This window comes from Microtus pennsylvanicus, chromosome 1, assembly GCF_037038515.1.
Source record: "Microtus pennsylvanicus isolate mMicPen1 chromosome 1, mMicPen1.hap1, whole genome shotgun sequence".
Classification (NCBI taxonomy): Eukaryota; Metazoa; Chordata; class Mammalia; order Rodentia; family Cricetidae; genus Microtus; species Microtus pennsylvanicus.
In genome coordinates, this window is record NC_134579.1 from 102,816,165 (window position 1) to 102,938,060 (window position 121,896).

Genomic DNA, 121,896 nt, shown 5'->3' on the forward strand with positions numbered 1-121,896 from the left:
CGATGATGATATTGGGCACATTGCCTTCTTTCGCAAAGACCTAGGTAAAAGAGGTTCATTAAGTTAAGTGTGGCTACATGCCTCTGATCTCAGCACCAGGAAGACTGAGCAAATTTTTATTATTATTTATTTATTATACAATATTCTGTCTGTGTATATGCCTGAAGGCCAGAAGAGGGCGCCAGACCTCTTTACAGATGGTTGTGAGCCACCATGTGGCTGCTGGGAATTGAACTCAGGACCTTTGGAAGAGCAGGCAATGCTCTTAACCACTGAGCCATCTCTCCAGCCCCCCCCCCATTTTTTTTTTTTTTTGGTTTGTTCGAGACAAGGTTTCTCTGTAGCTTTGGTCCCTGTCCAAGGTTGAGCAAGTTTAAGACCAGCTTAAGCTACATATCAAAGCTCTGTCTTGAAGACAAATAAATAGCCCAGGTGTAGTGGCACACTTGTTTAATCCCAGCATTTGGGAGGCAGAGGCAGGTGGATCTCTGTGAGTTAGAAGCAAGCCTGGTCTACAGAGAAAGTTTCAGGACAGTCAGGGCTACATAACGGGTAGTGTGTTCAGGCTCACAGGGTGGCATCCTCCCATGGGCTGGGGTCCCGGACTCAGTGGAAAGGAGGAAGCGGGCTAAGGGAGCAGGCATCACCCACCTCCCTGCTTCCGGTCTGTGGATGCAGCGTGACCTGCCTCATATCTCTGCCACCACGCCTTCCCCCAGGATGGACTGCGACCTTAGACTGTGAGCTAAAGCCAAATTAAGCTAACCCTCTTGATGTAAGTTCTGCTCATCATGTACTTTGTCACCCCAGCAAGGAATAGGTGATGTCACCCTCCTTCCCCGTCTCGGCCATCTTTATCCAGTCACCACTAGCTAGTCAGATCCACACGTGATGCTGGAAGCGGTTAGAGTCCTTACCTCCAGCCTGCTCACTGTGTCTTCATTGCCGACTATTTCATTCAGCTTTATTGGTCTGTATTTTTCAACCCTGTTTTAGGAAAAAGCAAATATTGTCATGGTTATCCTCTCAGTAACTAGAGGATCGGACAGGAAAGGGCGACCCTGGAAATTCTGGCAGGGTGGGACTGTGTTACCTGTCATGCCAACCCAGGAAGGTCGTGCCAGGAGGACCCCCGAGATCCAGGCCAGCCTCTACCACATACACAAACTGCCTCAAAAATAAAGAACTAAGAAGCCGACAAGATGGCTCAGTGTATAAAGGTAGTCACAGGAAAGCTAGTCAGCCTTAATTTAAGCCCCAGAACCTGGTGGAGGAAGAGAAGTGAGGCCCACGTGCACTGTGAGACTGTTGCTGGCACATACAGGCACGAAATAAACAAACAACCATGGGCTGGAGAGCCGGCTCAGTGGATGAGAGCACTGAGTGCTCTTCCAGAGGACCCAGGTTCAATTCCCAGCACCCACACAGCCGCTAACAACTGTAATTCCAATTCCAGGGACCTGACACCTTCGCACAAACATATCAGGCAGGCAAAACACTAATGTATAACAACAACAAAAAATTAAAAAACCTTCCAGGCATGGTGGCAGATACCTGAAATCCCAGGTATGTTGGGGGTGGAAGCAGAGAGAGACTTTCAATAGGTTAAGAAAGAATGTGCTAGAGAAATGACTCAGTGGTTAGTGGCACTTGCTGATACAGAAGACCTGAGTTTGACTTCTAGCATCCACACAGAGGCTCACAACCTGGAACTGTAATCATAAGGGACGCAATGCCCTCTCCTGGCGTCTTCACGTACTGCATGCACACAATGCCCAGACAGACACACAAACAACACTCACACACAAAAAATAAAATGAATCCCAAAGGGGAGGGGGAAGTCAGGCAATGGTGGCGCACCTCTGTGAGTTCAGGAGAGCCAGGGATATACAGAGAAACCCTGTCTCAAAAAACCAAACCAAAACAAAAACTCCCAAAACAAGACCAAAAAAGAAGCCAACAAGATGGCTCAGTGGTAAAGGTGCTTGCTGATGGGTCTGACCACCTGAGTTCAATCCCTAGGACACACATGGTAGAAGAGAATCCTAGAAGTTGGTTTCTGACCTCCACACAGGTGGTATAGCAGGTGCAAGACCCGCCCCCCCCCCATCCTCTCAATAAAGAAATGAAAAGAAAAAGCTTTAAACAAAACAAAGATAGCAAGAGACCCTCTGATATGAACTGGCTCCTCGCCTGTCCACCCCACAGCAGAGGAACCTCACGGTAAGCTGTGGTTTCTGTCTAGCCAGCTCTGCTGCACACCACTTGCAGACACTGCCGAGTGCACAGCGATGGACCCACGCACACCCACTTCCGTCACAGCAATGATGTAAGTGCTGCACCCCCAGGTCTCTGCTGCGCCGGGCAGACTGCGCTGACCCTCGGTTTGTTATTGTTCCAGCTGGCCTACTCTTGCCGCCCTCAAGCAGCAACTGGTGGTTTAGGGCTGTGACTGGGAAGTCTCAGTGGACAGTTGGCCCCTCTCCCTCCACCCTCCCACCCCTGAGATAGGGTTTCTCTGTGTAGCCTTGGCTGTCCTGGAACTCACTCTGTAGACCAGACTGGCCTCGAACTCAGAGATCCACCTGCTTCTGCCTCCGGAGTACTGGGATTAAAGGCATGTGCCACCACAGCCTGACCATGTGTGAACAGTTCTTAAGCAATTGTGAAATGGCACTTGGACACTTCATTAAAATATTTTTCCTTTGGAGCTGGAGAAATGGCTTAGTGGTTAAAACACCAGCTGCTCTTCCAGAGGACCCAGGTTCAATTCCTAGCACCCACATGCAGCTCACAATCATCTATGACTCCAGTTCCCAGGGTTCTAACTCCCCCTCCTCAACCTCTGAGGGCACTGCATACGCCCACAGACATAAAATAATCTTCCCTGTAATCCTCCCTAGTCCTAGGATCACAGGCTTCACCACATCCAGTTTATGAGGTGCTGGGGATGGAAATGTGGGTTTTCTGAATGGCAGATAAGCGTCCTATCAACTGGGCCACATCTCCAGATGGCCTGGAACTCATGACCCTCCTATCACAGCCTCCTGACAGCTAAGTTCTGCCTTTTAAATAAACGAGCAATGTTGAGAGAAAATGACCTCTTCCAGCTCTGGGCACAGATATGGCAGATTTACAATGATCTGACCATCGACGTTTCCTGTGCTCTTTATTATATTCTGTTGATCTCGTTTCTGTTTTCAGAGACAGGGTTTCACCAGGTAGTCCTTGCCAGACTGGAACTCCCTTTGTAGACCGAGCTGGCCTTGAACTCAGAGATCTGTCAACTTCAGCCTCTGGAGTGCTTTCTGTTGTTTTAAGCACACATACATACACACATGTTTAAATTGTGTGTGCAACAGCACAAGTGTCAGGGTCAGAGAGCAACTTGGGAGTCAGTTCTCTGCTTCCAACCTGTAGAGTCCAGGGACTAAACTCAGGTTGTCAGCCTTGGCTACAAGCATCCTCATCATGAGCCATCTCATCAGGACTTGTTTCTGGAGACAAGGACTATCCTGTAACCCAGGCTAGCCTCATATTCACTGTGTAGCTGACCGTGACCTAACAGATGTATGCCACTCCATTTGGACACTGATTTCCTTTTTACTTATTACTGTGGCAACCGGACAATGCTAAATTACATGCAATATGCGCCTTTTTTCCTTTTTCTTTTGAGTGCTGGAGATAGAACTCTAGGCCCTGAGAATGCCAGGCAAGAATTCTGCCACGGAGCCACATTTCCAGCTTTTGCAATATTTTCCCTAGTATTATTCTAGATCAATGGTTTTCAACTTGTAGGTCATGACCTCTTGGGGACTGTCAAGCGACCCTTTCACAGGGGCCACCTAAGACCATTGGAAAACAGATATTTACATTACAATTCGGAACAGTAGCAAAATTACAGTTATGAAGTAGCAATGAAAATAATGTTATGATGGGGGGGCGGGGTCACCACAGCATGAGGAACTGTATTCAAAGGCTGCAGCATTAGGAAGGTGAAGAACCACTACATAGTCCAGATGCTTCAGAGAGCTAAGGGATCACTCTGCTGTCTGGTGCCAGAGACCCTACATTTGATAAAGGAAAGCAAGTGCCAGTGGTAGGGCCATAACAGTATGTGCTTTTGTACAAATGTCTGCAATCAATTTTCATCCAAGAAAAAAACAACGAACTCAAAAAACTGGGAGTGGTGGCGGCACAACACCTACAGCCTTGGCACTTAGGTGGAAGAGACGGTCGGTTCAGAATTGAAGGTCATTCTTGGTTATGTATGAAGTTCAAAACTAGCTTAGGGTAGTGAGGCCTATCTTAAGAAAAATAAGGTGGAGTCGGTATTTTTTTAGGTGATATTTTAAACAAACAATAAAAACACATGACGCACTATTAGTCAGTCCAAGCATCACCACTTAGGTGAGCTCTGAGCCATACATCCCTCAATTTCAATAAATTAAAAACCTCTGCATTTGCCTGGTAGCTCACATCGTCATTCCAGCACTTGGCTCTGAAAGTTCAAGAACAGCTTGGGCTGCCCAGCGGAACTCAGGGCTGAGAATGGGACCGAGTGCATGCTTAGCATCCACGAGACCCTGTGTTCCATCCCCAGCACGCCTGTCATCCCACGGGGGCAGAAGGAGCAGCAATTCAAAATCATCCCGTGCTACACAGTAGGTTAGAGCCCAGCCTGAGTCACACAAGACCCTGACACAAGGGAAAAAAGAGTAAAAAAAAAAATCCAGTTTCAAAAAGAGAAAGAAAAAGAAAATCTGAACTCCCGGGGTCGCAGCTTCGGTGCTCCCCCCCCCAAAACACAAACTGCAGCAGGGTCCCGGGAGCTCGGCCCGCCCTCACTCGCCATCACCTCTCCGCGCGCGTTACTACGGCCGCGCGCTCACCACGGCAGTTCGTAGTGGCCGGCGCCGCCCGCGGTCTTGCTGGGGACAGCCGACGGCTCCGGCGCCCCACTCTCGGCCGCGCCACAACCGCTCTCTTCCACCTCCATTCCTACGCCGGCTCTTCCCGCCACCCGAGGCTCCGCCCCGTGACGTTTTCACGGAAGTCTCGGCCCCGGTTTCCGGGCAACACTGGGAGGGGAGCGGAAGTGGGCGTGGAGGCGGTCTCTTCCCGCGCCTGCGCAAAGAATGCAGCGTAGCCACGCACTGACCGCTAGAGGCCGCTGTGGTTGCAGGAGACCGCGTTTGAGGGGCGAGGAAGGAGAGAAGGGCGAGATCAAGGAGGACGTCTCTAGGCAAGGACGTTTGTGTCATCTTATCATATTTTACTTAATTGTATTCTACTTCATTTTGTTTTGTTTTATTTTCACTTGTTTGGTTTCTTGAGACTGAATATTATCGCTCAGCAGCCAGCCTGACCTCTGATTAGCGGCCATCCTCCTGCCTCAGCGTTCCTGGTGGAAGGATTACTTTTTAAAGTATTATTTCAGACATGCGAGTGTTTTGCTTGCATGCACGTATATGCAGCACATGCTTGCCTTGTATGGGTACAGAGGAGGGTGTTGGGTCCGCTGGAGCTGGAGTTAGACTCTTTTGAGTTGTCATGTAGGTCCTGGGAATCAAATCCAGATCCTCTGCAAGAATCTCTAGTTCTCTTTTTGTTTTGTTTTGTTGATACACGGTTTCCCTGTGTACTCCGGTAGACCAGGCTGGCCTCGGACTCTCAGAGCCCCGCCTGCCTCTGTCTCCTGAGTACTGGGATTAAAGGCCAGCGCCACCCCTGCAGCGTTGAGCCTTTTAGAACCCTTAACAGCCTGCCAGTCATCTCTTTAGCACTGCCTCTCCTGGGGGAAAGGGATTGCCTGTATTTTATTTCTCTTGCGTTTTCTAGACAGGCTCTTGTCCTATAGTTCAGACTGGCCTTGACTGGCCTCCTCAGGGCCGAGATTACGTATTTTATTTATTCACCTATTTATTTATTTGGTTTCTGAGAAAAGTCTGCTCTGTGGTCCAGGCTGACCTCGAACTCTTAGCCGTCCTCCTGCCCCAGCCTCCTCATTGCTGAGATTAAAGACCTGTGCTTCGGCACTGGCATCGTAAATGCAGTATATAAAACCCTGCTTCAAAATAAAAGTCACGTAGAGGCCTGAGGCTGGCGATGGCCCATACCTGGAATTCTTCACTCAGAAGGCTGCAGTGTGGATGGGTGCAGAGAGGACAGAATGATTTCGATGGCGAGTGCCAGGCCAGTCTGGCACAAAATAAGATGTCTAAATAACAGAAGGGCTTAGGGCTCAAGCTACAGAGTGCTTGTCTCTGTACACACAAAGCTCTAGGTTCAAGCCACAATGTCACTAAGTAAATTTAAAAAATGAAAAATTGGGGGCTTGAGAGATGGCTCAGAGGTTAAGAGCATTGCCTGCTCTTCCAAAGGTCCTGAGTTCCCAGCAACCACATGGTGGTTCACATCCATCTATAATGAGGTCTGGTGCCCTTTTCTGGCCTGCAGGCATACATGTACACAGACTATTGTATATATAATAAATAAATATTTTTTAAACAATGAAAAATTATGCTGGGCCGTGGTGGTACATGCCTTTACTCCCAGCACTCGGGAGGCAGACGCAGGCAGGCCTCTGTGAGTTCGAGGCCAGCCTGGTCTATGAAGCAAGTTCTAGGACAGCCAGGATTGTTATACAGAGAAACCTTGTCTCAAAAAAGCAACAAATTAAAAACTGAAGGTCTTAGAAGACAGCTCAGTGGGTCAAGTGCTTACAACCCAACCACAGACCTGAGTCCGGATTTCCCACATCCCAGGTAAAGGCCAAGCACAGTGGTACACATCAATAACCCCAATGCTGAGGAGACAGAGGCAGGAGGATTCATGAGGCTCCTTGGCCAGCCAGTGTGACTGAACTTGTGAGCTCCAGGTTGGGTGAGAAACCCTCTCTCAAAAGAGTAAGGTGGATGGCAGGTGTGGCAAGGGAGGGTAGAACTCTGTGATCTCAGAGTCAGCCTCGTCCATGTAGCAGGCTCAGAGCCAATCAAGGTGGCACAGTGAGACATCATCTCAGACAAACAAAGTAAAACATAAGGTGGAGGAGCTACAGATGTAGCGATGTTTTGTTTCTGTTTAACATATAAAGCTTGCCTAAAGATCAGAGTATGAGCTAAGGCACTTGAGGCCAGGCAGTGGTGGCACACACCTTTAACCCCAGCACTCGGGAGACAGAGGCAGATGGATCTCTGTGAGTTCAAGGCCACCCTGGGCTATGCAAAATTGGTCCAGTCTAAAAGAGAAACAGAGCTCACACAAAGGTGGTCCCAGCACATGGGATCCCATGCCTTTAATCCCAGCACTAAGGAGATAGAGACAGGAGTGATGACTGGGCAGAGAGAGGAATAGAAGGCGGGAGGAGACAGGAGCTCACGATAGTCTAAGCAGCGTGTAGTCTGAGGACAGGATCGCCCCCTTTGGTCTGAGCATTGGTAGAGGTAAGAACTCTAGTGGCTGGTGGCTCTGCTTCTCTGATCCTTCAGCTTTCAGCCCCTGACAGCTGACTTAATTATTATTAAGAATAATTAGAATTTGTGCTACATACAGAGATGGATCAGTGCTTAAGAATATATATTGCGGGGCTGGAGAGATGGCTCAGTGGTTAAGAGCACCACCTGCTCTTCCAAAGGTCCTGAGTTCAATTCCCAGCAACCACATGGTGGCTCACAACCATCTGTAATGAGATCTGTGCCCTCTTCTGGCCTGCAGGAAGAGTACTGAGAATACTATATACATAATAAATAAATAAATCTTTAAAAAAAAAAGAATATAGCTTATGGCTGGAGAGATGGCTCAGTGGTTAAAAGCACTGGTTGCTCTTCCAAAGGACCCGGGTTCAGCAACTGTGTGTAGCTCCAGCTCCAGGGGATTCGACATCCTTACACCTACATACGTGCAGACTGAACACCAATGTACATAAAGTAAAAATAAATAAATCATTTAAAAGAAAAAAAGAGCCGGGAAGTGCTGGCACACATTTAATCCCAGGACTTGGGAAGCAGAGGCAGGCGGATCTCTGTGGGACCAGCCTGGTCTACGGAGCAAGTTCCAAAACAGCCAAGGATACATAGAGAAACCCTGTCTTGAAAAACAACAAAAACAACTGCCTGGAACTAGTTCCTCTGTCTCTGTGGGTAACCAGACCCTTGTAAACACACACCCACACTCATATTAAATAAAGAACTTTTATTTATATGTACGTGTCTGTGCAGGTGTCCAAAGAGGCAGGAAGACAGCATTGGACACCCTGTAGCTAGAGTTCCAGGCAGTTGTGAGCAGGCCAGTGTGGGTGCTGGGACCTGGCCTTAGGTCCTCGGGAAGGAAAGCTACTGTCTTCACCACTGAGCCATCTCTTCAGCCCAATAATGATAAATTTTTAGTTTGGGCCCGGGAGCTCACTGTGTAGCTCCAGCTGGCCGTGAACTCACATTGATCAATTGTCCTACCTCTTGATGCTGGAATGAAAAGCCACCACACCCCCCTCTCGTAAGTTTTTTTTTCTTTTTTCGAAAGAGGGTCAACTTATGTAGACCAGGATGGCCTGGAACTCTCCGTAGACCAGGCTGGCCTCAAACTCATAGAGATCCACCTACGCCTGGGATTAAAGGCGTGCGCCACCACCGCCCAGCCCCATAAATTTTTTTTTAATTAAAAAAAATGAAGTGGAGAGAAACTGAGAAATACATCTTCACATCAGCCTCTGGCTTCCACAACAGCCTGCCTAGGTGAGTGGACCTGCGCACATGTGTGTATATAGCATACAAATTAAGTTTTAAATAAATAAATAGAAACTGAACAAGTAGGTATTTTCCAGGTCTGGAGAGTGGCTCAGTGGTTGGCAGCTCTCCTGCTCTGACAGAGGACCTGAGTTTGGTGTGTAGCACCGCCACCTCCTGGCACACTTTCTTGGTGGCACAGGCCTTTAGTTACAGCACTCGGGGCAGAGGCGCCAGGTCTTTGTGAGTTCAAGGCCAGCCAGAGTTATACATAGTGAGACCCCATCCCAAAAATTCAGAAAAATAAAATGAAAACTGAAGATCCTTCCTTGCTAGGCGTGGTGGTGCAACCTGTCATCCTAACACTGAGGAGGCAGGAGGATGATACATTCTAGGCCAGCCTGGGACTGCACAGGGGACTCCGCCTCAGTAAAACAACAAAAACCGACAGGAGACCACACACCTTAGCTCTTCTTGGGCGATGGAGGCCAGCCTGAGAGACACAGAGAAATAACAGGGCTCTAGTCACAAGCCCTGGGTTCAACCACCAATGTCACAGAAAAAGAAAAAAATAAAAGCCCTTTTCCCCAAGGTGGCATTTTGGAGCGTTGAAGCTGGTGATTTCCAAGTGGGCTTGCCCTATTGTTAGCAAGCTCAGCCTTGTGCACGTTTACAGAACTCCTCTGCCTGTCTAGACACCCTCCTCCAATCGCCTCTGGTAAGCACAAAGGTTTTCATTTGAACTCTTTAGTTGAACATTAACAGTTTTGAATTGCTTGCCTTGCTTTCTGTTGTTCTTGAGACAGAATCTCTCTATGTAGACCAGGGCTCTCTATGTAGACCAGGCTGACCTGGACTCTCTATATAGACCAGGCTAACCTGGACTCTGTGTAGACCAGGCTGACCTGGGCTCACTGTGTAGACCAGGCTGACCTGGGCTCTCTATGTAGACCAGGCTGACCTGGGCTCTGTGTAGACCAGGCTGACCTGGGCTCTGTGTAGACCAGGCTGACCTGGGCTCACTGTGTAGACCAGGCTGACCTGGACTCTGTGTAGACCAGGCTGACCTGGACTCACTGTGTAGACCAGGCTGACCTGGACTCTGTGTAGACCAGGCTGACCTGGGCTCACTGTGTAGACCAGGCTGGACTTGTACTCACAGAGCTTCCCCTGCCCCTGACTTTGGAGTGCTGAGATTAAAGTCTGAGCCACCACTCCTGCTTTTCCTTCTTGCTTCCTCTTTTAATAATAAGAAAACAAGGAGAAGCCGGGCGGTGGTGGCGCACGCCTTTAATTCCAGCACTCAGGAGGCAGAGGCAGGCAGATCTCTGTGAGTTCGAGACCAGCCTGGTCTACAAGAGCTAGTTCCAGGACAGGCACCAAAAACCACAGAGAAACCCTGTCTCAAAAAACCAAAAAAAAGAAAACAAGGAGAGAACTTTCCCAGATGGGCAGAGGACAGATTTTATGTCCCAGGATGTGGGGTGACCTTTAAGACCTCAGCTGTGGGTGGTCTGTTGGCCCCTGTGCTGCGCAGGCTGATCATTGAGCTCTGAGCGTCTTCACTTTTGTTTTCGGTCTGTTGACTTTCCTCCTGAGGAAAAGAAAATGAAATAAGCATCTGTCAGTAGAGAAATGAGATATCCATAACACGTAGTCACTAAAAACTGGAACTTGTCTGTCTACTTGTATTGACAGGGAAAGATCTCCACGTCTTCCCAAAAACAAAGTCACAGAGGGAGGAAGAGAGCGGCTGTGAGCTACAGAGCCTGCCTAGAATCCCCCAGCGAGGGGCTGGGGTGTGGCTCAAGGGGAGACCATTTGCCTAAAATTCCAGACTGCCTTCAAAGTCGCTCTGTAATTTAGGATAGCCTTGAACTTTGGATCCTTTTGCCTGTTGCTCACACGTGCTGGGATTACAAGTGTGTAGCACCCCTTTTAAGATTTATTTTTATGTCTTTGTCTGCATGTGGTCTGACGAGGGCTGTGCACCTGTGCGGTGGGGGTGTGCCCTCGGATGCCAGAAGAGGAAATCCTATCCTGCCGGAGTTACAGACACTCAGGGCCTGAGACTGAACTAGGGTCCTCTACAAAAGCTGCAAGTACCCTTAACCCTGAACCAGCTCACCACCTCTCTCTTTTTCTTGAGATTCATTTTATTATTACTTTAAAGTGTGTATGTGTGTGAGTGTATGTGCATGTATGTGTGAGTGCGTGTGTGCGTGTATGTACGTGTGTGTGAGTGTATGTGTGTGTGTGTGTGTGTGTGTAAGGGTATGTGCATATGAATGCAGTTGCCAGTGGAGGCCAAAGGCACTGGCTCCCGTGGAGCTGGAATTGCACACGGTTGTGAGCTGACGCATGTGTTGGCAACAGAACTCAAGACCTCTGCAAGAGCGGTACATACCTCTTCTCACCGGGCAGTCTCTCTGGCCTCCCAGCCCTTTCTAAAGTCATGTGGGCACCAAACCCAGGGCATCACACATCCTTGTCTAACCCTGGGATCCATGAGCCACACCACCAACACCTAGGCCAACAAATCTTATGTCTACTCCCTAATCCCAGATCTCTGTGTGTGGGCTTCATTATCTGAAGAATCCACAGTGAGCCTTTGGCAAGGAATCCTGACCTGTCGAGGCATGTGTGTGCGCACACAGGGACGCACACATGCTCACCACCTTCTCTGCTGCCCTGAGGGTGTGCATTCCAAGAAGGCTGTTCTTACAGGAAGTAATGTTTTCCTCATACCTAGCTTGTTAGGCACAGTGTATAAATGTATAAACCAGTTCCCAGACTTCAATCTTGGCACCTTACTGTTTTTTGTTTGTTTGTTTTTGTTTTTGCAAGTAGGTCTTACTATGTAACCCAAGTTGGCTTCAAAATTGTGATCCTCCTGCCTCTGTCTCCTGAGTGATACTGTGACAGAATCGCTAGACTACAACTGATTATGTTTCAGGCGACCGTGCTGGGTGCATGATGGAGTGAACAGGCTGAGGGCTGAGCTCAAAAAGTGTAACAATACAAAGGACTTACAGCCAAGGGTGTGGTGACCCACACTGGAGTTCCAGCTACTCGAGGGGCTAACACAGGAAGATGGCAAGTTCAAAGCTAGCCGAGTCACCGCAGCCAGATCCATCTCAAAACTAAAACAGATCAGTGGATGGCCCTTGCCACTAAGCCTGAAGACTAGAGTTTGATCCCAGGGACCCACATGGTGGAAGGGCAAAAGTGACCCCACTACCATGCTTTGGTGTGTGCATGTGTGCACACATACATATAAATAAATGTAATGGAATAAATACATGGTGAAAAAGTCTAATGATATTTAGCTCTGTGATAGAGCACTTGCCCGGCCTCCCCCACAGAGGAGCTAGGGGCAGGGCTCAGCAGAGGGGTGTTTTCCTAAACAACAAAACACAAACATACTCAGTCATGGCTGGCCTTAAAGCTAAACAAGCATGACCACTAACCAAGAATTATTGCCTGGCCCATTTCAAAGGTTATTGGAAACGTGAAGACTTCTGTTCAGGAATTGGTTTTCGATTCTACCCTTTCCTCTGTGTGTGATATCAGGCCTTGGGTCCAGACCTTGTGCTAGGCCAGCCCTCTACCACTAAGTATATCCCAACTTCCTTTCCTTTTTGTTTTTATTTTATGTGCGTATTTTGCCTACATGTATGTCCAGGCTCTTCAAACATGCACTGTTCTGGGAAACCAGAAGAAGATGCTGGGTCCCCTAGAACCTGAAATTACAGATGGTTGTGAGCCACCATGTGGTTGCTGGGAATTGAACTCAGGTCCTCTGGAAGAGCAGCCAGTGCTCTTAACTGCTGAGACATTTCTCCAGTCCCACCCCACCATTCTTGATTTTTATTTCATGACAGGGTCTCATTAAGCTACCTAGGTTTATCTTTTTATTTATTTATAATGAATTACTGTTATTATTATTATTTGTCTCACTATATAACCCTGGCTGGCCTGAAGCTCATTACATAGATCAGGCTGGCCTCTAACTCACAGACATCCTCCTGCATGTGCCTCCTGGGTGGTAGGATTAAATGCCACCATACCTCACTGAATATTAATTTTTGTTTTATGTATTTAGGTATTTGCCTGCATGTATGTGTATGTACCGTGTCGGTCCAGTGCCCAGGAGAGACCAGAAGAGGGCAGTGGATTTTCTGGCACAGGAGTTAAAGACAAATGTGAGCCATCATGTGGTTGCTGGGAATGAACCCAGGACATCTGCAAGAGCAGCAAGTGCTCTTAACTATTGAGTCATCTCTTCAACCTCCTAATTTTTTTTTTTTTCGTTTTTCAAGACAGGGTTTCTCTGTGGCTTTGGAGCCTGTCCTGGAACTAGCTCTGTAGACCAGGCTGGTCTCAAACTCACAGAGATCCGCCTGCCTCTGCCTCCCGAGTGCTGGGATTAAAGGCGTGTGCCACCATCGCCCGGCCCCTAATTTTTTTTTTAAGATTTTATTTATTTATTATGTGTACAACATTCTGCTTCAGTGTATGCCCGCATGCCAGAAGAGGGAGCCAGATCTCATTACAGATGGCATGTGGTTGCTGGGAATTGAACTCAGGACCTCTGGAAGAGCAGCCAGTGCTCTTAGCCTCTGAGCCATCTCTCCAGCCCCTTCAACCCCCTAATTAAGAAAAAAAAAGTAGACTCTTATGTAGCTCAAGTTGGCCTAGAAGTGTCTACTGAGGTTGACCTTGAGTTCCTGACCCTCCTGCCTCCCTGCCCTGAGTGTTGGACTGACAGACAGGCACACCGTCACACCTAGTGCTGGAGCTGGGGCACGGACTCAAACATCCTCCACTGCATATTGAGTTTGAGGTCCTGCTTGGTCACATGACCCTGTCTCAAAGAAAGAAGAGATTGGGCTGGGCATGGTGGTACATGTAATTTCAGCACACTCTGGAGGGAGAGGCATCTGCATCTCTGAGTTCACGCACAGCGGTGTGGTCAATACTGCCAGTACCAGAGGATCAGGCCTACACCCTGAGACCCTGCCTCAAAAAAAAAAAAAAAAACACAGAAAAGATGGGGGAAGGGTTTATGAGGCCTCACACGTTAAGAGCTGTTGGCAATGATGGCAGCTGGGGAAAGGGGAGTCAATTTTTCTTTCTTTCTCGATTTTATTTTGTTTTTTGTTTGTTTGTTTGTTTGTTTATGTGCTTGTGCATGTGTGTGTGTGTGTGTGTGTGTGTGTGTGAGAGAGAGAGAGAGAGAGAGAGAGAGAGAGAGAGAGAGAGAGAGACATGCATGTGAGTGCAGATAGGGAGGCCAGAAGAGGGCGTCATATCTCCTAAAGCTGGAGTCACCAGCTGTTGTAAGCCCCTAAGCAGAGGAGCTGGGAACTGAACTCAGGTCCTCTGGGAAAGCAGCAAGCACTCTTGGCCACTGAGCCCTTACACCAGCCGAGAGTCATTTTTCTTCTGACCGTCATCCCTGTTAGTTGTCCACACTCTAGTGGATGACCCCGCACCCCGGCACACGTGGGCAGAACTAATCAGACTCAGTGAGTTAGAAGAGCTCACGAGGGCATGAAGAGGGGAGTGGGACATGTGGGGACACAGGGAAAGACGGTGGGTGGGGGCAGGTATAAACACGGTACATTGTATACATGCATGAAATTGCCTAAGAACAAGTAAAGATAGTCTAAGCCAGTGGTCCTCAACCTTCCTAATGCAGCGACCCTTTAACACAGTTCCTCATGGTGGGGTGACCCCTAACCATAAGATTGTTTCATCGCTACTCCATAGCTATAATTCTGTTACTGTCATAAATTGTAAAATAGCTGATATGTGGAAGATGTGATATGAGGGATATCTGATACGTGAACCCCAAAGGGGTTCAATCCACAGGTTGAGACGTGCTGGAATAAAAAAAATTGCTGGATGTGTTGGCACATGTTTTTAACTCCTGTTCTGAAGAGGCACTTGTATCACCCAGGGCTTGATGGCCAGACAGCCAGACTGGGGAGACTAAACAAACAAACAAACAAACAAACCAACAAAACTAAAACAAAACCCCCAATGGGCTGCAGAGAAGGTTAGGCAGGTAAGAACACATGCTGCCATGCTGCCCTCGCAGAGGACCCGGATCTCATTAGCACCTACCTGGTGGCTCACAGCCATCTTTAACTCTCGTCCCAGGGAGTCGGACTCTTCTGCCTTCCACATGCACCAGGCGTGCACATGGTGCACATACATATATGCAGGCAAGAGATTCATACCCATAAGATAAAAGCATACAAATCTTTAAAAAACCAAACAATGACAGGGCCAGACAGATGGCTCAGCAGGTAAAGGTGCTTGCTACCAAAAGATGACATGAATTCAGTCCCCAGAACTCACACAATGGAAGAGAGAACCAACTCCTGCAATTGTACTTAGACATCCACATTGTTGCTGTAGTTCTTCTCTCTCTCACACACACACATATACACCAAATAAATATTTTGAAAGTGTTTTTGTTTTTTGAGACAGGGTTTCTCTGTGTAGCTTTGGAGTCTATACTGGAACTTACTCTGTAGACTAGGCTGGCCTTGAACTCACAGAAATCCACCAACTTCTGCCTCCCGAGTGCTAGGATTAAAGGCATGCGCCACCACCACCTGGCTGGAGCACTGGTGCATAAAACCCACCCATAGTGATATATGCCTGTAATCTTAATATTAGGGGGCAGAAGGATCAAGAGTTTATGGTCATTCTCAGCTCCACAGTGACTTCAAGGTCATCTAGGATTACATGAGACCCCGTCTCAAAAATTAAAATTAAATCCTTCTTCAAAATGGAAGAGACCAAGGCAGGCATGGTGGTATTACTATAGAGGCCAAGGCAGAAGAGGCCTGTGGAGTCTAGGTAAGCCTGAACTACAAAGGAAGTCTCTCTCAGAACATCGGCAAAGCTAAGCATCAAAACCCAAGGCACAGAGGGCTATAGGGGGTTAAATCATATGAAAAGAGATGGGGCTGTAGCTCAGCTGGCAGAGAGCCCTCCTAGCCTGCACAAAGCCCTGCATTCAATCCTTAGCATGGTATCAACTGGGCTTGGAGCTGACTGTGATCCCAGTATCGGAAGTTCAAAGCTATGCTAAGCTTATCGGGGAGTTGGGGTTCAGCCTGGGTTACAGGAGACCCTGTCTAAAAATAGGGTCAGCTTCCTGTGAAGTCTGGGCCATGGGTGGCTATGGGTGACCCTCCCCTTCCTGTTCCCTCCCGCTGCCTGTGTACTGTGCTGGGGGGTGAAAGGTTTACCAGGGCCTGTAGACCAGGATGCTCAGACCATGAACTTCCTCTTTGAGCATTCCCCATTTCTCACATGGCAGTTTCTTTTCAAAGTGACAGCGGGGATGATGTCCCTGTTGAGTGGTCGCTCTTTGGATCTGGTGCCCAAAGCCACCTTGTGACCCACTTAATGACTGTGTCCAGGGAATGTCTCTGGAGGAGACGGAGGGAGAGATGACTCAGATATGGTACAGAGGGGGAAAAAAACTTTTTTTTTTTTGGCTTTGTTTTGTTTTTCAAAATGGGATTTCTCTGTATCACAATCCTTGGCTGTCCTGGAACTTGTTTTGTAGACCAGGCTGGCCTCAAACTCAGAGATCCCCCTGCCTCTACTGGGATTAGAGGTGTGGGAGGGCCTCCTGTGCGTGTCCCAGGGACACCGGTGTTCTCCAGGCAGCTCCCAGCCATGCCAACTTAACATCAGCGGAGTGAAGCTAGCTGCGGAACGTAGATGTGGACATGATGATCCCATAAGCATCACTTCCCGCTCAGGGAGAGACCCTGGGGACCCTTGAGTTTCCACAGCCGCTGCGGGGAACTGCAAAGGTTCGGGATAAAGCCGGTCCACCGGACTGGGTTGTTAGGTATTACAATACCTGTAATCCCAGCACTTGGAAATACTTATGTATTTCAGGGGCAGCCTGGACTACATGAGACCTAGGAAAAAAAGAAAGAAAAAAGTAAAAAAAAAAAAAAAAAAAAAAGGAGGGGCGAGGGGCACGGTTCTGTAGTAGAGCTCCCTTGCCTAGAATGCCCCCACTACACACACACATTTCCCCCACAAATACCCGCTTAGGTACACCTAGGGGAGCTATTGAGGGGCGTAGACAGTAGAGAATCTGAATCAGCTGGGGGAAAGGAGAATGGAGGAGCCCGCCCCCGCCCCGGAGGGGTGGGAGGCGGGGTTAGGAGGGCAGGATGCTCGAGAAGGTTCAACAGTATCCCGGGGCTCGCTTCAAGGACACTGGAATCGCAAACCCGAGCTCCAGCTCCCTGTGCCTCCACGTTGAACACCAACCAGTACCAGCACCTCCCGCTCGGTCCTCCACCTCAACCTGTAGCGGAGGTGGAGGTAGGCGGGTCCCCAAGTAAGCATTGTCCCAGGCATCCCAGTTCTGGACAGCCCCGGCTCAGATGTCACCGCTCCTTCAACTGCCCGCAAATATTTACATCCTGTTTATGCCAAGGCCTCCCAGGGCCTCCATTTTCATGAATAAAATATGAGTTTCTAGGCCAAGCTTAGAAGGGAAGAAACCCAGGCCAGCCAGCTGGTAGGGACCAGAAGTGGTTTAATATTTTGGTTGCTGTCGCCTCCCGTATGGGATTTTGAGGGACTTTTCCTCTGTGGTCAAGGAGACCAGAGGCAGGAGATTTTTGTGGCATTTTCTGTATTTCTTGGCCATTTCCTGATATTAGACCACCAAGCTTTGTTCACAGGTCTGTTTCCAGAGGAACACAAAACTTTCTTGTTTTCTTTTTCTTTTTTTTTCAAGACAGGGTTTCTCTGCAGTTTGGGAGCCTTTCCTGGAAACTAACTCTTATAGATCAGGCTGGCCTCGATCTCACAGAGATGCACCTGCCTTTGCTTTCCAAATGCTGGGATTAAAGGCGTGCGCCACCATCACTCCGCTTCTTTTTCTTTAGTTTGTTTTTCTATTCTTTCTTTTTCTTTTTCTTATGTGTGTTTGTGTTTTGCCATGGGTATCAGGTCCCGGGGAACTGGAATTACAGTTGTGAGCTGCCATGTAGGTGCTGGAAATTGAATCCCAGGCCGTCTGGAAGAGCAATCTTAACCACTGAGCCATCTCTCCAGCCCCATCCTAATCTTTAAAAAACATTCATTTTATTTATTTTTTTGACTAAGTGTCGTGTAGTCCAAGTTGTCCTGGAACTCGCTTCATAGCCTCCTGCCTCAGTCTCTGTTGGGTGTGGGATTACAGGCATGCACCCTTGCTCCCACTTCTGGGATGCTGGCATAGAACCTAGGACTTCCTGCCTGGTAGACAAGCTTTCTACCCACCTCGCTCTGGTTACAGCCCTTGTTAATCTTTTCAAAAATGTATTTAATGCCAGTGTTCTGCCTGCATATCTGTCACCGCATGCACACAGTGTCCTTAAAGCCAGAAGAGGGCGCCGGATCCCCTCGAACTGGAGTTAAAAGACTGTTGTGAGTCACCACGTGTGTGCCAGGAACCAAATTCTGGCCATCTGGAGGTGTAGCCAATGCTCTTAATGCTGACCCAGCTCTCCAAGCCCTTTCTTTTGTTGTTTTTTATTGGGACAGTTTTACTGTGCAGCCTCTCCTACTCACAGACCCACCCGTCTCTGCCTCCCAACTCCGGGGATCAAGGACATCTACGGCTATGCGGGCTGTCCTGGTTTATCTCAGCTATAGGGGCTCAGTGGAGCCCAGGCTTTCCTATGGTTTGAGGCAGTCCTCTTGCCTCAGATTCACAAGTGCTGAGAAAGCAAGTATGAGCCACTACATATGAATGCGCATGCGCGCGCACTGGTGCACCTACACAGCAAAGGTTTTTCTTAATCTTTCGGAAATAGTATAATCAAGTCAGAACATTTTGTAGCTAGAGGGGTAAAGGGGGAGGGATGTTTAGGCAGGAGATGATCTTTTTCCAAAGCTTTTATTTAGACGCTAGGAAACACAGGATCAGAGGGCCAGGACTGGCAGTTCATCAGGGATGGTTTATTTATTTAGTGTGTGTGCCTGTGAACTTGAGACTTGGCACTCAAGTGGAGGTCAGAGGGTAGCGTTCAGGAGTTGGTCTCTTCTCAGTTTGTGAGTTCCTGTACCCACTGAGCCATCTTATCACCCTCAGGTACACTTTTTATCTTGTTTGTTTGTTTATTTATTTATTTATTCATTTCTAGGCAGGGTCTTATGTAGCCCAGGCTGATTCTGAACTCACTATGTAGCTGAGGATGATCCTGAACTTTCTACCTTCACCTCCCAAGTGCTGGAGTTACATGTGTGCATTGCCACACCCTATCCCTCCTCCCCTTTTCTTTCTTTTTTTTTTTTTTGAGACAGGATCTCAATAAAGCTCAGACTGGCTTTGAACTCACAATCTTTCAGTTTCTGTCTGCTGAATATTTGAATTATGTGTTTGCTACCATGCCCTATTTTAAAAAAAATTATGTGTGTATGATGTGAGTGCAGGTACCCATGGAGGACAGAGGAGGGCGCTGTAGGCCCTTGAGCTAGAATTACATGCAGTTGTGCGCTGCTGGACCTGGGTGCTGGGAACCCAATTCAGATCCTCTGCAAGAGCAAAAGATGCTCCGAACTACTGAGCCATCATTCCAGCCCTGGTTTTAATTTTGGTCCAAATAAGAATATTCCAGTTTTCCCTCATTTTCAAAGTGGCCTCGCAGAGTGAAACATTTTGTTGTTGTTGTATGGGAAAGGCAATTATGATTTAGAAACACTGGAATTAGCCAGGCGGTGGTGGCGCACGTCTGTAATCCCAGCACTCGGGAGGCAAAGGCAGGCGGATCTCTGTGAGTTTGAGGCCAGCCTGGTCTACAAAGGGAGTTCCAGGACAGGAACCAAAAGCTACAGAGAAACCCTGTCTCGAAAAAAAAAAAAAAAAAGAAACACTGGAATTGGTAGACATGGTGGCTAATGCCTGTGATTCCAGCACTGGAGAGGCTGAGGCAGGAGGACTGCTTCTAGTTCCAAGCTGATCTGGGTTACAGAGAGAATTCCAGGCCAGCCTTGGCTACAAATTGTGACTCTGACAAAAATTTTTGTTTTGTTTTGTTTTTTGAGACAGGGTTTCTCTGTGTAACAGTCTTGGCTGTCCTGGAACTCCCTTTGCAGACCAGGCCTGATTTAAATTTCAAAGAAAAAAGAAGTGTGGCTGGGAAACAAAACAGGAAGTTCCCAGCTTAAAACGGACCATCTGGGAATGTGCTAGAATCAGGCCTGCTGTGGCCCAGGCTCCCAGGCTGCTGGTTTTCCCCATTCCTTCGGTGTGTGTGTGTGTGTGTGTGTGTGTGTGTGTGTGTGTGTTCTGGGCTTAGGGGAGGAGAGAGGCACTGGGGACTATTGGAAGCCCTGTGTTTGACCTGCCCTCCCTGCGGTGTCCTGGGAGCTGTGGGCTACATGACAATATAAGGGAAGGCAAGAGTAGCGCACGTGGGGTCAGCATGGAACCTGCCTGGGCAGACTGAGAGGATGTAGCTGTCAAGGCTGGGGGTGATGACTCAATTGTGTGGGTGTAGCTCCGCAGAGAGGGCCTGAGGCTGCCTGGTTCCAGCTGTGTGGGCTCCTGGAATGTATAGCCGCTCTCCCAGGGAGTGCTGCCTGGCTGGAGCCTCACTTCCGCTCCCCTGTACTAATTGGTCCCTGGCAGTCCTGGCTCCGGGAGAGCAAAGGTCACTGCATCCTGGAGACCTCCTGACCTCACCTCCTACGGAGACACCATCTTGACTAATCTGGAAACACCCAGAAAGAAGGCCACGCTTCTCTGTGAGGGAGTTTCTAAGAAGGCTCACACTGAACGTGAGTGGCATCATGGACTGAAGTCCCAGACTAAATGAGGAGGAGAAGTGAGTCATGCACCAGCATTCGGCTCTTTTTGCTTCCTGACCTCACGGGCAATGGGACCAGGCCTCATGGCTCCTGCGACTGTGACACTTCTATCCTGAATGGCTGTATGCCCTTAAACTGTGAACCAAGATAAACCCTTGTTCACTTTTGTTGTCGCTGTTGTTTGGTATTTTAACTAACACATTCTCTTTTGTCCTTTGTTGCTTTCTAAGACTCCGAAGTATCATACCAAACCCCGTGTGGTGGTGTGGAAGAAAATGGTCCCCCAAAGGGAGTGGCACTATTCAGAGGTGTGGTCTTGTTGGAGTAGGTGTGGCCTTGTTTGAGGAAGTGCGTGACTGTGGAGGTGGGTTTTGAGGGCTCGTATATGCTCAAGCCACACCCTGTGATGCCGATCACTTCCTGCTGCCTTGAGTAAAAATGTAGGACTCTGTTACTTCTCCAGCACCGTGTCTGCCTGCACGCCACCATGTTGCACCATGACGATAATGGACTAAACCTCTGAAAATGTAAGCCACCCCAGTTAAATGTTTGCTGTGGGATGATCCTTCTGCACGCTGTGAATATCTAGTACTCTCATTGGTTAAGAATAAAGCTGTTTGGCCTATAGTAAGGCAGGAAAAGGTTAGGTGGGACAACCAAACTGAGGCCTGAGATGAAGAAGGGCGGAGTCAAAAAATGTGAGCCAGCAAACTGCCCAAGATGCCAGATGCTGAAGAACTGGTAAAGCCATGGGCCATGTGGCAATACGTAGATTAATAGAAATGGGTTGATTTAAACGTAAGAGCTAGTTAGTAATAACCAATCCATTTGATAAGTGAGATTGCTAACAGGGTTGTGTATACGACATGGATGCTATGCGTATCAATCAGTCGGCAAAGAAGGCTATTAGTTAGACTTAACAGGAAGGTAGCATGTATACCATGGAAACACTCAGCAAAAAGACAACTCACATCCCAGGTAAGAGGGATGGAGAGATAGGGGACTGTGAAAGAGTCCATCATGCTACTTAAAATGGCACAGCAATTTACGTTTATGAATTGTTTCGTGTGTGTGCATGTGTGTGTGTGTGTGTGTGTGTGTGTGTGTGTGTGAGAGAGAGAGAGAGAGAGAGAGAGAGAGAGAGAGAGAGAGAGAGAGACAGACAGACAGGCAGGCAGGCAGAGAATCTCACTATATGGCTCAAGGTGGTCTCAAACTTACACTTTTCCTATCTCTGCCTATTCAATTCTGAGATTACACGCCTGTGGTTTCTAGATGTCTCCATTGTTATGGTGGTTTGGCTATAGGTAACTGCAACTTCAGCAGGTGGAACTCAAGTTGTGGGGATGTGGAAGGGGTAGAGATATAGGGAGCAATGGGGATGGGGTGGGGTGTGATGCTACTTACAGCTCACCAAGTTCTTCAAGTATGTGAAAAGTTCTAGGGGAAAAAAAAGGTTATCTTGCTTTGTTGCCCCAGGTTCCCGTTGCAGGAGGTGCTGCCATGTCCCCATTTTTCAGAGAGGGAGACTAGAGCATTGCAGAGGGAAAAGGGCTGTGGCTTACGTCACACAAAGAATAGGTGTGGGCAGCTAGGCTCTGAAGAGCCAGTCTGCTTCCTACACGAGGCTAGGAAGGCAGAGGTGAGGCTGGGGAGGCTCCGGTGCTCAGTCTGGAGACATGGCTCAATGCTTAAGAGTACTTCACTTGCAAAGGACCCAAGTTTGGTTCCCTGCACACAAGTGCCATCCATTCAGACACACGCACCGTAAGAAGGGCTTTGTTCCTGAAACCACAGCGGCTTGAATAGGGGTTCTCACTTCTGTATACTGTTGTATAGAGGACACAGAGACAAGCACTAGGGAAACCAGGAATGTTTTTTTTTCCAAGTGCAAGTTCCCTTTATTAATTATGTGTATAACATTAATAGTAATTACTAATTTGCTTGCTTATTTTGAAGCAGGTGCTCACTATATAGACCAGGCTATCCCCAAATCTCCAGCGATTCTTCTGCTTCTGCCTGATGGAAGTTTCAGTTATTTTTTGGGACAGGACCCTCTACATGGAGCAGTCTACCTGTGGTACAAAATAAAGAAAGTGGAAAAGTTGGGTATCATATTGCAGACCTAAAATCACAGACTCAGGAGGTGAAGGCAGGAGAAACAAGAGTTCAGGGCAAGCCTGGGCTATCTGAGACCTCGTATCTAAAACAAAAATATAAAAAAGGCTGAGGAAGCCGGGCGGTGGTGGCGCATGCCTTTAATCCCAGCACTCGGGAGGCAGAGGCAGGTGATCTCTGGGAGTTCGAGGCCAGCCTGGTCTACAAGAGCTAGTTCTGGGATGGGCACCAAAGCTACAGAGAAACCCTGCCTCGAAAAACCAAAAAAAAAAAAAAAAAAAGGGTGAGGAAATGGCTCAGGTGGTAAAGCATCTTCTGTGCAAGCATGAGCTGGGATCCCAGCATACGTGTAACATGTCAGCGTTAGAGGAAGTGGAGCCAGCCTCACCTAACCAGCAAGTTCTGGGTTCAGTGAGAGTCTCTGCCTCAAAAAATAAGGCAGAGGGCAATAGAGGAAGATATCTGACATCTACCCCTGTTCTCTGCAGGGTTTACACACACACATACACACACACACACACACAGTTAGAAGAAAATTATTCATGGTGAGTTGTTTTACTTACTTTTCTATTGCTGTGATGAGACTGTTATTCTTTTTTAAAGATATAAGGGGAAAGGCTGGTTCAACAAGGGACGGAGGTCCTACGAGGGGTAGCGGGGGCTGATCCGAGGCCTCAGCAGGTCCCCCAAGCTTGGGCGAGTTCCCTGAGGCCTTGGTGGGTGGGAGACCTCCTGGGGTTGGCAGAGCAGCCTGTCCCACGAGTAGCCACAGAGGGTGAGAGACATACAGGTACATCATGCAGAGAGAATGTGAGTATAGAGTTTATTTAGTAGGTTATGGAGGGGAAAGAGAAAAAGGGAGAGGAGGAAAAAGAGAGAGACGGAGGACGGGGGGAGAGAGCAAGCAGAAGTTAACTCTTTCGGAGAGAGATGGAAAGAGAGCACGGAGGCTGAAGGAGGTGGGATATCCATTTCCCTTGATTGAAGGGGAGAGGTCGGGAGAGAATGGGGCTTGTCTCTGAAAGAGACGGGTATCCAGGCAACAGACCAGGCCAGCAGATCATAACAGAGAAAACACAATCAAGGAAACTTATAGAAAGAATGGCTTATTTGGATTTACAGTTCTAGAAGGTTTTTTTGTTGTTGTTGGTTTTTTTTTTTAAGCTTTCCTTATTATGAACACAATGTTTCTCCTGCATGTACACTCCATGCCAGAAGAGGGCACCAGATCTCATTACAGATGGTTGTGAGCCACCATGTGGTTGCTGGGAATTGAACTCAGGTCCTCTGGAAGAGCAGCCAGTGTTTTTAACCTCTGAGTCATCTCTCCAGCCCCTGAGTTATAGAAGTTTTAAGGGTCCATGTTAGCAGTTGAGATCACCTCTTTGATCAGTAGCACACAGCCTAGAGAGAGCACTGGGAATGGCGAGTGGGTTGGAAACCTTGTCGTAGCTACTTTTTTACTTATGATAAAGAAGCATGACCAAGGCAACTTACAAACAAGTTTATTTGAGGCTGAAAGTATCAGGGGGTAGCTAGAATCTACTACTATCACGGTGGGGAGCATAGCAGCAGGTAGGCAGGCATGGTGATGAGGAGCAGCTGAGTGTGCACATCTTCATTCATAAGCAAAAGGCAGAGAGAGCTAACTGGAATAGCATGGGCTTTTGAAACCTCAGAGCTCCTCCCCAGTGAGACATCCTCTCCAATAAGGCCACACCTCCTAACCCTTCCCAAACAGTTTTACCAATGTAGGAAAGGCAAGTTTTCAAATATAGAAGCTTGTGGGGGCTATTCCTTTTGTTTGTTTATTTTTTTCTTCCTTCATTCTTTCTTTTCCTGACTGTCCTGGAACTTGTTCTGCAGACCAGGCTGGCTTAGAGCTCACAGAGATTCACCTGCCCCTGCCTTCAGAATGCTGAGATTCAGGATGTGCGCCACCATACCTGGCTACACTTGTCTTGTTCAAACTACCACATTTCATTCCAGGCCCCTATTGGCTTGTGGCCATGTCATAGTGCAAAATGCATTTAGTCCAACTTTAGGTCTCAATATAGTTTAACAGTCCAAAGTCTCTTCTTAGACTTAAGGCAATCCCTTAGCTGTTGTTTGGCTAGAACTTCAGCTCAGTCCTGCTTGATCCAGAAAGCCCCATTCCTCTCTCTCTCTGAACCCTGCCCTCTCAGAGAATCTCCAACAAAGGGAAGGCACCAAAAAGCCGCCGTACGTTCTTGGTGACCTCCCCTGAAGCTGCCATTAGCCCAAGTCCTCCCCGGAAACCAGGAATGTTAAACATGCAGGACCAAAGGATGTAGAACCCCTGCTTTCTACCCAGAAAGTTGGAAGTAGATGCTGTTCATGACCCAGTGACCTTTTGCTATCTATAGAGCCAGACCAAACCAAATCCTTCAGAAAGATGCTTGTTTGTTTAGAGACAGGGCTTCTCTGTGTAACAACTCTAACTGTCCTGGAATTTGCTACATAGACCAGGCTGGCCTCGAACTCAGAGATCCTCCTGCCTCTGCCTCCTGAGTGCTGGGATTAAAGGCCTGGTTCCCCCAGAATGACTACCCCAGACTTTCCCTCCCTAGACTTTATGTTTAGCTCTCAGTTAATAGAATTCATCCTTAGGGGAGCTGTCACGTACTTGACAACCTGCTAACCTTTATGCTGGCTCAGAGACCACACTAATCCTGGAGCTTTTAGCTACAGAACCCATTTTCAGGGTCACATGTACGTTGCAGAAGAGTTTCTATGTAGTCAAGTGAAGTCTGAGCTGTAGGTGAAGTTTCTCTGTGTCCCGGAGGTAACCCAAGAAAGGCCAAACCAGACAGTGAAACCAAGGTGATCTGAGGTATTGGAAAGAGAACATTGCAGAACATCGGTTCTCAACCTGGGGGTCATGACCCCTTTTCGTTCCCATAAAGTATTTATGTTACAATTCATAACAGCAAGAAACTTACAGTTATGAAATAGTTATATCGTTGAAGGTCCTCACAACATGAGGAACTGTATTAAAGGGTCGCAGCATTAAGAAGGTTGAGAACCACGGCTGTAGAACGTGGTCCTTCCAGCAAAGCGGCCTCCATCTCCACCAGATCAGCTGTGTCCATGTGGATGCAAAGACACAGCTCAGTTCAAAGGGGAAAAGAAGTAATTCATTCTGAAGCCAAATATGAGTGACCACAGCCTGAGGACACAGATTTAGGGTCCTCAAAATTCTGTCTTTCAGTGAGCCATCAATTTCATTAAGTTTCTATAGGAACAAAGAAAAGAAAGCCATAAATCAAAACACTTTTTTCATTAAGGATTTTTTATTTTATGTGTTTGAGGTTTGCCTGCATGTATGCATGTGCACCAAGTGTGTGTCTGGTGCCCACAGACAGCAGAAGAGGACATCAGATTTCCCCAGGACTGGAGTTAAGGGCAGTTAAGTGAGTCACCATGTGGATTCTGGGAACCAAACCTGGTTCCTCTGCAAGAACAGTGAGTGCTCTTTTTGCTGTTGTTCTTGGTCTTGTTTTCTGAGACAGCATTTCTCCGTGTAGCCCTGGCTGTCCTGGAACTCACTCTGTAGACCATGCTGGCCTAGAACTCACAGAGATCCTCCTACCTCCTACCTGACGGTGAGTGCTCTTAACTACATAGCCATCTCTCCAGCTCCAATACACTTTTTTTTTCAATTACGTTGGTGGAAACATCAGAGAGGCAGATTACAGCAAAGCTGGGAAATTTCTCCTAATGCTATCTGAAGTCACCCTTAGCTTTTGCGTTGAGCAAGGTAGTGGCCTGCTAAGCTAATACATTTAAAGAACGTCTCACCTGATAGTCACAAGAATGTTAGATCAGGCTTAGAGCAGGGGAAGGAATGTCTAAAAAAAGGAGGGCTAAAGATAGCCCAAGGTAAATTTTAATTCAGCTCTGGCCTGCAACATCCCCACCTCACCACAAACCTGGAAGGTCCCAAATAGTTGATCAGCCTAGCAGAAGGTTCAGCTTGTTAAGCAAACTCCTGTTCTCATCTGTCCATCACGGCTGGTCCTGCTGACTCTTCGCATTGCCTTTTAGAAGGAGAGGGTGGGGAGGGCCACTGGACCCTTACCTGAGATTCCAGCCATTCCTTCCACAGAACTATGCTCTAATTATATATAGCCCAGAGGTGTTGTCTAAGGACGTGGGAGAGTATATAAACTGAGGAGAATTAGCTGAAGAAGCCCAGTGCCACGTCTTGGAAGCCATCATCCATGTTGGACGAAGACTTCGCATTGCAGCTTTTGGGGTCACCCACGCTCTGTAGGTAAGTCTAATAAACTGCCTGGTTCCCCCAAGGCCACCTTTGGTGGAATCATACTTTGGCTGGTCATTGGGATTTTTTTTTTAAGATTTACTTTTATTGTTTTGTGCGCATGTATGTCTATGCACCAAATGCATGTGTGGAGGTGGGTGCTGGGAATCGAACCTGGGTCCTTTGCAAGAACAAGAAGTTCTTGCTCTTAACCACTGAGTTAACTTTCCAGCTCTGTCACTGTGATCTTATGAAGAGTGAGGAGATGTTGTTTATGCCTTAGGGACACAATCCTTTTGGTTTTGCTTTGTTTGAGACAGGGTCTCACTGTGTAGTCCAGCAGGCTTGAAGCTCGCTATGTAAACCAGGCTGGCCTCGAATTTACAGAGATCTGCCTGCCTCTGCCTCCCAGTGAATCACTATGCCTGGCAAGCATTCTTGCAATGAAGACGGACCAGGGTCACTGCTGCTAGCTATGGCCATGCCATTTTTTTTTTTTTTGAGACAGGGATTCTCTGTGGTTTTGAAGCCTGTCCTGGAACTAGCTCTTGTAGACCAGGCTGGTCTCGAACTCACAAAGATCCGCCTGCCTCTGCCTCCCAAGTGCTGGGATTAAAGGCATGTACCACCACCGCCCGGCTGGCCATGCCATTTTGAAGTTTTTCCTCCATTGTGGTGAATTAATGATAGTTTCCCAAAACTACACTAACCTACATTAATTCAGGCTTGCTCTCCTAGACTCCTCTCAACACCCTGCAAACAGCTGAGGATAGCTGGTCATAAGAGGTGCTTATGATTACCTGACATTCTGTTTTGCTTTTTGAAACAGGGTCTCACCGTGTATCCTTGAATCTGGAGCTCACTAGGGAGACCCAGCTGGCCTGGAACTCACAGAGAGCTGCCTGCTTCTGCCTCCCAAGGGCAGGTTAAAGGTGTGTGCCACTGTGCCCACTATGACATACATACCTCTTTCTCTTACTACTTACCCCTCCACTCCTGGAATCAGAAGACTTGATCCCTCCATGCCTTCCTCCCACCCCTATCCCCCCATAACTACCCCTACTCTGTGAACAGCCAGCTCTCAGGTTGTAGACGTTGCTCATTGCCTCTGACCTTGGATGGCTCTTACAGGGAGCTGGGGGTGAGGGCATTGGAAGCTTCGAAGATTGGAGACTGACTCTTACCCCCCTCTGAGAGCCTGCCCCAGTTTGTGCCTGCCACTTTGCCCTGCCCCCCATGTTGGGAGAAAAGACACCCCAAGCCAGATTGCATTTAGCTCTAGTTGCCCAGAACCCTGCTTCTTTCTATATCAGGTCCCAGTAATCGATCTGAGCCTGAACTCCAGCTTGGCAAGCTATCAGGGATTGATTACTACTGACTGGGATCGGGGTCGTTGCCTCCAGCTGAACCCTAGGTAACCTGTGAATAGCTGGTAAGATTACATCATGTTTATTGGATTGGGGGGGGCTGCTTATTCAGTTTTACCAGAATTGGCTGCACCCCAACATCAGTTCCCTCCCCCCTAAGCAACCCAGATCGGTCCTGCAGACTGCTTGGGCATTCCTTTCCTCATTCTTTCCCGGCCACTCCTGGTTGCCCAACTCCTCTCTTGGGAGGTGGCACTCTAGATGAGTTCTACACCACTACTGTCATTCCTGTTACTCTGCCACCCAGACCTGACCCCTCCTGAAGACACCTAGAGACGTCCTGCTCCTCTGTTTTCAGTCAGGGTTTCTCTGTAGCTTTGGAGCCTGTCCTGGAGCTAGCTCTTGTAGACCAGGCTGGCCTCGAACTCACAGAGATCCGCCTGCCTCTGCCTCCCGAGTGCTGGGATTAAAGGCGTGTGCCACCACCGCCGGGCTATTATTTTTAAAAGATTTTGTATTTTGTTTTATGTGCACGAGTGCCTCGCTTGCATGTATGTATGTGTATGGCTGGTGCCCGAGGAGGTCAGAATTCCCCGGCAACTAGAGTTACCGAGGGTTGTAAGCCACCACAGGGGTGCTAAAAACTGAACCTGGGTCCTCTGTGGCAAAAGCTCTTAACGTCTCTCTGGCGGCATCTGGGCCCTTCTAGTCAAGACCTTTATACATTGACCTGGGGAGCCCCTGGCACCCAAATGTCTACCCACTAAATATGGACAGACTTTCCGAGGGATTTTGAGATGGTCCTCATATTTTCAGCTGGGCTCTGGCCCTGACCTTCGAAGCCTCCACCTCACTCCAAGCGCCTTCAAATGAGCCGTGTGTACAACATTCTATCCTCTCCACTCTTCCGGCTGCCCAGGGATGCTGAGCCCCTCTAAAGCTCAGGTAACCTCTTCCCAGGTCACATACCTTGACTTCCTTCAAGCCTCCTCTTCCCATGGAATACCCCAAAGCTGCAACGCTTTAAACAAGGGCACCTATTCCCCCACCCCCAAGCTAAATGAAAACTTTCTCTTCTTTCTGGGCCTAGCGGGGTATTTTTGTATCTGGATTTCCAACTTGGGGGTCTTAGCAAGCCAGGCTGCTGGTGGCCCTTTCACAGAACCTCTGGAGCCCCACAGCCTACTCAAGCTCATTCCTTAGGCTCAGAGACCCTCATAACTGCTCCTGCCTGAGGGCATCCAGACCCCTCCAAACCTGCCTTTGTGCCGGGCGGTGGTGGCTCACGCCTTTAATCCCAGCACTCGGGAGGCAGAGGCAGGCGGATCTCTGTGAGTTCGAGACCAGCCTGGTCTACAAGAGCTAGTTCCAGGACAGGCTCCAAAACCACAGAGAAACCCTGTCTCGAAAAACCAAAAAAAAAAAAAAAAAAAAAAAAAAAATAAAACAAACCTGCCTTTGTACCTTCATCCTTAGCAACCTTAGGTCTCCTCGGCCAGTGCCGTTACTACCATCTGTCTAAGTGGTGGTTCAGGGCTGGCCTTCTAACTTGAAAACCCTTGGGGTGCCCCCCCCTTTAAGAACAGAAGCCCTCATATTAACACTCTACCAATCTATTACTATCTCCACCTCCCACAATCTCCTTGAGCTCATATGTGACTTGACTCCTCTCTCTCTCTCTCTCTCTCTCTCTCTCTCTCTCTCTCTCTCTCTCCCGCATTTAACAGATAAATATACTGCTGTTTGTTTTGTTTAATTTATTTTTGGTTTTTCAAGACAGGGCTTCTCTGTGTAGCCCTGACTGTCCTGAACTCATAGATCAGGCTGACCTCGAATTCACAGAGATTGGCCTGCCTCTGCCTCCCAAGTGCTAGGATTAAAGACATGCACCACCCCCCATTTCCCATCCCCCCCCCCCCCCCGCTTACATACACAGTGTATACAAAACCCTTTAATCACCTTTCAATGCTCTAAAACGCTTAGTCCACCCACTTTCCTTCCTGTAGACTTTAGCTCTACAAACGACTCCCATTCTTTTATGGATCCCCCGACTTGCTGCTACTTTCTAACCTTAACCCCAACCCTAAGTTCCCAGTGCTTAGACCCCCTAACTGGTATATTGATGGGTGCTCTTTAAGGCTGTGCCACTGTCACAGGCAACACGACCTCAGGGCTCCACCCCCACCCCAACACTGCCTCAAGGCAGGCAGAGGCACAAAAAGAAAAGATTGATGTCTACGCTGACTCTAAATACACACACCACATCCTTCTGCCTTCATCCAGCAAGAGAGGGGCTCTCTCACGTCACAGGCCACCAGCAGTGGTAGCTATCCACTGTGGCCACCACCGTGGCCCAAGGCCACACTCAGGGCTTGTGACAGAAGCCAAGGTAAAGGGAATCTGTCACTGGCTACATCTAAGCTCAAAAGTGGCTCTAGCCCCTGATTCTAAGACTTCCAGCCCTTCTGCTACCCTCCACCTATTTGTGTTTCTGCTCTCACAGGTCCGGTCTCCGTAAGGATAACCGGCACAACCCGGAGATTCCCTGACTCCTCAGTCACTCCTGGACCAAGTGACTGGACCTCAGAGTTCTCAGGACCACTTCCCTGTGTCTGTCTGCCACCACCGCCAGCCAACCCTGAAGAGCCATGATCCGCCCTTGGGTTCTCTGTCTCCTCCTCGTTTCTTACCCCTCTGCCTGTTCTGAGAGTTGGATGCCGCTCATAAACCTCGCCCATCGCTTCCTCAAGGACACCAACTCCTCCTTCTCATCTGACTGCTGGGTCTGTTTGCCCATCCAAACCCAGCGCTCTCTAGCCGTCCCAGCCCCACTAACAACTTGGACCGACTCACCCATGAAACTTCATATTACATACTCGACCCGGACCCTCTCCGGCCCTTATCCTATCGCCGACCTTGAAAAACGCCTCCTGAATTTTCAACCTTTAACTGCGCATTACTCGTTTGCCAATCCCGACCGGCGGGCCATTGCTCTTCTTCAGCTCACGAGCTTAACAAACATACTCCCGCTACTTTCCCGACTCACCTCTGTGAAATATACTGACGATCGCATCTATGAATCTGCCCAGCGCCCCATATGGGGGCCGCTCTCTACGCAGACCCTTCTCGCCTCCCAGGCCCCTCTCTGTGTATCCCGTTTCTTCAAGGATTCAAAATATGCCACCTTCGTGGGCAATCTCTCTGCCTCCCTCTGCAACCACACCTTCCGTCTTTTGCCCTCGGCGGACCACCAATCCATTGATCTGTCCACCAGCTATGCGTTTGCCGAACTAACCACCATGCCAGGCTCTAAGTGGAGAAACCCCTTACGCTTTTCAGGACCCCCTTCCCTAACCGCAGGGCAGCCTTACTACCCTTGCCCGGTCAATGACATCCACTGTCACACCTACCCAACCACTCCCTGGAGGCACTGTCCTTCCCGTCCATCTAGCACCTGCTACAACCTCACGCTGTTTGAACCAGCCGACAGAAATGATTCCGTCACCCTGTCTGTGGACACCACATACTTCAAGATTAAACTCCAGGGACACAAAGATCCCTATCCACTCTTTCAGTACCAGCCCCTCATGGGGGCAGCCCTCTCTGGACAATATTCAATCTGGGAATATGAACCCACTGTCCAGGAAAATGGGGACGTCACCCCAAACATCTTCTCACATCTTCTCTCCTTAACGTACTCCTTTTGTCTCAACTCCTCCGGCGTCTTCTTCCTCTGCGGAAGCTCCACGTATGTCTGTCTTCCGGCCAATTGGTCGGGTGTCTGTACCCTTGTCTTTCAATACCCAAACATTGAACTCCTTCCCAGTAACCAAACCATAACCGTCCCCCTTTTCGCTACAATTCCCTCCTCGGTCTCCACTTCTCGAGGGAAGAGAGCCGTTCACCTCCTCCCTCTTCTTGTGGGCCTGGGCATCACTTCCGCCCTCGGGTTAAGCATCGCTGGTGTCACCACTTCGACCATCTATTTCCAACAGCTTTCGAAGGCTCTCTCAGACAGCCTAGACGAAATAGCCACCTCCATTATTACCCTCCAAGACCAAATAGACTCACTGGCGGGCATCGTCCTCCAAAACCGGAGAGCTCTAGACCTCATCACGGCCGAGAAAGGGGGCACCTGCCTCTTCCTGCAGGAAGAGTGCTGCTTCTATGTAAACCAGTCTGGAGTAGTCCGGGACGCAGCCAGGAAACTCGGAGAAAGAGCATCTGAATTCCGCCCAAGCTCCAGCTCTTGGATCCAGGGGCTGGGGTTGGGATACTGGCTGCCCTCGTGGTTGTCATCCCTCTTGGGACCCATTTTCTTTCTCCTCTTTCTGCTCATTTTCGGGCCTTGTCTTCTTAACTGCCTGACTCATTTTGTATCCCAGCGAATGAGTTCTTTCATTCAGAACACTACCAAAGGGCACGTGGACAAGATTCTTCTGCTTCGAGATTCCCAATACAAGAGACTTCCCCAGCAGCCCTCGGAGGAGAACGCAGTCTAGCAGGAAGGAACCTGAGCCACAGCTACCTCCCATCTCTGTTTACCGACCTGAAGAAATAAACATCATGATGTTAGCCATGTGCACGCCATTTTGAAAACCTCCATTTTGCTTAAATGGCAGTTTCCCCCTAAACCACAGCAATCAGAATTCTAGGCTTATTTTTTTGATGTCTGTTATCCCTTGCACCCCTCATAATGGCTGACCCTTGACGATGTTTGTGATCACCCAGCATCTCCAGTCACTGCTCATGACTCTTTGACCCCTGATCACTCCCAGCAGCAGAAGCTTTTGGGCCCCACCCCCATCCCCCCTACTCTGTAATCGCAGACCTCCCTTCCCAACAGTTTTCTTGGCTCAAACCCATCCTGTTGTAGAAGTTGCTTATTTCCTTGTTGGTCTTTCCTTCCTTGGACTTTTCAGCCACCACCCTGTGGGCTTCTGAACCAGAGGAACTTATCTGGATGCTGGCTCCCCAGTTCCAGGGACAAGGGTCAACCTTGAATATATTTCCCCTGCTTTTGCTGCTGCCAAAAGCACAGAACTGAGAATCTTCTAGACAGCTAAGTTCACTTGATTTACAAGGGACTCTATTATTCCAAACGTAGGCGGTGGTCCCACCTCTTGCCACATGTCCTTTCTGTTCAGGGGACACTCAGACGGCCTCAGCCGCTGAGGCAGTTATACCAGTCACCTGCCTCTGCGTGCCTTTCCTTCATCAGCTATAAAACACTCTTAAAGGGGACTGTGCCACAGTCCCCTCTCCCGCTTCTCTCTCTCTCTTTTTAAAGATTTATTTATTTATTATGTATACAGTGTTCAGTCTGTATGCCTGCAGGCCAGAAGAGGGCACCAGATCTTATTACAGATGGCTGTGAGCCACCATGTGGTTGCTGGGAATTGAACTCAGGACCTCTGGAAGAGCAGTCAGTGCTCTTAACCTCTGAGCCATCTCTCCAGCCCCGCTTCTCTCTCTTGCCTATTCTCTCTCATGTCCCCACTCCGCAACAACCTTTCCCTCATTCACCTTGCCCCCCCATAAACCTTCTGCACTAACATTGCTGTATGTGTGTGTTCTCTGAGGGGCATACCTTGGCAGAGCCCTCCATACGTACCTTTCTGCTGTTTTTATCCTTTCAGGGAGGAAGGCCCCCCAACAGGCTCAGATGTTTGAATACTGAGTCCCCAGTTAAAGCTGCTGGGAGATTTAGGAGGTGTGGCCGTGTTGGGAGAGGGGTGCTCCTGGAGGTGAGCCTTGGAGAATTTAAAGAGGCAGGCCACTTTGAGTTTACCGCCTCTGCCTTGTGCCTGTGGTTCAAGAGGTGAGCCTTCAGCTTCTGCTGTGTCTACCATTTGCTGCGTAGCCCTCCCGTGCCCTATGAGAGACTCTCCACTCCAGGACAGTAAGACAAATAATCCCTCCTTTTCCTAAACTGCCTTGGTCATGATGTTTTTATCACAGCGATAGAAAAGTAATACAGAGGGTAACGGCACTGGTGTCTTACCTAGCATATATGAAATGTAGTCCAGGCTAGACCTAAACTCATCACAGTGATGCTCCTGCCTCAGTTTCTTGAGTACTTGGGACCACAGGAATGCATCACCACACTCAGCTCTAACGGTGTTTCTTAGTGAGAGGCACGAACTGGTGACATTCCATCTGTCCGTCTGCCTCCCATCTGACCATCTGCCTCTAGTGCTGTGTTCTGGGAGGAAACAGAAGGATCCAAGTGCCGTGAATTCCCAGTAGGGCCCAAAAATCTCAAAAGAGATGCCCCTTTACAGGGCTGGAGAAATTAGGTCCGTGGTTAAGAGTGCTTGCTTCTCTCAGTTCGGTTCCCAGCAACCAAGACTGGGTAGGTAGCTCACAGAGGCCTGCAGCTCGGGCTTCAGGGAAACCTGTTCTCTTGTCTGACTCAAAAGAAACTGCGCCCAGGTGCAGACACATACACATTATTTAAAAAACCACCTTTACACAGATGTCCCCTTAGAGTTGGTACTGCTCCTAGGACAGGGCTGGAGGAAGCTGACAGCATACAGATCCCTGTGTCCCCAGGCAAAGAGCTCACAGAGCACTGGGTACGTCAGCCAGCGTGTCTGTCATTCCAACCCTCGGGAGGCTCAGCCTGCAGGCTGGAGAGTTTAAGGTCAGCCTGGGCTACCTAAATGAGACCTTATCTCAAGAAGCTGAATCTGCGCAGTTTTATTTACAGAAGGAGTTCTCTCAGGAAATCCGGAAGGCTGCAGGGAAAAGCTCCCAGGACCTCAGAAGTCTGGCTCCCGTCAGCGGATTGCAGAGCCCTACGTCCTTTTCATGATGTCAGCTTCCCCTTCCTCCGTCAGTTGTACCAACCACAGGCAGAGATAGATAGGCTTCCTCCGCGGCAGGAAGAATCCGGAACCAGCCAAGTCCACGTGTCTGGAACAGCCCGGTGGTGGCCCCCCCCTCAGCAGATGTCTCCATAGCGACGCCACGCCCACTCTGATGCCGAGGTCTCAGCTGTAAGGCCGGGTACCTCAGGTCCAATAAGCAGAGGCTACCATCTTCATTCAAACCAGAGTCTCCACACAGTGGTGTTTGGACTTTAAGTTTCTTTAATGCCTATTGCGAGGAGACACCGAAAGGCGGGTGGTGTAGTAGAAATCGAAAACTCCCACGGACACCCTCTACCAAGACCATTATAGCAGGAGCACACAGGGTTAATGATATGCTGAATCCACAATGTTTTGTCCAGGGTTTTATTTTTATTTATTTTATTTATTTATTTATTTAGTTTGTTTTTTCGAGACAGGGTTTCTCTGTAGCTTTGGAGCCTGTCCTGGAACTAGCTCTTGTAGACCAGGCTGGTCTCGAACTCACAGAGATCCGCCTGCCTCTGCCTCCCGAGTGCTGGGATTAAAGGCGTGCGCCACCACCGCCCGGCTTGTCCAGGGTTTTAAATGAGGTTCAAAGACATGAGTGTTTCTCATATTATTCCAAATTCCTTGAAAACAGATTCTAATGTATTTTGAGACAGTTTCACTATGTAGCCCTGAAACTCACTGTGTAGACCAGGCTGGCCTTGAACTCACAGAGATCCACCTGCCTCTGTCTTCCCAGTGCTGGGATGAAAGACCTGTGCCACTATGCCCAGCTTTAAATAGCCATTCAGAGACTGGAAAACATCCCATTAAAGGAGGTGATGGCTGTAGGGAAGAACCAGTGGTTAACAATGTTTGCTGCTGGGGCTAAGGGATGGCTCAGTGGTTAAGAGCATTGCCTATTCTTCCAAAGGTCCTGAGTTCAATTCCCGGCAACCACATGGTGGCTCACAAACATCTGTAATGAGGTCTGGTGCCCTTTTCTGGCCTGCAGACATACACACAGACAGAACACTGTATACATAATAAATAAATATTTAAAAAACAAACAAAAAAACCCAATGTTTGCTGCTCACGCAGAATACCTGAGTGGCCCCACTCGAGTACACATGCCTACACAAAAGCGCACACATAAACATAATTAAAATAATATTGGCCGTGCCAGACTTGGTGGTGCATGCCTTTAATCTGAGCATTTGGGAGACAGTCTCAGGTCGTGAGTTCAAGGCCAAACTGGTGCTCTAGTGGGTTCCAGGCCAGCTAGGACTACGTAGTGAGACTCTATTTCAAAAAATAAAAGAAACCTTCAAAAAGAAAGGGGGTGGGGTTGGGGGAGAACTCAGTGCCAGCTGTCTGAATTCCATCCTTGTCTTCATATATACCTAATATTAAGATTACAGGCTGGGACCAGACACGATGGCACATGGGCACAGACGGGAATCACAGCACAGGAGAGGCTGAGGCAAGTGCATCCGGAGTACTGGAGCAGTGTGGGCTACAGAGGGAGTGCCAAGCTACTCCGGGTAACTTAGTGAGACTCTGTTTCAAAAATAAATAAAAGGAGAGTCTGGGGGTGTGGTTTCTGGGCAGAGCACTGGCCTAGACTCCCCCACTGAAACCGGTGGTGTGGCGAAGACATAGAGTGCCTGCCAGAAATCCTCCAGGAAGGCAAGGGTTTACCTTTTCCTCACCTAGCACCAGCTTGCCAATAGTCAGGGCCAAAGGTGCCCCTCTCAGGTCAGTCACCGTTTGAGGCATTGTCCAGGAGCTGCCAGGCGATGCATTGGAGCTGATGGCGAGAGCCTGAGGCAGGGGTTTAGCCTGCAGGTTTTTGCTCTGGGTCCATTTGGGGGCTTGTCAGTTGGGGGTTCCTTCTGTCTACCTGCTGAGGGCACGAACAGGATCGTCGGGTGCCTCACATGGGGACTTGTGACCCTTTCCCTCTCAAGTAGGGTCTCACGTAGTCTGGGCTATTCTCCAACTTGTTAAGTAGCCAAAGCCTCATGACTTTTCTTCCTCCATCTCCTACTGGAGTTACACAGTTTTATGCTGTGTTGGGGATTGAATTTAGGGCTCTGTGTGTAAATTGAACATTCTACCAACTGAGCTATATCCCCAGCTTCCCATTTCTTTTTCTTTTTTATTATATGTTTAATTATATGTATATGTGTAGTTATGTGCACACATATCTGAGTGACAGGCAGTTGTGAGCTACCCAGTGCGGGTGTTGGAAACCGAATTCAAGTCCTCCACAAGAGCCGTATACGCTCTTCAACCATGTTATGTGGGAGGTGGTATTCATTTTCCTTCTCTTTGAGACAGCGTCTCATATACAGCCCTGACTGGCCCTGGAACTCTCTATGTATACCAGGCTAGCCTTGAGCTAATACAGATCTGTCTCAAGTGCTGGGATTAAAGGCACTTAAAAAAAAGGCACTTTTGATTATGGTTAATATGTATGTACATGAAAATGATCAAGTAATATATAATAAATATATACATTCTAAAAAAAAAGGCACTTAAAAAAAAGCTAATTATTTTTTTCTGTTGGTGGAGATGGAACCAAGAGCCTCATTAATGCTAAGCAAATGCTCTACCACTGAGCCACACCCCAGCCCCTCACTGGGGGATTCTAGGCAGGGGCTCTACCACTGAGCCAGGACCCAACTCAGGAGGTAGATTCTTTTCACTCTGCCATGATTTGGGTCCTATTTCAACACTGAAGTTCTCACTTCAGTTACATTATTCCTCCCACCCCCTCCTGGCCTCTTTCAACACAGTCCCTAACTCAACTCTTCCTTGAAGCCTTCCAGATCGCCGCCCCGCCCCCTTGCAATCTCAAGCTTCCTAATATGGAACATTCACATAAACCTCGCATGGCTGAAACAGAAAATGGAACACACATATGTGCCTAGAGCTGAAGCGCGGGGTGGATGAACTCTATTTCCAAGGTCCAAGTCAGCTGTAGGTGGACAGCGTGGGGAAGATGAGGTTCCAAAGACTTCTTGCCCTCCCGCTCCCAAGTTTCTGAGCGTCACTAATGTCGGAGAACCGTGAGACCACGAATGCGGGCTCCGCCCCCAACACCACCCCTCCCCTCCGGTTACCCGCGCCCCCTCCCTCCCCCGTTGCTCCGGGCCCCACCTTCCTGCGCCGGCCGCTGCGCCGGCCCCTTTTGTTCGCTCTCCGGCCGCTGAGCTCTCCTGGCGCTCGGCTCCTTTCGGCTGAGCTCGGCTCGCCTTGGCAGGGCTCCACGGAGCTCGGCTCCTCTCGCCTCCGCCCCGTTGGGCTCGGCTCTTCCCGGCTTGGCTCCCCTCGATTCGGCTCCTTCTGGCTCGGCTCGGCTCGACTCGGCTCCGCCTCGGGAGCGCAGGCAGAAGCCCGGCTTACTGGATCCGCCCCTCCCTCTGTCTTCTGGTCGTAGATCGTGTGCGAGGCCCGGACTCGGAAGCGGAGACCGGTTTAGGATAGCGGCGTGCGGGGAAGGGCGCAGCATCCTCGTTTCCAGGACAGTCGGACCGAGAAGAGGCAAAGGGGTGTCGAGTCCTTGTCGCTGCTGGAGCTCCAAGGTAGGCGCAGCTCTGGGGACGCGCGCGATGGGGGCGCGCGGGCAACAAAGGACGCAGAGTCGCGGGGGGCGGCGGCACCCTACCCTAGGAAGAAAAGGGGGGAACTATCACCGAGGCATTGTCGTTGCGTGGGCAGGGACAGCGGGCAAGATCGCCGCCGTTGGTGGGCGTGGGCGGTATGAACCCCAACTTCCTCAACCCGGAGGGCGCGCTGCTGGGGTTGGAGGACGCCCCTGGATTGCACTCCCGGATGGTGCGCACATCCACAGACTGGGGCTCGGGCTTATTTGTTGGGGTCCTCTTTTCAAGAGCAAGTTCAGACAGCTGGACGAGCTGCAGAGCTCTTGGAAGCTCTCAGACTCGGGGTGGGGGGCTCACAGCCTGGTGGGCGCGGCCATCAGTCCTCATCCCCAGACCTGGCATCTGGGATGAGACACGGAGGCCCCCGCCCCACCACCTGGGGTCGCCTGATTCGTGCCCTTAGCAAAACTTGATTGGAGAGTCTGGCTTGGAATCGGAGGGTAGGGTAAGTGGGAGGCCCAGGCAGGGTGGCTTTCCACGGGGGTGCTCCCCCCAAGCTGGCGCTGGTGGCTGGTGAGGCAGCAGATTTTTCCCTCCCCCCAGGGAGGGGCAGTGGCGACGCAGGATGCAGGGCTGAGCCTCCAGAGCCAGCCCGCCGTGGACTCCAGGCGGGGCCTGTGTGTGTTTGTCCCGGGCACACTGGGCTTTGCCACGCGTGCCTCCTCTACAGCCTGGCCCAAGCCAGGAAAGGTCGCTGCAGAGGAACACCTTAGGGGTAGAGGAGTCACAACACAGGAATGCATCCAGTCTCTGAGATTCCACTCCTGTCTTCTGGGCTACAAATGGCGGGGGTTGGGGGAGTGTGTGTGGGGGGGGTAGAACTAGAGAGGGAATTGGCCTTAATTTTGAAAGGTGCCCAGACAGAGGATGGTGGGGGTGGGGCTGGCCTAGGGCTGTGTTCTGAGGAGGTAGAGAGCACCACGTGGGGCTACCTTTAGCTCCGCTGTGAGCCAGAGACCTCCTCTCCATCAGTTGTAATGTAAACAATGAGCCCTTCATTCATAAGGCTGCTGTCACCTGGATTGGCACCACCAGGGGCTGGCAGGTACACAGAACCGGAACCGCTCTGCACAGTCCAGCCCAGCCTGATGCCCCGTCTGTGGAGAAGCTGGAACACAGACGTGGCACAGCTGAAGGGTGGGGCAGACCCTGAAGGGTGGTTGAGCCCAGTGCCCTGCCCAAGGGTGCTTTTTGCATAGGAGATGGATGGTTCCCACAAGAGCTTCCGGATAGGAGGCATTCTGTCTTAGATGGGCAGAGAAAGATTTAGGTTAGTGGGGCGTGAAGTTCAAGGCTAGTTTGCTAGTTCTCATCCTTCATACAGTAGGTGCCCACTTAACACAGGACACATGGGTCTCAGCAGTGCCCAAATCCCCAAATTTCCTCAGGAAAACACATCACAAGGAGCAGGGGCTGCTGTGTGCTTGGGTAGCTGAGAGTTCAGATGCTGGGCTGGAGCTTGATATCGTGAGTTCAAATCCTCGCTCTGCTACTTGCATAGCTGTGTGGTTCTGGACAAGATCATATACCTCTCTGTCTCCATTTCCCCATCAGTAAAATGGGTATACTGAGGGTATTTGCCTTTTAGGACTTTTGAGAGAATCATATATCCTAGGACAGAACTTTTGTGATTTTACTTATTTGTATATTTGGTGGCATGGGGAATTGAACCTAGGACCTCATGCATTCTCTGCCTGGGCCATGCCCCTATCCTCTTACTGGGGCATTCTAGGCAGGTGCTTTAAATACTGAGCCACACCCCAGCTCCTCACTGGGGGATTCTAGGCAGGGGCTCTATCACTGAGCCACACTCCAGCCCCTCACTGAGGGATTCTAGGCAGGGGCTCTACAGCTGAGCCACGCCCCTGGGGTGGATTCTTGACAAGAGCGCCACCATTGAACTACACAGTCCCAGTTGAAGAGTTTTTTGCTACAGGAAATGGCCCTCAGCCTGGGGCAGAAGAGACTTCTCCCCTACTCTGGCCACTCTACCTTCACACAGCTTAGCCTTTTAGACCCGCTCCAGGGCCTGTTCTTTCTGCCTCTCTTCTTCCGACTTCCTGCTTTCCTTCACTGATGGCAATGCATTATAAAAATCCTCTTAGCCCTAAGTCTTCCCTGTCTTCACCTGGAAACAAACCCCGCGTGATTTCCAGCCCCTCTCTGGTCCTGCAGCTGCACAACTTTCCCCAGAGAGACAACTGTGCCGCCCTGTAGCAGAATTTGGGCCTTCATACAGGTTTTTTAAAAACACATATTAAGTGCTTCCTCTGAGCCAGGAAGATTTGGTCCTACACTCCCACTCCCTTTTGAGGCAGGGTCTCAACTGGGTAGCCCAGGCTGGCTTGGAACTTGCTTAGGTAGCCCAGGCTGGCCTTTAATGCACAGATACCTGCCTGCCTCTGCTTGCTGACTGCTGGGACTAAAGGCATGTGTTACCATGGTCAGTGGTTCTGCCTTTTGTATGAACATACATTCAGTTGTTGGTTTTTGCATTATTTGGAAGATTTACATTTATCTTTATTCATGTGTATCTGTGGGAGCATATGCCATGCGTGTGCAGGTACAACATGGAAGCCAGGAGAGGGGATGGGATCCTCTGGAGATGGAGTTACAGACTGTTGTGAGCTGCCTGATGTGGTTGCTGGGAATGAACCTGGGCCCTCTGAAGCAGCAATAACAACTTCGGATCCCTGAGCTGTGTCTTTAGCCCCTGCTTTGCTTATAGGAGATGAAATCTCATGTATCCCAGACTTGCCTTAGACTTATATAGCCCCAGCCTTGAACTTCTGCGCTCTGCTCCTCCTGCCTGCATTTCCCAGCAGCTGGGGTGACAGCTGTACCACCCTCCTCCAGGTTTATATGGTGGTGGGGATAGACTTGGGCTTCACCAAGTGAGCCACAGCACCGGCTCTGGGTTTATTTGTTTGTTTCAAGGCAAGGTTCCATGTAGCTCAGACTGGCCTCAAAGTCACTGTGTAGCCAAGGCTAACCTTCCTGCCTCCACTTCTGGAGTTCTGGGATGACAGGTATGCACCACTGTGTGCTTTGTCCGTGTACTGGTTAAGCACTTACTGTGTGCCTACAGGACACACCATCTTCCGCAAAGTCATTTTACCCTGCTCCCAGGTCTGTGTCTCTAAAGCGTGATTACAGTTGTGCCGACACCTCCACACCCTTTGTCAGTACAAAGTCTAAACACTATCTGGCTTTTGGAGCCTATACAATTGCCTTCCATGAGACTGGCTCCCCTCTGTGTCTCTGTCTGTCTGACTGGCTAGCGCTCTCTCTCTCTCTCTCTCTCTCTCTCTCTCTCTCTCTCTCTCTCTCTCTCTCTCTCAGCTGATCGTCAGCTGACCAGATCCAGATTTTAAATGCCTCCACTAAGGTCACCTCAATTCTCTTTATAAGCTATAAGTATGGGCATGGTTCGTTGAACCCAGCTGTCACGGAAGGGACACAGAATTGGAAGAGGCTCAGCCCCCTTGGATGCCCCGTTGTTAGGAGTCTTTGTTGTTTTGAGACAGGATCTTATGTAGTACAGGTTGGCCTCAGATTTGCTGCATAGTAGAGGCTAGCCTGATTGTCCTTTCCAAGTACTGGGGTTACATGTAACACCATGATTGGCATTTGTGCATAAGTGTGTGCGTGTGTGTGCATGTGCATTTGTGTGTGTGTCTGTGTGTGCATTTGGGTGGACATGCGTGTGTAGAAGCTAAAGGTAAACTGTCTTCCTCAATCAATGCTTTATTTATTTTGTGTTTCTGTGGTTGTGCGTGGGTGTGTATGCATGGCTACTTTTGGAGGTCAGAGGACAGCTTGCCCGGAGCTCTTCTCTCATTCTGCCATGTGGATTCCAGAGATTAAAGTCAGGTTGGTGGACTTGGTGGCAAACCCCTTTGCCCCCTGTGCCATCTTGCTGGCCCTTCACCTTATTTTCTGAGACAGGGTATCTCGCTTAACCTGGGCCTCGTTGACTCAATGAGGCTGGCTAACTCTCCAGCCCCACGGTCCTCCTGGTTACCTCTAGTGCTGCAGTTCCAGGCACGGGCTGCTTTTTGACACGGGTGCTGAACTCAGGTCCTCGTGTTTGCTGTGGCAGGTCATTTGCCAAGGGAACCATCTCCATAGCTCCACTGTGTCTGGCTTCTTTGAGAAAGTTTTGCCTCATTCAGTTAAGTAAAGCGAGGCTTCAGTTAACATCTGCTTATTAATTTTGTATTTATTTGTGTGTGTGTGCTCGCACGCATGTGTGTCCCTTTGTGCACTCCCACGTGCTGGTGCTGTGCCTGTGGAGGTCAGGGACCAACTTTGGGGAGTTGTTTCTCTTTCTGCTGTGTGGGTACCAGGGATTGAACTGAGTTCATTCGGCTTGGTAGCCAGTGCTTTCCCTTCCGAACCAATCTCACCGTCCTGCAGGCCCCCGAAAGGAGATTTCAGAGTAAGAGAAATGAGACTTATTCACTGAAGAATTGCCGAGGTAGGGGGGTGTTCTGGGACAGCTAGCCTGGGAAGCTGGCCTGTCGCCTGGCCCCTCCTGTTTTTTTTCTGGATGGTGGTTTCATTTTCTGTACTTTTGATCTTGCCTCTGTTTTATCTTTTCCTTGACTTTGTGGCCTGGCCCAGTGTGGCTATTCCAAACGCTGGCTTCAGCTCCTGTTCATAGGCCCCTCCTGGTAGTACCCCCTTTAGTCCTGGGTTGACAGAGAGACCGATTGAGAGGGCTACCCCCATATGCTCAACTGGTGCTAGACGGGGGCTGGGAACAGCTGGTATAGTCTGTCAGACAAGTTTTTGGTGCATGAAGTGTGTGTGCGTGTATGGGTGTGTGCGCATGTGTGTGTCTGTGTCTGGAGGACTGGGGCATGGCTGTGCCTCGGAGCTGGTGGTAACGGTGGGGGAGCAGTGTCACCTGATACTGTGACTTCGGAGAAACTGAAGAGTGTGACCTAGGTAAACCCTCTCAGCCCTGACCCAGGAGGGGGGTACACTGTCTCCTCCCCGGCTCTGGATACCGAAGGTGGGTCCATTTGCGGCCGCCTGTGTTTTCTGAGGCCCCAGAGCCTCTGTTGGCCCCATCTGCCTGCTCTTGGAGGGAAACCCGAACTGTAAGTGATGCCTTCAGGACTGCTGAGAAAACGTAATGAATGGTTGTCTTTCCGGGAGGCAGCAGAGGCCGGGAGGAATGATTAGCAGGCTGTAAATACAGGGCTGTGTGCTGTCACTCCGGGCTTGCCCTGGTCTCCACCCTAGAGCATTGCAGACTTGGGCAGGTGCTTGGCAGCTGACCCACACTTCTTGCGCCCCACTAGAGGGTTCTAGGTAGGCACCCACCACTGTTTCATGCCCCTAGCCTCTCTCTGGGGGATTTTAGGTAGGTGCTCTGCCACTGAAACACGCCTCCAGCCCAGATGAGGATTGTTTAAATTTTTTTCTTTTATGTGTATGGATGTTTTGTCTGCGTCCCGTCTGTGCACCAGATTCATGAAGTACTCGTGGAGGCCAGAGGAGGGCGTCAGATTCCCTGAAACTGGAGTTAACAGTTGTGAGGTGCCATGTGGATGCTGAGAATTGAACCCAGGTCTTCTGGAAGAGCAGCTGGTGCTCTTAACCACTGAGGAACCTCTCCAGTCCCAGATCCTTTAAAAACAAACAAGGTTCCACTTCACCCAGGTTGGTCTCGACCTCTCTACATAGTGGAGGATGACCTTGCACTCCTGACCCCTTGTCAATTGCAGGCACTTATCTATGTGCAAGGCCAAGCCTATGTGGTCCTGGGGATGGACCAGGACTTTGTGTACGTGAAGCCAGGACTCATCCCCACCTCCCAGGGCTCCTTAATGGAGCCATTAAGCTAGCAATTTTGCACTGCGTGCCTGGCGCTGTCCTAGGTCCTGAGACGCACCCAGCGAATACACTTTGCAAAAGCTTGCCCCACCCTTCTGCTCTGGGTGAGAAGTGGGAGAGGGCATTCCGGGCACCGAGTACCACTTTGCAGGAAACCTGGACATGAGTAAGACGGTACACGTTGTATGGTGGGTGCTTGGCGTCCAGCCTGCATTGGTAGCCACGGTGAGACTGCCTTTTTGGAAGCAACAGTAGATAATGCTGATTGGGATGTCTTGCTGGTGGCGACTGAGCTTATCTTCGGAGTCACTGCACTGTGTCCCATCTCTCTTCCATTCTTTTCTCCCCACCCCTTTCGTATCACTGGGCTTTAGTATCAAATGTGTGGGTGGTACTCTTGACTTCTTTCCCCTCGCTGCGCCCTCTCAGCCATCCCTCCTTGCCCTCCCCTCGTCCAGTTGAATTCTCTCATGCTGCTCCAGGGCCAGAACTCTTCTTCCTTCCCGTCTCTTGCCTGTTCAGGATGTTGCCAGAATGGGAAAGGATGCTGGGGTGTCCTTTGACATGAAGGCTTACTGTGGAGAAGAGACTCTTTCTGTACAGTACCACATTGTGCCAGACTATGACCCTGCCTGCTGCCTCCTGCCCTCAAGGGAGTCAGAGCCTTGGGAGAGACTCACATGGTATGGATCATAGGACAGGGGTCGCTCATTTGCAGCTAGTGAGGTCTGATGGTACCAAAGTACCTAAACTAGAATCCAAGGAATTACCTGTGATTTAGTCAGCCTATTCTCACTTCTAATCCCAGTTAGACAGATGTAGAAGAATAGGTGTGTGTGTGTGTGTGTGTGTGTGTGTGAGATGTATACATGTTTGTGCAGATGTGTGAATATGTATGTGCCTATGGAGATCAGATTAGGTATCTCTCCACCTTTTTTTTTAATTTTTAATTTAGTGTGTGTGTGTATCCGCATATCAGAAGAGAGCATCAGGTCCTATTATAGGTGGCTATGAGCCACCATGTGGTTGCTGGGAATTGAACTCAGGATCTCTGGAAGAACAGCCAGTGCTTTTAACCACTGAGCCATCTCTCTAGCCCCACCTTATTATTTTATTTATTCATCTGTTTTTAGTATTTTTTTTCCAAGACAGGGTTTCTTTGTGTAACAGTTCTAGTTCAAGTACAAAAACTTGATTTGTAGGCCAGGCTGGCCTCGAACTCACAGAGATCCACCTGCCTCTGCCTTTTGAATACTGGGATTAAAGGTGTGCACCACCACACCTGGCTTGCCGCCTTTTTTTAAAAAAAATATTATTACATTTATTGAGGCTAAAGAGTTAGATTAGCAGCCGGGCGGTGGTAGTGCACACTTTTAATCCCAGCACTTGGGAGGCAGAGATTGGTGAATCTCTGTGAGTCTGAGGCCAGCTTGGTCTACAAAGAGAATTCCAGGACAGACTCTGAAGTTACACAGAGAAACCCTGTTTCAAAAAAACTTAAAAAAAAAAAAAAGAGTTAGATTAGCTGTTGGAGCACTGGCTGCTCTTGCTGAGGACCCAAGTTCGGTTCCCAGCACCAGCTTGGTGGTTCACAACCATCCATTCTTCCAGGATCTAACCCCCTCTTCTTACCTCTGTGGGCACCAGACATACATACACATGGGTAAGACTCATGTGAAATAAAATGAATAAATCTAATACAGTTTTTAAAAGTTGTTATTTTCTTTCTTTGGTTTTTCTTTCTTTTTTTGACAGAGTCTATGTAATCTTAGCTGGCCTCTCTCATGTAGAGTGTGTGTGTGTGTGTGTGTGTGTGTGTGTGTGTGTGTGTGTGTGTATTGGTGTTCTTGAAGGCCAGAAGAGACCATCAGATCCCCTAGAGCTGGAGATTCAGGTCATTGTGAGGTGCCAAGTGTGGGTTCTGGGAGCTGAACTCAAGTCCTCTAGAGGAAGAGCAAGTACTTTTTACTGCTGAGGCAGCTCTCCAGCATAGTTTGAACAATCAAATTATTATTGCTGTGTATGTGTATCATGCATGGTGTGTGTGTGCATATATGTGTGTTCATGCACAGTGTGTGCTTGTGTGTGATCATGCACAGTGTGTGCTTGTGTGTGTGTTCATGCATGGTGTGTGTATGTGTGAGATCATGCATGGAATGTGTGTGTGATCATGCGTGGTGTGTGTGTGTGATCATGCATTGTGTGTGTGAGATCATGCATGTGTGTGATACATGGTGTGTGTCTGTATCATGCATGGTGTGTGTGTTTGTGTGTGTGATCTTGCATGGTGTATGTGTGTGTGTATCATGCGGCATCTTTGGAGCTCAGAGAACAGCTCTTCGGAGTTGGTTCTCTCTTTCCATCTTTGCATGACTTCTTGGACTTGAACTCAGGTCACCAGGTTTGCACAGCAAGTGCCTTTACCATCTAAACCATCACATTGGCCTGACAGGTAGTTTAAAAAACAAACAAACAAATCAAACATTTGACTGTGTGCTTTAGTATATTCCTGTCGCTCTATCCCTCCAGGGTCTGAGACAGAATCCACAGTTCTAAGCGAAGTTGGTCTACATAACAGGGCCCTGTTTCCAAACACACACACACATACACATGTTAACTTTATACTGACTATAACCTTACATACAAAAATCCACATGGTGTCTCATACCTGTAATCCTGTCACTCAGGAGATGGAGGCAGGAGGCTCAGGAGTTCAGATGGTAAGTTTGAAGCCAGACCTGGTTACATGAGATACTCTCTCAAAAAACAAACAAACAACTAACAAAGTTGGTCCAGGTGTGGTGGTCTATGTCTTTTATCCCAGCACTGGGGTGGCAGAAGCAGGCAGACTTTGTGAGTTCGAGGCCAACCTGACCCACATGGGTTAAGGACAAGCCAGGGCTTCATGAAGGGACCCTGTATAACAAACAAACAAAAACCAACCAATTAAACAGACAAACAAACTAACCAACAACGTTGGCAGTTGACTGTGGGGCTGGCTGCTGTTGGTCTGTCTTCCCTGCTCAGCTTTCCCAGCTCCAGCCACTTCCCTCCCTGAAGTCAAGTCTCCAAGTCTCCCTGGTGTCTAGCTGGTGGTGCTTTGATGTTGTCTCCCAGAGGCTCACGCTGGTCTCTGTGGCCATCTCTCTCTCTCTGCATGATGCTCTGCCTTCTCGGCACTCTCAAGGGGGCCAAGACATAACCAGGGGCCTCACCCCTAAACTTTGCACATCTCTGCCATGGGCTTCCCAGTGGTTAACACAGCCTTGCAAGTATTGGGCTGGTGATCCGGGTGGGGGGGAAGGAGGGTGAGGTCAGGGGCCAGGCAGATGGACTCCATCTCTCTGGTTCTCCCAGGCCTGAGGCCCAGCTGGTTTGAGGCTTGGAAGTTGGCAAGACTCACAGGGAGAGTCTGTCCCAGCCTTGCCTTTGGTTTGTCTTGGACTGGGAGGTCATGGACTCAGGTGACCTCTCAGTGACCCATAGCAAGCTGCCTGTGTTCTCTGACCCTCAGCCAGATGCAATCAGAATGGTATCCAGGCCCGCTAATCTTAGCACTGGGGAGAAAGAGGCAGGAAGATGGAGAGTTTGGGACCAGCCTAGGCTATATATCAGATACCAAAAACAAGGGGCTTCAAGCTGGCTCAGCAGGTAAAGGGGCTTGCTGACAAGCCCCAATGGCCTGAGTTCAATCCCCAGAACCTTCTTGTGGAAGAAGAGAAATGAACACCCGTTCCCATTGTCACCCTTTGTCACATGGAACATGCATGAACAGCCATCCCCGTCCCCGCTTCCCCGTAAAAAATTAAAAACTGAAAGAGAGGAGGTTGGACATACACGAGCCTCAGGAGTAGTAGTACCCTGATCCAGGGACTGTCTCCTGGCAGAAGCACCCAGTGAAGGAGTCAGGGCCAGGAGCTTTCCTGGGATTCTGGGCCAGGGTGCCTGTATCCTGGTGCCCTCCTCCCTGCCCCGGGGCCACATTATCTCTGAGGAGTTGGGCTTTCCATTGCCCCACTTGGCATTGTTCCTGTCTTTGGGGCTCCACCAATTCACTGGGTCGACATCCTGGGTCTTGTCCCTTGCTGAAACTGCGGCCAGTCACCCCCAGGCCGCTGAAATGGAAACCCTGAAACAGAGCTCCGGTTTCTTCCGAGAAATGGCAGTTGAGGGCATCACAGAGGGGCCTGTTGCTCTTGTTGGACCTGAGTTCCCAGACAGTGCTCCTGTGCACAGAGCCAGGGAGAGCTGGGACATGGGACTTGTGAGCTGTGTCAAGTATCTGGGATACTGGGGTTACGTCTTCCCAACTCAGGCATCCTCACCCCTACAAGGCAGCCATACTTAGACCCCAGTTTTTGTTTTCGTTTTCCCTTCCTTCCTTCCTTCCTTCCTTCCTTCCTTCCTTCCTTCCTTCCTTCCTTCCTTCCTTCCTTCCTTCCTTCCTTTCTTTTTGAGGCAAGGTTTTTCTGTGAAGCCCTGGCTACACTGTTACTCTGTAGACCAGGCTAGCCTCAAACTCATAGAGATCCGCCTGCCCCTTCCTTCTGAATGCTGGGATTAAAATGTGCACCATCAAGATGGTTTACAATTTTTAAACTGTTTTTGTAGCCCAGGCTGGCCTCAGACTCACAGTGTGGCTGAGGATAACCCTAAACTTCTGATCCTCCTGCTGCACCTCCCAAATTTGGGGATTATAGGTGTACATAACCACCCCTGGTTTATGCAGTGCAGGGGATTGAACCCAGGGCTTCATGGATGCTAGAGCAAACACCTTACCGACCCAGCTTGATTTTTTTTTTAATTTTAATTTTTATTACATTTTAGTGTGTATATCTGCCAGTTCTGCCCTTCCACCCTGTGGGCCCTGGGGATCCAACTCAGGTCATCAGGTTTGGGGGCAGATGTCTAAACCTGCTAGGCCATTTGCCTACCCGGAACTCCAGAGCTTCTTCCTCTGCCTCTTTTGTGCTGACCACGCCTGCTGCCTGCATCCCATCGTACAGGTGACCACACTGGTACTGTCACCTTGGAGGGAGACTGAATTTAGACCTCAGGCTACACTAGTCCTTCATGGCCTCCACCATGACTGTGCTGTGGCCAGAGGCCACATGGCCATGTCACAGCTTTCCCAAGTCCCCGCCCCCTACCCCACAACCAGCTCTCTGTCCCAGAGCAGGACTGAGTCACAGAGGGCCAGCTCAGCCCTTTGCCTCCTGCCTTCTTCCTGCTCTCACTCTCCCCTCCCCCATCCCCCTTCCGGTCCCCTCCAGTCCCCTGGCTGGGATAGCTGGAACTGGCTGAAAGCCGGCTCGGTTCCTTTCTGCCAGCTCCCGGCTCTCTTTTGTTATTTGAAGCAAGCAGGCGCTGTCCCTTGAGGTCAGGGTCTTGGAAATATTGTTTTAGGGCAGGGCCGCTGGACTGGGAGGTAGGGGAGGGCTAGCCCGGGGGCCAGTTCAGCATGACCGTGCCACTGTGACTCCACTGTGATGAAAACCATGAAATCGAGTTTATCTTTCTAGCTCCTGGCTCTATGAGGATGTCTTCCTAAAATAATCTATTTCCCTTTATTTTTGCATGCGGGCCCGCGTGTGCTGCCTGCTCATGTGGAGGACAGTTTCCAAGAGTTGGTCTGTCTTACTGTGTAGGACCTGAGGATTGAACTCAGGTCCTCAGGCTTAGCAGCAAGGACATTTACCTTCTGAATCATCTCGCCAGCATCTCTTCTTTCCTTTTCTTCTCTTCCTTCCCTTCTTCCTTTTCCTTTTTTACTAATCCCCTCTGTTTCTCCCTCCCTTTCCCTCTGTCTCTCCTTCCTTCCTTTCTCCCTTCTCTTTTCTTCGTGTGTGTGTATGTGTCTGGTCCCAGTGCACATATATGCACCCTTGTGTGGAGGTCAGGGGTCAACTCTGGAAGTTGTTTCTTTGTTTTTTCAGACAGGCTTTTCCACTAGCGTGGGGTCACCAAGAAGACTAGGCTGGCCGACCAGGGAATTCACCTATCTTTGCCTTCCAGCACTAGGGTTAAATGCATGCATCTCTGTCTTAGTAACTGTTCTATTGCTGTGAAGAGTCACCATGACCAGGACAACCCCTGTAAAAGAAAACATTTAACTGGGGGCTGGCTTACAGTTTCAGAGGTTTCGTCCATTATCATCATGACAGGACACATGGCAGCGTGCCGGTATGGTGCCAGAGAAGGAGCAATGCCCCCATCCACAAACAGAGAGAGAGACAGACAGACACACAGAGAGAGACTGGGTCTGGAGTGGGATTTTGAAACCTCAAAGTCCACTCCACAGTGACACACTTCCTCTCACGAGGCCACACCTCCTAATCCTTTTCACATAGTGCTGCCTAGGTAGAACTCCTGCCTAGAGTGCCCCTGTTAGGTGCTGGGGTGTGGCTCAGTGGTAGAGCCCCTGCCTAGAGTGCCCCTGTTAGGGGCTGGGGTGTGGCTCAGTGGTAGAGCCCCTGCCTAGAATCCCCCAGTGAGGAGCTGGGGTGTGGCTCAGTGGTAGAGCCCCTGCCTAGAATCCCCCAGTGAGGGGCTGGGGTGTGACTCAGTGGTAGAGCCCCTGCCTAGAATCCCCCAGTGAGGGGCTGGGGTGTGGCTCAGTGGTAGAGCCCCTGCCTAGAATCCCCAGTGAGGGGCTGGGGTGTGGCTCAGTGGGAGAGCCCCTGCCTAGAATCCCCCAGTGAGGGGCTCGGGTGTGGCTCAGTGGTAGAGCTCCTGCCTAGAATCCCCCAGTGAGGGGCTGGGGTGTGACTCAGTGGTAGAGCCTTTGCCTAGAATCCCCCAGTGAGGGGCTGGGGCGTGGCTCAGTGGTAGAGCCCCTACTCAGTATGTGAATGACTATAGATAGGCTAATGCCTATTATACACACATACACACACATACACACACACACACACACACACACACACACACACACACACACACACAAAAGCAAACACTGGCTGCTGAACACATGACTGAGAGACATTCTGAGATATCCAAGCATTTCTGCCAAGAGTTCCCTGTCCTGTGTGTGTGTGTTTGTGTTTCCTTTTCTCCCATTCTTTGCCACCACCTCGTCTTTCTTGCCCCCCCCCCCCCGAGATAGGGGAGATAGGGTTCTCCATAGCTTTAGAGACTGTCCTGGAACTAGCTCTTGTAGACCAGGCTGTCCTCGAACTCACAGAGACCCACCTGCTTTTGCCTCCTGAATGCTGGGATTAAAGGTGTGCGCCACCACTGCCCAGCCTCTCTTGGCTTTTTTGAGACAGGGTCTTGCTATGTATCCCAGGGTGACTTCAGACTTGCAGCAGTTGAGCGGTGGTGGCGCACGCCTTTAATTTCCAGCACTTGGAGGCAAAGGCAGGAGGATCTCTGTGAGTTCGAGGCCAGCTTGATCTATAGAGCTAGTCCCAGGACAAGCTCCAAAGCTACAGAGAAACCCTGTCTTGAACAACAATCTAACTAACTAACTTGCAGCAATCCTCCTGCCTCAGCCTCCCAAGTGCTGGGATTAAAGGAGTGAGCTGACGGGTTTTTTTTTTCTTTTAGATCTTTTCTGGTGTGTGGGGCAATGCCCTTCAGATAGGTGTAGGCCAGACCAACAGTTGAGACTAGTGGAGGGAGGGGCAGACTCTGCTCTGCCTTCCGTGGTGGCCCGGTTCACCAGCTAGCTGTCCCCTGTGGTCGCTCATAAGTTCTGCAACTTCTAGCAGCCGCGGTTAGGCAGCCCCAAAACAAAGATCACTTCTCCATCTACAAGTGAGCCAGTGTCGTGGACCTTGGTGAGGTACACTGGTAATCACAACTCCGGAGGCTGGCTTAGGAGAGGAAGATCCACTCTGGGCTATGTAGTGAGACCCCGTGTCAGGAATAGCAAGCCAAAGGAGAAGAGTGCAGCACACCAGCCCTGAGTCCATCCCCAGGCCTGAGTAAATCAGGTGTGGTGGTTCCCATCCGTAACCCCGCCCTCAGGAGATGGAGGCGGAGCTCAGTGTCTTCCTCTACTGTATAATGAGTTGGAGACCAGCCTGGGCTACAGGATACCCTATCTCAAACAAAACGGAGAGGAAATCCTGGCAGCCTCTGATGGTTTCAGGACTACTGGGACCAGCCAAGTTCCCTCGTGCTAGTCAGGACATTATGACTCCATTGCCCCTGTGTTCTGTCCGCAGGTGACCAAGGATGGCAGGGAGGATGTGACCGTCATCTGCCTTTGTCTGCCCTCCTAGTGGCCCCACCATGCAGAAGCCCAGTGGCCTGAAGCCCCCTGGTCGAGGGGGCAAGCACTCCAGTCCCGTGGGCAGGCCATCCATAGGGTCAGCTTCATCCTCTGTGGTGGCACCAGCCAGTGGCTCCAAGGAAGGTAGGTGGGGCCGAGAGTGGGAAGGGGGCTGCAGTATGGGGACTTTTCCTGGGGAGACACGAGCAAACGTGTACCCCACGCGGATAGGACACTAACAGCAGGCCAAACGAAGGATTCCCCCAAAGTCCGGCATGATGAACCAGTGAATTTATTGGGGTTTCTTACAGGAGTGTGGGTAACTCAGAAGGAGCTGTGTCACTTGCAGGGCTCAGAAACTCATTGTGTAGCCCAGGCTAGCCTCAGGCATTCAGCGATTCTTTGACTCCGCCTTTTACATGCTAATGGTACTGCCCAGTTTGTACGGTGCTGGGAATGGAACCTGGTGCTTCGTGCATGACAGGCAAGAACCCTACCAACTCATACTCAACCCCAGCAGCAGATTTTTAAACCGCAAGGGATCTCTTAGTTTCTTTTGCTGTTGCTGTGGTAAAATACCCTGGCAGCACTTAAGGGAGAAGGGTTGGGTCTTGGTTCACAATTCAAGGAGGCCATCATGGTGGGGAAATCTAGGTGACAGGAACTTGAAGCCATTGGTCACATCTCACCCATCATCAGGCAGAGGTGTATGCACATTGCTGCCATCTCTGTCTCTGTTTTCTACGGGCCAGAACTCCCTGTTCAGGGGGTAATCCCACCCACTGTTAAAATGGGTCTTCCTGAATCAGTCAACAGAAGCATGGACATCCCCACAGGCATGCCCAGATTCTCTCAGATTGACAGATCTCACTATCATAGAGGGTATACTAGAATTGGGAAGAGTTTGGTTAGGTTTAGAGACAGGGTCTCAAGTTGTACAGCTCAAGCTGGCCTCAAACTCCTGTTCACCCTGCCAAGTCCTCCAGTGATGAGAGTATGGGCAAGATCTACCATACCCAGCTAGAGATTTGTCTTTCTGTGTCTTTGATGAGTACCCAGTTATAAACAGCTCTACACAGTCCCTTACATGTTACACTTCACACGGCAGCATAGGATTCTGCCCATCTCACTGGATTGTCCCAAAGGTTTGACGACAACCTGCTGCAAGTGCGGTGCAGTCCAGTGTCCCCTCCAAGATGGCAGATCCCCTTGTACTCACGGGAGGCATTCCAGAAGAACCTTTAGAACCTTTTAATCCCAGCACTTGGAAGGCAGAGGCAGGGGGATCTCTGTGAGTTTGAGCCCAACCTGGTCTGCAGATCAAGTTCTATCCAGGACAGCCAGGACTGTTAGACAGAGAAACCCTGTCTTGAAAAAAAAAACAACAAAAACAAAGCCAGGTGGTGGTGATGCATGGTTTCAATCCCAGCACTAGGGAGGTAAATGAGTTTGAGGCCAGCCTGGCCTACAGAGTGAGTTCCAGGACAGCCAGGACTGTTATATAGAAAAACTTTGTCTTGGAACACCGCCCCCCCTGCAAAAAATTAACTACCCACCACATTGGGAGTCTTCCTTTATTACTTCCTACCTCATTCTTTGGGACAGGGTCTCTGTCTGTCTGTCTGTCTGTCTGAACCCAGAACTGGTCAATTCAGCTAGGCTGGCTGGCCAGCAAGCCCCAGGGATCCTCTTGCTGAACTGCCATGTCCTTGCTGGGTTTGACATGGGTGCTGGGGATCCAAACTCTGGCCCTCACGCTTGTGTGGTAAACACTTCACCAACCAAGTCGTCTCTCCAGCCCCGAGAAGGGTCTTATTTCTGCACAAGCCAAATTAACTTTGAGCCCCAGGGCTTCTGTATCACCATCCCAGCCGCCCCCTGCAGGATCACTTCCTCTGTCTGTCTGTCTCTCTCCTTGTTTTTTGTTTTTGTTTTTGTTTTGTGTTTCAAGACAGGGTTTCTCCCTGGCTGTTCTGGATGGAACTCAAATTGTAGACCAGGCTGGCCTTGAACTAATGGAGATCCGCATGCCTCTGCCTCCCGAGTGCTGGGATTAAAGACGTGCACCCAGTATGGTAGCCAGTTTTAATTGTTAACTTGACACAACCTAGAATTACATGGCAAGAGAGAGTCTCACAGAAGATTGTCAACATTGTGTTGGCCTGTAAACTTATCTGTGTGTTTGAATTCTTTTGATTGTTATTCGACCTGGGAAGACCTGAAAGTGGGCAGCACTGGTCTCTGGTTTGGGGCCCTGGACTGTGTGAGAGTAGAGAAAGCCAGCCGAGCATTGAGTATGCAGACATTCATTTCTTTCTGCTCTTGACTGTGGATGTGATGTGACCAGCCATCTATGTTCCTGCCATGACTTCTCCTCTGTGATGGACCGTGACCTGGAACTGAGAAGCTAACACTTCCTCCCTTCGTTGCCTTCTGTCAGGGTATTTTATCACAGAAATAGGCATGTCACTATGACACTCAGTACTGACCTCCAGCCTCCTCTGCATGCATGCACACCATGTATGGGCACATACAGCATGACTGTGTACACACAAAGACACATCTGTGGAAAGGAGGAGGGCTGAGGTTGGGAGGTATCAGATGGAGGGAAGGGATTCAGGTGTCTTTCCAGCATGGGAAGAACTGTACAGGGTGTGGCCTAGGGGACCCCCAAGTATATTAGCTCCACTGTGAGCATAGACTGTGGGGGTTGACGGGAGGACCAGGCTAGAGAGCAAATGTACAGTCATTGAGGCAAAGGATGCGTGCTTACTGCCTGTCATGGGGAGGCCACAGGGCCGCTGTCCCAAGTCAGTACTCAGGGTCATTTCTTGGGAGGAGCTTCAAAGTGCTAAGTAATGGAGGGATTGAAAAGATGGTTTCGTTGGGCTTGTGAGCTCAATCCCTGAACCCATATGACATAAAGAGAGAAATGACCTTGCCAGATGTCTTCCAAGAACTATGGCACACACCCCAACTCCCGTACTGCACACAACCAACACCATACACACATATACATACGTGTAGCAACAAAGACAGAATTCCAGGAGCTGGAGAGATGGTCCAGTGGTTAAGAACACTTATTCTTGCCGCTCTTGCAGAGGACCCAGGCTCAGCTCCCAGCATTTACACGCTGAGCCACAGCCATCTGTAACTCCAGTGTCAGAGGATCCGATGCCCCCCTCTGGTCAGGCACTTGCGTATACATGGTGCACATACTTACATGCGATAAAACACCCTTACACATAAGATAAAAATAAATATTAAGGCAGTTTAAGCACAAAGAGAGAAGATTAGCCCCAGGATCCCAGAGGGCTGAGCTTACTTCAGCAGGGGTAACTCTGTGGAAGCCAGTGGCTGGGGAAGTGTACCAGCCAGCCTGGCCCTGGGCCAGGACATGACCTTCAGGGAGAAAGGCCCATTGTCTCTTCTGGGTTCTTTCTTCATTGCCCCCCCATCAAGTGGAGCCCCAACTTCTTTTTTTCCAAGTGTCTGGGATTTAATCCAGAACTTCACACATGCCAAACCAGCGTTTCACAGAGCCACATCTCTAGCCCCTCCCAGGGATGGGGGCGTTTTGAGGCAGGTACTCTGCAATTGAGCCATACCCCAAGGCTCTCACTGGGTCATTTTAGGCAAAGGTTCTACCTTTATGCTTTGGGTTGTTAGTACAAAGAGCCTTGGTAACAAGTGTTAGGGAAAACACTCCCCATTCCTGAGCCCTTTAGGTTCCCAGACACCCATGGGACTGGCTCTCTGCCCTCTGAAGCGATGGAGGTACCAGGCATGGTGGTACATATGTGTAATCCCAACACTCGGGCTGAAGCAGGAGGATTGTGGGATGAGGGCTAGCCTGGGCTAAATATGAGAGACCCTGTCTCAAAATCTGGAAATGTAGCTTAGTTGGCAGGATATTTACCCAGCATGCACAAGGCTCTGGATTCCATCCTCAGCACTACATAAACCAGATATAATGAACATCTATCATCCCAGCCTGTGGGGAATAGGGGATTAAGAGTTAAAGGTTATCCTTGAGGCTAGCTCCGGACATTGGAGACCCTCTCTCAAAACAGATTTATCAGTCAGTAACAAAAAGCATTGAGGGGTCTGGGACTCCATGAGGGACACCCAGGACGATTTGAGAGAGCCTTGTGTGAATTGGCGCCTGCCTTGGGAAGCAAGGCTGTGGCTCCCTCCCAAGGCATGATGTCAGCGTTGGACAGAGAGGGTCTGGCCGGGGAAATGGCCTGGATGGATGCCATGTGTAGCAGAGGAGGTCTGTATTGGTACCCAGAAGCCTGACACAGGATGCAGCAGGGGCCCAGGGAGGAGACTTGATAGGCGGATATCTCCCTGGGATGCAAACCGAGGTGGTTCCAAAGGTGGAGCTAGGTGGAGGAACACAGATAGGATGGAGCATCTCTGGAGGATGCTCTAGGACTTGTCTGTCAGTGGGACCCAGGGACATGTTAGCATCTGTCCTGGGCAGTCAACAGGCAGGTGCCTGCTTGGGGTGGCATCCACTCTGCAATGGGAAGGAAGGTTCTGTTGGTTCTGAAGGTTCTCTGGAGTCTCGTGTGTGTGTGCGCGTGTGTGTGTGTGTGTGTGTGTGTTCATGTACCTGTGACAATGGCAATCCAAGTGTGCACAGCACAATGCAGAGGTCAGAGGACTGCTCAGGTGTTCATGTAGCTTCTATATTGAGAGTCTCCTCTCTCTCTTGGAGATATGGTTCTTACTGGGTAGTCCTAGCTGGCCTAGAACTCACAGGAGACAAGATCTTTTATCATCTACCTGTTTATATTAGGTTAACTGGCTTATGAGCATCCAAGGATTTTCCTGTCTCCATCACCCATGGTGCTGTCCAGGCTATCAGAGTACAGAGGTACATGGCCATGCCCAGTTTGACATGGGTCTTGGGGCTTGGAATTCAGGTCCTCATGCATGTGTATCATTATCAAATGCTTTACCACTGAGCCATCTCCCCAGTCTCTGGCATCTCCTACTAATGCAATGCCTAAGAAGTCCCTTCTGGCCCTTGGAAGATGTGCTAGGACCTGGGGTTACCAAGCAGAGAAATATGGGCCACAGGCAACCATTGTGTCTCTATTATTCTGGCAGGCCTTGAAGGACTTCCCTGGTTGTGCTTGTCACTCACCTTGTCACAGCATTCATCTTGTCACATTTGAATGACCCAGTAATAGTTCATCCTACCACTGAGCCACACCCCAGCCCCTCACTGGGGGATTCTAGGCAGGGGCTCTACCACTGATCCACACTCCAGGCCCTCACTGGGGGATTCTAGGCAGGTGCTCTACCACTGATCCACACCCCAGCCCCTCACTGGGAGATTCTAGGCAGGGGCTCTGCCACTGAACCACACCCCAGCCCCTCACTGGGGGATTCTAGGCAGGGGCTCTACCACTGAGCCACACCCTAGCTCCTCACTGGGGGATTCTAGGCAGGGGCTCTACCACTGAGCCACACCCCAGCCCCTCAGATGTAGGTTCATTTATTTTAGATATATTTTCCTATTACTTATTTTACACATGTATAATGTGTAGTATGTGTGTGAGTGCACATGCCATAGCAGGCACGTGAACGTCAGATGCCTACTTGTAGGAGTTGGTACTTTCCTTCCACCATGTGGGTCCCAGGGATTGAACTCGGGTTATCAAACTTGGTGGCAAGTGCCTCTCCCTAAACCCTGGCCTTCTCACTCACCCTCCTGTTTTTGAGATAGTTTCCCTATGTAATCCAGGCCGGCCTAGATCTGTGGCAATCCTCCTGCTTCACCCTCCTAAGGTATAGTCTTGCTCCTCCACTCCCTGCCCATCATCACTCGAGTGCCTAGTCGGAGGTGTTTGGATCGCTGTGGACCAGGCCCCCCTGTTGTTCACTTCCAATCAGCCAAGGTCAAGAGCATTCCTTCAAGGCCGGCTTCTCCACTCCCTCCCCTGACCACATCCTAAACTTTTTAATGGTGTCAGGATGGGGAAGCCAAGATGAGCTTTTCCGGAGCTGTGTGGCAGGGGGCAGGGCTGCCTCCTAACACTCCTGACGTTCTGTCCACTATCGATCTGGGAGGCGGGGACCAAGGCCAGCGCCTGCCTGCCGGCCTGCCTGCCCACTAGACCCTATGGCCAGTGCCTGAAGCTTCTCCATGGGGAGCTGGCTCTGCTCTTTTCAGGGTAAGAAGCTCGTCACATACCCTCCCCATCCCAGCCCGGGATCCCCAGCTGTCTCCAGGCCCTGAGTTGGGGGGACAGAGAGGGCTCACGAGTGGCATTTGGCTCTGGAAGGCTGCTGAGCACTCCTGGACCCGGAGTAAGCGGATGGAGGATGCCTTCGGGGAAATGCAGGATACAGAGGCAGCTTTGCTGGCTAGGTGCCACAGGGTGGGGGTGTTCTTTCTGCAGAGGGCTCTTTCGCTATGGGAGGGACAGACCCAGCCTTCCTTGAGCGCCATGTGGGTGGGAACTGTCTGAAGGCTGATTGAAGGGAGATGCCATTCCAGAGAGGTTCATCGTTCTGGCTGTTCATCATTCCTTCCTTCACAGCCTGCGCCTCTGAGAGCCCCTGGGGAGAGGGAGGGGCTAGGAACAGAAAACCACTTGGGGCTTCAGGCCATGTATGTATGTTCCTTTGGTGGGGGAGGGAACCCCCTAAGGAGGGACAGCCTGACCAGAGGGATTGGTGTGTATCCAGCTGCTGGAGCTGAAGTCCAGTAGCCCAGCCTGTAGACCTGTGCGGACTAAGAAAGCACAGCACCATGGAGTTGGAGGAGGGGGAGAGAGGCTAAATGAGGGGCTTTTGGCAGCTGCTGTTGCGAGTTAGCACAGGTGGGCAGGCAGGCTCTTTAGGTGGCATCAAGAAACTGCTGTTTCCGTGGCAGGATGACACACCTTACCTGCTTTAGCATTTCTTGCTGCTGAAGATGGCAGATTCGCTGAGGCGTCAGTAGGCTTACCTTATTCTAGCCCCTCCTGTGTGGTCAGGGTACTCATGAACACGATAAAAGCTCCGACAGGTCCCACAGGAAAGTACCCCTAAGGCCTTTCTTCTTCTTCTTCCTCCTCCTCCTCCTCCTCCTCCTCCTCCTCCTCTTCTTCTTCTTCTCCTCCTCCTCCTCCCCCTCCTTCTCCTCCTCCTTCTCCTCCTCCTTCTCCTCCTCCTTCTCCTCCTCCTCCTCCTCTTCTTCTTCTTCTCCTCCTCCTCCCCCTCCTTCTCCTCCTCCTTCTCCTCCTCCTTCTCCTCCTCCTCCTCCTCTTCTTCTTCTTCCTCCTCCTCCTCCTCCTCCCCCTCCTTCTCCTCCTCCTTCTCCTCCTCCTTCTCCCCCTCCTCCTTCCCCTTCTTTTCTTCCTTGTCCTCCTCTTCCTCCTCCTTGTTCCTTCTTTTTTAATTTTTTATTATTTACTCAGTGTTCTGCCTGCATGTGTTACTACATGCCAGAAGAGGGCACCAGATCCCATTACAGACAGTTGTGAGCCACCATGGTTGCTGGAAATTGAACCCAGGTCCTCTGGAAGAGCAGCCAGTGCTCTTAACCTCTGAGCCATCTCTCTAGCCCCTGTAAGGTGGGTTTTTGTTTTGTATTTTAGCGTAGAAGTTAATTATATTATCCCACTTCGTAGCATCCTGTGCAACTAGAACTGTGTCTCATGGAACATTTAGAGAGGTGACTGCCTCCTAGGAGGCCCAGGACCTAGAGTAGGATACCTTTCTTCCATCCAAGGCCATCAAGGCAAAAGCTGAGGTCCACCAACGGAGCCGTGTTCACAGCCCAGATAGGGATCATGGGAACCTCATTCAGGGTCGAGTGCCCCTTCCCTTCAGTATTCCAGAGCTCTTGCTCCCTTCCTTCCTTAGGCTCAGCTGGCTGAATCACAGCTTCTCCTCTTGTGTGCTTCTCCCCCATTCCTTGATGGTCCTCATTTGTCCTCCCTGGTGGCCTCCTTGTGTCCACAGGGTTGGCCGGTAATAGTTGCTCAGTGAGCTGGGGTTCCTTCTGGCTGAGCCTTGGCAGGTAAGGAAAACCCTATTGGGGTTGAGCAAATAGTTCAGACCATAAGGGCTTGCCTTGCAAGAATGAGGACCTGAGTTCAAGCCCCCAAAACCTATGTGAAAACAAAACAAAAACAAAAAACAGATTGAGGGTGGGGCTGGGATGGGACTCTGTTGACCAAGCGTGTAGGAAGCTGTGGATTACATCCCTAATGTCACACATCAAGGCATGGCGGTGTCTGTCTGTAGTCACAGCACTTCAGAGGTAGAGACAGAAAGGGTCAGGAGTTCAAGATCATCCTTGGCTCCGGAGGAAATTCCAGGCTAACTCAGGTTAGGAGACACTAGAAAATGAGGTGCGGTGGTGCACCTGCGCTATAATCCCAGCCCTGGGGAGACAGAGATACTTGGCAAGCTGTTCAGTGAAAGATCCTATCTCGGAAAACAAGGTGAGGGGCTGGAGATGGCTCAGTGCCTCAGGGCGCTCGCTGCTCTTCCAGAGCTCAGTTCCCAGCACCCACAGCTGGCAGCTCGCAGCTGCCTATACGGTTAGCTCCCGAGATTTTTGCACCCTCTTCTGACCTCTACACACACGGTATATGCAATGTGTGGCATGCGCCTGCACGCGTGCACACCCTCCCCGCCACAGAGATGAAAAGGCTTGTCCCTGCCCAAGACAAAGCAAGTCTTGAGTTCTCTTCATGCAGGGGACAGTGCCGTCTTGGTCCCCACCCTGAGCCCCACACCTGCTTCTGAACCAGACTTGCAGCTGTTTCCTCCTCACGTTATCCTTAATCCTTCGCCTCGAAGCTCTACTTAGAACGCTTTTGAGACCGGGTCTCACTATGCAGTTCTGATGAGCCTGGAACTCAATATGTAGACCTGGCTGGCCTGGAATTGCTAGAAATCCACCTGCTTCCTGGTGCTGGGTCGAAAGATTAAAGGTGAGCGCTTCTACACTGGGTTTAGTTTGAACTTGAAACCTGCAGTAACAGCAATAGTGAAATCTGAGACAGGTTCTCAAGTAGCCCAGGCTGGCTTCAGGCTCTCTATATAGCTGGGGATGACCCTTACCTCTTGATCCTTCCTCCTACCCCTCTGAAGAGCAGGGTCTACCACACCCAGCCACTCAAAATAAATTCTGTGTGCCTTTTCTCCTGATGGGAATTGCCGTCCAGGAAAAGGATAAATTGCTTGCGTGAGGTATAGTTTGTGTCCCTGACGCCTGGCTGAGGAGCTCACTAACTTGTCTGGTCCCATCCTGAACTCTGTCAGTCAGTAGCTCAGACTGCCTTCAGAAGTCCTTGTGCTTCAGCCTCCCACTTCTGGAATGACGGATGTGCATTGCCAGATGTGACTGGCCTTTAGCCTTCATGGGGTCACTGGGCCAGTGTGTGCAACGGTGGGGACCTTAGAGGCAACGCTAAGTCCAGGCTCCAGCCTCAGGTGGTTCCGTGAGGGTGTGGGCCAAGAGAACCGCCCGTGTGTCAGATGCTTTGTTTTTGTTTTGTGTTTTTGCCCTCCCTCCCCACCAAGACATGGGTTCTCTGGGTAGCCCTGGCTGTCCTGAAATTCGCTCTGTAGACCAGGCTGGCCTCGAACTCAGATCTCCTGCCTCTGCCTCCCAAGCTGGACTCAAAGGCATGTGCCAGCACTGGCTGGCCCATGTGACAACTTAAGAGCTCTCACTACACGAACCACCTGCCCTGGCAGAGATTGGCAGTATCGGTAGACTTGGTGACCTCATGCTTAAGATCTTGGGAAAGATAAGGCAGGTGGATTGCTGTAAGTTGAAGGCTCGATTTTTCCGCATGGTGAATTCAAGGCCAACCAAGGCTATGTAGTTTGACTCTAAAAACAAAACAACAGAAGGGCCCTGGGAATGTGGTCTAATTGGTATCGTGTTTGCCTAGCTTGCTAGAAGCCCTGGGTTTTATCCCCAGCGTCCCATAAATCAGGTGTGGTGGTGCACATCTGTATTCCCAGCACTCATGAGGTGGAGGAGGGAAGATCAAGGCTGTTGTGTGCTGTATAGGGCATTTGAGGCCAGCCTGGGTTACATGAGCGCATCTCAAAAGATTAAAATAAAAATCAAGCCGGGTGATGGTGGCGCACGCCTTTAATCCCAGCACTCGGGAGGCAGAGGCAGGCGGATCTCTGTGAGTTCGAGACCAGCCTGGTCTACAAGAGCTAGTTCCAGGACAGGCTCCAAAGCCACAGAGAAACCCTGTCTCGAAAATCCAAAAAAAAAAAATTATAGCCCAACAGTACTCAGGATATGGATATATATATACACATACATATATACATACATATACACACATATATTGTTGGGCTATGATTGATACATATACACACACACACACAGCTCTCTATATACATACATATATAAATGTGTATATATACATCTTATCTAGTTGTCTCTTGGGGAGACTGAAACGGAAGCACCGACTTAGGGAGGGGGTTTAACCAAGCCTGGCCAATGTGTAACAAGTCTGGAACTAGGAATACAAATCTGTTGGGGCACCCTGTGTTCTCCCATCCCCAGGCAGCCGAAATCTCCCTGCCTGTCTTTGTGGGGAATTTGAAAAGGGTTTAGTTCCTGTGAGGCAGGGGCAGCTGGGAGGACCAGACAGGGGGCTGGGGGCTAAAAGAGGAAAGATAAATCAAAGAACCTCTCATCTGGCATCACAGACTTGTGACCTGAATTGTCGCAGCTGTTGAAGCAATTGGTTGGAGGACCTGTGACCCTTGCGAGAGGCAGGGGTCAGAAGAGATTATCTGAGGGTCCTGTGGGCTGGGACAGCTGAGGGTTGGGACAGCTGAGCTGGTAGCTTTTTTCTAAGAATAGCCACACTGGGTTGCTGAGACCCCGGGACCCCTTCTTGTGTTGTAAGCAAAGAGGACAGGTAAAGTGGGGTCCTCAATGGGATGGGTTGGTCACTGCTCGGGGCTTTAAAGAGCTAGGCCCATAGCTGCTTAGGCCTGCCAAGCACACTTTACAGGACTGGTTTGCATTTGTTTGTTTATTATGGAAGGGAGGGGTGGCATTCATTCCTTGGCACACATCTGGAGGTCAAAGGACTCCTTTTAAAAAGTAAGCTTTCCAACATGTGTGTCCTGAGGATTGAATTCAAATTGCCAGGCTTGGGGGGGGCAAGCTCCTTTTCCCACTGAGCCATCTAATCGGTCCAACTTCTGTTTTGTTTTTTGTTTGTTTGTCTTTTGAGGCCCTGAGGATGGAGCCCAGGCCTCATGCAAGAGCTCTACCCTGTCAGCCACACTCACCCCTCCTGTGTGGACCGTGTAGAGGGCAGTGTGTCCCTGAGATGCTCAAACACTGGATACTTCTGGTAGCCTAAAGAATAAAGAAAGTGGGCTGGAGAGATGGCTCAGAGGTTAAGAACATTGCCTGTTCTTCCAAAGGTCCTGAGTTCAATTCCCAGCAACCACATGGTGGCTCACAACCATCTTTAATGGGGTCTGGTGCCCTCTTCTGGCCTGCAGGCATACACAAAGACAGAATATTGTATTCATAATAAATAATTTTAAAAAAAAGAATAAGGAAAGCCTCTGAGTTACCCACTGTCCATAGGGAATAATAAGCCTTACACACATCATACTGCTGACCACGCCTGCCTCAGTTTCCCCGTCAGATAACTGACACCCTCCAGCTTTGACTGTCTGTCTCCCAGTTCCCAGGCTAGTCCTAACTACTGCCTCTTATCTTATCCACAGGGTCTCCCCTGCACAAGCAGGCGTCGGGCCCCTCCTCGGCTGGAGCCACCACCGCTGTCTCTGAGAAGCCAGGTCCAAAGGCAGCTGAAGTGGGTGATGACTTCCTGGGGGACTTTGTGGTGGGCGAAAGGGTGTGGGTGAATGGCGTGAAGCCAGGCGTGGTGCAGTACCTCGGTGAGACACAGTTTGCACCAGGCCAGTGGGCCGGTGTGGTCCTGGACGACCCAGTGGGCAAGAATGATGGAGCGGTGGGTGGCGTGCGCTACTTCGAGTGCCCGGCTCTGCAGGGCATCTTCACGCGGCCCTCCAAGCTGACCCGACAGCCCACAGCCGAGGGCTCAGGCAGTGACGCCCACTCAGTGGAATCCCTCACTGCCCAGAACCTGTCCTTGCATTCTGGCACTGCCACACCCCCACTCACCAGCCGAGTCATCCCCCTGCGGGAGAGTGTCCTTAACAGCTCTGTGAAGACAGGCAATGAGTCTGGTTCCAACCTCTCTGACAGCGGTTCTGTGAAGCGTGGTGACAAGGACCTCCACCTGGGAGACCGTGTGCTGGTAAGTGTGGATGGTACCTGGCTGGGCACACCGCCTCTCTCTCTCTGTCTTCTGCCCCTTGCCACTTCGTGGATAAGGTGGAACCTAGGGGCTGAGCGGAGAAGGGACTCAAAGGGAACTTGAACACAGATGAGGCCGCATTCCTCATTGGTACGGCATAGAATAGCAGTGGAGAAGACATTGGCTCCGAAGCCTGTTGCTGTGTGAACCTGGGCAAGTGCACTTTCTGGGTCTCAGACCCATCTGTCCGTCAGCTTTTCATGGCTGTGATGAAATACCAGGGGTGAAAACAAGAGAGGAAAGATGGGTGTAAGCATGTGACTTAGAAGGGATCAGGTCAGAGTTAGCCAGCTCCATCGTTTTGGGTCTGGAGAGAAAGGCACAGTGGGAGAAAGCTGGGAGGGGCGTGCAAGCCGAGTGCAAGCTGAGTGCAGAGCTTAGGGACCTGATGTCAAAACACCCACAGTGAGTACTTCCTCTGAGCAGGCCCCACCTCCTAACAGCCCATCCAGCTATGAACTCATCGTAATTTAACACGGATGAATCAGTGCCCTCGTGATCAGTCCCTTCTTAGTCCTGCCCCCAGCTGGGGATGGAGTCTTCAACATTTGAGCATTTTGTGTGTGTGTGTGTGTGTGTGTGGTGGTGGTGGTGGTGGTGGTGGTGGTGGTGGTGGTGCATTTAAATCTAGACTGGTTCTTTCTTTCTTTCTTTCTTTCTTTCTTTCTTTCTTTCTTTCTTTCTTTCTTTCTTTCTTTCTTTCTTTCCTTTCTTGACAGGGTCCCACCATGTAGCCCTAGCCAGCCTAGAATTTTCTATGCAGACCAGGCTGGTCTTGCTCAGACACATTGTTCAACCATGATACATTTACAAAATGGGAGTCTCCAGCTGGGGCTATAGCTCAGCTGGTCAAGAGGTTGTCTGGCAAGCACAGATCCCAGGGTTTGATCCCAGCACCCCATAAAACAACATGCCGGCCCACACCTGTTATCTCAGCTCTTGGGAGGTGGAGGCAGGAGGATCAGAGTTCTAGGTGAACCTGAGGCTGAGACTCTAGGACAAGCACTTCTGTCATGCAGGCCGAGACTCCCCTGCTTCTCTCCAGCCTCCTTCTCCTTCACCCCCCTGAGGTTGGCAACCAATATGGCAGTTTTCATGGTAGAGGCTTCCAGAACTTTCCGTGGGGAAAAGATGGTCAGTCATCTGAGAAATTGGAGAAGGCACTTCAGATTACCACTGAATATAGGGCCATGAATATTCATACCACTACAGATATTCATGTGGAGACAAATATGTATATATGAATATTCATGTGCTCGTGAATATTCATTGGGGCAAAAAAGGCTCTAGGGAGAGTGAAAAATATGGTTACTGAAATCAGAAAATGTCCAGACGTGTTAGAAGATTAAGAGGAGTTGAGAGTGCCGAGGCATGTCTGTAATCCCAGCATTTTAGGGAGAGGGGCAGGAGGTATCCGTTCCTAAGAGGCCAGTCGAGGCTACAAAGTATCTGTTCAACCTGGGCACCAGAACAAGACCCTCTCAGAACAACAAAGGGCTGGGCAATAACTCAGTTGGTAAGCACTGTACAAGGACCTAAATTTAACCCCCCAGAACCAAGGTGGAGAATTTGGACTGTGGGGAGGTGGAGGCAGGAGGATCCCTGGGGCTTGCTGACCAGCATTCCAGCTAAATCTCAGCGTAGCCAAGTCCAGCTTCAGGTTCCGTGAGAGACCCTGTCTCAAAAACCAAGGTGGAAGTAGTGCTGCCCGGGGACGAGCCACTTCCTTTCTGCGCTCCCGCGGCCTAGCGAGCAGGCAGGACATCGACATGCAGAACGACGCCGGCGGCGAGTTCGTGGACCTGTACGTGCCGCGGAAATGCTCCGCAAGCAACCGCATCATTGGTGCCAAGGACCACGCGTCCATCCAGATGAACGTGGCCGAGGTTGACAGGGTCACAGGTCGGTTTAATGGCCAGTTTAAAACCTACGCTATCTATGGCGCCATTCGCAGGATAGGCGAGTCAGATGATTCTATTATCCGATTGGCTAAAGCTGATGGAATTGTCCCCAAGAATTTTTGACCAGAAGAGATTGGGGGAAATTCTGTCATAGATAAAAGTGATAAAAAGTAAAAAAACAAAAAAAAAAAAAACAAGGTGGAGCAGATCAGGAAGCACCTGATAGGGACCTCTGGTCCAGATGCACATGTATGTAGTCACATGAACACACACAAAAGAGATTTACATACACACACACACACAAACAAAACGAAACCCTGCCATTTCAGTAAATTAAATGGAACTGGAGGTCATGTGAAATAAATAGTAAATGAAACTGAGGTCAAGCAGAGTAGGTGACAGTAGCTCATAATAGCACATATTTACACACGCACGTGCACGTACACACGCAGACACGTGTGCACGCGTGCACGAGAGCTTGGAGTGTTACCTTAACCTACTGTGTATCTAAGGATGGCCTTGAACTCCTGACCTCTCCTGCCTCTACCTCCTGAGTGCTGGGACCACAAACGCATCTTCAGTGCAGTGGTGCTGGGGTTGGAACCCAGGGCTCCTGCCTGCTAGCCAAGCCCTCTGCCAGCTGAGCTGCATCCCCAGCTCCATGTTTGTGTATTTTATTACAAACACTGGAGAAGTTTTCAAAGGCTCCCTATTTATTCTATTACAAACACTGGAGAGATTTTCAAAAGCTCCCTATTTAAAAAAAAAAAGATGGTTATGTCAAGGGATAGGAGCAGTAGTTCCCTGAGTTGAACAGTGCACACTGTAGAAATACGGACACTGTATGCACAATCACACTGGACCCCATTTATAAGTGCAGCTATTGTCAGTTTAAAAAAATGAGGGGGTTGGGGGCCGGAGAGATGACTCAGTCGTTAAGAGCATTGCCTGCTCTTCCAAAGGTCATGAGTTCAATTCCCAGCAACCACATGGTGGCTCACAACCATCTGTAGTGAGGTTTGGTGCCCTCTTTCTGGCCTGCAGACACACACACACAGACAGAATATTGTATACATAATAAATAAATAAATACATTTTTTAAAAAATGAGGGGTGAAGGCTGGAGAGATGGCTCAGTGGTTAAGAGCACTAGCTAGTCCTCCAGAGGACCCAGGTTCAATTCCTGGCACACATATGACAGCTCACAACTGTCTTTAACTCCAGTTGCAGGGGACCCAACACCCTCACACAGATAGCATGCAAGCCAAATACCAGTGCATGCAAAAATGAGGATCACTGAAGTACAGACTATTCTTACATGTCAGTTAAAAATACCTTAAATGTTTCTAACAGAAGTTACAGCAGAAGCCTGCTATTTAGACAGATGGGCATGGTTATGGAATCATTCCACAGAAAGAGGAAATGGTGTTTATTTTGGGGGGAAAGGAATGAAGCTTCTGGACTTTGAAAGGTGGGTTGTGGCAGTTCTCAACCTGTGGGTCGTGTAAGACCGTCAGAAAACACAGATCTTACATTACTCTTCATAACAGTAGCAAAATTATAGTTATGAAGTAGTAACGAAAGGAATTTTATGGTTGGGGGTGCCCACAACATGAGGAACTGTATTAAAGGGTTGCAGTGTTAGGAAGGGTGAGAACCCCTGGCGTACTGGTCAGTTTTAACTGAGAAGGGAGTCACAGATGAACTAGCCAGGTCACATTGGCATATGGTCATGTCTGAGAAGGGGGTGGTCTTGGTTGTTAACTGATGTAGGAAGACCCAGCCTACAGTGGGCAGCACCATCCCCTACTAGGGGTTCCTGAACAGTGTAAGAATAGAGAAAGCAGAGTGTCAGAAGCAAGCAAAGGACACGTGTTTGTTCTTGTGGATGTGATGTTTTCGTTTCCTGCCTTGACATCTCCACAATGTTAGACTGTAACCTGGAACTGTGAGCTGAGTAAACCCTCTCCTCCCCTCGGTTGCTTTCTCCCAGGGACCTTTATCATGGCAGCAACAGAAGGAAATTAGATCAGACCTGGTTTTGCAAGTACTTGGGCCTCTAATTTATGTGTCTGTATAGCTTGGAGTTTTGTTTGCTTTGTTCAGTTAACTTTTTTTTTTTACAGTACTATATACTTTTTCTGTTTTGATTTTTTTTAATTTTATTTTAAAGTGTGTGTGTGTGTGTGTGTGTGTGTGTATGCTGTTGCCCAAGGGGGCCAGAAGAGGGCGCTGTCTCTTTGGGGATTCTAGACAGGTGCTCTATCATTGAGCCACACCCCAGCCCCTCACTGGGATTCTAGGTAGGGGCTCTACCACTGATCCACACCCCAGCTTCTCATTGGGGGATTCTAGGCAGGGGCTCTACCACTGAGTCACACCCCAGTCCCTCACTGGCGAATTCTAGGCAGGGCTTTATTACTGGGCCACTGCCCCATCCCTGAAAACTGCTTCTATCTTTTTACTGAAAGCATTTACCTGGGTGGGCTCAAGCATCATGTAGATGTTACGTACATACAATATTTAATTATCACAAGTGCTCCTTTGGTAGATGAAGACGCTGGGGTTCAGAGAGGTTCTGTTACTTGCCCGAACTCCTGCAGCAGTTCAGATCTGTGTATCTCTCTCCAAGCCTGTGCCCTTCCACATAGCAGTCATGTGACTCCCTGGACCCTGTGTTCCTCCCAGCTGTCCCTGGGTATCTCCTCTTTTTCATCTGCCCTCTGCCAGGCTCAACCTGTGTCCCCTGCATCCTCTGGACCTGCCTCTCTCCATGTGCCAACAGGTCGGTGGGACGAAGACCGGCGTGGTACGATATGTTGGGGAGACGGACTTTGCGAAAGGCGAGTGGTGTGGCGTGGAGCTGGATGAGCCCCTTGGGAAGAACGACGGGGCCGTGGCAGGCACCAGGTACAGTGGGCTCTCGTGAGGATTGTCAGAGGGACAAGGATGAGGCGGCAGAGGTAGAGTGGCCTTGATGTACTAGACGCCAATGATGCCTGCGTGCTTCCTAACAGCATGTCAGGCTAGGCAGGGGGAGTGATTGACAAGAGAGCTAAGGGCAGAGGCATTGTCACAGGCAAGCACTAAGGGAGTCCCTCCATTCTATGTCCCCTTGCTTATCACACAGGGCTGAGTTGGGCAGAAAAGTGAGAATCTTAAGTGTTTCCTGAGCGATGCGAAAAGCTGCAGGTGTCCTGAGTGCTCAGATCCCTCCCTCCTCCTTTTTAGAAACAGCCCTGTGTAGCACAGGCTGGCCTCTAATTCACTACATAGCAGAGGCTGGCCTTGCACCCTCTCCTTCAGGGTTTTTCTTCTCTATGCAGGGGGTCCCCAGGGATAGAAAGCTGGTTTGGGAAGTAGACCAACTGTTAAAGTTACAGCTGGGGTACCCTAGATAGTTTGTAGGGTCCTGGAACAGTGTAGCCTGGGAGGCCCCACCTTGATTTTGCTGCTTTTTCTGTGTGTGACGGACAGCACATGTCTTAATATTTTTTCCAGAGATGCTCAGAGCTGTAAATTCTTGGCACTCCCATCCTCCTAATCCCCTGCCTCCACCTCTTCAGTGCTGGGATTACAGGCGTGCACCACCTTGTCCGACTCCTCCATCTGGAGGACCTGTCACCTTGGGATGTGGCTGGCGGGGGGGGGGGTAGTGGCCTGAGGAGACACCTCTGTCTTTTGGGCTCAGGATGGAGTAGGAGGCAGGGGAGTCCCCAGGTAACGATGGCATCACTTGTGGCTCTGTCGTGCTTCCCAGGTATTTCCAGTGCCCACCCAAGTTCGGTCTCTTTGCACCCATCCACAAGGTCATCCGAATTGGCTTCCCGTCCACCAGTCCAGCCAAGGCCAAGAAGACCAAACGGATGGCTATGGGCGTCTCGGCCTTGACCCACAGCCCCAGCAGCTCCTCCATCAGCTCTGTCAGCTCCGTGGCCTCCTCAGTTGGCGGCCGGCCCAGCCGGAGTGGCCTGGTAAGGATAGAACCGGGGTGTTGGAGAACGCTGATGTTAAAGGTGGAGGGTGGGATCAAGTGTCCTAATCCGTCCCTGGCTTGCTCTGATTCCAGGCATCCCTCGGATGGGGGCGGGGGCAATGTGATCTCTTCATAGGAAACATTGGTCCATTTCTATGTTTTATTATTGTTATGACTGGCTTCTTGGTCACCTTCCCCAGGTAAACAGTGCGGGGTAGATACAGGCAGGGAATTCCAAAGGCTGTTGCAGGTGAGAGAAGAAGTCGCTTGGGTCTGGGTAGAAGGACTTCATTCGGTACCTCTTGGTCTAGAGTGGAGCTGGCCAAGGTGAGGCAGCCCTGTTGAAAGTGGAGTCTCAGCTATCATGTTACTTCTGTGGGTGAATCAGCGAGTGAGTTTCAGACATCCTGGGGCACAGGCGGGCAGAGAAGCACAAGGCCTCCCGTTTTGTGTATGACACCCCGAGTGTCTTGAATCCCACCCCTGCCCACTCTCTCCAGCTCACAGAGACCTCGTCACGCTACGCCCGGAAGATCTCAGGCACGACAGCCCTGCAGGAAGCGCTGAAGGAGAAGCAGCAGCACATTGAGCAGCTGCTGGCTGAGCGTGACTTGGAGAGGGCCGAAGTAGCCAAGGCCACCAGCCATATCTGTGAGGTGGAGAAGGAGATTGCCCTGCTGAAGACACAGCATGAGCAGGTGGGTAGCTGGCAGGCTCCAGGTGCGCCAAACACCTCTTCCCACAGGGCTGGAGAAGCCACGGGTGGTCATGGAAACTAGAAACCCAGAGCACAGTGCACAGCCTCCAGCCAGCTCAACAGTTTGGAAAGTCTCTCTACTAGCTCAATTGGTTTGGGCCTCTAACAGGCAGCTTGTTTGAGAGGGTTCCCCTACATAAGCTGAAGGGGCAGGGCCTTAGTGAGTTTTGTCAGTTTCAGGGACTTCCTGAAGTTATTGAGTCGTTTATTTCCTGAGTTTTCACAAGCTTCCCTACAAGATGGATGGTTTTACTTCCCTTTAGAACATCCTGAGTTTTAACAGCTTGCCTCCGAGATAGGATTCCTTCTACGGGCCCATCTTGGAGGGAGGCCCATAACGATCAAGTGCAGAACCGGCCTTTAAACCTGTGCTTCCTGCTTTTAGTACTCCCATACCAGTACTAGGTCAGAGGAGACTTTTCTGTTTTTGCTGTTTTTTTTTTAGACAGAGGAGGCTCCCTTTGTAGCCCAGGCTGGCCTGGAGCTCACCCTGTTATCCAGGCTAGCCTCAAACTCTTTACACTCCTGCCCCCTCCTCCCAGGTACTGGAATTACAGGTGAGAACCACCGTGCCTGGATGAATTTCTCTCGCTCTCTTTTGTTTTTTGTTTTTGTTTTTTTTTTCAAGACATGGTTTTTCTGTGTTGCCCTAACTGTCCTGGAACTCAGTCTGTAGACCAGGCTGGCCTCAAACTCAGAGAGTTCCTCCCACCTCTGCCTCTCGAGTGCTGGGATTAAAAGCGTGTACCAACACTGACTGACCAGTTTTTCTCTTTTTCTAAAAGCCTTTTGGGACATTTTAATTTATTTGTTTTTTGAGAGAGCATTATGTGTATCACAGTGTGCACGTGGAGGTCAGAGGACAACTGGGGGGCGTCCATTCTCTCTGTCCATCATGTGGACACCGTGGATTGAACTCTGGCCACCAGGCTTGGCGTCTCTACCCACTGAGCCATTTTTCTTTCTTCCCCCTTCCCCGCTTCCCCTGCTTCTCCGCTTTGGTGATAGTTGAGGTAGTGGGGTTGAGGCGCGTGTAGCTCAGTGGTTGATCGCTTGTCTCGTGTGTGTAGCCTTAAGTTCCACCCTCGGCATCACACACACACACACACACACACACACACACACACACAGAATTACGTCTGTTGACACCCACCATGCTGTGTCCAGCTTCCTAACTGAAATGGTCATCTCTAGGGTAGGACTGCTCATGTGTCAGATAATGCTTGGGGCACACACATCTGTGGAATATATTTCAGAGATAGAGCCTCTTACCCTCAGCCTAGGGTTTATTGTTACCTATCCTAACCGTTTTTCTGATGTTTGTATGAATGTATTTTTGCAACAATAGAGATCCAGCCTCGGGGTTTATACATATTAGGCCTGCTTCCCCCACGGAGCCAAATTTCCCAGACTCCTGCTTTTTTCCCCCTTTTTCTTGAAACAGTCTTACTTTGTAGCACAGGGTAGCCAAACTCAAGCTTCTTCCCTCCCCAAGTGTTGCGACCACAGAGCTGCACCGTTAAACACCCGACTTTAATGTCTGTCTGCTGCGTGAGGTCCTGCTCTGGGCCCCTGGGCCCATTTGTGAGCTAGCTTGTCCACTTTGTCCTTCTCCGGGTGTTGGGAGCTTGGATTAATCCAGTCGCATCAGTGTTGGGATGTTTAGTAGTAGAGTACTTGTCTAAAGACCCTAGAGAGGGGTCGGGGGCGTGGCTTAGCATTAGAGCACTTGCCTAGCCTATACAAGGCTCTGGGTTTGATCCCCAGTAGTAAACAAAACAAAACAAAAAACCCCACTATCTTAAAGCCAACCTCATCCCTGTGTTTGGAGGATCCTAGGGCACATGCGTGCGCGCGCGCGCACACACACACACACACACACACACACACACACACACACACACACACTGTGGGCCCTCTGCTTCCTTCCCTGCTGAGCCTTCTCTCTTCATGCGCCTGGTTGAGGCCAACAAGGGACAGGAAGCGTGGGTCTCCTCTCCTGCACCATCCCCTGTCTCTGTCCTGTCCCTGGGAGAAGGCTGGAATTGACTGACCCTATCTATCCTGGCCTTGCTCCGGGTCAGTATGTTGCAGAAGCCGAGGAGAAGCTGCAGCGGGCACGGTTGCTGGTGGAAAACGTGAGGAAAGAGAAAGTGGACCTGTCCAATCAGCTGGAGGAGGAGAGGAGGTATGTCCCTGGCACCTACAGAGCCCAGTGAAAAGGGGGGAGGGGTAGAAGAAGGGGGTGTCGGGTGTGATGACAGCATAGTCCTGTCTGTAATCCTAGTACTTGGGAGCTGAAGTAGGTGGATCAGTAGTTCCAGCCTAGCCTGGGCTACCTGGGCAACCTAGCGCAACAAAATAAAAAAGCAAACAAAAAAAATGTGGTTGGGGCCGGGCGGTGGTGGCGCACGCCCTTAATCCCAGCACTTGGGAGGCAGAGGTAGGCGGATCTCCGTGAGTTCGAGGCCAGCCTGGTCTACAGAGCTATTTTCAGGACAGGAACCAAAAGCTATGGAGAAACCCTGTCTCGAAAATTAAAAAAAAAATGTGGTTGGGAATGTAGCTTAGTTGGTAACGTGTTTGTCTAGCATACACAAAGCCCTGGGCTGGAGTCCCAGGACCACATGAACTGGGAGCTGTGTTCGATGCCTGTAATTTTGACATCGGGAAGGTAGAAGATGGAGGATCAGGAGTTCAGGGTCCTGATCAGCTACGTAGTGAGTCTGAGACCAGCCTGGGCTACATAAGACCCTGTCTCAGAAAGAGAGCTAATTTTTTTTTTAACAGCAAGAGCTTGGACCAGGTATGATGGTTCACATTTATAAGCCCAGCACTAAGGAGGCTGAGGCAGGAGGATTGCTGACAGCTTGAGGATAGCTTGGACTGTATATATAGCAGATTTCCTGTCAGATTGAGCCACATAACGAGATGTTATCTGAAGCCCTCTGAAGAGGAGCTGGAGCTTAGTGCGAGAGAGCCTGTTGAACCTGCGCAAGCCTGGCTTTCATCACTAGGCAGGAATTGTGGCCTTGGGTTCTTTTAAAAAATGCTTGAATCTGGGTGGTGGTGGTGCATGCCTTTAATCCCAATAAAGGCAGGTGGATCTCTGTGAGTTAGAGACCAGCCGGGTCTACAGAGTAAATTCTAGTCAGAGCTACACAGAAAAACTTGTCTCAAAAAAAAAAAGTGTGTGTGTGTGGTCTCTATGTGTGCACATGTATGAACATCAGCGAACTACCTGTGGACATTAGTTCCTTTCACTGTGAGTCCTGGGTATTGAACTTAGCTCACCAAGCTTTGCGGCAAGCACCTTTACTCACTGAGCCATCTTGCTGGCCCATACATCAATTTTTGCGATTGCCCCAAGGATGGAGCAGAAGTTCCTCCAACTCCCGGTTCCCTAGAAAAGCCCTTAACCAACGTGGGGGACATGAGCACGCTAATGCAGACCCAGAGACCCATAGAAAGATACAGACTTTGCCCATCAGCCCCAACCAGAGACACAGGGCCTGTCTTCTTCCTGGGTCTCCTGCTGGGATATAGGGCTGATCCTTCCCAAAAGATGACAATTTCTGTCTGTATGGTCCTTCCTTCCCCCATGCTGGCAGCAGCCCCCAGTCTTGACACCCCCATTTGCATCTGTTTTGGGCATTCCGCCAAGTCCTGCAGTTACAGTCTCACTGGGGGGAAATGAGGGTTTATTTATATCTGCATGAGATGGTAGTCTGGCCCACACATCTGGTTCCCATGGAGATGCATCTCATGCCAGAAAAAAAAAATAGTCTTTTAAAGCATCCTGAGGTGGGGGCTGGGAGATGGCTCCGTTGGTAAAGCGCCTGCTACAGAAAGGCCGGGATTCAGATCCCTCGCTATAAGACAGGCGTGCTCACACAGGTCTTTAACCCTTGCATTAGCTATACAAAGACGGAGCCCCCTGGCCAGTCTGTCCAGTTTGTATCACCAGGTTCAGTGAGAGCCTCTGCCTCGAAAGGTGAGCCAGGCACCTTTGAAAAGTACAGGGGAGGCAGAGGCAGGCGGGTCTCTGTGAGGTCAAGGCCAAGCCTAACTAGTGAGCTTCTTCAGGTTAGACAGGGCTACATAGTGAGGCCTTGTCTCAGACAAATCAAAACAACAACACTGAGAACCCAGCAGCACGACACGACAGAGGAGAGAGCTAGAGAATGACCCCCTGATGGAGTCCCAGGGCCATGGCCCAGCGGGAAGAGCGCTATCATTACAAACATGAAGACCCGAGTTCAAATCCCCAGCACTCATGGAAAGCTGGTATAGCTGCTTATGCTTGTAAACCTGCTGTTGGAGGGATGGGCAGAGCCACAAGGATCGTTAGGGCTTTCTGGCTGCCATTCTAGCTTCAGGTTCAGTGAGAGACTCTGTCTCAAGGGACTAAGGCAGGCAGTGGCGGAACAGAACACCCGATGCCCTCTTCTGGCCTCTGGGCACACACACACCATCAAGCCGTGGCTTCCTAAACTCAGATACATAAGCTAGGTACAAGCTCCTTTCATTCAAAATAAGACATCGTGGGGGCTGTGTTCACCAAGGGCCTCGATGCGGGTCCCAGCATTGTGTAGTGTCACTGGCCCCCGTCACCTTATAGGTATACCTCAGCTCAAACCAATGGTTGCATGAGCTAGTGCTGTGTCCTGCTCTGTGCTTGTTTGGCATGTGTACAGGTGAATGTGTGTCCCCTGAAGGGAGCCCCTGACTCCCGCAGTGGGGTCCTGGGGACCTTCTACATCAGTGGAAACCCAGAAAATGCATGCTGGGACCTCAGCTCTCAACTTGGAGGATGAGAGTGGAGTTAGTGAATAGGAAGTCTCCTGGCCTCCCTCATCCTCTTTGCTGAGAGAGGACCACATGGCGAAGTATGCCCACTGAAGAGCCACGGTCCTGAGTTGGCATGGGTTCTTTGTTGTTGTTTTTTATTTATTTATGTGTTTGTTTGTTTGTTTGTTTGTTTGAGACAGGGTTTCTCTGTAGCTTTGGAACCTATTCTGGAACTAGCCCTTATAGACCAGGCTGGCCTCGAACTCACAGAGATCCGCCTGCCTCTGCTTCTCGAGTGCTGGGATTAAAGGTGTGTGCTACTACTGCCCGGCCCAGCTTTGTTTTTTTTTTCTGGAGTTTTGTTTTGTTTTTTGGATTTGTTTGTTTTGTTTTTCAATATAGGGTTTCTATGTGTAACAGTCCTGGATGTCCTGGAACTAGCTCTGTAGACCAGGCTGGCCTTAAATTCACTGAGATCACCTGCCTCTGCCTCCCCAGTGCTGGGACCACCGCCCAGCCCTGATTTGGTGTTCTGAGGCAAGGTCTCACTTTGTAACTCAGGCTGCCCTCTTAACTCTCAAACCTCCTGCCTTGACCTTCCAGTGCTATGCTCCACCACAGCTGGCTCAGACTATTGTCCTCTGTCTTCTGTGGACATCCTGAGAGGAAGGAGGCTTGTATTCAGTGCAGTAGGCTTCCAGGAGGCTCTGTCCCTCCTCAACTAGAGGATTCAAGGTAGTTCCTGGCTATATAGGGACAGACTCTTCTGAAGTTCAAGATTGCTTCCCTAGGTCTTCTGATGTTTCCGTCTTTATAGCTGGCCTGATGCACATCCACTTGTCTTTGTGCGTGCACATGTGTGCACGTGTGTGTGCGCGTGTGTGCACACTTGTGCATGCGTGAGTGTGTGTGCTTGTGTGCGCACGCGTGTGCACATTATGTCCTTGGCTGCAAAAGCCCACCTCTGCCTCTTTTCCTGTCCACAGGAAGGTGGAGGACCTGCAGTTCCGGGTGGAAGAAGAATCCATCACCAAAGGAGACCTAGAGGTAACGGATGCTGTCCTCCTCTGCTCACTTGGCACTCTAGGACCAGTCCTTGCCATGGGAAATTACCTTGGCATTCAGGCAGCAAGCCTAGACCTCCTTGGAGAGGCCTGGGTGACTCGGAGTCAAAGGCCCTCTCCATGGAAGAGTAGAGGAGGGGCAGCCTTAGGACATCTGGTGTTAGAAATGGGCATAGCTGTGTTCCAGGAATCCAGGGGACACCACACTGTTGGTTGAAGGTAGAGTTGGGACAGACGAGGTCACTGACGTTTTAGGACTTTACCTAACAACATAGGAGCTGGACTCCTGGGGTCATAGACAAAGGCCTGGCTAGAAGGAGCAGTTGGGATCACAGAATTTACAGATGCCTGCTGGGGCTGTGTCTCTGTTGGCAGAGTGCTTGCCTAGCACTCAGGAGCTGAGTTCAAGGTCATCCTCAGCTAGCTAGTGAGTTTAAGGCTAGCCTGGGCTACATGAAGGGGGAAAGAAGCGCCAGAGCTCAAGAAAGTAGAGACTATCCCAGGGCTGTAACCAGCTAACAGGTGTGGGCACCAGAGATGGCGATTGCTGGGTTCTGGTTGGTCCTGTACCCTCTCCATTTTGCCACCTGTATACATGGTGCAGACGCAGCTGAGATCATCCATAACCAGTAAACACACTGTGCTGAATGAGGGACTAGGGGCCTTAGGTCCATTCAGGGGCACCTAGCCCTGCCACTAAAGCCTGGGGAGACCTCTGGGGTCAGGAGGCCACCCTTGGCTACCTTTTCTGTTGTGTCTCCCAACGTTCCCTTGGAGCGGCCAAGTGGGTCTGCGATGCCTCTGGCCCATTCGGCCGCTGGAAGCCACTTCCCTTTGGCAGCCCTGGGCTTCCTCCACGGTCGAAGTCCATTACAGGCCGTCAGGCACAAGTGCCCATTCCTGCGGGGTTTGTTTAAATGCAGCTGAGACCCAGTGGTCTGCATGCATGACTAATTCCCAGGTCCCCGAAGGACCTTAGAAGGCCCAGCCATAGGTCATTTCTGGGTTCCAGACTGGTCTGGGCTTGGTGGCACCCTAGCTTTCTAGGGCAGCTGAGAAGGACAATTGCAAGTTCAGGGCTAGCCTGGGCTACATACCAAGTCCAACTCAGTCTGCGCTTCTTAGCAAGACCCGTAACTCAGTCTGTAGAGTGCATACTTAGCATCTGTGAGGCCTGGGGTTCAAACCTCAGCATGGTAGCGCGTGCCGGTAATCCTAGCATAGGAGGTAGAGGCCGGGGAATAGGCATTACAGTCATCTTTGGCTGCATGGCAAATTGAAGGCTGGTCTGGTCTAAGACAGGCAGGCCGACATAGTAAGAACCTGTCTTTTAAACAACGATAAAAATTGGACATGGTGACACACACCTGTGATCCCAGGCCTTAGGAAGTAGAAGCAGGAGGTCAGGGCCAACCTCAGCTATGCTCTGGGTTTGAGGGCAACCTGGGATAAATGGATAAATGAGACCCAAGAAGGAAGAGAGGGAGAGAAAGAAAAAGGAAGAAGCCATTAGGATTATGTTTTTGTTACAAAGGGACAGGACAGGTGGTTGTGTCTGGCTTATCTGACGGGCAGCAGCCCCCCTGCAGAGGACAGGTGGGTGGGTTTGTGGGGTGCAGGGTCTGCCAGATCTGAGCCCCCTCCACCTGCTCCCATCAACAGAGGGCTCAGGCAGGGAAATGCACACATTCAAGGAACTGGAGCCAGCCAGGGTGGTGCCAGGTGCGAGCAGACCCTTGGTGACCCTGGTCAGCCGGTCTGTCTGCTGCCTGTCTGTCTGGTCTCTTACTACATCTGCTTCCTGTTTCAGCGTGCCAGACATTATCACCCAGTTATCCCCCGGAGAGAATCTGGTTGGTCCCAGGACTGCCAATAGTCTGGCGCGGGCATCGAGGAAGGGGGACAGGGCAAACGGTGTACAGCCAGTTTAGCCAGAAGGGCTGTGGCATCCAGTTTTGATTTTTTACTCCAAAGACTAAATTGTGATTTGGAGCAGCCAGAGTGGGAACCGTGCTAACGTCCAGTTTATCCCCGCACACACTTGGTTTGGCTTGGGTTTTTTTCAAGATGGCTCAGGCTGGCCTGGGACTTAGAATTCTCCTGCCTCAGCCTGCAAACATCAGGATTGCAGGCTTGTGTCCATGCTGCTTTCCCTACCCATCTTAAAAGGCAAACCCAGGGGCTTTAGAGATGGCTCAGTGGTCCAGAGCACTCGCTACACTTCCAGAGAACCCGGGGTTGGTTCCCAGATGGCTCCCAGCCTCCTTATCACCAGCTCCAAGGGTTGTAGTGCCGTTTTCTGACCTCCATGGGGACTACATGGACACCAGGAACACACACACACACACACACACACACACACACACACACACTTTTTAAAAATATTTTTTTGAAAAAAATCAAAACTAGCTGGGTGGTGGCAGTACACACCTTTAATCCCAGCACTTGGGAGGCAGAGGCAGGTGGATATCTGTGAGTTTGAGGCCAGCATGCTTCTACAGAGTGAGTTCCAGGATGGCCAGGGCTACATAGAGAAACCCTGTCTCAAAAAAACACAAACAGACAGAAATGTGGCGCCACAGAGATGACTCAGTGGTTAAGAGAACTTGCTATTATTGCAGAGGACCTGAATTCTGCTCCTGGCACCCACATGGTGGCTCACAACCACCTGTAACTCCAGTTCCAGGGCATCTGATACCTTCTAGCCTCCAAGGGCACTGCACATACATGGTATTATACATACATGCAGGCGATACACTTGCACACATGAAAATAAATACATAAATAGAAAAAAGAGTAAGTCAAAACCAAGGCCTGGGGGTTTGGCTCAGCAGTAGATAACGGGGGGCCTAGAAACCCATATTGGGGGGCCTAGGGACATTGGGGGCATGACTCAGCAGAACACCTGTGTAGGACCCCCTAGTTAGGGGCCCACGATGAGGACAATCAACAGAGAGCTTAAGTTTGGACCCCTAGCGTTCTCCTTAGAAACGGGCATTGTGCATGTCTAACCCCGTGGCTGAGGAGCTAGAGACCGGGTCCCTGGAGACAAGCTGGCTGGCCTAGCCAGGGAGCTCTGGTGTCAATGAGTCCCTGCCTCTGAAAACAGGATGGAGATTGGTTAAGGTCTGGTATCCACCTCTGGTCTGGTCTACACACACACACACACACACACACACACACACACACACACACACCCCAAAGTCAAAATTGAAAGCCTGAACCCTGTCCTAAAGAGAACACTTGATCCCCTTGGGCCAGGTCACCCCATCCTTTACTGTCCTCGTGACTAAGCTCATTATTGCTCGTTAGGCCTCCCTCTCCCCCTTCCTTTCCTGAGTGGTTGGTATTGGGTTCCAATCTTCCAGTCTCCACGGCTGGCCACTTCTTCCTGGCATCTGAATATTATTCCTGATGTCTAAGCCCCGCCCACCCCTTCAGACTTGCTGCAGGGTTGTGGGGGTGGGGGAGATGTCACTTTAACCTGTGTTTCCCTAAGGGTGAGTTGCACCCTCCCCACTCTCCCGAGACAAACCTGGTTTCCATTCTGGTCTCTTAGGAGTACCCCAGGGTGTGTGTCCTTCCCACCTCCCTGCTGACTTGCAAAGATCCATCACGGGCCACCCGAATGCCAACCCTGTGCCACCCAGAGAATGTCGTGCTTTGTTCTCGAATGAAACGGGTGTTGTAAAGAGGGGGACAAAAGTGCCCTTGTACTTCACAGAGACCAGGCATCCTCTGCAGAGCCTGGGGAACGGGAAGGAGGGGGAGGGACGCCGGCCAAGCTAGGCTCCAGGAAGCCCAGTCCCCACCCAGGAGGTCTGCCGAGGAGAATCAAGATGGCGTGAGTTCTGTTAGGCAGGGGTCACCACTGGTGGGTACCTGTTATCCCAGCACTAGGGAGGCTGAGGCAGAAGGATTGTAGGTTCAAGGGCATTCGGGATTACATACTGGGTTCTAAACCAAGCTGGGCTTGGTACAGTTTTCATACTTGGGAAGTGAGGGGTCTGCCTTGACAACATAGGGAGCCCCTGGCTCCAAAAACCAACCAAACAAGCAAGCTAAACTACACAGCAAAGTCAAGATGACTTGGGAAACCCTGAGCTGTTGGGTTTTCCCCCTGAATACAGGCTTGGGTGTTTTGAAATCCTGAGATCATTATTTCATCCTCTCTGAGGATGCTATAGCTAAGACTTAAAGCCAGAAGTGAAGGCAACGCCTACATGTAAATCCAGCACTTGATTGGCTGTGTAGCAAAACCCTGCTTCGAAAGACCAAAAAGAAAACAGGTGCAGTGGTGTGCACCTTTAGTCCCAGCACTCAGGAGGCAGAGGCGTGAGAGAGTCTGTGAGCTCGAGGTCTACGTAGGGCATTCAAGGCCAGCCAGAGTTGACAAGACCGGAAGGGCTGGCAAGAGGGCCCAGAAGGTAAAGGGGCTTGCTGCCCAAACTAACAACCTGAGTTTGATCCCCGGGACCCACATGGTGGAAGGCAAGAACTAACTCCCACAAGTTGTTCTCAGACTGCTCTCGTGTGCACTGTGGCATGTGTACATGTGCCTGCACGCACACGCGCACATGCATGCAATAAATGAATAAATGTAATTAGCAAAAAAGAAAGAAATGGCTGGGTGGTGGTGGCACACTTGTTTGATCCTGGGACTTAGAGGCAGGCTGAACTCTGTGCATTTGAGGCCGGCCTATAGTCTACAAAGTGGGTTCCAGGACAGCCAGGACTGTTACACAGAGAAACCCTGCCTTGGGGTGGGGAGGGAGAAGACCCTTAAAGAAGCCCACAGGCTCCCAGAGAGGCAGCAGGAAATGGCAGGACTTAGGAGTCAGAAGAGGTGGTGGTGGCGCACGCCTTTAATCCCAGCACTTGGGAGGCAGAGGCAAGCGGATCTCTGTGAGTTCGAGACCAGCCTGGGCTACAAGAGCTAGTTCCAGGACAGGCTCCAAAACCACAGAGAAACCCTGCCTCAAAAAAAAAAAAAAAAAAAAGAGTCAGAAGAGGAAATTAGGGAAGCTATTGCCACGGCATCGCCAGAGGCTGGCAAGAAATGGTTCCCACAGCCTCCTCTGTTTGAATATACTTACGGCTATGCTACCATGAGGGGAGGACACCCAGCCCCTCACGCACCCCACTTCTGAGATCTTCTCTCTCTTCCCCCCAAGAGAATCCGGCTCATTGATCTATTTTCACAGTCTTGTTCACTGAAGATGACGCCTCCTCTCTTTCTCTTTCTCCTTCTCTTTTTCTCTCTCACTCCCGTTCTTTCTTTCTCCGGCTTCCTGTTCCCCGTGCCCTCCTCCCCACACCCCTGCCTTCCTTGTCTGCCCTGCCATCCCTCTCCCCTCCCTGGGTGGAGCAGACCCAGACCCAGCTGGAGCACGCGCGCATTGGGGAGTTGGAGCAGAGCCTGCTATTGGAGAAGGCGCAGGCCGAGCGGCTGCTCAGAGAATTAGCGGATAACAGGGTAAAACGCGCCCGCCACCGCCACCCACCTGGCCGTCGCCTCGGCCCCTCGATACCCCCCTTGCCTGTTTCATTTCCTCAGCCATCGTGATGGCCGCTTTCCCTTTTTAGAATTTCCTTCCGTGCTCCCCTCTGGGACGGAAGTTGAGATTTGATTCAGGCTCACTGTGGCTCTTTGGGAAGGGGGTATTGGTCCTCTGGGATTGCTTCCAAGTTCATGGTTACTTGAGCCAAGGCATCTCTCGGAGACCGTCCCCTGAGCCTCCTTCCTGTCCATCGCGACAAAGAAGCCTCCTGGGAGTGGTCTTAGCGGTCTCAGGTGGACACGGCTTCCTTGTCCATGCTGCCTCGGAGGTCAGAGATAGCAATGCAGATAGATTGCTCTAGCCCAGAGAGTCTTAGGGTGGCAGCAGAGAGCCAACCTGGAGGATCTCTGGGGCTCAAGCAGTGGGGCTTTTCGTATGTTGGGATATCCCCAAAGAATGGAACTATGTCAGTCTCCAAGTCTGAACATAGCCAGAAGTGTGTCAAGGAGGCCATAAGAAGCTGCATTTGGGACAATGGTCCCGTCAATCCTAGGGTGTGGTTCTGTGTCCCACACTCGAGACCCAGCTGGCCCTTCCACACCTGTTGTACGTGCACTGTGCATGTGTCCGTACAGTGTCCAACCCAGCTGTAGCTCTGTGGGGAGGAGCTGGACCAAACAGCAAGCATTGATCAGGAAAACTTCCTTACAGACAGGCTTGAGGCAAGGGCCCTGTTTCTGCTTGGTGGCCATAGCGCCATGCAGGGCACGTGGGCATTGGAGACACATTCATATGCACACTGGCCATTGCCTGGTGATCATACACCCTGTGTGCTTTGTGTGCCAGAATATTGTGTGCGGAGAAACTCACTAGACGGATTAGCGCCCTCTAGACAGGCTCAGCCAGACTGCAAGTAAGAGAAAGTTTCTCCAGCTGGTCAGAGTGGCACATACCTGCAATCCCAGCATTTGGAAAGCCGAGGCAGGAAGATTGCTGAGACAGGCATGCACCTATAACATTGGCTTCTAGAAAGTTCTAACCTCAAACTTCTCTCATGCACTGATGGGTTCTAAGTCACCTGAGCAGCAAGGCTTTGTGGTTCACCCTATCATTCGGGGTTCAGTAGGGGCCCGGAGAAAAGCCAGTACCTAGGTAGAAATAGGCACCTTCCCGTCATCTGACTCCCCTCCCTCCGTCAGGGCTTGCGTGTCTGCTACGCTCAGCCTGGGCCACTGACCCGTCTCCCTTTCTCTCACGCTAGCTCACCACAGTGGCTGAGAAGTCTCGGGTGCTGCAGTTAGAAGAGGAGCTGAGCCTGCGGCGCGGTGAAATCGAAGAGCTGCAGCAGTGTCTCCTGCAGTCGGGCCCACCACCCCAGGACCACCCTGAGGCCGCCGAGACCCTGCGGCTGCGAGAGCGACTGCTGTCGGCTAGCAAGGAGCACCAGCGAGACAGCACCCTGCTCCAGGACAAGTACGAGAAGATGCTGAAGACTTACCAGGCTGAGGTGGACAAACTCCGGGCGGCCAACGAGAAGTACGCACAGGAGGTGGCAGACCTCAAGGCCAAGGTTCAACAGGCCACCAGCGAGAACATGGGACTCATGGACAACTGGAAATCCAAGCTGGACTCCCTGGCCTCTGATCACCAGAAGTCCCTGGAGGACCTGAAAGCCACGCTGAACTCTGGCCCCGGCGCTCAGCAGAAGGAGATCGGGGAGCTGAAGGCGCTGGTGGAGGGCATCAAGATGGAACACCAGCTGGAGTTAGGCAACCTGCAGGCCAAGCACGACCTGGAGACAGCCATGCTCGGGAAGGAGAAGGAGGGCCTGCGGCAGAAACTGCAGGAGGCTCAGGAGGAGTTGGCGGGGCTGCAGCAGCACTGGAGGGCGCAATTGGAGGAGCAGGCCAGCCAGCACCGGCTTGAGCTCCAGGAGGTGCAGGACCAGTGCCGCGATGCCCAGCTGCGCGCGCAGGAGCTGGAGGGCCTGGACCTGGAGTTCCGTGGCCAGAATCGGGTCATCGAGTTCCTCAAAGAACAGATCTCCCTGGCTGAGAAGAAGATAGTGGATTACGAGACGCTGCAGAGGGAGGGAGAGCGGCTGCGGGAAAAGCTTCTGGTGGCTGAGAATAAACTCCAAGCCCTCGAGTCCCTGTGCTCTGCCCAGCACAGCCATGTAGGCTGCTCTCTGCTCCTGTGGGGCTCAGATGGGGAGGGGCTGGGAAGGTGGGGCCTCTGTGTGCTGCGTGGGGAGCATTTCCCCTGTGCCCAGAACTAGCCAAAAAGGGGCTCAAAGGGGGCCTTTTCATCTCCCTCAGAGCCATGGTGATCCTTGGGAGCAGCGTGGTCCGAGATGACCCTGTTTGGTTCTTCACAGACAGGCACGGTCTCTCTCTGCAGTGTGCCGTTCAGGGAATCAGTTGTCTGTAGCCTTTCTCCAAGGAAGAGACATTTCTCATTTATTTGTTTGTCTCAGGCTAGCCTCAAACTAAAGACTCGTCTGTGGCTGAGGATAACCCTAAGTTCCTGATCCTCTGCCTTACCTCTCGAGAGCCATGCTTACAGATGCGAGCCACCGTATTCCACTTTGCTGATATGTGTCTCTGTCTGTACGCTCGTGTGTGCACATACATATGTGCGCGTGTGTGGAGGCCAGAGGTCAACCTTGGCTGCCAGAGGTTTACCTGGCCTGGAACACCTGAGGTAGGCTAGGCTGGCTGTCTGGCTGGCCACCTAGCACTGGCGGCTTCCCAGGAGTGGGATTGAAAGTGTGTGTCACCATACCCAGCTGTGCCCGGGTTTTTTTATGTGGCTTCTGGGTCCCAAACTCAAGCCCTCCTGATTTCTTTTTTTTTTAAAGATTTATTTATTAATTATGTATACAGCATCTGCCTGCATGTATCCCTGCAGGCCAGAAGAGGGCACCAGATTTCATCACAGATGGTTGTGAGCCACCATGTGGTTGCTGGGAATTGAACTCAGGACCTCCGGAAGGACAGTCAGTGCTCTTAACTTCTGAGCCATCTCTCAGCCCCCACCCTCCTGATTTCAAGGGAAGTACTTTACCAATTGAACCATCTACCCAGATCCCCAATTTTTTTTTTCAATCAGCTTTTTCTTCCTTGGCTCCGAGTCTCCTATTTAATAAGCAGTGTAAGGGTGTCCCTGGAGGAGCCGGCCTTGGGCACTGCTGTGTGCATTCAGTGCCTATTTTATGACTGGAGCATCAAGACCGGGGTCCTAGGGATGACTGGAAAGATTCCCAAGGCAGATCTCAAGACAAGAGGCACCGATTTATTGTAATAAACCTGTTTAATCAAGGAGCTATTCACACCAGACCAATACATAATACCTGAGGAGACTGAGGTAGGAGGGTCACAAGTTTGAGGCTACAGAGCGAGTCAAAAGCCAGTTTATATGACCTAAGAGGGCAGTGGTGAAAATGAAATATTTAAAGGGGCTGGGGTGTGACTCAGCTGTAGAGCCCCTGCCTAGAATCCCCCAGTGAGGGGTTGGGGTGTGACTCAGCTGTAGAGCCCCTGCCTAGAATCCCCCAGTGAGGGGCTGGGGTGTGGCTCAGTGGTAGAGCCCCTGCCTAGAATCCCCCAGTGAGGGGCTGGAGTGTGGTTCAGTGGTAGAGCCCCTGCCTAGAGTCCCCCAGTGAGGGGCTGGGGTGTGACTCAGCGGTAGAGCCCCTGCCTAGAGTCCCCCAGTGAGGGGTTGGGGTGTGACTCAGCGGTAGAGCCCCTGCCTAGAGTCCCCCAGTGAGGGGCTGGGGTGTGGCTCAGTGGTAGAGCCCCTGCCTAGAGTCCCCAGTGAGGGGCTGGAGTGTGGCTCAGAGGTAGAGCCCCTGCCTAGAGTCCCCCAGTGAGGGGCTGGGGTGTGGCTCAGCTGTAGAGCCCCTGCCTAGAGTCCCCCAGTGAGGGGCTGGGGTGTGGCTCAGTGGTAGAGCCCCTGCCTAGAATCCCCCAGTGAGGGGCTGGGGTGTGGCTTAGTTAGAGCACCTGCCTAATATGGAAAAGGTTCTAAGGTCTGTGCTCTGTTCCTCACTCTCCAAAATCGTGGATCTGGGGCTGCAGGGGAATCCTTCAAGAGACATGGAAGCCGACCTGGGCTTTTCTTTTCTCAGAAGAATCCAAGTATGTCTGCGCCCTCTGCTGGCATACTGGGTCATTGCATCCCCAAGGTTTCTTCTCACAAGTTGAGGTGTAGGAACCGTCCTAGGTAGGGTGGCAAGTGTGTCCTCTTACTGACCTGTCCTTTCAGGTGATCGAGCCCAATGACCTTTCTGAGGAGAAGATTCGCATGAAAGAGACTGTGGAGGGTGAGTAGCCTTGGACGGGAATCCAGGCTTTGAGGAAAGACCGCTGGAGGCCTCCTTGGAGCTCAGGCACAAGGTTGGACAGCAGCTCCTCCCTGATCCACCTGCTGTGTGCAGCCACCCCTCCAGGGGAGGTCGTCACAGAACCAGGGAAGGAACAGGCGTCTTGGTGTCTCATAAACCACCTTCCCACGAGCCTGTGAGGTGGTCCAGCAGGTAAAGACAGTGGCCACCAAGCCTGAGGCGTTAAGTTCGATTCCCTGGCTGGCACATGGTTGGCAGGAGAGAATCGACTTTTGCAGGTTGCTCTCCAGCCTGCAGGTTGCTTCACCTGTGAGCTGTGGCGCGCGCGTGCGCGCACACACACACACATCTACACAATACGATAAATAAGTGGAATTTGTAAGCACGAATATAAGGACCGTCCATGTCTGGGATATACAGAGCTGGGAAACTGGAGGATGTATGCAGAATTGTGACTCGCCTCCCTGTGGTGAGCCGCTCTAACCTTGGTGACAGTTTCGCTCTGGAAAGTTAGGGTTCGGTACCTAAGGTGGGATTGCAGATGGCAGACGCCTCTCTGCCCCTTGTCACTTGTTTGGTTTTTACCTTATCTTTTAAAAATTAGATGTAAACTAGCCAGGCACGGTGGCATACACCTACAATCCCAGCATTAGGGAGGCTGAGGCAAGGCAGCCATGAATTCAAGACTAGCATGGGTTACATGTGGAGACCCTGTCTCAAAAAATAATGGTGCCAGGCAGTAGTGGCAAACACTTTTAATCCCAGCACTCGGGAGGCAGAGGCAGGTGGATCTCTGTGAGTTCGAGGCCAACCTGGTCTACAAGAGCTAGTTCCAGGACAGGCTCCAAAGCTAAAGAGAAACCCTGTCTCAAAAAAAAAAAATCTGCTTCCCATGAGATCAGATCTAGTCTGGGCTATGTATCAGGATGCTATTTCAAGAAAAGTAGGCCTATGTTGCAGCCGAGGGTGTGGCTCGGTGGGGGGCTTGCCTGGCATGGGTGCAGCCCTGGTTCTGCCCCCACCACCACATAAAACAGCATGGTGATGTGTGTCTGTGATCCTTCGGAAGTGGAAGCAAGAGAATGGGGAGTTCAAGGCTATCCTCAGGTGTCCCATACATTTTAGGCCAGCCTGGGCTATGCAGACGAACTTGAGAACCATCCATATGCTCCAACACATCTTCCTGCTGGTTTGGGAAGCAATCCCGTACAGGATTGTCATGATGGTTCTACAGCCGCCATCTTTATTTCACTAGTTTGACTCCTTTGGCTTGAGGAAGCCGAGGAGATGGAGATTCATGTTTCCTGAACCACAGGGTATTGGGTCAACTTCCTCTGAGTGGGTGACTCAGGTGGTGAGAAGAGATCTTTGACACAGGCGTGTGACCCCTAGGAGGGTCACCCCTTGGCCACACTAGTGACCCTTGGGTGTTCATGGGTCCCTGTCTTTTCTTCCTCTTCTAGGCCTGCAGGACAAACTGAACAAGAGGGACAAAGAGGTGGCAGCCTTGACATCCCAGATGGACATGCTCAGGGCCCAAGTAAGTGGTAAGTCTCCCTCCCTAGGGCGGATGTTGGGGCTTAGTGGAGGCTGGCTCTGTGGCTCTGAGGTCCAGCTGGACTGGGCTGTCTCCATGAGAGCTATACCTGGGCTCTGCTGAGCAATCACATATGTGGAACTGAGTTCATGCCCCTAGGACCCACCAGTTCTTGTCCATGGCCTTCTTGAAGACTTGAGTCTCACAGGCCTCTTCCGTGCAGCCCCTAGTCCCCAGGAGAGGTAGGATGGACTGCAAGAAACCTGGCATGGTGCTACACACCTGTAATCCCAGCACTCAGGAGGTAGAGGCAGGAGGATCAGGACGTTCAAGGCTGCGTTGAAATTTCGGGGCTAGCCTGGGCTACATAAAACAGTCTTAAAAGAAATAAAATATAAAAGAAATGAAATAAAATATATATAATATATAGAGTCTGGGCCACAGCCATAAGCAAAGTATACAAAGGGCCTGGGAGAGGTCGGAAATCTGGAATTCTGACTGTGGAACTCACTGGTTCAGAGTGCCCTTGGCATTGCTCAAGGAACACCCCGTTAACTCCTGGGGCCTGGTTCCCACCCCCCTTTTCTTCCAGTCCTGGTTACATTTACCTGGCCTCACAGGTCTTGAGAAAGGTAGTTGGGCTGTAGACTCTCCCAATAGCCTCAGCTTTTCCCTTGTCTGGATAGCTGTGTGAAAACAGCCGTAGTGACCTGCCGTACATCCCCACCCTACAGAGCCAGGAATGCTGGCTTGGGTGAGCTGGGTTTTTCAGGTCACAGTCTATCACTGAAGGAAGTCAGGGCAGAAACTCAAGCAGGAGCATAAAGTAGAAACCACAGGAAAGTTGCTTGTTGGCTTGGTAGATGTCTTGTGTGTTGTTAGCTTTGTGATACAGCTCAGGACCACCTGTCCAGGGAATGGTGCTGCCCACGGTGGGCTGGATTATCTGTCTAGAGAATGATACTGCCCACAGTGGACTGGGCCCACTTGTGTCAATTAACAATCAGAAGAGCCTGGCGGTGGTGGCGCACACCTTTAATCCCAGCACTTGGGAGGCAGAGGCAGGCGGATCTCTGTGAGTTCGAGACCAGCCTGGTCTATAAGAGCTAGTTCCAGGACAGGCTCCAAAACCACAGAGAAACCCTGTCTCAAAAAAAAAAAAAAAAAAAAAAAACAGAAGAATACACATTCACAGACCCACAGACCAGCCTGATAAAAAGAGTTACTCAGTTGCAATGCTCTTTTTGGTTGACTCTAGACTGTGTCCAGTTGGGAGTCAGTACTAACTTGGACGCTACCTCCCTCTTTCTTCCTTTTCTTTTCTTTTTTTTTTTTAAGATTTATTTATTAATTATGTGTACAGCATTCTACTTGCATATGTCCCTGCAGGCCAGAAGAGGGCACCAGATCTCATTACAGATGGTTGTGAACCATCATTTGGTTGCTGGGAATTGAACTCAGAAACCTCTAGAACAGTCAGTGCTCTTAACCTCTGAGCCATCTCTCCAGCCCCCTCCCCCTTTCTTTTCTTTCCTTTCTTTTTTTGAGGCAGAGTCTCATGTAGTCACAGCAGATCCTGAATTCCCAATGAAGCTGAGAATGGCCTTGAACTGCTAACCCTCCTTCTGCCTCCCAGGTGCTGAGGTGACCCTTGTGTGCTTCCACGCCTGGTTGCAAGGCCTTGACTACTCTTGTGTGGGACAGGGTCTTTCTATCCTAGGCTAGTCTGAAACTCACTATGTAACCACTATGGTTTTGAATTCACAGTGATCCTCCTGCCTCAGCCTCACCAGGGTTGGAATTATAAACCTGTGCACAATGTTTGGCACCGCCCGCATCTTAGGGTGACCACTCTGGCTAGACCAGTCTCTCATTGGTGTTTGAGATGGGGGGACAGTCTCCTGAAAACCTGGTTTTCCCAGACTGGCCTGGAATTCCTGATCGTCCTCCTGTTTCCACTCTGAAGTGTTTGCATCACAGGCCAGTGTACCCTACCCTCCAGTGTAGGCAGTGCTGGGACTCGAACCCAGGGCCTCTGATGTGCTGGAGCCAGCACTCTTCCCACTGAGCCACAACCCCAGTTCCCATTTGTGTCTGAACTTTCTCCTTTCTCTGTGGCTTTTCCCAGCCCTGGAGAACAAGTGCAAATCAGGAGAGAAAAAGATGGACTCTGTCCTGAAGGAGAAGAGGCGTCTAGAGGCAGAGCTGGAGGCTGTGTCTCGGAAGACCCATGATGCCTCGGGCCAGCTGGTTCACATTAGCCAAGAGTTGCTGCGGAAGGAGCGGTGAGTGGCTCCGCCCAGTTTCAATGGGGCTGCAAAGACTGTTGCTTTTCTTCCTTCCTTTCTTATTAATTTTTTTAATGTTTTTTGGGGGGTTTTTTTGTTTGTTTTTTTCAGACAGGGTTTCCCTGTATAGCCCTGGCTGTCCTAGATCTTACTCTGTAGACCAGGCTGGCCTAGAACTCACAGAGATCCACCTGTCTCTGCCTCTAGAGTGCTGGGATCAAAGGGGTGTGCCGCCACCACCACCTGACTGTTTTTTTTTTTAGATGTCTTTATTTTATGTATGTGAGTGTTTTGCCTGCATGTATATCTGTGTACCCCATGGGTGCCTGATGCTCACAGAGGCCAGAAGAGGACATCAGATCCCAGGAAACTGAGGTCACAGGTGTTTGTGAACTGACATACACGTGCTGGGAATGGAACTCGGCTCTTCTGCGGGAGTAATAGGTGCTCTAACCACTGAGTAATCTCTCCAGCCCCTCCGAGTACCTAACGTATGAGAAAGATGAGTGCCCCCCTCACGTTGTGGTCTTGTGAATGACTCTCCACTTGTAAAATAATTAAGTTTACTCGGAACTTTCCTGTGTGTCTAAATGTGCACCATGTCTATACAGGTGCCTGTGGAAGCTGGGGGGAGGGAGGCTTCAGATCTGATCTGGAGTTACAGGTGGAACTGAGAATCAAACTTAGGTCGTCTGAAGATCAGCCAGTGTTCTAATCACGGAGCCCTTTCTCTAGCCCCAGCTTTTGTTTTGTTTTTTCGTATACGGCCTCTCTGCATACCCCAGGCCTGCCTTGAACTCCCTAATCCTCCTGCCTCAGCTCCCCATGTGTTAGGATTATGGAGGTGAGCCACCACGCCCAGCTCATGTAATGTAAGCAGCAAACTGTTTTTCAGATTTGTTCCTTTTTTTTTTTTTAAGACAGGGTTTCTCTATGTAGCCTTGGCTGTCCTGGAATTCACTCTGTAGGCCAGGCTGGCTTCAACTTCACAGAGATCTGTCTACCTCTGCCTCCCAAGTGCTGGAATTATAGGCGTGTGCCACCACTGCCTGGCCCCTGTTTCCTTTTTTTAAATTGCATTTATTTGTTTATTTTATTTGCCTATGGGAGGTTGTGTGTGCCACAGAATAGGTGTGAAGTCCAGAAGGCAACCGGCAGGAGTTAGATCTCTCCTTCCACTGTGTGGGCCCCAGGGGATTGAACCGAGGTCCTCAAACTTGGCGGCCAGGGCCTTTACCCACTGAGCCATCTCACCAGCCCTCCTCTGGCTTTGGAATACTTTTCTCATTTACTTCTAACCCCAGATTGGTAACACCCAGCACAATGGTGTCACATGTGATTCCGATATTCGAGAGAGATTACCGTGGGGCTAAGGGATGTGACTCCATTGGTAGCAATCCTGACCGGTATACATGACATCTGGATTCCATGCCCAGCACCACATACACCAGACATAATGGCCCGTGGCTGTGGTTATCAAATCTGGGAGGGGAAGGCAGGAGGGTCAGGAATTCAAGGTGCTAGTAGAGAATTGGAGGCTAGCCCAGGCTACATGAGACTCTGTGTCAAAACAAAACAGGAAAAAAAGTTTTGAGACTGGGGAGATGGCTGCTTTCCAGATGATCCCTGTTTGCTTCCCAGCCCCTACATGGTGGCTCGAAACATCTGTACCTCCAGTTCCAGGGGGATCCAACACGGTCTTCTGGCCCCTGGCGTCACCAAGTATGCACATGGTCCACAGACATACATGAAGACCAAACGTTCTTCCACATAAAATAAAAACAAATCTTTTTAAAAAAAACAAACAAGCAAAACTCTAAGAACAGCAAAGTCCTCTCGATCATCCTGCATCCAAAGGCTGCTCCTCTTGGGTGTGGCAGACCCAGGCTACATCCTCCTCCGCGCTTGTCTCTGATGCACCATTGCCTGTGACTGGCGCCCCCTGGTGGTACCGGGCCTCCAGGCACCTGGTTTACACTACATTGTGGGGGTGAGGTGCCCCGCTGAAGCCCTGGTTCTCTGTCCGCCCACCCAGGAGTCTGAATGAGCTGAGGGTGTTGCTGTTAGAAGCCAATCGACACTCCCCAGGGCCCGAGAGAGATCTGAGCCGTGAGGTGCACAAGGCAGAATGGCGGATAAAGGAACAAAAACTGAAGGATGACATCCGGAGCCTGCGTGAGAAGCTGACAGGGCTGGTACGTGCAGGCAAAGGGTGGGGTCAGGCTAAGGGGTTGCCCGGCCAAGGAGCCCCACCGTGACCTTCCAGAGTTACAGAGGGGGCTGGAAATCCAGTTCTCTGGGATCCCAAGCGCATAGTGGTTGGAGGGTCCCTATTAGCCCCTTTTTGTACATCACAGCTAGAGATGCTCACACACCCACCCACACGGCCTGGTCTGACCAGAGCCAGACGTGCAAAAGTCATTCATGTGTGGAGGGCAGGAAACATCCGTGTGGTGAGGTAAGCAACGAGAAACCAGGGGCTGGGCTCCTTGTTCAGTGGTGTGTGGGGCTGTAGGCCGTCTCGGCAGAGATGAAAGGTTTGGAGTCAGAGGGTGGTGGAGTTTCTTCAGTAAAAACAACTTGACTTTGAGCTGAGTTGTCCTGGGTGGGGATGTCAGCACAGGGCAGAATTAAGACACCCCCTCCCTTTTTGATTGACGTTTCAGCAAACTTGATCCCCGGCCATCTTTGGCGTATGGATTGGGTAGACCAAGGAGGGTGGGATCTTCTCCCCCCCCCCTCCCCCCCCCCCCCCCCCCCCCCCGCACCTTGGAGTACAGGGATTAGATCTGCCATTTCTGGCCTTGGAGGAATCCACAGGGTAGAGAGGAAGGTGGAACAGTAAAGAACATTCAGGGAGCTGGGGATGTTGTTTGGTGCTTGAAGTCCTGGGTTTTATCCCCAGCACTATATAAAACCAAATGGGGTGGCCTACGATTGTGATCCCAGTATCGGGGAGGTGTCGTTCAAGGTCATCCTCAGCTACATAACAAGCTCTGTGCCAGCCTGGTCTGCATGAGATCCTGTCCGAGGAAACAAAGGAGCTCTTGAGGCATATGGGGTTCGTCTGGTTTCATGGGTCCTAGGAATGGTGGCTGTCGGGCCCAGCTGCTCTGACAGCATTCAGGTCCTGTGTTTAGCCTGCTTAGGTGTCAGCGCACTTGTGGCCTGTGTGGCTCTGTGACACGGGAGGGAGGAGGAGCCTATGCTGGTGGACTTTCCATATGAGGTACAGGTAGAGAGGAGTTCGTATTTGTACCCTGGGACTCCAGGCTGACGGACCAGCCCTGGTCCTTCAGGGAAAAACAGTGATAAGCTGGAAGCCGTATGAAGACCCTGAGTCCTGGAGAGACAGTGAGGTTTGCATAGATGCTCAGAGCTTGGCCCGAAGTCTCGGGCTGGGGCGAGAGGGGTGGGAGGCAGGGCCCGCCAGGTGCATCTTGGGAGGATGCTTTGATGGGAGGACAGAGTGGAGTATGTGGACGCTGACCGTCCTAAATCGTAGTGAGAAGAGACACGTGTAAGGGGCCGGGGATAGGTGGGAGGAGGGTCACATGGGCTTGGGGGTGAGAGAGGAGTACTGGGTGTAGCGGAGTCTGTGGAAGTTGGAAGGGGCAGCTCGGGTAAGGCTGGGGAGGGCGGTCTTAGAGTCTAGGGCTTGGAGACTTTATAAGGGAGGTCCCTGTAAAACCCAGGCTCGACTCAAAAGGGAGGTGGAACCAGTTAGCACCCACACAGGCAGGTCACGTGCCCGCACCTCCACCCTTCCAGGACAAGGAGAAATCTCTGTCGGAGCAGAGACGCTACTCCCTCATTGACCCAGCGTCCGCGCCCGAGCTACTGCGACTGCAGCACCAGTTGGTGAGCACGGAGGATGCCCTGCGGGACGCACTGGACCAGACCCAACAGATGGAGAGGCTGGTGGAGGCTCTGAGGGGCTCAGACAGGACTCCGGTGAGCACGCATCCGGGGCTGCAGCCGGGAGGGTGGCCGAGTCCGAGAACCCCAGTCCCAAATGGGAGGCAGCTCCATCCTGGGGACCCCAGTCTGACACAGGAGAGTGACCCAACACTGGAAGCCCCCCCCCCCGAGTCTGAGGAGGGTGGTCCCATCCTAAGACCCTAAATCTGAAAAGGAAGCAAGCAGTCCTGTCCTGGGAGACCCCAGCTACAAGGCTTTGACTCTGAGCCTGGTTGGTCCCACTGGGGACCCCGCTCCCCCTTGTGGTTACAAGTGCAACTGCATCCTGGCCAACTGCTCATTGGTGCCTCCACCTCTCCATCCCTCACTCCCCTCCCTCACAGACCATCAGCAATTCCGGTTCTGCCAACGGTATCCACCAGCCAGACAAGGCCCACAAACAGGAGGTAAGTGCGCCAGCAGTCTCTCTAGGTCGCCCAAGCCAGCAGGCTCTGAAAAAACTCGTGGAAGTCATTAACTACACAAGGAACAAGAATACTCTGTGTGTGTGTGTGTGTGTGCGTGCGTGCGTGCCCGCGCGCCCTGTAACAGCAGGGGGGTTCTTACCTAGGAAGATTCTGGTGCTAGTCTATCCCATTCAGGAATGGTCCTGCTTTTTTCTCTCTTTTTTTTTTTTTTGTTTTGTTTTTCCTGTGGTTCTGGGAATGGAACCAGGGCCTTAGTATTGACCACACCCCAGCCCCTCATTGGGGGATTCTAGGCAGGAGCTCTACCACTGATCCACACCCCAGCCCCTCACTGGGGGATTCTAGGCAGGGGCTCTACCACTGAGCCACACCCCAGCCCCTCACTGGGGGATTCTAGGCAGGGGCTCTACTGCTAACCACACCCCCAGCCCTTAGTTCTGGAAGACAGAGTGTTCCAGTTTCTCACCTTTCCCGCAGATTACTCACCCAGATTATTGCAAGCACCCATGATGGACTTAGCCCCTGGTCTGGGACCATCTTTGTTCCCAGGTCATTGTGTGACCCTGGCAGGTGAGGCTGGAATGAAGACAAACTCAGCTTACTCCTTGACCTTCCGCATTTAACAAGGATCGGGCTTGGGAACGAGGACCTTAAAGGCTGTCCCTTGCCAGGTAGCTGAGGGCAGCGCAGCTGGCAGTGTTGGGGTGGCAGAGCAGCTGCCACCCTGGGAGCTGTTGTCTCCCATGTGAAGACCATGTGAAGGTGTGCTTTTCCAGAAACCTCGTAAGAAATATGGTCCTCATCACTTCCAGATGTGGAGACTGAAGTTTGGGGTCTGCTTCATGTTTCTTTCTTTTTTTATATAATTTAACTTATTTATTTATTCGGCTTTTTGAGACAGCCGCCATCACTCAGCTTGCTTCTTATTTCTTGAGATCCGTTTTCCACAAAGGTTCTTGGGTCTCCTTATAGAATCCAGGCTTTTCCTGCCACAGGACCTTGGCACATGGTGTTCCCCGTACCCTGCATGCTCTCCTTCCCCTTGTCCCTCCCTCATCTGCCCATCCATCCCTCAAGACTGTTGATGATCAAACCCTTGTTCTCTCTAGGACAAACACTGACCCAGGGACGCCATGAACCGGCCCCATTCCCACCAGAGCCCTGCCGGGCTTCCCACCTGCGGCTCCACCTCCAGGCAGGAGCCAGAACTGTCTCTTTGGAGATGAGACTGTGTTTGTATTGTCCTCACCGCTGTGGACAGTTCCCACCTGAACCCCCTGCCGGACCAGGAGGCTCCCACAGACACGGCCTTCCACAGAGGGCAGTACAGCTGGGCCTGGCCCCAGACAACCTCTCTTGTCCCAAGGCGCTTCTGGACTTTGCAGAGGCTGAAGTGATCCAGTTAGGCCTCTCTTGGCTACAGCAGGCTGCTCTGAGTCTTGTCTGGGCACCTGGGTACTCGCCTGCCTCCCTTCCCTTCTGGTGTCCCCAGGTCCCTTGTAGGCCTCTGAGGAGTGGTGCAGGGCCCCTGCTTGGACACCTACACACTGAGAAGGGCTTCAGTCTTCAGAAACTAGGAAGGGCATTCTTGACTCATTTACACATTGGTACAAGGTCTCTTGGGCCTCTTTAGCCAGGGAAGGTTTGGGGATCGACAGGCTCCTCCCTCCTCAACACCAGGCTAGTATGCATACTTACCCCCACCTGCTGCCCAGAAAGCATTGAGCAGACAGCTACAGTATTAGGTGAGCACGCAGACCTTCTTCCTCCCCTCCTGACCTTGAGCCAGGCCTGGCTTGGGGCTTGGAGTCCAGCTAGAACAGGTACAAAACTCTTTAAACAAAGCATTCGCATGGCGTTTTGCTGGGGGGAGAGAAATCGATCTGGGAACCCCTGCCATGTTACTCCAAAGACCCCAGCAGTCCACAGAGGGCCCTGCTCCTGTCTTCCCAGGGTGGGATCACGGTGGGTGACCGCTATGGTAAGTTAGAAGGATGGCCCAGGAGGCCTCCGTGAGCACCCCCGGGGACCAGCAGGTGGCGCTCACGCTCCCCGTCGAGAGGAGTCGAATTAGCATCTCCACCCTCCTTTCTGCTTTGGGTAGCACTCGCCTTTAACAACAAGCAAGCCTAGAGTTGACGCTTTAGTGGCCTAACTGCAGAGCCAAATACTGCTCTCTTCCGCACAATCGGGCAGCTCACGGATTAGGAACTAATAGCCAAAGGCTCCCACAGTAGGGACCAAAAGGGGCTGAGCCCCACCCTGGAGTGGGCTTGCACCTGGGAGGTGTGCAAGAAGCCATTTCCTCACAAGCACTGGCCTTTGAAGGCCCCCTCAGCCTACCCGGTGTGACCACACGACTGTGGCTCAGCCGTCCCCTCCCCACCCCTCCCCCAGTGGAATTGTGGAAGTGTGGCAGTCCGTGTTCGGACAATAAAGCTTGTGACTGAGGTACAGGACTCCTGCTGTCGCCTGCTTCTGTCTTGGACACCCTGGGGACAGGAGTGGGTTCTAACTCGGCTCTCAACTGTGAAGGGTCAATAGAGGTGGGGGGGTGCTTTCTAGGGGCTGGATTTGAAGGAGGTGGGCCGTGTCCCTAAGGAGTAACACCTGAGTTTGTCCCCTGACCTCCGCATGCGCACACGTGTACCTGAGTGTGCGTGCATGCTTACACACACACACTCACATACAGGAGCACAGGCATGCACACACACACACAGGAGCACAGGCACGCACATACACTCACAGGAGCACAGGCTCACACACACTCACATACAGGAGCACAGGCACGCGCGCATACACTCACATACAGGAGCACAGGCACGCGTGCATACACTCACAGGAGCACAGGCGCATACACTCACAGGAGCACAGGCTCACACACACACACTCACATATAGGAGCACAGGCACGCGCGCATACACTCACAGGAGCACAGGCTCACACACACACACTCACATACAGGAGCACAGGCACACGCACATACACTCACAGGAGCACAGGCACGCATACGCTCACATACAGGAGCACAGGCGCATACACTCACAGGAGCACAGGCTCACACACACACATACAGGAGCACAGGCACGCACGCATACACTCACATACAGGAGCACAGGCACGCACGCATATACTCACATACAGGAGCACAGGCACGCACGCATATACTCACATACAGGAGCACAGGCACGCACGCATACACTCACATACAGGAGCACAGGCACGCGCACATACACTCACAGGAGCACAGGCTCACACACACACTCACAGGAGCACAGGCACGCACGCATACACTCACATACAGGAGCACAGGCTCACACACACTCACATACAGGAGCACAGGCGCATACACTCACAGGAGCACAGGCTCACACACACACTCACAGGAGCACAGGCACGCACGCATACACTCACATACAGGAGCACAGGCACGCGCGCATACACTCACATACAGGAGCACAGGCACGCGTGCATACACTCACATACAGGAGCACAGGCACGCGCGCATACACTCACATACAGGAGCACAGGCTCACACACTCATATACAGGAGCACAGGCATGCACGCACACACAAGCATGTTCTTTAAGTCTGCGGGTATCGTAGGCTTTCTAGTGCTGTAATAAAATAGTATGAGCAACTTGGGGAGAAAAGGGCTCCTTGCAGCTTACGGTTTCACATCACGGTCCACCGCTGAGAATCAGGGCAGGAACTGGAGCGGAAGTCATAGAGCAGTGCTGCTTGGTGCCTTGCTCCCCGTGGTTTGCTCAGCCTGCTTTCTTCTACACACCAGGATTACCTGCCCAGGAGTGACCCTGTCCCCAGGAAGCTAGATCTTCCCATACCATTCGTTAAGAAGATGCCCCACAGACATGGCTGCAGGCCAGTCTGGTGGGGGCATTTTCTCAATTGAGGTCCTGGTCTAGTTCCTTTTCCATTGTTGTGACAGAGCACCGTGACCAAGGCAAGCTATAGGATGAAGTATTTGATGAGACTTAGTTTTAGAGTGTGCATGGCAGCGGGCAGGCGGGCACTGGAGCATGGCTGAGCGCTTACCTCTGACCTAGAATCACAAGGCAGAGTGCAAACTAGGAATAGCATGGACTTTGGAAACCTCCAAGCCCACCCCCAGTAACCCCCTCCAACAAGACCACCTCCTACTCATTCCAGAACAGTTCCACCAACTGGGGACGAAGTAGTCAAACGTGAACTTATGGGGGCCATTTGCATCCAAACCACTACATTCCACTCCCTGGCTCCCATAGGCTTGTAACCTTCTCATAGTGCAAAATGCATCAGTCCAACTTCAAAAGTCTCCATAGTTCTTCAGCCTCAACATAGTTCCAAAGGCTTTGCTGAGACTTCAAGGCAATCCCTTAATTTAAACCCTCTGTAAAGCCAAATTACATACGTCCTATAAGGGATGGCACAGAGAGACTGCCAAACCAGACCCCTCTGTGTGTGGGAAGAAAGATTTATTGGGGATCAAACTGACAAGGGTGTCTTTTGGGGGGAGCGGAGAGAAGAGCAAACCTCTGGCAAAGCAAGCAGATTTCTCTGTGACAGTCCTCAGGTGGGGGTTTGAACTGACACAGGCTGTGGGATTGACCAGGAACAAGGAACCCTTCCAGAGGTAGTTGACCTTGTGGGGGGAGGTTCTGGGAGGCTTCTGGAGGATTAAGGGTAGCCCGGTAAACAGAAACCCACCTTTAAGTTTGCTTTCTGGATAACAGTCCTAATGCATTAGAGTGATAATAACCACGTGACAGAGTCACTATCGGGCCGCCTCGGAACCTCTGACAGCAAAGTCAATCCAAAACTCATCAGTTCCGTCTCAGGCAGAGTCTTAGGGAAAGGGCAGAAAGTAGTCACGGTCTTTGCCAAAATATCACAAGAACGGCTCTCTCGCCCAGTGGCTAATCTTGTTTCCCTCTGAGAGCCTGAGCTGGACATCCACAGCTCTCAGAGCTACTGTCTTTCTTGTTCCTCCTAGGATGGCCCCGTAAGCCCGGGTTACAGCATTCAATGCTCCCAAGCAGGGGACCAGGCTGAGCTGAGGCCCTAGGACCAGTCAGGAGTGCCGCCTATTGGTCCTTCGTGAGCACACACAGGGTATCAGATGACAAGTGGGTGTGGGGACCCTGCTGTTGTAGTGCATGGTGTCTATCACTTTGTGGGCTCCCGGTGTGTGTGGGGGGGTCACATCTTTGTATTGGTGCCTGAGTCTAATTCTTGGGCCTTATTTTCCTAATAAGTTTTTCTTTCTTTCTCGTTCTTTTTTTAAAAATATTTATTATGTATACAATATTCTGTCTGTGTGTATGCCTGCAGGCCAGAAGAGGGCACCAGACCTCATTACAGATGGTTGTGAACCACCATGTGGTTGCCAGGAATTGAACTCAGGACCTTTGGAAGAGCAGGCAATGCTCTTAACCTCTGAGCCATCTCTCCAGCCCCTCGTTCTTTCTTTCTTTCTTTCTTTCTTTCTTTCTTTCTTTCTTTCTTTCTTCCTTCCTTTCTTTCTTCTTTCTTATGTTTGTTTCTGTTGTTTTTGTTTTGTTTTTGTTGTTATTGTTTGAAACAATATTGTTGGGTTTCCCTGCATAGCCCTGACTATCCTGGAACTCTCTAGATCAAACTGGCCTTGAACTCACAGAGATCCCAAGTGCTGCAGATCCATTCAGAAACCGTCATCCTCTGTCCCCAAAAATGGATTCCAATGGTGGTAAAAATGGAGCCTGTTGGTTAAAACACAGCCTGGAAAAGCCGTTTTACCCAATATGGAATAGTTTACAGCAGGACGCAGCCTGCTCTCAGCACCGTCAATTTAAAGTCAGCCTTCCATGACCTGAAAGAGGGAGAGGATGGGGAGGAGGAGGCGAGGAAGAGGGAGGAAGTTGGGAAGGGAGAGGAGGAGGGGAAGAGAGGAGACAGAAGCGGTTGGAGATGGGAAGGAGGAAGATAAGAATGAGGAGAGAGGAGGGGAGTGAAGAGAGAGGAGGAGACTGAAACACGAGGTATGCATAGACATATACAAAACTTAGAAATAGTCTTGCCTGTAATGCGCAGAACTCACCACAAGGTGTCTCCCTTAGCTCTAGCACTTTCTGGTCCAGGCCCTTCTCTACAGAGCACAGAATGCTTAGGACCCGACTGGCAAGCTAGCAGGGGAAAGATGACGTGGCTGTCTCCCTCCTGGCCCTAGAGTTCCCTGGTGTCTCCCTCTTGGCCCTAAAGTTCCCTGTCCCCAGGAACCACCAGGCACATGGTGTCCCCCCTACCCTACAGGTATCTGTCTGTCCACCCATTCATCCCAGCAATAAAAACCTCTAGAAGGAACGTTTGTTCCATATCCTGGACCCCTTCAGGTCAGCTCCTGGACTGACCCCCTTCCTACACCCTGTTCCTTGTGTAGCAAATTTCCTTGTGGGTGACTCAAAATGTCTTCATTAGGATCCTTGCTGAATCAAGATGGCATAGTTCTGGACTGTTTTCTGGAACCCTGGGCAAGGCTTTCTGTCCTTTCTGTCATGTGCCAGCAGAGGGAAGGACTTACGGTCCCCTCCTGTCCTCAGAGCCAGCGGCAGAGCCTCGTCCGTCCCTGGCTCAGCAGCTGCCTTTCCCTCTGCCCTGGATTTCCCAGACTTCTCAGACCCCGGGTGTGTTTTCCTCTGCTTCTCATCCAGTCCACACACCTGCCCCACACTGCATCCACTGTTGACTGTCCTCCTCCCCTGCCAAAGCTCCAGTTGTCAATTCGACACGGCTGGAAAGAAGGAACCTCGGCCAAAGAGTTGCCTCTTCCAGACTGTCCTGTGATCCTGTCTGGGGGGCGTGCCCTTGGTTGCTGGTTGGTGTTCAAGAGCTCGCACTGTGGGTGGTACCATTCCTAGGCAGGTGGGCCAGGCTTTATAAGAAAGCAGGCTGAGCAGTCCAGGGGAAGCAAACCAGTGAGCAGGATCCCACCATGCTCTCTGCTTCAGTTCATGCCTCCTCTCCCCACAGTGACGAATTTGTAACCTGTCAGTCAAATAAACTCCCCGCCCCCAATTTGATTTTGGTCAGTGTTTTAGTACAACAACAGAAAGCAAATTAAGGCAGTCCTTCATCCTGTCCTAGACGCTTTCTGTACCCATTCTGGCCTGCTTCTCAGTGGCTCGCTCAAGCCTTACCCCTCAGAGAAATCTTTCCATATAGGCACTTGCTCTACACACTCATATGAACACACACACCTATACACATGGACATCCACTGACACAATATATGTGAACACGTATATTCCTAATCCACCGCACACGTATCCACACACCAACTACTCATACACACGCATACATACTGACACCTATACATACAGTCATGCACACTCTGCTTTAATAACATAAGGGTTTTTTTTTCTAATGACAACGAGACACGTCTGCTCCTGGCAGCACCAATCTACTACAGAGAAGACGATGGGCATCAAAGAAACTCCACATGTAGTTTACTTTCTTTGTGGCAAAAATAAGTAAGTCACTGGGCAAGAAAGTGCCCTTGCCTCGGGTGTTGACAGTATGCTGTCCTAATTGAACAAGCAGGACACAAAAGAGTGATTGCCAAACCTTGTCAAAAAGAGAAGACAGGGGCTGGAGAGATGGCTCAGTGGTTAAGAGCATTGCGTGCTCTTCCAAAGGACCCGAGTTCAATTCCCAGCAACCACATGGTGGCTCACAACCATCTGTAATGAGGTCTGCTGCCCTCTTCTGGCCTGCAGGCATACACACAGACAGAATATTGTATATATAATAAATAAATAAATATTTTTAAAAAAAGAGTGAGTTAGGGGGCTGGAGAGATGGCTCAGCGGTTAAGAGCATTGCGTGCTCTTCCAAAGGACCCGAGTTCAATTCCCAGCAACCACATGGTGGCTCACAACCATCTGTAATGAGATCTGAGATCTGGTGCCCTCTTCTAGCCTGCAGGCATATATGCAAACAGAATATTGTATCCATAATAAATAAATAAATATTTAAAAAAAAGAGTGAGTTAGGTACAACACTTTGGACTCACAAGATAGGAAAGATATGGAATATTTTCTCTGAATTTGTCAAATGCAAATGGATTAGACATTGTTGATGTACTTATTGCCTGTATATGTTATATATAGTTATTATACTTACTATATATAGTTTTTCTTATTTAGTTTTAGCCTTCATTTTTATTTTAGACAAACAAAGGGGAAATGTAGTGATATTTTGTTTGTGTTTTAACAAATAAAGCTTGCCTGAAGATCAGAGTGCAGAACTAAGCCACCAGAGGCCAGGCAGTGGTGGCACACACCTTTAATCCCAGGAATTTAATCTCAGGAAACAGAGGCAGACAGATCTCTTTTAGTTCAAGGCCACTCTGGGCTGCACAAAATTGATCCAGTCTAAAAGAGAAACAGAGCTCAGACAAAGGTGATCCCAGCACTCGGGATCCCATGGCTCTAATCCCAGCACTAGAGAGGTGGAGACAGGAGCGATGCGGCCGGGGGGAGAAAGGAATATAAGGTGGGAGGAGACAGGAGCTCAGTGCAGTCTGAGGAGCAGCCAGTCTGAGGTTGATGCAGTCTGAGGACAGGATCACCCTTTGGTCTGAGCATTGGTGGAGGTAAAAGGTCTCTCTAGTGACTGGCCGCTCCGCTTCTCTGATCCTTCAGCTTGCACGCCCTGACAGCTGACTCTGAGTTTATATTATTAAGAACAATTAGAATTCATGTTATACAAACACCTCACACACATGCATATACACATCCACCTATGCACACAGAGATCTGCCTGCCTCTACCTCCCGAGTGCTGGTGTTAAAGGTGCCGCCGCTGCCCTGCAGTCATTCTTCATGCAGTACATCCTGTGTGCGTGTATGTGCACACATGTGTGCATGTGTACATGTGCAAGTGTGTGCGTGTGTGTGTGTGTGTCGTCTTACTGATTACTAAATGAGAAAATGCCTTACCACTGGATCTCAAGGAAGCATTTCCTCAGCTGAGACTTCCTCCTCTGATGACTCTAGCTTGTGTCAAGTTGAGACACAAAGCCAGCCTGTACATATATGTAAGTATGTATGTATGCATGTATGTATGTATTTATCCTATAAGTTATGTTATTCTACAAAACCCTGACTAATACATGTAGATACATGTATTAACACATACATGTACATACGTGTATGCACATATATCTACACTTTCACACCCATCAAACATACATGTAAGCACTTATACACATTAATAGCACACATCCACACATCCCACACGTAACACATGCCTACATAATACACATACATGGATACTCATAAACATACATACATAAAGACCCACATGCACAATATACAGATAAATATACTCAAACACACCACACACATACAAACCAAACATGCATCCATATGCAATACATACAAACATCGTTCGTGCATATAAGCATATCTATATGTTTACATATACTCTTACACAACCACATATACATGTGTGCACACAACCGTACATGCATCGCTACATCTAGGCACACATTTGCACACACACACACACACACACACACACACATACACAAACCTACAGGCATGCATCTGCACTCATCCAGAGGTGCTTGTGCACCTCCTTACACACGCGTGCTCTTCCTGCCCTCTTGGCAAAGCCACTCTCAAGAGACACCCTCCTACTGCAGAGGAGGACACTGTTTGTCCTCACATTTTGCTTTGTTTTTCAAGACAGGGTTTCTCTGTGTAGCCCTGACTGTCCTGGAACTCACTCTGTAGATTAAGCTATCCTTGAACTCAGAGATTTGCCTGCCTCTGCCTACTGGGTACTGAGACCACCTGGTCCTGACCTTTCTAATCCCCATTCTTTATTGGTCTAAGATGTCTTTCTTAGCCATGTGGTGGTGGTGGTGCACCCCTTTGATCCCAGCACTCTGGAGGCAGAGGCAGGCGGATCTGTGAGTTTGGCCAACCTGGTCTACAGAGCGAGTTCCAAAACAGGACTACACAGAGACCCTGTCTCAATAAACCAAAACCAGACAAACAAAAAAATTTTTTTAATTTATTTATTTATTATGTAAACAATGGCCTGCCTGCATGTGTCCCTGCAGACAGAAGTTGGCACCAGATCTCATTACTGGTGGTTGTGAGCCACCATATGGTTGCTGGGAATTGAACTCAAGACCTCTGGAAGAGCAGTCAATGCTCTTAACTACTGAGCCATCTCTCCAGCCCTATTTATTTTTTATATGTTTAAGTATTTTTTCTGCATGTATGTGCATGTTCTGCATATATCCCTGGTGTCAAGAGAGGCAAGAAGAAGGTGTCAGATCCCTGGTTCTGGAGTTACTCACAGTTGTGAGGCACCACGTGGGTTTAGGGAACTTGAACAATAAGCAATAAGTGCTCTTAATCATGGAGTCATCTCTGTAGCTCTGGTTTTATTCTATTTTCTGAAGATTTTTTTTTTTTGGTTTTTCGAGTCAGGGTTTCTCTGTGGTTTTGGAGCCTGTCCTGGAACTAACTCTTGTAGACTAGGCTGGTCTCGAACTCACAGAGATCCGCCTGCCTCTGCCTCCCAAGTGCTGGGATTAAAGGCGTGCGCCACCACCGCCCGGCTATTTTCTGAAGATTTACCCGCTTTTTTTTATTATGTGTTTGTGTGTCTGTGTGTGGGTGTGTGCACACGAGTGCCAGTATCTGCAGAACCAGAGCGACCAGACCTCCCCCTGGAGGTAGGATTACACGTCGTTCTCTGAGCACCCCAGCATGGGCACTGGGAACTGAACTCAGGTCCTCTGCAAGAGCGGTATGCGCTCTTAACCCCTGCTCCTTCTCCCCAGGTACAGGCTTTATTTCGTTTGTATTTTGTTTGTCTGTAGGCTGCATGTATGTGGTTGCATACAGAGGCCAGCAGGGGGCACCAGATCCCATCGAGCCGGATTTACAGGCGCTAGTGAACCGCCCTGTATGGGGGTTGGAATCTGAACTTACAGCCTCTGCAAGAGCAGAAAGCCCTGCTAACCCCTGAGCCTTCTCTCCAGTGCCTTGTTCTTTGTTTTGAATTTCCCAGCACTCGGGAGGCAGAGGCTGGTGGATCTCTGTGAGTTCCAGGCCAGCCTGGTCTACAGAACAAGTTCCAGGACAGCCAGAGTTTTTACAAGAAACCTTGTCTTGATAAAGAAACAACAACCAAAAAGTGAAACAAAGGCCACAGGTATTTCTTGTGTATGACAGGACAGCAGGGCACAGTCTGCCTTGCAGAGTGGCTGTACAGGGCCACTTAGCACGTGTGTGGTTTCACATGCCGTCACACAAACACTAGAATCCTTTCCTCTGATCGCTGTCTGGGACCCTGCACCCGGCTGTTAATTCTAGTAACAGAGTTTGAGTACTGTGTCTGTCACAGACTCCTTCCTTTCCTTTTATTTCTTTTTTTGTTTGTTTGTTTGTTTGGAATTTTTGGGTGTTTTTTTTGTTTGTTTATTTGTTTTTGTTTTTCAAGACAGATTTTCTCCATATAACAGCCCTAGCTGTCCTGGAACTCGCTCTGTAGACCAGGCTGGCCTCAAACTCACAGAGATCCACCTGCTTCTGCCTCCTGAGTGCTGGGATTAAAGGCTCGTGCCACCACTACCCAGCCACTTCTTCCTATCTAACACCAAGTTCATGTCCACAGGCCGTGCCTCTGCCCACTGCCTGTGGGCCTCCCTCCTCTCTGCCCATCAGTGTCTTTGTTCACTAAAGAGGTAGAAGATCTGTCTGTGTGTGTGTGCCTGTCTCTGTCTCTCTCTCCCTCTCGCTCTCTCTCACCTCTGCCTCTCTCTCTCTCTCTCTCTCTCTCTCTCTCGCTCGCTCGCTCGCTCGCTCGCTGTTTTATTGTTTTGGTTTTGGTTTATTTGTTTTTGGAGACAGAGCCTCACTTCATCCCAGGCTGTGCCTCAACTCTAAGAGTAACCTGAAACTCTTGATCCCCCTGCCTCCGCGTCCCAAATGCTGAGATTACAGGTGTGTGCCACCACACCTGGCTTCTCTGTCTCTTCTTTCCTAGACTCTTCCAGCTCTGGGCTGGACGCTTTCTTCCTCTGAGACAGGTTTATTTTCAGTGCTCTTGCCTTTTAAGCTTCCATCAAGTTTAAAAAACAAACACGCCACGGCCCCGCCCCTAGGGCTGCCTCCCCCAGGACTTCACCTCCTGGGTGGCCTCCTGTATCCAATTAGACCTCGCCTGAATCTTTAACGTTGATAGTTTAGAGAAAAAAAAATCTTTTAATCCAGGTTCCGGGCTTTGATCTCCTATCTTCTGGAATCATCTTCATCTGTCACTTAATTTTATCGTTATTTTAAATCTCTTCACTTTTATCTGGCAAGAGTAACTTTCAAGTCCCTCTTCCTGGCTTCTAATTTTAATTCTGTGTGTGCTGATTGGGACTCAGACTTCACCCTTCTCCTTTGCGGTTTCCACTTTTCATCTCGTTGGCATTGCTCTTGTTTCTTTCATCTGAGCTACTTTTCGCTATGTAAAGAAAATTCCTGGCACCGTGGCTGTAGCTCAGTTGGTTTTCCGTGCGTTTGCCCAGCAGCACAAAAACCCTGGGGTTCATCTATGGTGCTGCACATCCCAGGACGGTGGTCTGTGCCTGTAATCTGTCCAGGCAGGAGGATCAAAAATTCAAGGTCGTCTTCAGCTGCCTACTGAGTTGGAGGTCAGTCTGGGCTACACCGGTTTCTCGTCTAAAACAACACATCAGAACAAAGACACCTATGTTTTGTTTGAGACCATTCACATACCTCACACACCATTCCATGTACAATTCAAAAGGTTTTATTATAAATCGCAAGTTGTTCACTCATCACTATGATTCTAGCATATTCTGGTCACTCCCAAACGAAACTCCACAAGCCTAAGCCTCACCCAGCAGCACCCTATCCATTTCACCCTGGAATAGTGGTGTGTTCCTGGGCAAATGGTTGCCTTTCATCTTTGGGAATAAGATTTGTTGAACTTCCCCATGCCAGTCAGTTATCAAAGGATTCAGAGACCGGGTGCGGTGGAGCACGCCTATAACCCCAGCACCCAGGAGGGTAAAGCAGGAGGATCATGAGTTTGAGACCAGCCAGGGATGGCAAGACCCTGTCTCAAAAATAAACAAAAATGGGGCGTGGGGAGATGCTTTATCAATAGGTGCTTTTTCTGCAAACACGGGAGGACCTGAAGTCCACCTCCAGTAGCCACATAAAAAAATTTAGGCGCACTCAAGGAGGCAGAGAGGCAGGCGGATCTCCATGAGTTCAAGGCCAACCTTGTCTACAGAGCTAGTTCCAGGACAGTCAGGAACCCTGTCTCAAAAAAGCAAAATAAATTAATAATAATAATAATAGGTGTGCATGGTGGCTATTCTTGGTTGTCAGCTTGACTTCATCTGGAGTTAGCAAAACACAAAAATGGAAGGCAAACCTGTGAGGGATTTTTGCTCAGTTTGAAGTAGGAGGATCAGAATCTTTGAGGTAGGAAGACACACCTCTAACCTGGGTCACACATTCTGCTGGAAGTATATACATGTACACACAGAGAGATGTGAAGAGAGAGAGAGATTCATTCTGTAAGTTCTGGTACTCTAGAGAACGCTGGCTAACACGGTGTGTCTGTGTGTAGATAGGTACGCATGAGCGCAGGTACCATGGAGTTAAGAACACACTGAATCTATTGGGGTGAGAACTACAGGGGGGCGTGACTCACCCAGTGTGGGTGCTGGCAACTGAATTCAGGTCTGCTAGTACACACTTTTAGCTGCTGAGCCATCTCTCCAGGCCCCACTTCTGCTTGATCTCTCCCTCTCTCTCTCTCTCTCTCTCTCTCTCTCTCTCTCTCTCTCTCTCTCTCTCCTCTCTCTCTCAACAGGGTCTCACTATGTAGCACTGGCCATAACTTGTTATGGAGATCATACTGGCCTCGAACTCACAGAGATCTGCCTGCCTCAGCCTCCCAAGTGTTGGAATTAAAGATACACACTGCCATGGTTAGCTATTTGAGACAGGGTGTTCTTCCTCCATTACCCAGGCTGGTCACAAACCCTTCTCAGATTCCTGAGTGTTGTTGGAATTATAAACCCATGGTGATATTTTATTTCTGATCTGACAAATAAAGCTTGCCTGAAGATCAGAGTGTAGCGCTAGCTATAGAGGCCAGGCGGTGGTGGCGCACACCTTTAATGCCAGCACTCGGGAGACAGAGGCAGAGGATCTCTGTGAGTTCAAGGCCAGCCTTGATCGATCCAGTCTAAAAGAGAAACAGAACCAAGCAGTGGTGGCTCACACCTTTAATCTCCATGTTTGGGAGTCACAGGCCTTCAATCCCAGCACTAAGGAGGTGGAGAAAGGAAGGGATAGGGCTGGGCAGAGAGAGGACTGTAAGGCGGGAGGAGAGAAGAGCTCTTGACAGTCAGTCTGAGGACAGGATCGCCCCTTTGGTCTGAGCATTGGTAGAGGTGAGAACTCTAGTGACTGTCCGCTCTGCTTCTCTGATCCTTCAGCTTGCACGCCCTGACAGCTGACTTCGGGTTTTTATTATTAAGACCAAAGAGAATTTGTGCTATGAGTCTGAGCTACCATGCCTGGATAAGTTGGGTTTATTATTATTATTATTATAATTACAATGTAAATCCCTACGTTAACTTTATGGTTATCTATCTTTATAGTTAGCTATCACGGTCTTGTGCTATCAAGGTCTTTAGTGATTTTTTTCCCCAAACACCTTATATTTTGTTTTGGACTAGTCGAATCATGGTGCAAGGACAATTAGCTGTCCATATGGGAAAAGACTGAAAATAGATTCCCACCTCCCACATAAGCAAAGCCAGACCTAGAGCAAAAAACTGCGTGTGAACAGTGAAGTTGTAAAACTTTCCAAACAAAATGTAGAACAGGGAAGTGTACGTGACTAGAAAACACAGACACTGTGGTTCAAACCTTCTCTTCTTTAAAAAAATCTCCATATATAATAACAATATATAATGTATAGATATCTAATATAATGTATATTATGATAGATGATAGATAGATGATAGATGATAGATAGATGATAGATAGATAGATAGATAGATAGATAGATAGATAGATAGATAGATAGATAGATAGATAGATGGTTTAATTTTTGAGGCAGGGTTTCTCTATGTAGCCTTAATTGTCCTGAAACTCACTCGTAGACCAGGCTGGCCTCGAACTCACACAGGTTCTCCTGCCTCTGCCTCCCGAGTGCTGGGATTAAATGTGTGCACCAGCACGCCCCGCAAAATTTCTCTGTATTTATATTTATATTAATATGTATGCGTGTGTGTCTGTTTGTCTATATGTGCACCATGTCATACAGGTGCTCATGGAGACCAAACAAGGGTGTCAGATGCCCTGGAACTGGGATTTGCTGGGAGTTGCAAGTGGTTGTGAGCTGCCTCATAAGGGTGGTGGGAAGGGAACTAGGTCCTCTGCAAAAGCAATGGGTGGATGGGTGGGTGGGGGAACAGTGGATAGAATGTAAAATGAAATTAATTTTTTTAAAAAAAAAAGCAGAAGTATTCTTAACTCCTAAGTCAACCTTCTAGTTCCCAGTCCTTCAATCATTATTGAAGATGATTTATCAGGGGCCAATCAGTAATGCGCTAACCTTTCGAGAAAAAGGGCAGACATTTAACTCCCCGAGCCTGTGTAAACAGCTGGGCATGGGGAGGGGGATGCTTATAGTCACAGTGTTGGGTAGGAGAGGTCAAGGCAGCATGTAGCCTTGGACCCTGAGTTCTAGGCTGTTGAGAAACTCTGTATCAAAATACAGAGAGGTGACTCCACAAGGCTGGGACAGAGGATAGACATTTCAAGACTAGCACAGACCTCGTCTCAAAAATAATAAAGGGAAAAAAGGGCTAAGGGTTTAATTCAGCAGTAGAACCCCTGCCTAGAATCCCCCAGTGAGGGGCTGGGGTGTGGCTCAATGGCAGAACCCCTGCCTAGAATCCCCCAGTGAGGGGCTGGGGTGTGGCTCAGTGGTAGAGCACCTGCCTAGAATCCCCCAGTGAGGGGCTGGGGTGTGGCTCAGTGGTAGAGCCCCTGCCTAGAATCCCCCAGTGAGGGGCTGGGGTGTGGCTCAGTGGTAGAGCCCCTGCCTAGAATCCCCCAGTGAGCTGAGGTATGGCTCAGTGGTAGAGCCCCTGCCTAGAATCCCCCAGTGAGGGGCTGAGGTGTGGCTCAGTGGTAGAGCACCTGCCTAGAATCCCCCAGTGAGCTGAGGTATGGCCCTTCATGTGTAAGTCCCCAGGTTCAATCCCCAATACTATGTTAAAATAAAGAGAATTTGCATCCTGTCTTTAGGACATTTGGGAAGCGTTAATCCCGTTGGGCCTCAGGGATGCTGGGTGACTGAAGAGCAAAGAGGAAGTCTGCACCCAGGATCCTACCATGTATTTCAAAAGCAGGCATTTGAAGGTAGCTAGTTCTATGTGCCAAAATCCCTGCCAGGCCACAGGAGGGCACAGAAAGGAGGGGGGTACCTTCTGTGCTTGAAAAAGCTCCAGACCTGCTCAGAACACCAGAGCATCCTGGGAGGAGATAGCCCATGGCCTGATTGAATGAGAAGTGAACAGCTTGGAGAAACTGAGTCTGCGTGTGGTGCCCGTAGGCAGTAGGTTGGGACTGAGGAGTCCTGGAGTGTAGAAAGTGTTTCCTTATAGCCCAGGCTTGACTAATTAAAAAAAAAAGATTTGTTTATGGCTCTGTATGTGTATGTGTAATTGCTGGAGGAGGACAAGAGGGCATCAGATTAATTAATTAATTTATTTATTTATCTACTCTATCTGTCTGTCTGTCTGTCTGTCTGTCTATCTATCTATCTATCTGGTTTTTCAAGACAAGGTTCCTCTGTGTAACAGCCCTAGTTGTCCTGAAACTAGCTTGGTAGACCAGGCTGGCCTTGAACTCACAGAGATTCATCTACTATGCCTCCTGAGTACTGGAATTAAAGGTTTGCACCACCACTGCCTGACTTTATCCTTCCCCTTATAAAGGAATGAGAAGAGACCCTGGGAGATTTCTGAACCCCAGAACTGTGTAAAACCCCTTAGTGATGATGCCGTGTGTATCCCTGTGCCCTGTGTATTCACACGGGGAAACTGAAGCCCCACGTGCTAAAAGGCTCACACAGGAGTGTTTCATCCGTCTCAACAGGTCCCCGCCTGAGGAACAAAAGGACCATGTTCTTTGCTTGCTGAGCCTTCTCCTCCAAGAGTGAAGGGCTCCAACAGGAGGGGGGTATCTGCTGTCGTCTTTGGTACCTTGCAAATGTTAATTGGGGGAAATTATGCAAAGACGAGAGATGCTCATTTGCATGTTAAGAAGGTGGCTATATTAAAAATAGCAGGAGGAAGAGTTAAGTTTGGGATTGAAACGAGTCTGCCATTCTGCAGAAGATCCAGGCGCCTGGGAGCATAAGGTGGAAGTATAACATGGCCTGATTGGTCAGGGACTCTCAGCTCTAATAGCTTGGAACCTCAGAACAGCCCTAGAGGGCAACCATTTCACACAGTGGACAGAGTTTAAATGTCACTTCTGACCACGTCTCTCATCCGCCTGTAACCTGCTGAGTCTCCCTGCTGCCCTCAGGATACCTGGTCCATTAGCCTCCCCTCCTGACACCCCCAGCAGTACCTACCTTCATCTGCTCAGCCAGCTTCATGCTGACCGGGAGCCTTTCCATACAGGATTCCGGCTGCCTGGAACTGCCTGGAACAGCATGGATCACCTGGAAGGGTAGGTTTTTCCCACTGAGCCAACTACACAGTCTCACAAGTACCATATAAGTGCTTGCTTTGGCCTCTGGGACTAGCTGATCTATTTCATTTATTTGTTTGTTTAGAGTTTTTTTTTTTTTTGAGACAGGATTTCTCTATATATCCCTGGCTGATGGCAAGCTTTTGTTTTGTTTTTTGCTTTTTATTTTTGTTTTTCGAGACAGGGTTTCTCTGTGTATATTTGGAGCCTGTCCTGGCACTCACTCTGGAGACCAGGCTGGCCTCTGCCTCCCGAGTGCTGGAACTAAAGATGTGCACCACCACTGCTAGGTGGCAAGTTTGTTTGTTTGTTTGTTTATGTTTGTTTTTTGGTTTTTCGAGACAGGGTTTCTCTGTAGCTTTGGGGCCTTTCCTGGAACTAGCTCTTGTAGACCAGGCTGGCCTCGAACTCACAGAGATCTGCCTGCCTCTACCTCCCAAGTGCTGGGATTAAAAGCGTAAGTGAGCTACCACTGCCCGGCATTAAGTTTATTTTTCAAAAATGTATTTATTTGATATTTATGTGAACGTGCTTGAGTATATGCGTATCTAGCATGAGCAAAGAAGCATACGGGAGCTTGTGGAGGATAAAGAGGGGTCGGAGCTGGAGTTCCAGGCAGTGGTAAGTTGCCCAATAGGGATGCTGGGAACCAAACCCAGGTCCTCTGCAAAAACAGGTGCACGCTCTAAATTGCTGGGCCGTCTGTCCAGCCCTGCCCAGCCGTTCCTTTTATGGGTGTTGACACAGGGTCCCACATAGCGAAGGCTGGCCTTCAATTCACTGTGTGGCTGAGGATGACCTTGAGGCTCTCTGCCTCCGCCTCCTGAATACTGGAACTAGGGGTGTGCACAACCAGGGTAAGTCTCTGCTGTGCTAGGGATGGAACTTGAGGACTCCCGCATACCAGTCAAGTACTTTGTCCTTTGAGCCAAATCCCCACCTTCTGATTATTCTCGTGTGGCTTTGTCCCTGGGTAACAACTCTTTGGGGTCTACAACAGCAGACACCTCAGGCTGTGTCCCCGTGTTCTTACCAGCTGTCCTACCACGCAGAGATGGTTAAACCAAGCATGAGAGGCGAGGCTCTGGGTCCCCACTCCCATCCGGCCACTCTGTAAGGACAGCTGCGGGAAGCAAGGAGGTGGAGAGGGAGGCTATTATAAACTAGAAAGCAAACCGCTCACAGGGATTCTCTGACTCCAATGAATACCCATTGAGGGTATCAGTCGCTGGAGCTGGCGATTTGCGAGGGTTTGGTTTACTTGGAGAGGGAAGAATCTCAATGAGACCCTAGGCCCAGGGCTGAGGAGGGCCTGTGGAGGGGCTGCAGGCAATGCCAAGCACCTGGGAAGGAGGAAAATGATGGCCACAAAACCACATTTCCCTCCCAAGAGGTCTCTCATTTACACTCCACGATCTACTTTTCCATGGCTTACATCATCGAGCTCCTAATAGCCTTGTGAGAAAGGTCCTATTTTAATCCATCTTATGACCAGGAACACCGGAGTGAGCACAGAGAGGTTTTGTAACTCTTTGGGGTCACACAGCTAACAGATAGCAACCAGTTCTGGGTTGTATGTGCTTTTAGTTGATACTCATTCACAATAGAGAGTCTGGACATCCTTCTGCACCGGCCTTCGCGAGTCTGGAATTACAGATGTGCAACACCATGCCTGGCTTGCTTTCTTTGCATGTTTTGTTTTTTGTCTGTAGCCCTGGGTGTCCTGGTACTCACAGAGATCCTCCTGCCTCTGCCTCTGCCTCTGCCTCTGCCTCTGCCTCTGCCTCTGCCTCTGCCTCTGCCTCTTGAATGCTAGGATTGAAGGCATGCACCACCACCTCCTGGCTACCATGCCTGGCTTTCATTGGTACTCTTTTCTATGTTGTGGTTTTATTGAGACAATATCTTATGTACCCCAAGGTTGATACAAAACTAGCCGCGTAGCTGGGGATAACCTTGAACTCCTGACCTGCTTGCCTCTACCTTCCGAGTACATCTGTACTACCATGCCTGGTTTATAACCCATATTCATTTATCTATCTGTCTGTCTGTCTATCTGTTTGTTTTTAAATTGAGACAGGGTCTCCTGTAGCTCAGGCTAGTCCTTTGTAGCTAAGGATGATCTTGAATTTCTGATCTTCCTGCCTTCATCCCCTGAGTGCTAGGAACCCAGGCATGCCCCACCGTGTCTGCTTTATGCTGTCCTGGGGGATATAGAATACAGGGCTTTATAGTGATTTTTGTCTGTGTGTGTTTTAATAAATAAAGCTCTCCTGAAGATCAGAGTGCAAAGATAGCCATACTAGTCAGGCATACAGGCTAGGCAGTGGTGGTGCACACTTTAATCCCAGCACTAGAGAGGAATATAAGACGGGAGGAGGGGCTGGAGAGATGGCTCAGTGGTTAAGAGCACTGACTGCTCTTCCAGAGGACCTGGGTTCAATTCCAGCACTCACATGGCAGCTCACAACTGTCTGAAAATCCTGTTCCAGGGGATCTGACACCTTCACACCAATGCACATAAAATAAAGTTAAATAAATCATTAAAAAAAATTTAAGACGGGAGGAGACAGAAGCTCGGGGTCTCAGTCTGTAGTCACGCTAAGGACAGGATCACCCAGCCTTGATAGAGGCAAGAACTCTCTAGTGGTGGCTGCTTTGCTTTTCTGATCTTCAGCTTGAACCTCAACATCTGTCTCTGGGTTTTTATTGTTTGTGCTATAGGACTTCATGCATTCTAGGCAAATGCTCTGCCAACCTAAGCCAAATTCCTAGCTCCTGGCTGCTTCCTGCTTCCTCCACTACATTCTAAGGAGGGAAAAGGTGGAGGAGCCCCATGGGGCCAGAATTCTGGGCCCCTGCCCCTTTCCACCTTGTGCCTCCTCCCTTTGCTTAATCATCTTTCTCCAAACTTCTGCATCTCCGCTGGCCCAACACTCCTCCTCCTCTCCTCTCCTCCTCGTCTGCCCTGAAGGCAGTCAACCTGGGTCCTCAGTAGAATTAAAATAGACCTGACCTAAATTCAAGCACAATGCAGGCACTGAAACCAGGCTGCATCAGCCCGGGTAGGAGGAGAAAAGATACTTGAAGATTAACTTTCAGAGGATCCCAGATCTCCAGGTAGGAGACTAGGCTGACCCAGGCCCGGGGACTGACTGTTCCTCAGACATCCCTAAGTGGAACAGGAACTGTAGCTCAGTTGGGAAAGTGCCTGCCTAGTGTGTATGAGGTCCCAGGTTCCATTACGAGCTCTGTCCCAGCTTCTCAATAGGATTCAAATGGAGCTGAGCATGGGAGCACAGGCCTTTAATTGCAGCTTTCTGGAGAAAGAGGCAGATAGATCTCTGTGACTTTGAGGCAAGCCTGGTCTACGTAGTGAGTTCCAGGAGAGTCAAGGCTACATAGAGAGAATTTGTTTTAAAAAAAGATGAATATCCCAGACCCAGAAAGACAAATATTATATGTACTCACTCATAGTGGCTTTTAGACATAAGCAAAGAAAAACCAGTCTACAATTCACAATCCCAGAGAACCTAGACAACAATGAGGACCCCAAGAGAGACATACATGGATCTAATCTACATGGGACATAGAAAAAGACAAGATCTCCTGAGTAAATTGGGAGCATGGGGACCTTGGGGGAGGGTAGAGAAAGGGAGGGGCTCAATAAAAACAATTTAAAAAAGATAAATATAAAGTCAAGCACAACAGCGCGCGCATCTGTAATCCTAGGGTTTGAAAGGTTCAAGGGCACCTTTGCCTGTATAGTAGTAGTTCTGAAGCCAGGCTGAACTACCTGGTGAGATCCTAACTCAAACCACCCAGAAAACGAAGCAAAGACCTGGGGCTGTCAGTGGCAGAGCGCCTGCCTAGCATAGGCAAGGCTGCGGGTCTCATTTCCAGGCCTGCAAAACAAGAAAAGGAAAGGGGGAAGGGGGCTCCGCTGAGCACTGGGCTCCGCTGGGCTCTGGATGGTCCCGGAGTGGTCCCACAGATGTGTTTCAATCAGGGTTGTAGTGGCGTTTCATTTGTATTTTAATAAATAAAGCTTGCCTGAAGATCAGAGAGTAAAACAGCCCCACTGGTCAGCCTCACAGACCCAGGCAGTGGTAACACACACCTTTAATCCCAGTAGCCACACTAGTTGCCATAGAAACCAGGCAGTGCATGCCTTTAATCCCAGAACTAGAGAGGATTATAAAGCAGGAGGAGACAGCTCTCAGTCTCATTCTGAAATTCATGGAGGCCGGATCGCCATTTTCGAGCTGAGGTGGCTGGCTGCTTTGCTTTTCTGACCTTCAGGTTGAAGCCCAGTTTCTCTCTCTCAGTTTTTATTAAGCATGCTTCATCGGTTTCCACCCTGACACTCACGGCTCTGTCACCTAAGGCAGTCTCTTTGAGCTTCATGTACCCAGATGTAAGATGAGGATGTTGTGTGGTGTGATGGTATATGTCTGTCATCTCAGCCTTGGATGGCTGATGCAGGAGGATTGCCGGGAGTTCAAGACCACCCTGGGACTCTGTCTCAACAAACAAGCAAGCAAACCCAGGGCTGGAGACTCGGTGCAATGGTTAAGAGTACCTGCTGCTCTTGCAGAGAACAATCTACAATGGGTAATAGAACTCCAGCCTGGGGGGGATTTGACACCCTGTGCTGGCCTCCAAGGGCATTTCACTCATAGGTACTAACCCACACAGAGAGATGCATAATAAAATTAAATCAACCAACCCTGCACCTTCGTTGGAGCTCATAGAGGGTCCTGGTTGGGAGAGGGCACAGGGACATGACAAGTCCCGTGCCCCCACCCTCGCCTCAGTGACATTCCCATCCCCCGGCTGTCCCTCAAGCTCCGGGAAGCAGGGGCCTCATGCTTGGCTCTATCACAATATTTACCAACAGCATTGCAATTGAGCCAGACGGCTTGGCAATTATAATCACGTTATCATTATTGCTGATAATTTTGATCATAAGCATAAATTATAAACAGGAGCAGGGCCCAGCGGGTGGGGTACTGTACCTCTAGGAGGGAGTTCGGGGCAGCCTCTCCCACCCTATTCCTCTCCTTGCCAAGGCCTTGGGTGAATCCTTCCTGAGGCCTGACCTAGAGATGCTGGTGACCCCAGGTGGCTTTTCCAGCCAGGGTCCCTGGGCTGTCCTGACTGTCTCCTGTGAAGCCCCACTCCGCCGCACACAAACTATTAAGGTGCAATTACGGAGGAGCCCGGCGCTCCAAATTGATCTCTCAGTAACGCCGCAGCTGCAACCATGGAGACGGCCGAGTCAATTACATGCCTGGCTCTGTTCTTCAAAGATTCCAGCGGAGGAGAGGCAACAGGGGCGGGGGCAGGGAGTGGAGCGAGGCAGAGAGGGAGCCAGGGCTGAGGAGATACCCAGGCACGGAGGAAGACAGAATTGACGAAATTATGTAGTTCCAGAGACACCTCGAGAGAGGCAGAGAGACCTTGAGACAGAGAGAGATCTTGAGACGGAGAGAAGCAACCAGTGCAGGGTAGCGGAGAGACACCGGACAAGCATTGGGAAGGCAGAAACAGGAGGATCACTAGTTTGGGGCTGCCCTGAGATGCGCAGCCATTTGAATGCCAGCCTGAGCTGCATAGAAATAGACCCCGTTACAACAACATCACAACAACACACAGAGGAGTGGGAGCTGTTTAAAAAGACAGCGCCTGGGGCTGAAGATCTGGCACGGGAGTTAAAAGCACTGGTTGTTTTCGCAGAGAATCTGAGTTCTGTTACCAGCGCCCATGTTGGGCGTGCACCTACAACCACATATATATATACACATAAATAAATATAAAATAAAATTTAAAAAAAGAGACAGAACTAGTCATGGTGGTGCATGCCTATGATCCCAACACTGTGGAGGTGGAGGCAGGAAGATCAAAAGTTTTAGGTAGGGCTGGGAGGAGCAGTTCATACCTTTAATTCCAGCTCCTGAAAGAAGAGGTAGGCAGATCTCTGTGAGCTTGAGGTTAGCCTGGAACACATAAAACCTTGTCTCAAAAGCCTCCAATACCAAGATTTCTGTATTGTGAATATTACTTCTTTTATTCCTTTTTCTTTATTTTTTTAATTTTGTTTTCTTTTGTTTTTGGGTTTTTTGTTTGTTTTGTTTGTTTTTTTTTTTTTGAGACAGGGTTTCTCTGTAGTTTTGGAGCCTGTCCTGGAACTAGCTCTTGTAGACCAGGCTGGCCTCAAACTCACAGAGCTCCACCTGCCTCTGCCTCCCGAGTGCTGGGATTAGAGGTGTGCACCACTGCCACCAAGCGAGAGATTAAAAAGTTAGATTCTTTAAAATAAAAAGGGCAGTTAACTCCAAAAGATTCATTTGGCTTTTAAATTTGAATTAAATAATTTTGTTTTCATTTTATGTATGTGGGTCTTTTACCTGGATGCAAGTTTGTGCAACACAGAGGTCTGAAGAGAGCCTTGAATCTCAGGAACTGGAGTTACAGACAGTTGTGAACCGGCACAAGTAGTGAGTGCCTGGAACTGAACCTGGGTCCTCTGCAAGGCCACCCCGTGCTCTTACCACTGTGCCATCTCGCCAGCTCTTCCAGTTTGCTTTATGTATGGTATAGAGGATGGAACCTAGATCCACGCTGAGGATAAGATCTGCAGTGAGTGTGACCCCAACCTTGCATTGAGGAAGCATCCAACCAGGAGCTCTACCACTGAGCCACACCCCAGCCCCTCACTGGGGATTCTAGGCAGGGGCTCTACCACTGAGCCACACCCCAGGCCCTCACTGGGGGATTTCAGGCAGGGGCTCTACCACTGAGCCACACCCCAGCCCCTCACTGGGGGATTTCAGGCAGGGGCTCTACACTGAGCCACACCCCAGCCCCTCACTGGGGGATTCTAGGCAGGGGCTCTACCACTGAGCCACACCCTGGTTCCCTCACTGGGGGATTCTAGGCAGGTGCTCTACCACTGAGCCACACCCCAGCCCCTCACTGGGGGATTCTAGGCAGGGGATCTACCACTGAGCCACACCTCAGTCCTCACTGGGTGGTAGGGGGTGGGTTCTAGGCAGGCACTCCGCTGTTGCATTCTCAACCCTTCATGTTTGTGAAACAGTCTCAAGGTTGGCTTGCCTCCTCCACTTCCCAGGTGCTGGGATTTCAGAAGTGTGGGACCAAGCATGGTTTATGTGGTGCTGAGGATGGACCCAGGACTTTGTTCATCCTAGGCAAGTCCTCTGCCTACTAAGCCACATCCCAACTCCTATTTTTTCTTTCATTGAGGTAGTCTTGCCAGATAGCTATTATTTGTGTTTTAATAAATAAACTTGCCTGAAGATCTGAGTGCAAAGCAGCCGCTCTACTCAGTCATCAGACCAGGCAGTGGTGGCACACACCTTTAATCCCTGCAGCCACACTAGTTAGCCAGAGAGGCTGGGGGATGGTAGTACACAGCTATAATACCAGCACTAGCGAGGAGTAGAAAATGGGAGGAGACAGGTTTTACTCTCAGTCTCAATCTGAGGATTCCTGGAGGCAGGATGTCCATTTCAGTCTAAGATCCAGTGGCTGGCCGCTTTGCTTTTCTGATCTTAAGCTTGAACCCCAATATCTGTCTCTGGGTTTTTATTATTCATGCTACAGATAGCTCAGACAGGCTTTGAACTCACAGCCATCCACCTGTTTCACTCTGTCAACTTCCCGGATTGCAAACATTTGCCAAAAGACTTGGCTAAATTTCTTTCTTTCTTTCTTTCTTTTTTTAATCTCAGAAAGATTTTTGTTTTGTTTCTTTTTTTTTTGAGACATGGTTTCTTTCCTTTCCTTCCTTTCTTCCTTCCTTCCTTCCTTCCTTCCTTCCTTCCTTCCTTCCTTCCTTTCTTTCTTGTTTGTTTTTGAGACAGGGTTTCTCTGTAGCTTTGGAACCTGTCCCAGAACTAGCTCATATAGACCAGGCTGGCCTCAAACTCACAGAGATCTGCCTGCCTCTGCCTCTCTGAGTGCTGGGATTAAAGGCCTGTGGCACCACTTCCCATCTTAGCTTCTTTCTTGATCATTAGCCATAACAACCTGTAGCCAACACTCTAAACAAAGACAATCATCCATAATCCACATTTCGGGAATGTGGGCATAGTTTTCTTTCTATTTTAAAAAAAGATTTATTTACTTATTATGCATACAATGTGCTGTTGACATGTATGCTTGCTGTCCAGAAGAGGGCACCAGATCTCCTTATAGATGGCTGTGAGCCACCGTGTGGGTGCTGGGAATTGAACCCA

At 50.2% G+C, this 121,896-nt stretch overlaps 3 protein-coding genes and 1 pseudogene across 5 annotated transcripts in view; 3 read left to right on the forward strand and 1 right to left on the reverse strand.

Annotated features, from left to right (window-relative positions):
- Positions 1-5,043, reverse strand: part of Rfc2 (replication factor C subunit 2) — a 15,851-nt gene extending 10,808 nt beyond the window's left edge. The window contains exons 1-3 of one of the 2 annotated variants that reach the window (XM_075977225.1): positions 4,859-5,043; positions 918-987; positions 1-40 (exon numbers count right to left, since the gene is read on the reverse strand). The exon at positions 1-40 is cut by the window's left edge and continues 2 nt beyond it. Coding sequence is in view for 1 of the 2 variants with exons in the window: in XM_075977215.1 (XP_075833330.1) it covers positions 1-40; positions 918-987; positions 4,893-4,999 (217 nt within the window). In the remaining variant the exon portion in view is untranslated. The remainder of the gene's footprint in view (positions 41-917; positions 988-4,858) is intronic. The other variant, XM_075977215.1, reaches the window with a different exon arrangement.
- A 24,119-nt stretch (positions 5,044-29,162) lies between these two features.
- Positions 29,163-33,210, forward strand: LOC142852461 (syncytin-A-like). Its single transcript, XM_075977300.1, has 2 exons — positions 29,163-29,291; positions 30,850-33,210. The coding sequence occupies exon 2, from the start codon at positions 30,995-30,997 to the stop codon at positions 32,846-32,848; it is 1,854 nt and encodes a 617-aa protein (XP_075833415.1). The 5' UTR covers positions 29,163-29,291; positions 30,850-30,994; the 3' UTR covers positions 32,849-33,210.
- A 5,131-nt stretch (positions 33,211-38,341) lies between these two features.
- On the forward strand, positions 38,342-98,286 carry Clip2 (CAP-Gly domain containing linker protein 2). Of its 2 annotated transcripts, XM_075977277.1 has the most exons (17): positions 38,342-38,775; positions 52,875-53,065; positions 64,664-65,220; positions 69,966-70,090; positions 70,941-71,154; positions 71,657-71,854; positions 73,998-74,101; positions 77,691-77,751; positions 83,140-83,244; positions 84,531-85,445; positions 87,536-87,593; positions 89,078-89,161; positions 91,280-91,436; positions 93,475-93,634; positions 95,211-95,393; positions 95,744-95,806; positions 96,937-98,286. In XM_075977277.1, the coding sequence occupies exons 2-17, from the start codon at positions 52,942-52,944 to the stop codon at positions 96,946-96,948; spliced, it is 3,120 nt and encodes a 1,039-aa protein (XP_075833392.1). In that variant the 5' UTR covers positions 38,342-38,775; positions 52,875-52,941; the 3' UTR covers positions 96,949-98,286. The 2 variants fall into 2 exon arrangements, with proteins under 2 accessions (XP_075833392.1, XP_075833402.1); XM_075977287.1 differs by lacking the exon at positions 83,140-83,244 and having other exon boundaries at positions 38,384-38,775.
- On the forward strand, positions 66,928-67,379 carry LOC142852467 (small ribosomal subunit protein eS21 pseudogene; annotated as a pseudogene).
- Positions 98,287-121,896: the final 23,610 nt, after the last annotated feature.

Excerpts from the sequence above, each read along its gene's own strand:
- LOC142852461 (XM_075977300.1), top strand. The coding sequence starts at position 30,995 with ATGATCCGCCCTTGGGTTCTCTGTCTCCTCCTCGTTTCTTACCCCTCT.
- Clip2 (XM_075977277.1), top strand. The coding sequence starts at position 52,942 with ATGCAGAAGCCCAGTGGCCTGAAGCCCCCTGGTCGAGGGGGCAAGCAC. Across the intron at positions 70,091-70,940 it reads GGGGCCGTGGCAGGCACCAG|GTATTTCCAGTGCCCACCCA; the intron begins GTACAGTGGGCT and ends CGTGCTTCCCAG. Across the intron at positions 85,446-87,535 it reads GCTCTGCCCAGCACAGCCAT|GTGATCGAGCCCAATGACCT; the intron begins GTAGGCTGCTCT and ends CTGTCCTTTCAG.